The following is a 128,146-nucleotide window of genomic DNA, read 5'->3' as shown; positions in this document are numbered from 1 at the left end:
AGGTGGTCTCCGTTGCATTTATAGCTTCTTCCTCCACTTCTCATCGTGATGGCCCTGCTTTTTCATCATCCACTTCTAAAACAGTTGATGTCCGCTTCCAAGATTTCTTCTTGTGATGGGGGCGACTGATAACTGGCATGGGTTGATTCCCTGATTCAGCTGCAGTGCCTGTCGTGGGGGTCTGAGTAGCCACAGTGCTTGTCCTGGGGTTTTGAGTGGCCGCAGTGCCTGTCACTTTGTCTTTTGATCCAGAGACCTTCTCTTCCCCTTAGGAGCACTGAATACTTTTGAACAGGGCTCAGTACACATGGGCCAGGCCCCAGCACATTGCAGTGATCTGTGTCTCTCTGGAGTTCCCAGCGTAACAGCATACTTTCTCCAAATATTCTACCAGTTTTTCAGGATTCTGCACCTGATCAGGGATAAAGCTCCAACACACTGGGGTTGCCCACTGCCCTAGCTATTTGCCCATACTATCCCACATCCCCTGCCACTCATAACTATCAAGCCTTGGGGCAGATCTCTGGGCGATATTCTTAAGTTGCTTTCCCACCTTAGTCAAAACCAAAACAACATGCCCAAAAAACTAACAACAAGTACATCTTAACTACATAAGTATGTTCCAGATACAAAAAGGTTGTTGTAATAAAGGTGGAGACAGCATAGAAGGAAGTAGCAAAGATACCATTCTGTGTTTCCTCCATATAAAATCTCCATAGGACTCCATACAGCAGCCTTCCATCCCCGATGCTTTCCCACAAGGCAACAAGACCCATTAGTTAACAGGGCATACTGCTTCTCATTTTCTGGCAGTTTGTTATACAGTGGGTTTCTTCAGCACGTGTCATCTCCTCCTCTGGTCATAATCCAAAGTCTTTGCCTTCTGGCCAGTCCATAATCATTTCCAAGATTCCTGGGCGACTGGGGTTTCCTACGTGAGCCCGCTGGGTGATCAGTGCAACCCATTTATTCCACATAGCATCAGTCGCATGGTGTGTAGAGGGGACGTTCCCTTTGAACATCCAGCCCAGCACCGGCAGTTGGGGTGCCAGGAGCAACTGTGCCTCAGTACCAACCACTTCTGTAGCAGCTCAAACCCCTTCATATGCTGCCAATATCTCTTTTTCAGTTGGAGTATAGCAGGCTTCGGACCTTCTGTATCCCTGACTCCAAAACCCTAGGGGTCGACCTCGGGTCTCCCCTAGTGCTTTCTGCCAGAGGCTCCAGGTAGGGCCATTCACCCCAGCTGTGGTGTAGAGCACATTCTTTACATCTTGTCCTACCCGGACTGGCCCAAGGCCTACTGCATGAACTATCTCCTGTTTAATTTGCTTAAAGGCTTGTCGTTGCTCACGGCCCCATTTGAAATCATTCTTTTTCCGGGTCACTTGATAGAGAGGGCTTACAACCAGACTGTAATCTGGGATACGCATTCTCCAAAAACCCACAACACCCAAAAAAGCTTGTGTTTCCTTTTTGCTAGTTGGTGGAGACACAGCTGCTATTTCGTTGATCACATCCATTGGGATCTGACGATGTCCACCTTGCCATTTGATTCCTAAGAACTGGATCTCTTGTGCGGGTCCCTTCACCTTACTTTGTTTTATGGCAAAACCAGCTTTCAGAAGGATCTGGACTATTTCCTTCCCTTTCTCAAAAACTTCTTCTGCTGTGTTGCCCCACACGATGATGTCATCAATGTATTGAAGGTGTTCTGGAGCTTCTCCCTGTTCCAGCACAGTCTGAATCAGTCCGTGGCAAATGGTAGGACTGTGTTTCCACCCCTGGGGCAGTCGATTCCAGGTGTACTGGACGCCCCTCCAGGTGAAAGCAAACTGTGGCCTGCACTCTGCTGCCAGAGGGATGGAGAAGAATGCATTAGCGATATCAATTGTGGCATACCACTTGGCTGCCTTTGACTCCGGTTTGGATTGAAGTTCTAGCATGTCTGGCACAGCAGCACTCAGCGGTGGAGTGACTTCATTCAGGCCTCAATAGTCTACTGTTAGCCTCCACTCTCCATTAGACTCCTACACTGGCCGTTTGGGACTGTTAAAGGGTGAGTGGGTCTTACTGATCACTCCTTGGCTCTCCAGTCGATGAATGAGCTCGTGGATGGGAATCAGGGAGTCTCGGTTGGTGTGATATTGCTGCCAACGCACTGTTGTGGTGACAATCAGCACCTGTTGTTCTTTGACCTTCAGCAACCCTGCAACAGAAGGGTCCTTTGAGAGGCCAGGCAAAGTAGACAGCTGTTTAATTTCCTCCCTATAAAATCTCTCAGAGGAGGAGGCATAACTGCTAATTGCCTCAATAAGGTGGTATCCAAAGTACAGATAGGGTCCCAACACAAACCCAAATACCAGATAAGGCTGAAAACCAGTGTTTACATAACAAATCTCTTAAGCAAAACATCACTAATCACAGCAGAACACAGCAGAATAAACAAACAAACACCAATCTTTAAACACATACTACAAAAACAAGAGCATGGTGCAATGACCAGCAGCTGTTATTATCTCAAACACTCTGAGCCCCACGCTGGGAGCCAAAAGATACTATTGTGGTTTAGCCGGAACTCAGCCTCCACACAGCCACTCGCTCACTCCCCCACTGGTGGGATGGGAGAGAGAATCAAAAGGGTAAAAGTGAGAAAGCTCAAGGGTTGAGATACGAACTGTTTAATAATTAAAATAAAACAACAACAACAACGACGCAATGAAAAGGAAAATAACGAGAGCGAGGCGGAACCCGGGGCGGGTGGGGGCGACGGGGAATGAACAACCCAAACCAACAGCACGTGTCACAGCCGCTCACCGCCCGCCGAACCAACGCCGCCAGTGCCTGACCCGCAACCGCCCCGCCGCGCGCCAACTGCCCCGTTAATGTACTGGCCGTGGCGTCACATGGTATGGGGTGAACATCCCATTGGCCAGTTGGGGTCAGCTGACCTGGCCGTGGCCCCGCCCCTCCCGGCCTCCTGCCCACGTGGCAGAGCGCGGGAAGCTGGAACGGTCCCCGGCTACTACAGGCGCTACTTAGCGACACTGAGCCGCTACTTAACAGCGACCAAAGCATGAAGGTGCCATCGGCACTTTACCAGCTACAGTGAAGAGAATTAACTCTATCCCAGCCAAAATCAGCCCACAACTTCATTAGTATTATTATTGAACACTTTGTAAAGAGAGAAACCAAATTAGATAGCAATACAAGCCTTTGCTGCGAGGGTAATAACAATTGTCCACCACTAACCTGATTCACTGGCTCATTGAAGTTGGTGATAAGTCCAGCACGCAACATAGTTTTCTCGTCTTCAGAAAGAGCACTGTCAGAGTATATTCATTAGAATATTATTTAACTATCAGTAAAAAACAACTATTAATTCATATTCAGAATTATCTCCTCACTCTTACTGGACACAGAGGTTAAATGATCATTTCCATTTGTGCATCCGTGTTTGACTGGGCAAACATTACTTTTATATGCCATTTCCTTGAAACTTTAACAAGTTCCAGTTTGATAAACGAGCAAGAGAACGTCCCTTGGTTTTCCACTATCACTGAGATATTTTAAAAGAGAGAGAACAGAGAAACAGACAAATATTTATGAGGCCTTATGACCTCAGGTTTTGACCTGACCTTTGCAGACACAAACAGCAAAAGAGAAAGTTCAGAGTCAGGGACCCAGATATATTATGAACATAAGGGAAAACTGTACAAACTATAAACTGATGGTTATTAGACAGTTATTACAGGGTTATTACCATGGGCATTCATGACTTGAGCATAACCCGCTGCCTGCCAAGGCTGAGACCATCAGCAATGGTGGTGGCGCCTCTGGGATAACAGATTTAAGCATGAAAAAAAAAAAGTGGCTGGGCACTATCAGCTGGGAGAAAGGAGTGAGAATATGTGACAGAAACAGCCCTACAGACACCCAGGTCAGTGAAGACAGAGGGGGAGGCAGTGCTCCAGGCACCTGAGCAGACATTCCCCTGTGATGGAGACCATGGTGAGGAGGCTGTTCTCCTGCAGCCCATGGGGTCCATGGTGGAGCAGGTGGATGCCTGAAGGAGGCTGTGACCCCGAGGGCGGTCCACGCTGGAGCAGGTTGCTGGCAGGATCTGTGACCCGACACTGGACCCACGCTGGAGAACTCTGTTCTTGAAGGACTGCACCCCATGGAAAGGACCCACGCTGGAGCAGTTTGTGAAGGGCTGTCTCCAGTTGGTAGGACCCCATGTTGGAGCTGTGGATTAGTGTGAGGAGGAAGGAGCGGCAGAGACAACACATGATGAACTGACCACAACCCCTATCCCCATCCCCCTGTGCTGCTCCAGAGGAGGTGGAGAAGCCAGGACTGATAGTGCCCGTCAAGCTGCTCTGTCCCGGTTAATCCAAACATAGACCCACCATCAGTGAAGGAAGAGTTAGTACATGAATTATTACAGGAGCTTGACCCCTACAAATTGATGGGCACTGACGCCATCCACCCGAGCGTGTTGAGAGACCTTGCAGACATCATTGCAAGGCCACTCCCCATAATCTTCGAGAAGTCATGGAGAACGGGGGATGTCCCAGAGGACTGGAGGAAGGCAAATGTTACCCCTATCTACAAGAAAGGCTCGAGGTAGGTTCCGGGTAATTATAGGCCCATCAGCCTTAGTTCAATCCTTGGGAAAGTTATGGAATGAGTCCTCCTGAGGGCCATAACAAGTCAAACGAAGCACGTGATTGCGGAAAGCCAACATGGCTTCACTAAGGGCAGATTGTGCTTGACAAACCTGGTGGCCTTCTGTGACAAAGTTACTTGCCTGGTTGACATGGGGGAGGCAGTGGACTTTGTCTACCTGGACTTCTCCAAGGCCTTTGATACGGTCCCCCACGGCCTCCTCCTGGAGAAATTAATGCGTTATGGCCTAGACAAGTGGTCTGTACAGTGGGTGGGGAACTGGCTGACAGGCCACACCCAAAGGGTAGTGGTAAATAGCTCCTTTTCCAAGTGGCAACCTGTCACAAACGGAGTCCCCCAGGGATCAATATTGGACCCAATGTTATTCAACATCTTCATAAGTGATCTGGATAACAGGATCAAGTGTAGCCTGATGAAGTTTGCTGATGACACCAAATTGAGTGGGGAAGTAGACACTCCAGAAGGGAGAGCTGCTCTGCAGGGAGATCTGGATAGGCTGGAAGAGTGGGCCAACAAGAACCTTATGAAGCTCAACAAGGACAAGTGTAAGGTCTTGCACCTGGGAAAACATAATCCAGGAGTGCAGCACAGACTGGGATGCACCTGGCTGGAGAGCAGCTCTGTCAAAAGGGACCTGGGGGTCCTGGTGGACAGGAAGCTTGACATGAGCGAACAGTGTGCTGCTGCGGCCAAGAAGGCCAAGAGGATGCTGGCCTGCATCGAAAAGGGCATCACCAGCAGAGATAAAGAAGTCATTATCCTGCTCTACTCAGCACTGGTCATGCCACACCTGGAGTACTGTGTACAGTTCTGGTCCCCGCTATACAAAAAGGATGTGGACAGGCTGGAAGGGGTCCAGAGAAGGGCCACAAAGATGATCAAAAGACTGGGAAGCTGCCATATGAGGATAGGCTGGGAGAGCTGGGTTTGTTCAGCCTTGAGAAAAGGAGGCTCAGAGGGGATCTCATCCCCATGTACCAGTACTTAAGGGGCAGCTACAAAGAAGAGGGAGGCTCCCTTTTTACATGGAGTCCCATGGAGAGGACAAGGGGGAATGGACACAAGTTGCTCTTGGGGAGATTCCGATTGGACACAAGAGGGGAATTCTTCACAGTGAGGACAGTCACCACTGGAATAATCTCCCCGGGGAAGTGGTTGACTCGGCCACGTCCAAGATTCGCCTGGACAGGGTGCTGGGCCATCTTGTCTAGGCTGTGCTGTTCCTAGACAGGTTGGACTAGATGGTCCCTGAGGTCCCTTCCAGCCTGGGATTCTGTGAGTATAATTCTGAGCGCAGCGACCGGCTCCGCGCCGCGCCGGACCGTACCGCACCACCTCGGCCGTAGCGGCAGCAGCTCGCAGGCGGGAGCCGAGACCCACCGCTGACGCTCCCGCCTCCCCGCGGCGCGCCGGCGTGACATCATTCCCTGCGACGCCCGGCCGGCTCGCCGCAGCGTAGGGGGCGGGGACTCGGGCGCCGTGGGCGAGGTTCCTGGCGCGGGGCGCTGCTGGCTTCCCCGTGAGGGGCGTTCAGGGCCGCTCGTTCCCCGGTTGCTGCTCCCCGGAAAGCCGGGCGAGGCACCAGCGGCGCGCGGCGGGCGCGCACGGGTCGGGCGGCCGCCGTTCCCAGTTCCGGGGTGGTGGCGCCGCCAGGGCGCTCCCCCGGCGTGCCCGCCTGGCGCCCGGCGCGTGCGTCCCGTCAGCGCCGGGCAGCGGCTCTGCCCTGGCGGGCCGGGGTTCGGGCGGCTGGAAGTGACGGAGGGAGGCGCCGCAGCCCTCTGGCCGCGCTCCCCGCGGCTCGGCCTGTTCCTTCCATCCCGCAGCGCCCGCCCCGGCTGCCGGCGGCGGGGAGCGACTGCGTCCTACGGCTCCGCCTCAGGCAGCGAACGGGCGGAGCGCCCGTGTCCTTCTGCTTCACCAGCCGAGATGGCCGGGAATCACCTTTCCAATAATTTCTTCAACGCTGAAACATCAGGCTTGTAGGAGGTGGCAGGTACTGGAGCAGTGGAGGTTCCTCCAGGACTGGTCAAGGAAGAAGCAGGTCTAGCTGATTATATGCAACGGCGTAACGCTGAATATTCTGACCCAGAGTAAATCCACCATAAAGGAAAAAAAAAAAGTTTATTTCCTCCTTCCCCTGGCGGTCTGTTCTCCCTCGGGTTTCCCCGCCTTCTGCTCCCCCACGGCTGTCTGGAACGGGTGTCTCTCCGGTTAGTTACCTCCCCACGGTATCGCCCTCACCGCGCGGCAGTAAATCCACGCCTGAGCAGCCAAGGCGGCCGACGGCCCGCTCGCCGTTCGTCAGGTACCGTGCATTTAGCCGGCGGGCCCGCCGTCGGTCGCTACGACGTTAGGGACCGCTATATTCCCACGTTTCGGTCTCTCCGCCGTAGCGTCCCTTCCCCGGGCGGCCTGGCGCCACGCGCTGCCCGCGCAGCCGAGCCGGTTTCGCCCGCGCAGGGTGACGCTGCTGCACAGCACGCCTGCCCCTCTGCGGCCGCGCGCTCCGCTCGCGCCCCTCTCCCTTCTCTAAGGAAGGTCGCGTTCTGTCCCGGAAAAACCCGGCAACCCGCGCTGCGGCCCCGGAGCCGGCGCGCAGAGCCCGCCGCCCCGCCAGGGGGCGCTGCCCCGCCCGTGACGCCGTGCGCGCCGGGAGTTGTAGTCCCGGGCAGCACGTGTGCGGGACGTGTGGCCGTGCCGGCCGGAGCGGAGCCGAGCCGCCCGCCGCCGCCGCCGCCATGCCGAAGGTGCGGGCGGGGAAGCGGCCGCGGCAGGAGCGCCGGGAGGGCCGCGCTAGCGGTGAGTGCGGGGCGGGCTGGGCGGCGGCGCCCCGGGGAGGGAGCCCGTGGCCGGGCCCGGGCGATACCCGCCCTCGCTCTGGGCCTCGCTGGCGAAACGGTTCGGCGGTGGAGTGGCCTCGCCGGCGGCGCGGCGGGGAGGGCGGCGCGGTGCGGGAGCGCGGTGCGGGCCGGCGGGAGCGGGGGTGGCCGGGTTGCGGCGGGGTGCGGCTGCAGCCGGCGGTAACGACCCCCTCTGCCCCAGGCATCCTCTTCAACACCGGGGCCGGCCAGCACATCCTGAAGAACCCCCTCGTCGTCAACAGCATCATCGAGAAGGTGGGTGGCTGGGCGCGGGGAAGCCTGTCCCGATGCCCGGCCCTCCCCTGAGCCTGTCCTTGCCGTGGTCGTGGAGGGACCTCCCGTCCGTGCCATGCTTCACCGCTTTGGAAGTGCCTTAGCTTACTTCCACTGCTTTGGAAGTGGCTCTTCGCTTACTTTTCTTTACTTGCCAACGATCTCTCCTGAATGAGCTTAAAGATCCGTCATGTGTTCACTGGTTCCCTCCCATCCCTTTGTAATCGATCTTCACACTCCTCTGCAACCTGATTTCTGCCCTTTACTGAGCTGCGCTTACATCCTGTACCTTTCCTTCTAAAATTAAATGGTTGCTTAAAGTCTGTTCTAAGGAAATAACTGGACTGCCGTTTGTTCTTAGGCTGCCCTACGACGCACAGATGTCATTCTGGAAGTAGGCCCAGGAACCGGCAACCTGACAGTAAAGATGTTAGAGAAAGTAAAAAAAGTAAGCGTGAATTCCCTCTCCACACACACCTTCTCCAGCTCAAACCACGTTGTGACTTAGACTGTGGCAAACAGAAGGATCTTCATCTGCTTGATTCAAATAACTAGAATTACACTAGGGATGTTTTTCCTAACGTTTGCATAATTCCAGTAAGTTTTTAACCATTGATGTAAATCTTGTATGGTTTTATCAAAGTATATTGCTGCTATCCATTTTTGTGGGAAGTTGCTGCATGTTTTTGGGGAGGGAGGAAGGTGCATCACTGAATCGGAAGTTTTCCAGAATTATTTAAACCTGTAGCAATAGATAGTGTTTTTTTTACAATTGAAATCTTAATCCCAAAGGGAGGAGCTACATAAAGTTGCAAATATTTACTTTGTTTTCAGGTTATTGCTTGTGAAATTGACCCTAGGCTTGTTGGTGAACTTCAGAAGAGAGTCCAGGGCACGTAAGTATCAGCTGTGAAAACAGCGAGCACTGGAAGCGGTGGAGCTGATGTGGCACAGACTTTGACAACGTGCTTCTCTGAGGATAAGCCCGGTGTGTTTTCCCCCAGGTGTCTGGCGAACAAACTTGAAATCAAGGTTGGAGATATCTTGAAAACAGACTTACCGTTCTTTGATGCATGTGTGGCTAACTTGCCTTACCAGGTATGGGCTAAACAACATGACAAAACTTTTTTCTTTTTAAACAATAATTACCCAGAAGTTAACTAATGCTATTGCTCTTTTTCTCAGATTTCTTCACCTTTCGTTTTCAAGTTGTTGCTTCATAGACCTTTTTTCAGGTATGTGGAGGAGCAGAGCTCTGTATTACCTGATAGAAAAAAAAGATAATTTTAAAAATAGTTCCTAAGTCAATTTTTTTAGTTCTTAAATATCAATTTGATGGATCAGAGCCGCATGACATTTTTTTCTGTAATATGAAAACTGCCAGTGCCTGGAAATCAGTTTATGTTGGTGTGTTAAGTATGAGGAGAAAATTTAGTCTTGGCATCAATGAGTGTCCAGCTGATGAAAACAGGAGTTGTGCCTCTTCACAGTAGTACTATAACCAGTTGTTATTCCAGGGATAAGTTGGGCATTGCCGCATTTCAGATGCCTTCGTGCCTTGGAAAGGAAGGGTGGAAAGGGTAGAATCGAAGCCAAGATACTTCCTTTGTCTGGTCCAAAACTATAACTGCCCAGGTACTTCGGTTCAATAGGTCAGCAGTTCCTGATTTCTGTCACTGAAGCGGTAATGTTAGTGGCATCACTGGTCAATGTTTGGAGCCATTGAGTTTGGATTTGAAGAACTGATGGCAGAATTACTCAACAGTATTTGTTGCAGTTGGGCACAAATCTCTGGGACTAGCCTCTGTTTCTTTGATCCTGATCCATTTAGCAGTATAAAGAAAGAAATTCTATTGTACCTTTAAGGAGATTTAGATGGTTTCACCAGATTTTGTGGGGTTTTTTTAAACACCCTCTGAGCTAAAAAAGGCAGGATTTGTTTATGACAAACTTGTATTGCTTTTAAGCGCTGAGACAAATACTGTGTTTTCCAAGTCTGTTAGTTGGCTTTTGATATAACAGTTGATTGTGTATAATTTATTTGCTCATTTCTGTTATTCTCAGGTGTGCAATACTTATGTTTCAAAGGGAATTTGCACTTCGTTTGGTTGCAAAACCAGGAACTAAACTATACTGCAGACTCTCCATTAATACACAGTTGTTAGCTCGAGTGGACCATCTGATGAAGGTACATCATTCTGCATTAGCTAACAGTGCTGTCACAGATAGAAGAGTGTTTCTAGGAGTGTGAGGATTTATTGCCTATTCATACAGCTGCCTGACTTCTCCTGACTAACAGGTTGGAAAGAACAACTTCAGGCCTCCTCCCAAAGTTGAATCCAGTGTTGTCAGAATAGAGCCAAAGAACCCACCACCACCTATCAACTTCCAGGTGAACGTTATGTACTCTAATAACAATGTAACATACTAGTGATAATAGTTCATTTCATCTTTCTTTTAACTTATTACTCAGTTCCCTGTGCTGTTTTCGGGACCAAGTACCAGCTCTTCATTTGCATTTACATCATTCCAAAATAGTTACTCCTCTATTGATCAGGCTTGCGTTAGTTGTTACCTGAAGGTGCCACCATCAGTGCCGGTGCAGATTTTTGTTTACGGCACTCCTGACAAGACTGACATGCCGTCTCCATGTTAGTTGGAGAGTTACCGGGGATAATGCCCCTTTCACCATGGTTTGTATCTCCCAGAGGCCCGTCTGGCTGATGACTTTGTTGGTTATGATCGAAGCAGTACCTAGGAGAAGTTTTATCTTCAGACGAGTGTGTATAATCTTAGAAGACAGATCTTACAGCGTAGTATTCTTAGAATGAACTTTTAAAACACTTTGATCTTCAAGAGTGTTTCAGCCTTGCCCAAGGTTAGCCACATTTTCTTCAAGTATCTGCTTTTTCAGTGCTTAAGACCTGGCCAGTAGTGCTTAGGCACGAAAAAGAATGATTCAAAGGTTTTTGTGGGTGAAGTGTTTTCTCCTCCATTTGTCCAAGACAGGACTGGTTTTGTGTTTTTTAGAAAGGTATTTTCCAGAAAGACTTTTGTTTTGTGGTCAGTATTGTTGTGAAATTGTCAGCAGTGCCTGTTCTTGTTTGTAGTTGTTCCTTTCTGTAAATTCTGAAATTTTTTATTTCAGGAGTGGGATGGTCTGGTAAGGATAGCCTTTGTTAGGAAAAACAAGACACTCTCTGCAGCATTTAAGTAAGTAACTTCTATTAACGGAGATCTGGGTTCCAAGGCTGAAAGTCCTTCCAGTTAACCATTTCTTTTCTGCAAATGCATAGCACAGTGTTAGATGCACTCCAGCACAGCTGGGGATGCACCATGATGGAGGGTTTATGCTGAGGCCACAGAGAAATCTTTTAGAAGAAAACTAGGCAGCCTTCTAAAAAGAACAGCTCTTTGTAGTGGTTATGGTTTTTTACAGTAAAGACAAACAACTCATTAAAGCTCAGGTACCATTCTAAACTTGTATTTCTTTCAGGTCAAGTGCTGTAGAGCAGTTGCTGGATCATAATTACCGAATTCATTGTTCCTTACATAATACAGTAAGTTCCTTTTTAATATACTGAATTATATTCCTGTGTACTGTGACCTACACACTGACTTTTATAAGAGTCAAAAAGTAACATGGAAAAGCTTAATACGTTAAAGTTATTCCAAGCGTGTTTGAAGGAGGGCAGAGCTCACCTCTTTTCATAGAGAAAAATCTAAAAGGGTCACTAAATTACAGTGAAAAACCTGAGAGCTATGTATGTTATTAATATATTGGCTGTGCATGTCCCAGGGACTTCTAACAATCCAGTAAGAATCTAATGACAACACTTGCTGTGTCTGCTTAGCAATACTGTTGTGGTTAATCTTTAGTGAATGAGCTGAGGTGTAAAATTCAGATACAAGGATGGAAGAATACAATAATCCATACAAGAAAAAATGCAATTGATTTCTATCACTTGAAACAAGAACTATTCTAAAAGTGGGAAAAGAACAGATTATTTAAATGAACCTTTTTCTGTGCTGTGAATAGCAAATAATTTGTGTCCTGTTTGCCATTGGCAGGAGATACCTGAAAACTTCAAAATTGCAGAGAAAATTCAGTCAGTCCTGAAAAATACGGGTTACTCTGAAAAACGAGCCCGCTCAATGGATATAGATGATTTCATTAGGTATTTTTTCTTATCTTTATACCTTCCTTTTACACTGCTTCAGGTTCTACCTGCACCTGCATACCACAGATTAGTGTTGGGTTACACTGGAATAGGACTAACTCTGTTTTCCTCTCAATGCCAGACACTCCTTGCTTCCAGTCCTGAACATGAACAAACGCCTAGACCCTGTACAGGTGTTAACTCCTGCTTACAGTATTGAGAACCAACTAAAGATCCCTATTTCTGGTGTTTGCATACCAGGCCTTTCTGTGTCTCCTCTAAAAATGGCTTGAATGATGGAGTTGGTGATTATACTTTCCCTGGGGACTTAGACATGCCTTCTCTGTCTGTCTTGAGGATTAGGCCTTAGTGTAGAGCATAATTTGGAAATCTGAGTAGTTAACTGATATATTCTGCTCTTACTTCTGGTCAGTTAATTTAAGTGGCAACATGAGTTATTTCCTCATTTAAGATAAAAATTCCTAGCTGTTTCTTAGTGTGCCAGTTAATACAGCTGCTGCTCCTGCAAGGAACGGAGTAAACCTGGCAGGATGCAGTGTAACTAACAGCACTGCAAATATATTTGTATCTCTAAAATGGCACATTTGTCGAAAAGTTTAAGGGTTGTAACAGTTCTTTATGGCAGTAGAAGAGAGATGGCTGCTCTCGTGCTCCTTTCCCATGTTCTTTGCCAGCCAGCGCGTCTTAGAAATGCCTTAAGCTGAAGTAAAAATTAGTAGAAATTGTAACATCAATATTTCACTCTTTCAGACTGCTGCACGGCTTCAATTCAGAAGGCATCCATTTCTCATAGACTCTGCTGGACGAATGAAAGATGTTCTGTGTTTTGTCACCAAAGTCTTACCCAAGCCAGAGTGACTGCAATGGGACAAGCTCTTCCCACAAAAGCAAGGACCATAATACAGCATATGCACTCTGGTTCTTCTGAAAGCCTTACATGCAAAACACAGACTGTAAGCAAGAAGCTGCTGCTCTGTATTTTAAAAGCAGTCAGTTCTTCCACAACTGAAGTGAGGTGCTGGACCTCCACATGCAAGTGTATTTTTAAATATACCCAATAGCATCGATTAATGTTGCCATAACTGAAATTGGTGTTCTCTGATCATGGACTTCACCTCAGTATATTCTTGAACAATATTCAACAGTACAACCCAGAAGTCTGGTCTGGGCACAAAACAAGAGTTCTAGTCATTCAATTTGTTTGGGATATTCCTTGTTTGTTTCAAGGCATATTTAAACACTCTTGTCTTCCCTTTGTACGCAAGTGATCTGCTTCTTTTGGAGAAATCCCAGTAACTGTTTCTCAGAAACAAAAGTATTTATCTTGTGGGCTTGGTATCATTTACAGTTTACTCTTATGACTGGAGCACTGCAACGGATGGCTCTAAGCTCTTCAGAAGGGAAGGAGAGGCGGTGGGGTGCATCTGTGTGTTAGGGAGTATTTCGATCGTATAGAGTTCAATGACTGTGATGATAAGGTCAAGTGCTTATGGGTAAGGATGAGGGGGAAGGCCAACAAGGCAGACATCCTGCTGGGGGTCTGATACAGACCACCCAACCAGGATGAAGAGGTAGATGTAGCATTCTAAAAGCAACTGACAGAAGTCTCACAATCAATAGCCTTTTTTTTCTTGGGGGACTTCAACTTCCCGGATATCTGCTGGAAATACAACATAGCACAGAGGAAACAGTCTAGGAGGTTCCTGGAATGTGTGGAAGACACAGCTGGTGAGTGAGCCAGCCACGGGAGGTGCCCCGCTTGACCTGCTGTTCACAAACAGAGGACTGGTAGGAGATGTGGTGGTTGGAGGCCGTCTTGGGCATAGCAACTGTGATGTGATTGATTTCTTGATTCTTGGCAAAGTAAGAAGGGGGTCAGCAGAACCACTACCATGGACTTCCGAAGAGCACACTTTGGCCTGTTCATGGCACCGGTTGGGAGAGTCCCTTGGGAGGCAGTCCTGAAGGGCAAAGGGGTCCAGGAATTCTGGGTACCTTTCAAGAAGGAACTCTTGAAGGTGCAGGAGCAGGCTGTCCCCATGTGCCGTAAGACAAACCACCAGGAAGGCGACCGGCCTGGCTGAACAGAGGCTTTTGCTGGGACCAAGGGAAAAAAGGAGAGTTTACCACTTTTGGAAGAAGGGGCAGGCAACTCAAGAAGGGTACAGGGATCTTGTTTGGTCACGCAGAGAAAATTAGAAAGGCAAAAGCCCAGCTAGAACTCACTCTGGGTACTGTTGTGAGGGATAACAAAAAATGTTTTTGCAAATACTTTTAACACAAAAAAGGAAGTCATGGTGAATCTCCATCCTCTTGGATACAGAGGGGAACAACACCACTGAGGATGAGGAAAAGGCTGATGTACTTAATGCCTTCTTTGCCTCAGTCTTTAATAGTCAGACCAGCTGTCCCCAGGGTATTCAGTCCTTGGAGCTGGAAGGCAGGGATGAGGAGCGGAATAAACCCAATAATCCAGGAGGAAGCAGTTTATGACCTGCTGTGGCACCTGGACACTCACAAGTCTGTGGGGCTGGATGGGATCCAGGAATATTGAGGGAGCTGGCGGAGCTGCTCGCCAAGCCACTCAACATTCATCAGCAATCCTGGTTAATGAAAAATGTATAGGCATGGCATTTCAGGACATGGTTGAAGATGCATGGTGGTGCTGGGTTTATGGTTGGACTTGATGATCTTGGATGTGTTTTCCAACCTTAACGAGTCTATAATTCTATGCTACGATTCCATGCAAAAACATTATTAAGATACTGGAAACTATCAGTGTCATGTCCTTTACCTGCTTCTTATTGCCATCAAACCACTGCAGGAACCAGCAGAAAATTACCAAAGGGCCACTGCTTATAGCATAAACAGGAGGGGGTTTTTGTCAAGTGTAACTTCAAGCAGCTGTTTTTATAAGAAAACTACTTTGCCCTTCAATGCAAGGAGGATCTTTATCATAGATCAAAGCTTTCAGTGAGTCTTAGAACAATGCATGCCTGTGACCTGACAAAGACTTACTGACGTGTGTTAACACAGTCTGGATTACGTGTATTTGTTATTATAGGACGAGGCAGAATTTTCCCAAGGAAGTTTACATTAACTGTGCGTAGCAGCTGTGGAAAGAAAAATCCATTTTGGTCTGTCTTGTGATTCAGGACAACAGTAAATAGTAACTGTAGCATCAGGAAGGGGTGAAGGCATGACTCCTACAGCAATTTTTTCATGTATTGTGGACTTCTTTCCACAAGACCACAGTAGGTGAAGAGTCAAATTACCCAAAAGTCCTCTAAGGTCTAACTTAATTTTATTCACAGCTGATGTAATTTTTCAGAAGTCATTGATTCAGAAACATGTACAGAAGTTTGCACTTGAATTTGCAGGCGTTCTGGGAGATTGTCTTGGGAAGCAGAATTGCCTTTATACAGAAGGAACATGCTTGGAGATTGTGTCACGCTTCCTAAATACCTTTATTTTACATGACAGAAATCAAGATAATCTTGTCTGAGTCCTGTTCAAGTACTTCCTGTGCATCACAGCAATGGGCTACAGGAGTTCAAGTGCCATAACCAGCTGAATCAGTTTATCTTCATACTGCTTCAGTATCTGTCTAGAGCTGACCTTCACAGCAGGCTCCATCACAAAGTCCGTCTCTCAACATGTCATTTACAAAGCTTCATAAAAAGGTGCTGCATCCTATCTGCCTCTGTCCTTCCTGTCCTCTTTGGTACCCATTGCAAACCACAGCCTGGCTGCGGCTCTAGGCTCCCATGGAGGTAGAGTACGGAAGTCACTGTTTCTCACGTGGGATGTCTCAATTGTCAGAGGCTTTTTAGAAACTAAGATTTCTCTAGAGCAGCTTTGAAGAAACCCTCCGGTATTATAGGATAACCTGTACTATCACCTGCTTCCAAAAGCTGCTGCCTTCTATTTCACTGCTTTTTCTTTTAACTGTGAAGGACGATGCTCTTAAATGAATGCTCAGAAAGATGGGTGAGGTTTCTTTTAGGACCTGCTGCAAAACTAAAGTCAGGACAGTGCTCTGGGGAACTTCTTCCTAAATGAGGAATTTGTATAGAAGAGACAGCTCCAGAAGTAAATATTCCTTCTGAAATCAGAGGCCTTTTCAAAACGGTAACTCCCATGTGCTTACAGAGTGAAACCCTTCCCAAAGCACAACAGAACTTTCACAGAAGTAAATTCTCATCAGTAATTCATTTAATAGCTTTATTTATTAAACACATTATGTAAAATCTACATTGTTGTTTCAGTTTTCATGTTTACACACAGGATTTTTTTTATTTTTAACCATGATGCGACAAGATCTTCCCGTAGTCTACCTTTCTATGGGAGATACAAACATTAAACACTACAAGAATCCCCAGTTTATTTAACTCTCTTTTCATTGCCTTCCCTTTGTTTCTCTTCAGGCCTGGCACAAACAAACAGGCTTGTATTCCAAAAGTCATTTTTAAACAGTTCCAAGGGAAAGTCTGCTGATGAAAACTCCTGGAAACAGGGAGAACTCCTAGAGAGGTCTACAGTTCTTTCTTTGACAAGAAGTTCTTATATGAAAGGTCAATCTTTTTTGGATACTGACTTGCAAAAATAACTTGAGTGCCACCACCCAAAAAGTGCTGATACACATGGCGCCATTTGTGAGAAGTCAGGTACTTGTGGGATTTCTATTAGCGCTATGTAGAGGTATTGTGCCAAAGCCTGAAACGATGCAATTTCCCCCCACTTTTCAGCTGCTGGCACTGCACAAAGGGAAAAATGGATATTAGCTACTTCTTTTTAAAGCAACAGAGCTACTCAAACTACCTGCAAACTACGGTTAATGGACATGTAAGTTTGTCATGCATCAAAAGGCAAATTTTAACAGTATGTGAAAGGCCAACATGTATGTGTTTAGCTGGATCCCCATATTTTAAACAGCTAACCATACACAGAGGCCAGATAGTACCTTTAATCTGACAGCATTATCACACCATACCACATACTGTATATCTGCATTACGCTAAGATACAACTCTCCTCAGTACTTAAACATTACCCTTTATTATACATCAACTAATTTATATTTTTTCTTTTTTTTTTTTTTTTTTTTTTTTAATTACAGAGGAAATGTTAGAATCATATACCCATTCTTTATGGTATTCAGATAAGTCTAGATTCCAGATTTTTTACAAGGAGGATGGAATGTCCAGCTGTTTGTTCACTCTAACAGCTCTTGCAGTTCCTGCCCAAATGATATGGCACATTCTGTGAAATGAAAGTAGCCACCAAAAAAAAAAAAAAGTCTAGAAACACACTACAAATGTACACACACTAAAAGTAATTTATATTGACAAATAAGGAATGTTGTTTCTTAAGCTGTGCTTCAGAAAGAGGACGTTTAGGGTCAAGTAGCCTTCATCAAGGCACAACGGGAAGAGGTAAGCACAGCTGTCTGTAGAAGAGAAGTTATGTACAACCACTCGTGAGGTGGGCATGCACGCAAACACAATTTAAAACTGCACAGCTGGTCTTTGTAACAAAACTGAACATAGTCAAAAGGAAATACTGCGACTTGTTAATGGCCACAGTTTTACTTCATTATCAAAAACATGGCAAATGTTTCCAAACATGAAATTCACAATTTGAATAAATGAAATATTTTAAACAAAGTGCTTCACAGATCTGAACCCTGCATGGTTGTGCTGTCTGGTCTAGAAGCATTTTGTAGACATCATAGGAGCATTTCACACAAAACTGAAAATGTCATTCAGGTGAATAAGAAACAGGACATTTCCACAGACATTTCTAATGTTTTTACACTTTCAAGTAGTTGAGTTCTTACGGCCACTGGGTTTTGTAACAAGAGTGTGCTACAGCAGTATGGGTTCGTGGATTCCTTTAGCAGCAAAGGCCCGTTTCAAAGGGCGCGGGGTCTTTTCGGGTTGATCTGTTTACTGGCCTGTTCCTCCTCTTGTAGAGCTGCCCGGAAAGATTTCACTTTATCTTTAATGAAAAAGAGAGAGTGAGTACTGATGTGCCTGGGCTCAACGCAGATCCTGAAACTAAGCCCTCAAGCTCCACATCCCAGCCCTAATGCACAGCAGAGAATGTTCCTCCACAAAACCAGCTGATGCTACAAACTACAAGATAAGCTTGAATTGAGATAAGCATAAATTCCATACTCACTATGCAAGCAAGCTGCTTAGCAACTTAGTCCCTTCTTAGATGCTACCCTTGCCTCAAGGCAGGATACATTTGGAATCTGCACAACTGCATTCCTACCACGTAACCTGTTCACACTTAAATTCTGCTTCTAACTTACAGAGCATAGGGAGATACACACCACACACATCCTCTTTATTCCCAGCAGCTTCCAAACCATCCTTAGAGGTGTACAAAAATCATATTTAGTGTCCAGTTAGTCACTTTGGTATGTTCTAAAACCCAGCAGAGTACATTTTACTCCCCCTGTTCTTCTAAGACTGTGAAAAGCATTTGTGATTAATTTTTGGAAGTTATTCACCGTAAACAGATAAAGGCATCATTTATCCAGAGTGACGGGAATAAAAGCTGAAATATTCCATGACCTTCATTTGCCATGGGCAGAACACAGAAGATGCTGGGAGAAAGAATTTTTGGCTTAGCAGTTCTTCCCTCCTGCAAAGCGATATATACACGAACCAGGCTGCCTCTAAACACGCAAGGATCTCTTAGGCAGCCTTTACCTCCAGTACCTTGTTTCAAAAGCAGTATCTAACTAGAAGTTTTCTAAGAACAGGGAGTCACCTAAACAGCGTTTTTTCACTGCTGGTGTCTCCACTTGTCTTCTTCTGAAGAGGAAGCCATCATCCACAAAAAGCAAAGGCATGCACCTCCAATTCTTTGCTAAAGTATACTGGTGCCAACACATGCTTACAAGGCAAGCAGGCCACATCTGATTTGCTTGATGTAGTCTTCTAACTTACTGCAGATACCCAGACTAAGTAAGAAGTATGGTTTTACCTTACAAAGAGTTTTCTAACACAGATCAAACCCCAACCCCTCCCATGAATTTTTACCAGTATAGCACGCCTGCTGTAGTCCAAATAGTTACAGAAACTAAGATGAAAAATTAATCTCTTGTGAGGTACTGAGCTGACAAGCTGATTTTAGAAGACAAGCGGGTGGGCAGTAATGATTATCTGCACTTTGTTTTTCAACAAAGAGAGGCTGACAAAATTCAGACAGAAAGGCTGATGAACAAAAAAGGCAAGCTAACAACCAAGCTACTCAGAGCTTGCTGCCACTCTTAAGCACGGTCTTAAAAATGACAGCAGGCTCTCCGCTACGCTACCGAATGCCACAGAGCAGGAACTGGGAGCTCCTACCAGTTTCTCCTCACTGCATTACCTTCTTTTTTTGTACACTTTGTCTGGATTTTCTTTTTCCTTCCTTTATTACTTCAGAACAAAGGAAAAGAAAAGGAAAGTTGCAGGATCAAGTTTCTACTTCCTGGAAGTAAAGCAGAGGTTTTTCCTTTAAACTAGGATGAACTGAGCACAGATGTGAACTTGTTCTTAGGCAGCAGAACAAACGTTCCTTCCACAGGAGAATGCAGGGCAGCATAAGGGGGAATAAAGATCCTAGAACATAAACAGCACGGGTTTTTTTCTCCTCTTTATTACTGCATGTCTCCATGGCATATAAAAAAAACATGCTAATAACACACACAAAAGTGATTAAAAGCAATCTACCTCTGAGTTCAGTCAGAATATCAATTTTTTGCTCTAGAATTGCTTCCAGTTGGGTAGCGTAAGAATCCACATCGTAGTCTACTTCTTCTGTCATCTCAAGAAGAGCTTTTTCATCTTCCAGCCATCTAATAGATTCCTAGATAAAAGTTAAAAAACCCAAAGTAAATACATTAGCAAAGCTTCAAGACGAAGAGCTGAAGTAGGCCTTTTCTCAAGATCACCACACTTTTATTGTCCAGTTTAGCAAAGTTTCAAGACGAAGAGCTGAAGTAGGCCTTTTCTCAAGATCACCACACTTTTATTGTCCAGTCCCTTCAGTGTAACAGATTTCAATCCTAAAATGAAACCTTATTCCTAATTCAGCAAAATTGTGTTTTCTACATTGTTTCTTTAATTCCAGTCGTTATACCAGCAACAGGTAAACCCCAGCTACCCTGGTTCTCTTCAAATTCAGAACATTAGGTGGTTATAAAGCTAAGAAACTCTTGAGAACAGAACTTTCCATCATGGTTTTGTCACCTTAGGCAGCTATCAAACTTTGAAGACAGACTTGAATTTTAAGTATGGGCTGGTTGCCACTGGCTATAATCATTACTACAGTCAAGGAGCCAAGATAATTCTGTCCATAATCAAAACCAGTTTTGAGAGAAGCTGGATCAAAGAAGAGCTATTTTAAGCTCACTATTGCATGAGCTATCTCTCCAAATAGAGAATAGTACAGTAAAGGCTGAGTAAAGCACCTCTTAGGCATCTTTGCACTCAGAATACTTCTAAAAAAAGAGGAAAAAATGTCTTGCAGCAAAGAAGAATGCAACCAGGAGCTTAAAGCTCACAGAACCATACAAAGCTGTGATCAGGAGAACTGATCCCAGTAGAAATGCTTTGATTTAGAAAAATAAAGCAGCTGACTGTTCTAGGTATGCTGGGCCTGAAGTACTAAAATTAAATCTTTCTCTCTGTGCTCAGTAGCCCAAGTGATACTGCAAGCATAGTCCAAACTCCATATATGTCTTTTTGGCTTTCAGGACAGATGGGGCTCACATAGGCTTCATCTCATCTAATGCAAACTGATACATCAAAGATGCAAAGGAAGACCAGCACCTCTAGAGCATGGTTCATTCCGTTGATCCATTTTAGACATTTTTGTTAGGAAAGGATGTTTTGTATCAGCAGCTTCCAGCAGAAAGCTGACAAAAGGCAACTTCTGCCTAGTACAGCTGGTAGATCTTGTATTGGTGCAACCAGCCTCCACCCATGGCATAAACAAGCCATGCTGCAAAGGGAGGGAGCTGAGGGAGCTTAGGCTCGGACACATTTCCTTCCAGTGTCTGCTGGGAGGAGCAGTAATCCCCAGCAGCAGGCCAGATGGACACACAGAGGCAGACATCTTAAACTAATGCAGCTTGTCTCTCCACAAGTCAGAAGCACTAGGACACAGCTACGGCATATGGCATATGACTTTCACACTTCTGCATGTTTTACTTCAGAGCTCATGTTTCATAATAACTAAATCTCTACATCTGTTGTAAAATGTGTTATTTAGCATCCTACTGTCTTATGAACACACATCAATGTTCCACTAAGTTAGATACCTAAATTGAGATGTGTGTATTCCCTACAGGTTTAATGCTCTGCTGTTCTCTTGCAGCTGCTGGGGCAAATGGACAGCCTGCCTGGAGACTCTAAGGTTATGAACAGAAGCAACTCACATTCTCTTCTGAAAACTAGTAACTTGCACTTATTACTGCAATTCATTTTGTGAATGTGAAAGGCTCTGTGGCGCTGACCAGCATCATGCTGCATGGGCAGTATTACTTCCAAAGACCCTGAATAACAGCAAGTGAAAACCTTTGTGTGTCTGTTAAAAGGAAGCAAACAGGCAGTTAGAAACATATGTGTCTCTTCTGGATCTCAGTATCTCAGCGGCAGATGTCAGAAAAGGATGCTCAGGTGAGCTGCTTGGAGGGAGTACTGCAGTATCTTAGAGAGAGATGACCAAACAGAAATGGTGCTGATAGAGACATGACTATTAATTGCCAGCTCTGACATAGGAATATTGGCATAGATTAGACAGTGAAATTGAAAATTTCGAGACAAGTCTGAATAAGGTCCCTGCAACTACAAAAAACCCACCATCACTAATGATAGAAAAGGACTAAAACAGAAAATATAGTGAATAGTAAAAACAGTAAAAAGTAAACAGCAACTTTTCTTACAATGAACACAGCTTATTTAGGAATGTTTGTTGAGAAGAAAAGGAAAATTTTGCTAAATTTATGGGATGATACAGAAATATGCTTCTCTTTCGTCATGGGGACAAAGGGTAGTGCCTAGGGGATCTGTCCCTATTAATTTGCTACTATGGGCTTAGCATAATAAAACAATTTAGAAATCTCTGAGAGCAGCGGAATGACCAGGTGCTATCCTACATCTTCAAGAGTTTGTACTCTCAATAGGTGTCCTGGTTTTGGCTGAGATAGAATTAATTTTCTTCACAGTACCTTGTATGGTGCTGTTTTGGATTTAGGATGAGAATAATCTTGATAACGCACTGATGTCTTAGTTGTTGGTAAGTAGTGCATATACTAAATCAAAGACGTTTTGGCTCCCCATGCTCTGCCAGGTGCACAAGAAGCTGGGAGGGGACACAGCCAGGACAGCTGACCCAAACTAACCAAAGGGATATCCCACACCATATGGCATCATACTCAGCATATAAAGCTGGGGGAAGAAGAAAGGGGGGATATTCAGAGTGATGGCCTTTGTCTTCCCAACTAACCATTAGGCATGATGGAGCCCTGCCTTCCTGGAGATGGCTGAGCATCTGCCCGCCCGTGGGAAGTAGTGAAAGAATTCCTCCTTTTGCTTTGCTTCTGCATGTGGCTTTTGCCTTACTTATGAAACCGTCTTTCTCCCAGCCCACTAGTTTTCTCACTTCTACCCTTCTGATTCGCTCCACCATCCCACTGGGGATGGGGCGGGGAGTGAGCAAGTGGCTGGGTGGTGCTTAGCTGCCAGCTGGGGTTAAACCATGATATTGGGAAAAACTTAATTCCTGGATTAGGATAAAACAAAGCAGAGCTCCATCTTTTACCTGGAAGACAGCCCTGTGGTCTTCTACTACTTGCTCTTCCATTTCTACCATTTGTGACACAGCTTCATGGAAAGTAAACAACTGCGGAGAAACTTCCTCTTCCTAAAAATAATAGTTAAACTTGTTAGTCTGGAAAGAGCTGTGGCTACAGGAAATATATTGAATGTGATCCTTCTCATCACAGAATATGAAAAGAGATATGCAGAAGGCAGAACCTGTCAAAAATAGAGTTTAATACTTCTAACAAGAAAATCTCCAGAAATGAGTGGAGAAGGCCATAGATTCAAAATGGTCAGAGAGTTAAATTGAATTCATATTCACTAAAAAGCTCCAGCCACTAATCCTAGTATCAGGAAACAACATACTCCACATTAAAAAAACAAGTTAAAATAGTGGGAAGAGGAAGTCACAAGGGAAGAATGATTATTTCTGGTAGGTTTTAATGCCTAGAGAAAACTCTGGTTTTCTGTCAGGGCTTCTTGTTGTGTATATCACAATAGACAGTGATTTTAAAAAACAAACAAAAAAGAGAACAGCAATTACATTCAATACATTTAACAAAATCAAAATTAAATTAATCCTTTGGAAAAAAAGTGGAATAAATGTACAGTGAGAAATCTAAAATGTACATAGTTAGGAATAAATTAGAAGCATAAACAACATGGATTTAGAAACTGGGGCCAACAGGGTTCTTTAGAAATGAAGAGTTAAAAATCAAAGGGGAGAGCGCTAGGTAGGCTTTAATTAATGTTTTAGCAAGACAGTATAGCTCCCTATCTGATGCCTTTGAAATCTTTCTTATAACGTATTGTAAAGCTTAATTTAATTCCACATGAACAATGAAAAAGTATGATATGAAAGGATATCTGGCTGGAAGGACCATCCAGTGGGAAGCTCCAGGAATCACCAGCATGTTCTTATAAAATAGAGCCCTGGAAGAAGAGCCAGTTACTAAAATGAGAAATACAGCAGACACCTTGAAGAGGTGTCTGAGAAGGCAGAGAGTCTTGCAAAAAATGTTAAGATAGTATGGATTTTTCTTTCCAATGTTTCATCAGCATTTTCACAGAGTGTAATCCCTGTTCAAAATTTAAGGAACAGGAATTCCCCTCAGCAATGAGGGGAAAATGCGCTTTAGAAGATGGCTCTCAGCGCCCCACTCCTGCAGCCCTGGGAGACATGCTGGGAACAGGACGCGGCTCTCTCCCATAGAGTGCACTGGGGTTTCACCCCATGAAAATCAGGATGTTGGGAAAAGGAATGATGGGTAGCCAGACTTCTAAACACAGAGAAAGGCAAACTCACTTGAAATGGGTGTGGCATGCAGGGAAAAGAATGCTCAAAACCACCAGAGTGTTAAATAAAACACATGAGTGTCCCAGGATACTTCTAACTGCCTATAAACCCATGAAGCTATACTGGAAAAAATGCACACTAAAGAATGCCAAAGCTAGAGCAGACCCTGCCTAGACATTAAAAGCCCTCATCAGCAAGGAAGGTGAAGCAAAGTAAAACATCCTCCTCTCACTCTTCAAGAAATGTTTTTGGTTTGGGCTCTTTTTTTTGTATGGGAGCAAACATAATACCATAACGTGAAAAGGTGAAAAGGCATGCTGTATTTACTTAATGATCTTGCTAACAGGCTGTAAATACATGTTACTCTGGATTTGTTCTGCCACGGTACTTATCATCATCTCTCTCCATGTAATGCTGTAAACCACTCACGTTTTGTTCACAAAGCAGTTTGAGATCATCTCTCTGAGGAGAGCTCCCCACACCCCACTGTGTCTCCAAGTCATCGATCTGATTGGGAGCATGGTGTATAATGGGACGGATATCTCCTGCGGCACTAGGATCAACTGTCAGCTCCTTCACCCTATGAGCAGAAGATGTTTCATTTTTAAATTAGTAACTTTCTGCACAAAAGTGTCACAACCAAAAATAAAGCTCTATGGGTTTATGTGAAATTAATTCATTTAAGAAGGATGATGATGTCAGCTTCACAAATTTGATGTACTTTCAGTGACAAAAAGATGTCAGTCCAACTCCTACAAAGCACGGACTGTTGAATTTCAACTACTTGCAGGTGGATTACGAGCCATCTTCTAGCAAAAGGCATTTTCTGATCGAAATCACGCTGCTCACTGACAGTTAAGACGGCAAAAATCTCCAAACCCTAATTCCTTACCAATGAACAGTATTTGAAAGAACAGTTCATTCAGCACCCTAAACCTGACCTGACCATCTTTCTTTTTTTCTCTGCACATAATTGTGCTTTAAAGAAGTCAGTCAACCAGTACCCAGATACCTGTTAAAAGCAAATCCACGAAGAAAATAATAATTTGCAACCAAGTATCTCAGAGAATGAATAGATCCCTTAATTAAAATACTCAAAGGTGAAAATATCTTATTAAAATGTTAGGCTCTTGCAGCATGAAAACACTTTAAAAAATTGATAATGATTGTCAAACAAAAGCCCATTTAAAAGCAAGTTTATGAAAGAGGCACATCAAAGTCTGAAAATATAGCATGTTTGAGAACATAAACTTCATTTTTTTTAAAGGGAAAAACATGCTCTTTCAAGTAGCAGTTTTTTACTACAGCGGAAACTGTTTTTCATTCATCTTCAGAGTGATGAAAAGGTTTAAAAATGTATACATATGGAAATTGTTTTCTTTTTTAATTAGAGACATTCCAATTACGCTAAACAGAGACTTGCCAGATTTGTTCCACTAAAAGTACAAAGGTGACATCACCATTTTCTAAAAAACATATGAAGGAAACTACCAAGCCTGGATACAGAGTGTGGATGTTTAAGGAGGGTGAACAAAATACTGGGAAGATGATTGCAGATCATGCAGAACCATCACCTGCCAAACAAAATAAAAACAAAGTATGTGTGACTCAAGGCAAGGGGACTAATGAAAGGTTGGTCTGCAAAATTACATAGCCGAAAAGAAAACTTAAAAATAAAGATTCCATGTATAGAATGAAGTAGACCTGGTGACTGAAGGAGAAAAGTCGTCATACTCATAGGAAGGAGAGAGATCAGAGCGACTGCCACTACCCTGTGAGAAGGGAATGTCCGAAGGACTAATTCCAAATTCCTTTACTCTGCAGCAGCAAAATACAGCAGCAAATTAAAAGAAAATGTTCTCATAAACACAGTTAAAATGACAACTCTTTGCTTAGCATACTTCTTTAACAGTTCAACTATTAAATTATTTTTCTATTAAAACACAAGCGTGTCAACTTATTTAAACCTTTTCCAGAGTTACAGAGCATGAACAAAAGAAGTGCTGCTAATTTGCAGCAGACTATAACAGCAGTGTTTTCAGAAAAGTCATTTCAAATTTCAGTTTGTGCAGTTAATAACATTTACTCTTCGTTCAATATTCTACTAAATGGCTCCTTTCAAGATATCAAACCATTACAGCTACAAAACTTGAAATTCTCTTCTGCCTCCCGTCTTATACTGCACGCATACTGGTGTCCAGCACCTAAAAACTGTTTGTACTATGAACAGGATATATTGCTAGAAAAAACTCAAATACTACACAAGTCACATGAAGCAATTGTACAGTGACAGGCATTTACTCCATAACAACATGCAAACTGAACACCATGGGGAAGAAACCATCCCAGCGCAACTGTTTAGTATACTAGAAATAGGTGTTCAGATTTGCAGTGTCTTTTTCCAGCGTCACTTCAGCAACATGAGTTCTGTAAGGGGTGAAAGATCCAACGAGCCTTGATAAATGTGCAAGGTCCTTCGTCATGTTCCTGTAAGCAGGGGACTAGAAGCCTCCTTCTCAACCGGAAGCAGATCACACAGACTGGTCCAAGGCAGGCAGATATGCTACCAGCTCCCTTGATCCAATCACAGAGACATTCAGATATCAAGGGGAGTGGGAGGTAAGCCTTTCTTCCTTTGTGCCCAGTTAACTACTGGCCAGGGTGCCCAGCCAAGCAGGAGCAGACGTCGTTCTGCTCTTTCACTGGGGCAAGCAGGCCACTAGACAGTAGCCTCTTCTGGCCAAACAAGGGTTTCTGACGGCCCATTTGCCTCCTTTGTTCTTTGCGCAAAGGATGGAGAGGTGTCTCTGGGTCACAGGTCTGACTCCAGGGACATGCAGGACCTGATCACTCCAACTCCACAGATGTTAAATGAAGAACTGCAGCAGGGGAAGGCCCCTTTCATGCTCACTGAAGAAAGATGAACACTTTCAGAGAGCACTACAGGTCTCAGAGGTGCTGCATCAGCCTCTGCAGGTGTTACGTTCTTTACACTGATCATGAAGGCACTGTTGGATTAACTGACTCCTTACTTAGGGGTCTCAGATATTTGCCTGAAGTTGGAAAGTATAAAATCTCATAAAATTGTATGAAAGAGACTGGCAACTGTGTGCAATTCCACCAAGGGGATGAAAAACCCTGCACAATGCAGAAAGGTATTTCAGCTAACACCCTGTGAAATCATTATGAATACCGACTACTCCTAATTCAAGACATGGTGCCTCCAGAGTAGGGGCACAACAATAGGGCACCTCCCACATTTCCTACAATCCACATTATCCACGTCTGGATAATGGATTAAATGAAGTTGCTATTGGTTCTATTGTTACAGTTGTAAACAGTGACAATTTAAATTAAATCTGAACCTGGATCAGTAATTTGGTTTTAATCTTACTAAGAAATGCAAGTATGACACAATTATTCAAGTACCTAAAATACTTCTACATCATGGCACAACAGTATTCCAGACGTCAGTGGTCAACAGCTGGTATAGCTATAAGCAATAAAATTTTCCATACCTATTTGCATATCTCAACGTATTCAGGGTGTTTTCACAGGATGCCATCCCTGGAGAAATTGTAGCGATCTGGAGAAAAGAAGCCATGTGTTAATAATTTGCTTCGTACACATGGAAGTGTAGAGGAATTCAAATTAACCTTTTTTTTTTTAATCTCCAGTTCCATTTGAGGTCTTCTACAAAAACTGTCTGATGTGTACAGCTGTCCTTATACAATGACATTGCAAGGACACAGATGTTAGGTCACAGCTTCTATTTGATTTTTTTTTTAACCATACCTGGAACAATACGAACTCACAGAAATTTAAATCAATTTCCTGCATCTCACTGTCTTGGTAACACAACATGTAAATTCAAAACTCTAACTGAAAAAATAAAGACTCCTCAAAAAGGGAAACACGCAATTCAGTAGAAAGTCCAATGTATCCTGCAAACAATTACTAGATTCCTTTTTTATTTATCTTTGTAGGCTGCTCTCTATTCAAGCAAACTGCGCACCGATTTGAGAGATCTAGTTTGGCCACAGTCCAAAACTGTACTTAATAATATTAAAGATATGCATGTGTTTAACCATTTTAGTAAGTAAAGATTTTTTCTTCTCGGTTAGAAGTTATCTGTAAATAATACTCGATAGCTAACTTATTATCAGACGTATCTGGAATCTATAAGTCTTTCCTTTTCCAGTTAAATCAAATGCCCTGATGATCTCACCTTCTTTTCAGCAGTCAGCAAAAATAATAAATGTGATCAGGCAACAGTAGCATCATTATTTATCCTAGCTTCTCTTAGTAGTTCAATTTGTCCATCTGTTCTCCTTTCAGGAGAGCCATAAAGGCACTACCCAGAACAAACACCAATATGATCCTACACACTAACACCTTTTGTGGTGGCACAACATCAGGAGACTGAAACTGATGAAAATTAGATAATCTTGGTCTTCTCTTTCATCCTGCTGCTGGCATTACTGTACAAAAGCACAAGTAGTCATCCTGAGAGGAACTTCTCCTACCAGGGAGAAAGGAAAAATACATGGTGGGAGGGGGATAGGTAGTCTAAAAAGCCTGCTACCATACAGACTTAAGTTTAAACCTCTAATACTGTCTTGTCATTTAACCCAGCTGGCAGCTAAACACCACACAGCTGCTCACTCACCCCCCACTGCAGGGGGATGAGGGAGACAAGTGGGCGGGCAAAAGTAAGAAAACTCGTGGATTGGGATAAGAATGGTTTTATTATAATAATAAATAATAATAATGTATGAAGACGAGGAAGAGGGAGACGAGGAAGAGGGAGACGAGGAAGAGGGAGACGAGGAAGAGGGAGACGAGGAAGAGGGAGACGAGGAAGAGGGAGACGAGGAAGAGGGAGACGAGGAAGAGGGAGACGAGGAAGAGGGAGACGAGGAAGAGGGAGACGAGGAAGAGGGAGACGAGGAAGAGGGAGACGAGGAAGAGGGAGACGAGGAAGAGGGAGACAAAGGAGAAGAATACACTAGCTAGAGATGCACAATTTAGCTTTCTGATCCTGCATGGGATTCATGAAGTTATACGTCTCAGTGCAAAGAAAACAACCCTGTCATTGCATCACAAAACGGAAGGAGAAAAACAGATTAATACAAACTACTATTTTACCACCATTTTCAGATTAGAACCAGACCTCACAGCTAAGGGGAAGATGAGGCTGTCCTAACACCACAGTTTTCATCTTGTGGTCTGAAGGCTTCTCTAGCCTCTAGACTAATTAATTCCAAGGAGTCTGCCAAAGTAACCAACACAAACAAGCCTAGCAATCGGTGTCCACTGCAGAGAGTTTGTGCTGAGGATGCACAAATAAAACAACTGGACATCAGTGCTTTTATCCCTCCTTTACACCATCTGACAGAAGAGTTCTGTTTCTCAGACTGATGCACATGCACATTTATACAATACACAACTATTCATCCCATCTATCCCAACTACTTCCCCCATCAACAGCCTAGAGCATATTCTGATGCCTTTGATACCAACTTTTAAGTTTGTCTTTGTCATCTAAAGATCGCAACTCACCCCTGTACTTCCCATCTACACCACTTTCTCCAAAATTCTGAGTCAACAAACAATAGTCTCATATAATTAAGACCTTATTAAAACCAAACAAACTTGTCAAACTGGAAATGTTTCTAGCTAGATGCCTAGCTAGAAAACTTGAACAAGCAATAAGAAAGGTCATTAAAAATTGAGAACAGAGGAAGTTATCGGAAATGTCTCTGCTGAAGGTCTCACTCCACCTACAGTGTCAGTTAGCAGATAAACTTAAGTCCAATATATTGCAAGTAGCAAGTGACCAATTTTAAGCATAAAAGCCTAAATTACCAGTGTCTTTTCTCTTTATAATTTTTAGAACAGTTAACTAAACGAACTTACCATACAGGTACGGGAGTTTTCTCCTATGAATGAATCTCGTAGCACCTGAGTAAGTTTACTTGCTCTGAAGGGTGTATGAGGTTTGTTTCGGCCTAAGGCTCTAATGCACTCCTGAAAGAACACATAGGTTTATGTACTTTTCTGGACCATAGGTTGAATAAATATAACATAAACATCAAAATCAGAAAATACATGCCTTAGTTATGTTGCTGTCCCCTAAAATATCATTACAATTTATCATTAAAGATTGAATTCAAGAAGAGTTAGGCTTTTACCTCTCATTAAGTTCAGTAGAGAGGGAGGAACTTAAAAAGGACTCAGGAGCCTAAAAGCTTGCTGAATCTCATCCAAAATGTTTACAACAATTGTATCCAACAACAACAACAACAAAACAAAACAGCAAATCAGTGTTGATGATAAACATCTGGGCTAACAATTATTTCAGCTGCAAAAATCTGAATGATCTACCACTTCTGCCAGCAGAAGCGGCATGGACAAGGACATGTGTTAACTCTTATCAATTAAGAGCAGTACCTTTGATTCTGGCTCTACCACTGACCTTCTTTGCAGCTGAGAAGAAAACAGACTTTCTGAAAGCTTCCACAGAACGCAAACCTAGTAAGCATAGCTCTATATTGATGTACTCAGTATTGGAGGACGCTTGAAAATGTAAGTCATTCCCTGTTTTAAAATATTCTTTGTGTGAAAAAACACGGATAAGGCCTCCTCTTTCACTTACAAGGGTATGGGGCTAAAACAATATTTGCAATTGGTTGGAGAGCTCCAGTGAGAAATACTGCACAGATGTAAATATTACTAAATTACTACAGAAGTTACAGCAGCGACTAAGTACAACAGTGCCAACCGAGATTGAACTAACCTAAACACTTCTGCCCACTCTGAGCTCTAGCATCAGCTAATAAATTAATTCCTAAGCAAAGAAAGTTTAAATTTAAATTTCTGTGGTGGTGGTATTGTCGTCATCGTCATATTTTGATCATTAATTCCAGTTTCTGCCTTTGCCTTAAAACTTTGTGTAGAGGCATCTCTTCAGGTGCATGACTTCCTTGGTACCATTTGAACATACCTACACACAGAATTTCTTCACACAACCCTACTTTAAAAGCTATTCAAATTAGAGCTTTGCTTTTAGCAGCACCAACAGATGGAATAGCTTTTGTGTTACATGAGAGTTCTACAGCAGTTCAGCTAATCCTCCACCTGCAGTCTATCCTTGCAGCCTTTTGGGATTCCCTAGAAACAGCTTCTTCCAAAAGCCAGGCCAGAAACTGTGGGATGATAACCCAAGAAAGGATGGCAACTGTGAAACAGCATAAAACAGAACTAAAAACAGGCTAAGAATAAAGCTACCAAGATACAGAACAGAATAAATACAAGAGCAAGCTGGCTTTGACTAAAGTGATCATTGAAAAACTCACCAGCTGAATTTTACAGAATGGACACAGCTCAGATAAACAGAAAGACTGAAGCTTGTTGAATGTGAATTTCATTTTCATGTAAATGCTAAAAAACACTCAATACTTGTAGGTGAGTAAGGCAGCGCAGCCCTTCAATTTTTTGCATTTGTACATTCATACTACAATTACACAAGGAGAAAAGCAAATGGGACAAGAAGAGGAAAAACAGATTTTCAACAAGTGACATAACAAACTACAAACAGTAACAAATGTCTCCGTTGAATTACTGATATGGCAACCGGTAAGTTCAATTAAGATATTTTAATTTACTATAATGATTTTTAGTTTGCTTACTCCTGAAAAATTAGAATTGGATTATCTCCTTATTAGTAAAAGGATTATAGGAGGACACTGTCAGCTTCTAAGTTAATGCAGTTTTTAACTACTTTTGCTTTTCATCACAGTTCAGAAAACCAGGTAACAAAATGACCACACTACTTCCATGGAGAGACATTACAGAAGTAACTTCCTGCACCAAAAATCAATACAGGTTAAACAGGACTGATATGCAGGTGCAAAGAACAAATCTTGGATTAGCACCAAAGACTACTCCCCAGAACATATTAGTTTGATTCAAACTTGACAATAACTTCAAGGGTCTTGAATGAAAATGGAAAAAACTGCATAATGTTTAGGGAGAGAGATGAAAAATGGAAAACTAACATATCATTGAGAAGCTTATGTCTTCCTGTACCACTGTGTAGACCTCTGCAAGACCTCCATTTATTTTTATTTCCCCTTCCTCATGTAATTTATGTTTGCCACTAGTACAGCAGCAACAGAACCTTTCACCATCATTAAAAACACAAGTTGTATGAAAATGAACAATGAGTGTTGTATGGGTACTGCACTGCAGGCACTTGTCAGTACAAAATCAACAAGTAAACTGAAAAAAACACAACCCAAAACCAAACCAGCTTTATTCAATTACACAATTACATTTGGAAACAAGTGATACCATCAAGACAATGTTGCTTGCATTATTTACATTGATGCTAAATCAAAACAGGCCACACTGTTGGAACTGCTGCTTCTAATTTTTCAACATGCCATACAATTTTGTAATGACATCGCACATTACCATTTTGTAGTGTTTTGTGAGATCTGCTTAGAGTCAGATACAAGTCTTCTCCCTAGTTTATATGGGAATCAAAAAAGTAGGCAGAGTGATTCTGGGGTTGAGATTCTTTATGTAAAGTTGCAGTGCTGGTGCCGAGAGTAGTAAACCTAGGCAAAACTAACCAACAACAGAGCTAAGTTCTGAGACAGTCAAAACTACCGTTTCTGCAGTTGAGACACAAAAATTACTTTCCCTGTTTAGGCTAAACCTCTTTCAAGCATTAGAAAACCAATTAAAAAGGCATATGAATATTTAAATAGCCATATTTAAATCAATATATATCATTATAGATATTATAATATCTATATTATTTATACTGATCAAAAGAAATATTCATACGGATCATACCTATCATCAAATACTACCTCTTTCTAGTACTTCACTATTTCATCACTTGATGTGTCCTGGATTAATGTATGAACATCTGTAAAGTGACTGTATCAGACAATTTGCTATGAAGAACAGTAGTTGATTCCAACTTTCAAGGGTTATTTTAATCTATTTGTTAGTTCTTTCTGGATATGTTGCTGTTGTATTGCTTTAGTTAATTAATTAGCAGCAGTAAATCAATATGTCATAAAGGTAACTTTATTTTTTATTTTTAAAAAATGGAGAAATAAATGCTGAGATCAGTAAGAATATTTCCAGTTAGTATTTCAGACTTTGAGTAACAAAGTCAGTCATCTGTCCTCCCATTTTAGATACATGTCAGAGAAGTCTTCACATTCAACCACTGGGGATTTTTTGTTGAGTTGTTTGGGCTTTTCTAAACCACATGCAAGTTGATAGCACAACCTTTCTACAGTGTTTCTACTTGGCAACTACCACGTATTCCTTCAGGCATTTAAAGGGAAAATCAATACATTATTTTACCTGTTACAATGTAGACAAGCAAAGCCTGCAAAAACATTCCTTTTAATAGTTATTGCTATAATATGTAGAAGGCTTCCCCCTGCTCAAAGGCAATGGAAACACTGTAGTTACCTTGAGTGCTAAAAGGCTCTTGTTAATTTCTGCACCTTCCAGTCGTGTCTGCCTATCTGCACTGGAAGTATCTGCTCCTCTTTCGTTGCCAGCCAAATCAATCAGAGAAAATTTACCATGCAACTTCCCTTTCCTTCTGAGAATAATTTGAAACACTGCATGGCTTCGAGATGAGTGTGCATTTGCAGATGTCTGGCCAGATGTCCTTTAAATAAAAGGAGAGAAAGGAAGGACGTATCAACAGGCGCAGGACCAAACATGATAAACATACTAACCTCAGACCGTTAGTTTTTTCAGGGCAGAGTTCTGTATTTTCTAACATGTGTTGTCAGCATGTCTGAAGTTCTTGTGGACACTAGAGACACGACCCTAATAATTGGATGTACGTAGTACAATTATACCTCTTTTCCCATCTCTTCAAATGGGAATAGAAGATTAGTAACGTTTTACCTCCCGCGTAAAGGCAAGGATAATTAGATCTTCAAAGATTCCGTATTATCACAGAGCTTACATGTAAAATGCTGATGGTGTTTCTTATCTGATCAGGCAGCAGTCTATGCAGAAGGCTAATTTTAAAAACAATTAAACTGGATTCTTAAAAAAAAAAAATTTACACTTAACCTCTGCCACTACAGATCAAGGCCTTTCAGAGGTAAAGAATCTGGCAGTATTCCAGATTATAAATTATGTGAATTTAAGTCAGTAAAATAGCTATATAATGCACACGCTTCACATCCTGTAGAAAAAACAGTTCTTAGTTCTCTCTAGGAGACCGAGAAACTCTAAATATCTGTCTTTAGTCAAAAAGCAGGCAGATTCCTTACTTGCAGTCAACATCATCAAAAAAACCCACTGCATATTATAAAGCCACCACTATGAAAAGACCACCAAAAAATCGTGTTCTGATTCTTTAATGTACAATGAAAAACTGGTGGAAGCTAGGGGAGATACCTGCAGCTGTTGCCTATTTCAATAAGCTTAAGAACATCTTCAACACATTTGACTTCCCGTTCCTGTAATCCCACCACCTGGACTTGCTGTTTACCATCTTCTAACACTCTTAATTTTGTCTTCCTGTTCAACAAGTCAAAAACCTTAGGGAGGGGAGGAAAACAGAACAGTTAAAGAGAAGCTTTTAAAGGCAATTTTGCTTCAAATCCTGTATCAAAATATGCAAAGCATTCCCCAGAAAACATGACTGGAAGGGAATTGAGGAGAATTATTTGAAAGAAAGCTTTCAGTACACAAAGGAAAGAAAAATTTCATGTGACAAGCTCAGAATCTTGTGCGTGAAAGAGAAACTCCTCCTTCCGCCGAGAAAGGTCAGGTACTTACCTTGCCACTGTAGATCTCAAAAAATGTTGCATATACTTGAAGTTCTAACTTCTTATAGTTTGGCTTCTTTAGCATTAAAAAGACATCTCGAGCTGTGAATACATTTCCCGAATAAAAAGAAATCTCATTATATATTTTCATTTAGTGAAGACTCATTAATGTGTAACAGTCTATTTCACAGCACCTCTCATGTTCTGCAAGTATAACATGTAGGGTCAGTCAACCAGATCTAAAACACTGCGGTTTAAACTGCCACATCACATCTGAAGATGCAGAAGACCCCCAAATTATAAACTTAATTAATCGTCCATTATATTTATTACCTTTTTTTTTTTAGGTAATCTATATATACATTTACTTCACCATGTAAAGACTACACAGCTAGGACCTACTTTTGATTTTATCCTAGCTCTACTGTAATGTAAAATACATAGACCCTTATGTTTGTACGACAGGGAGTAGGAAGTTTATTGATCTCAACTCATTTGCAAAAGCAAACAACCAATAAAGTCTCACCTGCAAGTGCATATATTCCTTTCGAACAATCTTGGTTCTTTCCTGAAAAGTCACCCCCCATAGTCTAAATTAAAAAAAAAAAAAAAGACAAAAAGACAAAAGAATATTGAGATCACAGAACTGTAACTTGCAAAGTTGTTACTTATTAGAATTTATCAAGTATATAATACATAAAAAGAAGTGTATTGCTGACATGTAGAAGAACTACTTACATGGGTTTTTCCACTGCCTGTTTGCCCATATGCAAAACAAGTGGCCATTCCCCTTTCAAATATGGTCTCCACTAATGGTCGAGCTGTAAACCTTAAATGCAAAAACCAACACAACTTAAGAAACTTAATTACTTTAAGATGCCACTACCACAAGAATGCTATACATTTTAAGGCCAGAAGTGACAAAGCTGCTCCTGTGCTTTGAGAGGCCAAAGGACATCTCCGTATTAGTTCCCGAACTAAACAGACTACCAGCTGTAAGGCACTATAATATCCCAAACAATCAAATAAAAGCTACAAGGTCTCCCCCATTTATTTTACAACAATATTATACTTCTTTAAACCCTAAGGAAAAAAATTTCCTTGTTTTAATCATGCACTGCAGCACAGCTCACTACATGGAGCTTGAACTCCCTAAAGAGGACACCATTAGAAGACACAGAAATAGTACAGTGGAGCAGATAAAGAGTGAGGTTTTGCCAATACTAAAATTCTGCTAGTTTTGGTTTTGGGTCTTTTCTCCCCAAATCAGCTTCTAAGATTAAATTTAGGAAACATTGCACATCTTAACATTTTGAGAACATACAAACACTGAGAAAAGGTTCAAGGAAGCATATACCCAAGCTCTTCAGAATGGAAAAATCAAGTCATCCCTGAAGTATTATTTGGTGTGTCAACAAATATGACCCACAATGTAATTTTCTGTTTTAGAGAACTGATTTTTACTTGAAAAACTTAAAGGTTATCACTCCTACTTCAGCTGCTTATCACCATTATTTCATGAAAAACTCCAAAAGCAAAGGGTAATCTAATGCAAGGTTACCAATGGAGGTAAGAATCTCACTGCAAAAGTCCCTTTTTCTAAACTTTTGCCAGGTGTTTACATGTAAAGTACCTTTAAGTGACAAGAACAGGGACAACTGTTTACAGAAACACTGAGGTGTTACAGCCTTCTTACATTCTGCTCGGGTACAAAGACAAGATTGCTTACAAAAATACTATGGGTAAGACCAAGCCTCTGATCAACCAAGGGTTACGCAAAAATTAAGTTTAACTGAATCTTGAATTTTCATCAAAAATATAACAGACAATTCCTGATCAGCCTTAATCTTTCTTTTTTGCTTCCTATAAATTTACACTTCTTTTGTCCTGAAGAGGATATTCCCATGTTTTGGTGTTTGTTCTTTTTATACATAGAAGACAAAATTTCATAAAACCTATTCATGTAAGAAGCACACTCCGTTATCTCTGTTTAATTGAGTTTGAAATTATTTTGCTGATTTATAAAAAGGGACTTAATTATTTTAAAGTAAGGCAAAACACAAACATATCTAGACAAGTTTTTCATAAACCATTATACCACTCCAAATGGTACCATGCCAAACAGTCCAACTTCACTTTTACTAGCTTTATTTGCAATCTCGATCTTGATCTTTCAGAAATGTAAACCCTACTTCTCCTTTCAAATTCAAAAGGCACACCCATGCATTCAAACTAGTGCGTGTTTTATAACACGTGTTTTAAAACACACTAGTGCGTTTTAAAATTATTATTTAATAATAATTTTTAAGAGTAGCACTTTTTTCTTTCAAATGAAGAACGTTTTTCAGTATAGAAATATAGTGAGTAATTTTAGCATACTGGAAAAAACTGGAGGAACTTGCCACACTATTTTTTCCCCACTGTGACCCCAAAGTTCTGGTGAGAGCAGATGATGATACCAATCTTGCTCTTATTTCTGTTCTTACAGGGGGCCTAGAGGCAGGTTGCCCATCAAGTAATAATTATCATAGTGCCATATGAGGGAGAAGAAAAAAGCCTGTGCTGCTACACAGACTGGAGATTTCCTGTTTCAGTGTGAATACAACTATCTTTTAATAGCTTCCCTTATCACTACTAATACATTAGATACCTAATAAAAATTGCCCAGAGGAAACTGAATACAAAAATATAACAACATTGTATGCCAAAAACACCCCTCACATTTAGACACTGCTCACAAAGACAAATAAGAGGAAGGAGGGAGATTAAAAGAACTGATTGTTAAGCAGGAGAACTATTGCAAGAGGCATGCATCACCAGCTAGACCGCTCTCCCACAGCTCTTCAGTACTGAGGAAAGAAAGATGCTACCAGTAGACAACCATTAGAGAGAGAAATCTCCAACGGCACAGCTTTGCTCTTTAGAAGCCTTTTTTTAGTATAAATTAAGAGACTATACAGATTTTCCTTTCGCCACCCTTCTCCTCCTAATTATATCAAACATAAGACAAAAGTTTTCATTTTCAAGGCCTCGTAATAATTCTTTTACTACGAATTTTGTCTTATCCACTGACGGGATGTTAGCATCCACCATCAATCAATGCTAACTTTCACTTCCTCGTTGTTGGATTAAAACCGAGAATTAAGATATTTCTCTGTCACTACTCCTTAAGGCTATGGGAAGCACTTTCCAAGGAGAAGGAAAATTCTCGTCATCAAATTCCTTTCTAATATCAATATTCCTTGCAAAAAGCTTCACAGGATTTAGCCTGTGTACCAAGATAATAACTTGTCATGGTGCCTAACCTTCCCCGCTACTCTATCTACTCCACTTCACGACTTGTACAAGGTAAACAGCTACTTCTAAATATGCTTTTAAATGCGCTGTGTGCATTATTCTGTGCCAGCAGGGGAAGTGAAACAGAAAAGGAGAAAATAGAGATCCAAATACCTTGGGGCTGAAAGTGAATGTGTGTCTTTGTTGATGTTGTTCTTTAAATCAGAAAGATTCAGCATTTTGAGCCAGATAACTTAGCTCCACGCAGGTCTGTGTTACATCAGCCAGATTGCTTCCAGAAGCCAAGCCAGCTCAGGTATCTCAGCAATATAGCAATACAACCTCTCTTGCTTTCTTTGGCCTCTTTCCCCACCCTCTCCTGATCTGCTTCCATCTGTTAAATATCTCACGTTCAAACTGCAAGCTCTTTGGGGCTGGGGCTGTCCTTTTCTTCTAAGTTTCTTGAAGACCAAGGACCATATCTCAGGTTCCTCAGGTGCTGCACACACACTAATTAATAAGACAATAACCCTGAGGCAAGTGGAAAGCTCATAAAGTTGTTCAAATATTCACTGGCTGAGCAGGCAAGTGATACATGCCTGTGCCTGGCAACCAGCTGGGCTTGGAGGAGGACCAAGAGCAGGACCGAGGTCAATGGAGGGTATTACAGGTGAAGAACTCAGGATCAAGAGGTAAAAAAAAAGTAAACAGGCAAGAGAATGGACGTAGCAATACACATATCTGGTAACACAGAGAACAGGAGTAAAGTCCACAACCAAGGCAAGCCCATAGTATGGGAGATACATGAGAAAAAAGACTCACCAAAAAGAAGCATATACACATACCTGTAAACCATTTCATTAGGAGCCGTGTCATCAAAGGCATAATCAAAACGAAAAGTTTGGTTTTCTAGGTACCTTGTTAAATCCACCTTTTGTTTTGGCTCATGTACCATCACAACATCTTTACTAGGAATTGTTATTACATCAAGGTCTTTCATTAAAGTTTCTATAAAATAAGTGAAATATATATATATTTAACTAGCAACACATCATTATTTTTTACATTTTTTTCATTGCTTACACTCTCATAACATCTCAGATAACACAGCTCCTCCAAGTAACAAGACTGCAATGGATTTGGGCTTCTCATACCTAGACAGTCATCTGCAAAGGAAGAGATTTCAGTTTGGAAGTCTAGTCATCCCATCCTACCAATTGCTAGAAACTAAGGAGAGGTTCTACAAAGTTGATTAGAATACCTAAGATCATTGATTATAGCACTATCATTGTGGCTTGGCATACATTCTATAATAACACTTCCTGTGGATTTGAGTTCTTTTGCCTCAGGGCTTCTATGCTATTTTATAGATTACTGCCATATCCTTTGGGTTTTTATAAATAGCTTCTCTCCTGGAGAAACTGGACACTGAAGTCCTGTACTGCTTGGACTGTCAAACTTAAAAACACAAAGAAATTAATATCCTTACGATAACCTGCTTAATTTTAAAATTTTGTCTATTTTTCCTCAATCCTAAACGTTATAGTCATGTGCTGACAGCTTTCAAAAATTTTGCTTTCATTCTACACAGACTTTTTCATTTGTGTATCCCTCCTGGAACGTAAAGCATACATCTCTAATACTGAATTTCTCTAAAGGTAAATCCTTTCTAAAAATTACCTTGTAAGCAGAAAAAGCTGAAAATGCTAATGATCCTTCCTATCACTGGGAATGAACAAAAGCCATCTAGATGCGATTTCAATAGTCAGTTCCCAGGTTATAATTACTACACAGCACTACAATTTATTGCTAATTGTTGTATGAAATACAAGTCAGCAAAACAGAGAACCCAGCGATCCATGATATGCACAAAAATAAAGATCCTTTGTGTGCACAGTCAGGATACTAATGTGTCCTACTTGCATGTCTATGTAAAATTCCTTAAGGCGTGCAGTTCAAAAATTTGATGTGGCTTTATACAATCAGATAGAAATCTTTTCATCAGTTAACATACTGATCAAACAGTGCAATGGTTACCGTTGCAAGACACTACACACCAACACAAATATGCTTTCAAGTCACTACATAATCAATTTTTCAGCTGCACTGCAATAAAATAAAATGCAATTACTCTGCAGTGAGCACAGAGAAGAAATAAGGAGCAGTAGTGAAAAGAGTTACAGGAAGGTCAATTCTTTGCAGCACAAGCTTTTTAGGCTAAGCAGTCCAAACTTGGTTTTTCTTAAATGATTGCTTGGCATAAGACATTTACCTGCTCCCAGGTATTTGCTATGATGACCTGTATTCCTTGCTGATGAAAATTTGGAATAGTGTCTCTGACACACATCCTATGTTTACCAATCATAAATTTATGCAACTGAAACAAAATCTTAAAATGTCAGTCTGAACACTTAATTCCTGTAAAGTCAACCCACAGAGTGATTGGTGCTGAGAACACCCAAAGATTTTGGTGATAATTCAGTGTTGTGAGACTGAAAAAACAAACTGGTTTTATTTTTCTCTTCAGGGGGTTACACACTAGTGTCTTTCATTCTTTTATACTCTTCAGTTTTAAAACTTGGCATACAGCAGAAATACCATTTCTTATGACGTGTGTGTTTTCAGAAGGTTGTATCATGTGGGTACTAGATTATCTCTATGGTTCATTAACACCTTTTTACCATAGCTTAGTCTTAAAAATGCAAAATAGCTGTAGTGTCAACCTCATTTTTACTTAGGCACCCTTCTTCCTACAAACACCTCCAAACTGCTTTTTTTAACAGCTCCAAACCACTGATACCTAACATATGCAGCTTTTACAAAATCAAATCCTACTTCTGAGTCCCAACTCATGCTCCAGGACAACTCTCTTTGATTTACTGCAATTTCACTTTGTCCACCTTCAGAGCAGGTAGAAAGTGACACTTCCCCCAAAATGTATCAGATTTTGAAGTCATATTTTATTAAAGTTAACCTCCAGTGCTGAAACAGAAATTCAACTGCTACCAGGCTTGTATGTTGAATGTCCTTATTAAACAGGTTATGCAAAACAGTTTCAATTAACCAACTGCTGACATTATGCATTCCTTTCAGGTCAATAAAAGCAAAAAATAGAGAGCGTAAGAAAACAGTATAAGTAAAAATGAAGTAAAAAATAAAGCAGGGGAAGCAGCAACAATGTGGAGGAGAAAAATAAAACAAAACCTAACTATCTACTGGTATCAACACGTTTTCCCTCTCCCACACAATTCTCCCATTTGGCTCTGGATATGCTCCAGATAATCCTTAATGTGTAGTTCTGACAGTACAAAAATAATAAATGCATCCCATGTCGTCTCAGAGTCAGAGTAATGCTCTGTGAGTCCTTTAGCTAAACAAAATATCATAGAGAGAGGAAGAAACGCCTTTCAAAACTGAAGTCAGCTTAAGTGCCAGATTCAGACAGGCTGCAATCCAGAAGCCCATGCATTCTTAACTTCCCACTGAAAGTAAAGAACTTCATGGGAAGATTGGAATTTAGCTCAAGTTGAAAACCTGAACTTTTTTTTCTGGAATACAGACTCCAGTCTGATAAGTAGGCAGTAAGAAAAAGAGTTGTAACACTAATCATATATAAAAAAAGTCACTAGGGAGTCATTCCAGTACCTAATACGTTTTTTTAGTGGTATTTCCTATGCCCTGGGGTATCTTGGCCAGTCCTGAGCAGCAGCTCCAGGGATACAAGTCTACAGTTTCTCTGTAATCCACTAGCCCTGCGACAATGTCTCCAACACACCTGGTCACCTAACATGTCATGAGATACCAGCATTTAAGCACCTGAATTGTTTCCTCGATGCCTTGATGTCAAGACCCGTTGAAAGTGAAAACTTGTGAAAACACATGTACAAAAAATGTGTAGGAAGGTTTTCACTGGGTAGCTCTCTGCTCAGGAGATCATGTAAAAACAATTTGCAGTCTGCACCTCGGCTCCAATCCATGAAATGGTGACAGTTAAACTACTTTTCTCCTCATCTTTATCCAGGTTATGATGAGTCTATGAATTTTCTGGGTCCATCACACATGTTGTCTAGCATAACAGAGTTTCACCTTTGATCAGTATTTCTAGATCGCTTTAATACAAAAAAATATTACTATCAGAAGCAGCTTTCCAGAGGAAAAAGATCAGCAAAATCTTAAATGGTCATACCTTTTTTATTGAGTGGTCGTTTTCGTACACAAACACATATCCTGTGCTCATCAATCTGCAAAGGAAACAATCTGTCAGTGAACTATAGCCCAACTCCAGTTATATGCTATTTTACTTCATTTTACTTCTTGAAGTAATTAAACAACCATTTAAACAAAGAGAAATTTCCAAGACAGTGAGTCATCTGAACATGCAAAAGCCCCTTGTGCCTGCATAATAGCCAAGAACCCAAGAGGGAGAACTGCACATTATCAAAACTCCCCGCAGATAACGAACTAATCCTGGAGACTACCAGGTACATCTCAGAACGCTGCAAGCAAACCCAGCTCTAACAGGGTAGCTCTGCTATTGACAGAAACTGACACAATCTCTGATTTCCATAGAGATCTGACAAGCTCCATTATTTAAGGATTCTGCTCCTCTGACTTACCTGCAAATCAAAGGCCCTCATCACCGTCAAAGATCAAATATTAATCTTTACACTCAGTAGAGTTTTTCAGAGAAGCTTAATGGTTTTGTGTGCACATCCCCTAGCATCCCAGGAAAATTTACAATACAGAGGCTGAGTGACTACTTAGTATATATTGGCATTATTTTAGAGGCAATAAGTATTTAAGTGATGTAACATAACTAACGATAATAGAATAACCTAGGACTTTGAATAACTACTAATTTCAGTATCACCAAATTACTGAAAAACTGAATCCATCTAATAAGGAATGCTACTAGATATTAAACTACTTATTTTTCATGCTTACAGACAGACATATACATTGAAAAAATTTAAAACACATGGCAAAAATACAGAAGGTTAAAAACTTCCATGTTGCTGGGGTACTTACAGGATCTGCAGTTGTCAGTGGTCTATAATCCAAACTTCCCCTGAAATCTCTTATCATACACATAATTTCATAATTTGGGTTTGTAGCATCAACATCCTAGGGAAGTAAGCAACAGAATTTCTATTATAATTATTTTTCCTGAAACAGACTAACTGCAGTATCTTCTGATTATATTTATTTATATATCTACATTTATTTATAAGAAAAATACACATGAACTGAACTCTTATTTTCTCTCCGGAATGCCAGAAATGTCTCAAAGGCAAGTTTAATGCCTTTTTCCACTCTGATGTAGCCAATTTACTGATCACAAAGCAATGCAATTATATCCCTTCTATTTCATGTTTTTGGTCGGCATGTAATAGAAAATACTTTTTAACTGAGGACTCAGTAAGAGTCTACTCCAGAAAGAGAAATGACCACTGCCTTTGCCAGAATCTTCACACTAAGAAAGACCTCCAAACAGCAGCATACCCTCAGACAGCATATACAGTGAACACTTCTTAATCTGAGATAAGGCAGTCCAACGGACAAATGGATACCCTCCATTACACAGGTACACAACAGAGGACAGTGCGGGCACCCCAGTGGTCTACACACAAGCCTGCTGGATCTGAGTTGGTTAAAGGAAGTTAGTCCTACCACTGGCTGTGAATTAACTCCTACAGTTACTTGGATGCATTGGAAACCCTCCTAACACTCTTAGACCACCCAAAAAAGCAGAAGCAACCCCAAGGATACACAGCAGGCTAAATCCAGGCCATAAACCTGGAGCCATCAGTACCAGAGTGAATGGACACATGAAAAGCCATGAATGGGGCCCCTCCAAGCCTTGTTAAGTCTAAGCCTTTGGTCAGCTGAGCTGGTTCTCTGCTAAACTGCTCAAATGTCCTTCCAATAACTTCTCCCCATGACTGTCGGTTTTTACACCATTTCAGGACATGCTGCTGATGCCATGCATAGCCAGCTCTGGTGCTCAGACCTTATTAAGCTTTACATGGCTCCCCACAAATGATACAAAACTCCTTCTGGATCACAGCTGGTTGTTTAAACAGCATAGGCACTCTTAGAAAGCACTGCATTGGGGTTAACCAGCTGAAATGGAGCCAGCTCATGTCTCTGCAACTGTGACACAGCCAAACCTCACCTCAGATAAAACTGTGCCCTGGTAATCAGAAGCTGACTGGACCTTGATGTTGTTCACCCTGACTACAGTGAACTAAAAACTGCTGAGAGTAAGCCCGTACAAAATGTATTCTTGCTGAGATGTCTCCTTCTAACATTCAGAAAGGGGTATTGTTTATTACAGAAAAAGCGTTTGCCTAAGATTCTTCAAACCCTGTTTAAAGGCCTTGCCCACTAGAAGACAGTGCTCAAGCTAATCGTTGCTGCATTTAACAACAGCAGAATACACAAAGCAACATGAAGCACAGATACATACAAGTCACCCCAACAAACAGAGCTTCCTCATAAGGACGAAAGAAAGAAGACATTTTTTGCAGTGATGACGGTGGTGAAACACTGGCACAGGTTGCCCAGAGAGGTGGTAGATGCCCCATCCCTAGAAACATTTAAGGTCAGCCTGGACGGGGCTCTGAGCAACCTGATCTAGTCAAAGATGTCCCTGCTTATTGCAGGAGGGTTGGACTAGATGATCTTTAAAGGTCCCTTCAAACCCAAACCATTCTATGATTCAGAACTTCAAGACTCAGATGCAAAGGGAGTCTTCAGAAAAGCAGTAAGAAAATTTTAGGTGTAGTACCACATCAAAGAATTTTACTATATAAAGAAAAAAATATTTGACCCTTACACATAAAGACATAGCAATGTTTTACATTTCTGTAAAAGGATGGAAATTAGACAACATGAATTCAGCATAGGTAATTTTAGGTCAACTTAGGAACATCATTAAACCATGAAGTAAATTGCCTGAATTATTTACATGGTGGCAGTACTTCTCATGTCAGTAGCAGATTGGTAGTATCTCTTTAGAGAGACTAATACATATGCACAGGGCTGCCAACAAGATTACGCTACTAGTTTTGCAAAGGCTTTTACACCACTGTGACAGAAAGTCATTTAATATTAAGATATTTTTCTCACAGGATTAGCAACTTCATTTCTTTCACACAAGTCTAACTACTTGCTGCCAAATGGCTTACATGATGCAAAGCTAAGTTATAAATGCATAGACAGGTTTAAAGAAAAAAAAAAGTAAGTCTCCTACAAAGCATCAAAGATCATAAAGAACAATTTGTCATAATATTGTAATATCTCCTGTAGAATAACAGCCCTATCTAAAAGCCAAACATTTGATTATTTTCAACAATCTATTTTCCCCAAGAAATAGCTGTCATCAGTACTTGATGTTTAAAGAACACACAGCAAGATAAGCAATTATTTCTGTAGGAAGAAAAAGAGAGGGAAAACTGTCTTAAGTAATAGTTATGAGAGCAATGCAATCAAGCCAAAAATATTTATCAAACTTGCATACAGGATGAAAAAATTTAATTTGAAGATTATTACAGTTCATAAAAATTATTAAAGATTGAAAAAAGCACAACTTTGCAAACTCCTCTTGCTGACATAAGTTTTCCATCCGAGCTAAAAATACTAACCTGAGCTCTTTTTTCTCTAAGTTCCTGCTGCTGTAACCTTCTTTTTTCACGTTTCTCTTGCAATTTTTCAACCTCTTTTACGCAATTAGATTTTCTACGTGCTTAAAGACAATCAGATAATTTTAAAATATTCACAGTGTGTTTCATGGATTTAGTATTTACACTAACATTTCAATTATATTAATTTATCAATAATTAAAATGCATTTATTTATATCAACTATCATTTCAAGCAAATCAGTACTGGTATGGAAAAATTACAGCAATTTAATTTCTAAAATTTATAAAAATAAATGAATTAGAAGAAAATCATGGGAATGGGACAATAATTACATGACAAAAAAAAATAAGGACAATGACCCTCAAAAAATATTTGGACAGATACATGTGATCTCTTGGTTTGAGTTAAACGAGAGCCCGGGCAAATTAAAAAAAAAAACAAAAACAAACCACCACCACCATGCTTAAAATAAGATAAAGGAGAAACAAATTCCAAATGCTAGCACACCTGTGACAGGAGTGAACATTTGTTTAGCCACAGCTCCCTGAAAAAGCTTCTAGAGGAAGCCTACAGGCAACTGTGCATGTAGACCATTTGTCATTTATGGACAAGAACATAATCCAAGAGAATGTACATGTAACGCCCAGAACGAATGAATCCTTGATACACGGTTTACATACAAGGGGGTCCAAATTCCTTTTTTGCAGCTTGAACTGGAGATATATCTGAAACACTACCATTCTGTTGAGAAGAGGAAGACTGCTCGGGAAGCTGAGTAGGTCGCGCACGGGCAGAACCAACCACTGCAAAGGAAAAGCACAAAGCTCATCTGGACATGGAATAGTAACATTTCTACGCTGTTCTCAAATGCTTCATTATGACAAGATAAAACAAGGTCCCTTTCCAGACACAACAATTTACTGGGGCCAGGGGGAGCCGTACACATAAAAGTCTATTAATAAAGACGTTTGGTATGCAGCCCTTTTCTCCTAGTATTACACAGCAACACAACATAATTGTTAAGTACTGGTGCTGCACAAGCATATTTTTAAATACTCTACTACAGAATTAGTACAACTTATTATGTGCACCGAATTAAGCATGTACTTTGAGATATGCAGTCCTGACGCTTAAAGTGCTAAAATTTTATTAATGTTGTGATTATGCCCAAAAAAAAAGCAAGAAAAGAAGCCCTGATGTTTCATATTCTCTAGATGTTACAAAATGGTCCCACCCCACTGAGCCTGCGATCTCTGGAGGAGCAGAAGGGTACCAGTGGAAGGCAGGAAAGTGCAGCTCAGCCTGTGAGTGGAAGAAACAAACCTTTTTGACACTATACTGAAAGTGATATGGATACAATCAATATGTCTAAAATTTATACATTGATTCTCTATGTGCCAAGGATGCAGCGATGTCTGTTCCCAGCGAATGCAGGAGTGAGCATGCAAGCCTCTTTGGTGGAGCTGAATGTTTTAAATTGTTTTTGAAAGAGTTCCTTCAAGCACCTCTGCTTCAGCTGGCCCATTTCCTGCACACGTTCCTAACAGAGTCTGCCAGAAGATTACAAAAGTCAAAGTATCAGCTTTGATTAGCAGCCTAGAGATGACATGCCAAACGAAGGCCACCTCACTGTGCAACATGAAGACAACTATGGAAAGAGGTATCAAATGGGACAAACAAGACAAATGCCCAGATTATTCTGAATATGATAGATCTATCTTACAGCACGAACTGACTACACTAAACAAGACAGTGTGCTGAGAAAAGCTTAATTACAAGGCCAACAACCTAATACTTAGGCCGACTGTGAATAGCAAGACGCATAGGACATATTAAAATACAAGTTACAGGGTTATTCCATACCGAACAGACCATTTACTACAAACAACATGTATGGAGGTGAAGAGAGCCCATCAATAAGATGTCTCAAATGTAAACCATAGCAGTTTAAAAAAAATTATCCCCATTTCATGAGAGTTCTTATTTGTTTAACACCCCCAGAGGCAAATGGCTGAAGGGAGAAAGTGGTCCCAGTTGTCCACCACAAGAGTCTGAACACTTGCAAAGATATGCAAGCCCACTTGTTTTTCACGTTTAAACAGATGGACCGGAATCCAGCCTGAGTTAATGACACTAGATTAATGTTTGGAAGAAGAATCATCACCATCATCAGTACAAGTTAGTTAAGTTTAATGCAGGAGAGAAATGAAAACAATAAGCAGTAACTATTCTTTCTCATGTTAGAGATGTGTTACATCTATATTCATCTAATACATACTTTTCACCTGTCCTTTTTTGGTATTTCAGCATTTTTGTTGATTTTTTGCTATTAACTGTAGAGTGAGCAATAACCCGTAGGGCTTAATTACTCTTTGAATGACTGTTTATACACAGACCATTACAAAACTAAGCTAAAAAATTGAAAGTGTAAGAATTTTAAGTGCACTAGTTAAAGTATATTGAATTTAATAATAATTGAACTCAATTAAGCTGAAGGAAGTTGAGGATGCTTTAGCTTGGAAAAGTCCACACATGATTTAGTGTAGCATAATTAATTAACTTCAAATTTTTGCACCTTCAGTTCATTCAGCTTAACTTTCCTAATGCCATATTGCTTAAACTTGCATATAAATACTATTTGTACAGTATGAATTCCTAAACATACATAGGAATAATTCCAGGAAAAATGTACCATGTCTTTTACATGTCACATGCACATGTACCAAATTAGAAATGCAGAACTATTAAGGCACGTTAGATGAGCAGGAGGCTAAAATGTTCCCATATTTTTTACTTCCTTGAAATGGAAAGGGATAACACTTACCTCTATTATCTCTGGCAGGGGTGTCATTCTTAACAGCTGCCACAGTTCGTCGACTCTACAAAGAAAGAAATCTCTGTTATTCAACCACCTTATTATAGAAAACGTAAACCGCAGTCCCGCCTCTGCTTCTTTGCAGCAAATGAAAATAACATGACATCAGCAATAGAGCTGATTGCTGCCAAATCCCTCCCTGAAGAGCCTAAAGTGAAGACTGCTTGAACTGTACGTACTATTTCAAAAGAGCCTCCAAAACCTTTTCTGTATTTTCCCTTGAGATACATTCAGTTATATAAGTTTAATCCCCAGCTCCCCCTTTGCCAAACTTGTTCTCAGAAAATTTTTAGAAACCCCAATTCATCATAGCAAAAAGAAAGGAACACAGTTATCAAGTACCTCTACAGACATAAAAGTTTAAGTTAATAATTCAAGCATAACAACATATATAGGAGTTAACATGAACATGTTGCATAGGTATTACCAACCTTCACGATTTTGTTTACTTTGGCTGATGGAGTAGGTGGTGGTGGTGTCTCCGGACTTGGTTCAATATCTTCATCAGGAGCAAGATCTGGATTAAGTGAAAATATGCTCTCCAAGTCAATCTGTGTAAAAGAATATAAAACGCATTTATGAGTCTTAGAACAATATTCACCCTCTCCACTTCTCCTATTATATTTGAGAATGAACAATAAATATATTTAGTGGTTTACCCAACAATTGGTTAACTCCATAACCTGAATTACCTTATTTTATGTTCACTAAAAACAGCATAAGCTTTGGTCTTCGTATTAGTTGAAAACTCATCCTTCAGAAAAGGGAAGAACTAAAAATGACCAATAGATATTCATAATTTTGTGAAGTGATCAAATTAAAACAAAAGTACCCACTATTACTGTGGTAATTTGACAATTACTGGGGAATACGAAAGACATTCTGTAACATAGAGAGATCTCAGTAATTTGAAATTTGCCAGACATTGCAAAAGAAAAAGATGAATTACAGCCGCCCAAAACATAAATGTACAGTTGAAACCATGTTAAATTTATCACGGTATATTTTTCTTGTAAGTGTTCCTCATTCAAAATGCCATAAAATATAAGCTGGGGAGGGGCATGACCCTAAAAATAGCTGGCTTCAGATCTATTGAAACTTGTTTTCCTAAGTCTTAAATAGTTTTGGCATCTATAGACTTCCGTTTCCCCTGGCTGGACCTTTCAAAGACCTCACTACTGTATGGATTCTGTGTGTTCGGAGGGATGAGCTCAGCTGATGAGATCACCAGGACACTCTCACAATTTTTTTTTTCTTTTTCCTGTGTTCTCACAAAACCAGTGAAGTGTAATTATTTCTGACTAACATGATCCAAAATTTAAAGGAAGAAGAGATAGCGAAGCTTTACACAGAAAGACACCATTTCCTAAGGAAAGCAATGTTGGAAAAATATTGCAAAAAATAGATAAATAAGCAATCAAATTAGTAGTTCAACTCCTTAGTAATACAAATACAAAACTATTTGCAATCTAGCTCTCCCACTAGTTTCCTGTCTGAACTGCAAGTCTTTCTCCTTCTCAAAAATGTCATTCTTCTGATTGTAAAAGAAAGATAACAAGGTCAGCCTTAGTAACATGGTTCAAAATCAAGAGATGAAAAGAACTATTTCAAATCTATGACACAGAGCTCAGGAACTCAAATGTAATACAAAAGACACCAGCATTTGCCCCACAGCTCCCACGCAAAGCAGTCTGTAACCAGAGAATCATCAGGTAAATTAAGGTTTATATTTCCTCCTTGTTTCCAGTGCGGGTTCCAAAGTAATATTCATGCAGACGTCACATTTTTAGAAGAAAAAAGTTCTAAAATAATTGAGTTTACCTCTTTGCCTTTAGTATCTCCATTTTCAATCCATTCAACAGTTACGCTTTCATTATCTTCATTTAGGGATGTTACCATAGCTTGGTGAATTCGGCCTAGAAAGCAAACACATATGATCATTTACTAACTGGTGGAAAAATCTTCCAGAAGTTATTTTCATCCCTGCACTGTGACATGCAGTGAGAGGCAGGAAGAAGAGGGTTAAAAAAAACAAGGTGATAAATAGAAGATGATTCCTGACCACATACTGTGAAGTGGCTCAGACCTGATTCATCAGCTGAGGCTCTAATGAGACAGTCAGCTTGCAAGCGAAAAACTTAATGAACAGAAAACTGAGTGGTAAATAAACAAAACACGATGTGAAAACCACACCTCTTAGACTCTCTTTTCTGAGAGAAGAAAACTCCAATAAAACAGAGTCTCTCACAGGTAGTAAAGTCTCCTGAGGTGTGCTCCACAAAGGCTTGTTTGTCCCGCTTCTAGGCTGATACAACATTACATGTTCCAACACAGGAGTGAAGCCCCCTGAAATTGTATTCTGATGTCCATTTCTTATGGGCATCCAATCAGTTGATAATTCAACTAAAATTAAATTGCCTGCAACAATAATACAAATCATCATTTTAAAAACAACTGCTAACACAGACTGCTAAGCTGGAGTTAAGATGCTATTGCTTTGACTTCTCCAGTGAAAAGACCCAAAGCCAGCAGGCCCCCAAAAAGTACAATAAAACCAATAAACTTTCAGTAGGAATAAAGATATTTCTTCTTAAATATGTAGCATACTGCAATTTTTTAATGTCCTATTTTCTACATGTTAGCAAGGAGCAATTGGAAGAACAGAGCCATGCACTGACAAAAAGGGATCAAGACCCAGGTGTCACATTGATTTCACATCTGTGCTTTGCCCTAGGAGTACAAAGAGTTGGGATTTCTAAAGAACATGCGTCCAGTGTGACTACTCTTCTAACACCCCCCCTTTAATGAGCCATAGCACGAACAAGCAAACCCTGAATTCACCCACCCAGAGCTACTCCCCAGGTGACCAAGAGCCATGTACAGCTCCCAAAGTATGAGTGACTGTCCTGGAGCAGTGGGAGCATATGTTGCTGCTGCTGGACACGTGCTCAGGGGCGAAACACAATGCAGTCCTTATATATCTGCTCTGGGTCTCCTCCACCTTCTACCTTGTCTTCTCCTTTCCTAAAGCTCCCAACCCCCAAATCTACTCCAGTTCTCTCCTCTGCTGATTGTTTCAAACTTCTATTTTAGCCATTTCAGTCATAATTTGACCTTTTTCCAAAGTTAATGTTTTTATGCTTCTTAGGGCCTGCTGAGGGACAGAAAGGAAGAAAAACCTTGACTGATATTCTAAATTATCTCACCTAGCAGCGCAAGCAACAAACATATACTGTTAATATTTCTTTTATTGCAAAGGCTGCCTAAACATCCACACCTACTTAAAATTAAGCAAGAAGAGAGGCTATAGGGAAGCATCATGGAAGGTAACAGCAAATCTATGCACTGTAATGTAATGCGCAGAGAAAAAGACTAACTGAAACTCAAGCAAAGCATAGCGCTCAGGGGACCTGCACAGACCTGAGACCCCTGGGCAGCACTGCTTTCACACCTGTGGTGTTCACCTTGCCAGCGACATACATTCACATGCACTTACAAACTCCATGCTTGTGCTTACCCAAAGCATAAAGGAGGTCAAGCAGGCTTTTTATTTGGGGGGGGTGGGGGGTGGGTGGGAAAAGCCTCCCCCTTTGCTTCACTTGGTTCCTTTCCTCTAGCATTCACTAGTTTTTACTTCCCTGGACTGTGTTTTTTCTGAACAAAAACTTCCATTTGTGCTTCCTGAGCACTATTCTCCCAGGCACCCCAGCTGCATGCTCTGCAGGGACAGTCTGGCCTACATCCTCCACTGAGGCACTGCCAGGAGATGTGCGGACAGGGACCACTACCGTGCCCTCCCCTCTGTGCACAGGCACTCCTCCATCTCCCCTCACCCAAAGGACATCCCTGAAGGTATTTAAAAGACATGTAGACTTGGCACGTCAAGGCATGGTTTAGGAGACACGGTATTGTTGGGTTAACGGTTGGACTTGATGATCCTAGAGGTCTTTTCCAACCTTTATGATTCTATGATTCTACGACACTGTGCAGGCATGCATCCAAAGTTCACAGATATTACTGACAGTCCACGAATAAATGAGAGGGAAAAAAACCCAACACATAGACATACCACTGAACTATGTAAAATATTTAGTTTCAAAAACAAACAGCACATTTAATGTCCCTCATACAGCAAACAGGACCCTACCCAAGTTCTGCTGGTGGTTGGGCTGAAGGAGACTCAGCAAGCATGACATTCTAGCACCTTATTTCCTTGGATGAGCATTTTTGTACAAGTGTTTTATATGCAAGGCCCTCAATACACCTCTCCATTAGTTTTTCTGCATTTAATAACCACCAGGGACTTCATTATGTGCAATAACACCCTGTTGCAGAACTGTTTCAATTAGCTATCTGGGCCATCAGCAAAGTAGCAACAGAAGCCACTGTCTTCCTGTAGCAAAGCCACTCAGGCCACTTCTACAACGAGCATGCTGGGATGCAAGGACATAAAAACTGTGGGAACTGGAAGACTCCTCAAGCCTACATTGGTATAATCTTCTGCTACTGTTCTAAGGCTGCCAATCCAGAATCAAGAGAAAAAACGATATATGAAAAATATAAGCTTAGCAAAACATACTCTATACAATATTGTAATAATTTTTAGTATGTTACCAAATTTTACAAATTTTGCAGAAAAGCACTATTCACTGCTGAAACCTGTGACACTGTATTAGTCATATAACCATCGTATGTCCTCTTACCTGCTCCTGTGTTCTATTACTTTTGACAGAGAACGAATAAAAATTAAAAAAAAGATTTGATCTTTGCCTTAACAAGTGAAAGGAGATCAAAGCAGCTTGATGAATGAATAGAAAATACTGAACACTCTCACAAATACAGTAAGCCAGCATACCATACAAAAGAATCACAATAAATCTTCCATCTCTGTGCCAGACTTCAGCCATTCCCTGGCCAAGAAAGTCAGGACTGCATGAAAAAAAACCCACTAGCAGAAGTAAAAGTTATACCCATCTTCCAAATATTCTCAGCTTAAATAGAAAATGCATACTATAAATTGGCAATATACCCATACAATTTGTTCCTAAAAATTCTTTGTGTTACTAAGAGTTTACATGTTATTGAACTGCCAGAAAGCACATTTACATCTTTACAAATGCCTCTTGCTCTCCGCAAACAGTATTCCATTATATTTTTCTAGTACACAGCTGAATACAGCAGCTGTGAAATTCAGGAATGCCAGCAACCAATTAGGCTGGCATAAACCTCGTCTAGCATATAAAGCAAGACCAAGCGCAAATGCTAAAGCATGAGAGCCAAATCAATCTGCAGAGTGGTTGAAGGCAACATCCCAGATTTCTTGTGCATTTTCTAGAGTTGGTATCAAAATCTGAAATGTAAACATGCCCATGTAAACATGAACATGCATTACGACAAACTGAAAAGGGAACAAGTGATTCGAGACCACCTTCATACAGACCCAAAAACTAAAGAGGAAAGCAGAGCCATAATGCTGATATACCAACTCTTCACTCGGCCTTTCTTTAATTTCTAGTGCCTCTCCTCACATGATTGGAATTCACATCACAGGCAAAACTTTTCCTGGGAAGTTGTTCCATTGCTACAGGGCTCAAAACTAATGGAGAAGTTATCTAAAAAGGCTATTATTTGTATAAATATGTTCTGTCATACAGCATGTGGTATCTGGCTTATCTCCTACTTACCAGAGCATGAGGAAACTATTGCTGCAAATGCAGCAGTTAGACAACATGAAAGTATGTCAAGCCAACACTCTACAATTACCTTAAACACACCTTACAATATTCTCACCCTAATCAATACAAGCAAAGAACATCAGCTCTCCATTCCCTCTCTTCCTAGTCATCTGATGAACATTTAACAACAGAAGAAAACAAGCATAAACAGCTGCAGAAATATCAGATAAACCCTCTTTATTGTAAGAGTCCATAGGGCAGCTATTGGTGCAGAAAAATGTTTAGGAAGCAGCAGCAAAAGCAAATAACCAGGGCTAAATCAACCATTTTAACTAACCCTCAATGTAGGTAGCAGCGTCAACTGATTGCCAATACCAGGCTGTACTTAGATCCCTACCTCTAAACAAACTGAACATTTTCTACCTGCACAACTTCTCCAAACCACCACAATTTTGAAGCAGTGATCAATGACAATATTAAAACCATGGCCTTTTCATCTTCCCAATACTTTTCAGAAACATGAGTTATCAGTGTTAAATATGGGTTGGTATTCTCTAAATTACAGTCTGGGCTAAAGCACTGGCTGACATGTGACTCAAACCTCTTCGCACTCTCCAAGTGACTCCAGAAATAAGGCTGGAAAAAGACCAGAGTCTTCACCACCCTTCCACATAACTGAAGTGCACCCACCCCAAAAGACACTGTACTCCCACTTCTCATGCAAATGTTCTGTGAAGTCTTAGAAATATCTGAGCTGTAATCATTAAAAATTTACACACCAGGCTATGGAGAAGAAAGGTTTATCATTTCTACTAGGACACTCTCATTCCTCCCCAAAAAACAGTAGCCTTATCAGCTCAAACCCAGGCAATTATTTTTAGCAGGACCAGGCTACAGCAACGTTAATGGACCTAACATTCAGTAAAGCAAACTCACAGCTTATGTTACATCCTCTGAACTTGTCACTTCTTTAGGAGCACAAATGTGTTACATTGGCTCAGGCAGAGGCCTGTCAGCTGAGCACTTAGCTTTTCTAAGTGCATCAGCAGTAGATGTTTCATAGATGAATGCAAAAATATACTACAACTTAACATCTGCTACAAACCCTTGCTGAGGATGACCACTGCAACAGAAGTTACCCATCCCTTAAAGGATTTTAACAGGCATTTGTGAAATAGCCCTTATTTTCCTAGTCACATTCATCAGGGACTAATCCGAATGTTATCTTAGCTTGAGACACCTGGACACGATCAATCTTCACCCTCTGCCACATCATACTGAATTAAAATTGCAAGAAGTACTCTTTTCATCACTCTCTTTAAAAAATAATACAATCCCCAAGTTAGATATAAAAAAAAAAATCACATTTAGGAGAAACATGTGGCTGCAAATCCAGAAGCAGGATTTACCAGAATTACTGTGGTCCAGAAAATTGTCTCCTTTGCTAAAGGCTCCAGTTCTGGTGGAAGGGCTTTCCTGCTCTCACAGTGCTTAGGAAGGTGAAAAATAATCCTCTACTCATTGAACAATGCCTGTACCAAACTTCAAGTCAAAAATGCCAAGAAAAAGAGAATTCTAGGCTTGGTGTCTCCAGTAATGTCAACTGTGGCAATGTTCCTATTCAGGCGATCAGTGCTTGTCATGGTCCTCCCTGAGCTACACAGACAGTCCTGCTGCTAATCCCCCACAGAAAAAACAGCACTTACTAGCGACAGATGTTTCATTCTCCACAGGACTAAACATGTTTGATTTAATTTTGTTTCAAAGGTTCATTTAGCCACAAACAAGCAGCCTTTTATTTTCTTTATATTTACCACAGTTACGCTTTAGTTTTGTTTTACTTAATCATATAGATTTATTTTGGGTTTGCCAGCCTTCCTTATTGTCTTGTCTGTTACCTTAGTTATAGTGTTATCACACTGTCAAATGGGTCACTAAACCTAAACAGTACCTGCTATATTTCTAACGCATGTTCTTAAATATTAAAAAACCCATATAATTTTAAAGAAAGATATATTTTAATATTCATTTTTGTGAATTATCCCTAGCCAACAATTCATTTTGTTTTATTTTCTAAATTATCACAGCAATACCCAAGTCCTTCAAATGACAAGCATGTTACAACCACTTTTTACGATCTCTGTAAACCTCTACAACCTAACAGACAGGATTTTGTAAATAGAAACTAACATTACCGAAATCAAGTTTCCCATATCTGCAGGTGTATTTCAGCTTTGAATTAAAATCCAACTTAATCTACTCTTGCTCCCGTCTAGAAGGCTACCAAACTTAGAAAAATTCCCATCTAAGATATAGATCTAATTTCTGTGCAAAAACCAATCAAACATAATGCTTTAGAAAAACAAAGTTCACAGATATTACTGACAGTCCACTAATGAGGAGGGGGGAAAAAACCAACAGATAGACATGCTACTGAACTGCGTATAATATTTAGCTTCAAAAACAAACAGCACATTTAATGTCCCTCAAATAGCAAACAGGATATAAATGACTTTTTGGTGGTTCCCCTTGCATTCAACACCAACAAACCCCTCCAGCCCCAACAACTAAATTATAATTTGCAGTGCTCAGTGTAGCTGAACTTGTTAGCTGTCCACACTGATGCATCTTCTCTGAAGCAATCATCTGGAGCTGCATCCCAGCACTGCTGTCACAGTTTCTGCTTCTCTAATAATCGTCAAATCTCCAATCTTTTCACATTGTGATGCATTGGGTTTTTCTGCTGACCTTTCATTTTGCAAGCTGATCTCTAAAATCTCCCTTTACATTCAAAACAAGTTTCCTGTGGTTTCCCCAGTTAGAGGAACACTTTGGTTTTTTACTTCCCTTCAAGGTAGGTACAGTTTCTTTTGGGGGTGGGGAGCTAATACCCTTTTAAAGTGCATTTCAAAGGGTATTATTTCACATTGCGGAGCTCCTCCTAAAACATATTCCCTTTACTTGCTTTCAGATGCTTCAACTGCTAGTGAAATCAATGGCAGTCACCCCACTGGCTTCACAAGAGGTTGTCAACAGTATCTCTCCACTGTAGCGTTCAGAGGCTACAGCTACTTATTCCTCTGTAGGTGTCCGTGTCAGAGCGAGAGAGGAGACTTGCTTCTAAAGCAGCTCAATTCATAAAGAAGTATCACATCACAGTGGCCAACAGATGCACTGATATTTAGATATTTATCAGCAAGATATCTCAGCTGTAGCATGCCAGTTATCCTATCATTTCTAAAAGTGGGTAAGTTCTCCATATAGAGCTTGGCCACAGAAAAAGCTATCTGGAAGGAACCACCTGTCCAATCATATCTAATACATACTACCACAAATTCCCTAGAAACTCTTCAATAAATTGAACAGATTTCACCTTTAGGTTATCAAGTGGTCTGCCTCTGCTCTTCGCCCCAGAAAGCAGCACTTCTACCTCACTGTCAACATATAAAAACTTTTATTACAGATTGCATGTGTTCAGTCATTTAGTACTCTGTGCTTTCTTTTATAGCTTGTACAAAACCACTGTACCCGAACAATGAGCCTACCTCTACCTGTCTCAGTCTTTTAGGAGTATCTCCAATACTGTCAACCAGGATGAGGTGCAGTATTCCACAGGAGCTACAGACTGTTTTCCACAGAAGCACTCACTGCCAAATAACAGTAATTCTGAAATTGCACTCACTTTTCTCTTTGTCACTTCACCCTGGTAGTCCATACTTATTTTGTGATTAACTAGAATATCAAGGTTTTCTCCTGTCATTTACAGTTTATGACCTCCCTATCTGTAGCAAAAGCACATTTACTTTGTGCCACATTTCATCCAAGTTGTTTCATTCCATACTTCCTAATCTTCCTGCATGACATACATCTCCACAGAGATGATACTCCCACTCTAGCATAGTAATGAAGTCTCCCAACAATGTTACTTTCTGTGTTATGACCAGGAATTAATAACTGTAATGGACGGGAAAAAACAGCCAGCCAGCCCCAAAACTGATCGCAGAAGGCACACTATTAGGTAGAAATTATTAGGTACACACGCTATCATCACCTGTCTTAAATACATTACTGTTCTCATATTAAACTTCATCTCAAGCATTTTGCAGACTCTATGAAACATTTTACTGAAATTCAGAGAAACTTACAACTGACCTGCCTAATCGGTCAATACTAGTAATGCTGCACAAAGCCTCTCCCACACTGACACACACGCTCATGTCAGGACACCCCACACTCAGCTCCAGCTTTCAGCACCGTGTTTACTTGCTCTACCTCTAGGACACTAGTTTGGGATACAGAGACTAGAAGATCTTCAGCACCTGTTCTCCACTGTTTGCTACTACTTTTAGTTGAGGCACTGTATGTTCCTAAAATGCTTTGATTAGATTTGTAATTTTTCCCCTTGTCAATGAGCTGTAATCACTTCTGAAATTGATGTTAATGTGATGGCCAATTGCTCTATGACCTAAAATGCTTTCATTCGGTTATGCTGTTTTTGTCACTGGGATACCGCAATGGTCTTTCTTTTTCTGGATGGGGAGGAGAGGCAGCTCCTACAAGGCTCTATCACTTGCTGTCAAGTGCTCTTACTGAAACATGGCATAACGCATGGCCAACCTTTTCGTTTTCAAGCAGCAGGCAACACTAGGTTGTAACAGAAGAACCTCAACTCCTAGAGATCACCTCTGTGCTTTTTTTTTCCAGTCAATGCCATGGACAGGAACCTTAAGACAACTGGTACAGGCTGATTCATGTCCACAACAGCCCTGGAACAGCACCTTTCGTGGCACATTGCTCACAACTGCTGCACGTAGTGCTCAACCCAGGTCCCTCAGCTCTGCCTATGGTAGCAAGTACTGTACTGCGACAGGAGCAGATCTGCAGAGCAAAGCAGGTGTTGCTGGGGATCAGATATTCATACCACATGTTTCAGAGGTGACCGGGGGAGTGTCTGGTGCCGCAGACTGAACACCCGTTGTTGGAGTGCATCATGTAAATATCTGAAGTGTAACCTCCAGCTACATTTCATCCAAAAGGAATTTAATATGCTCCAAGGCCACTTTCACAGTGGACTAAAGCATAGCACAAAGCCATAAAGGATGATCAGAAGATACATGTCCAAAGTCCATTCGTGATCTGAATAGAAATGCTTGTACAGGTCCATCCCTGTGGTCCCAAGTGGCACACCTAGAGCCCTCAGACCTCTTAACTTTTTATGGTTATTCACCTTGACCTACACAGAAATGAGAAAACCGCATCGCAGCCTCCCACTGTGATGCTTTTAGAGCATAACCAGAAGCATGTGCTGCATGCCTAGGGACGTGCATGAGAATATGGAAGCGTGAAGCTTACTAAAACACAGAAGGACTGTGCGAGCAGTGATAGCCAAAATGATGCAGTTCAGGTCTCTTCTTAAGAACCAGTCAAGGAAGTTTAGGTTTTCTGTAGGAGGCAGGTCATCTGGTTCACTCCAGGTGGAAGCCTGGAAGTAAACTAGCACACGCGCAATGAGAATGATCATGGTACCAGGACACTAGACTAAAATGAGGTGAAAGATAAATTCACTATCAGAACAGTCCAAACCATGAAATACTTTAATCCTCTGTACAAGAAGATTACATGCAAGCAAGTGCTAATGAAGGAAGAAACTGGGAAGGTGAAGCACTGTTTTCTTTTATGTTATAAGGCCTTTCCAAATATTAGCTAGAAACTTACACATCATTTTCCAGACTCGTGTTCAGTTACACTCTGAATTACAACAAAATCTGTGGTCCAATCCTTTGGCAAGACAGCTTTTTGGGTAGTTAGATGCCATGACTTCAAAAGGGCCGCTCAAAAATAAGGGAGTACATAAAAAGGTGGCAGATGAACTTCAACATAGACAAAAGAAAGATAATGCACCCAGAGAAAAATAATTTCATTTATGGGTATACAATGCTGAAACTGTAACTGGAAGTTACAACTCAAGTAACAGATCCTTCAGTTAACACAGTTCTCTAAAAACATCAGCTCAACATCCAGCTGCAACAACAACAAAAAAAAAGCCAGTAAAACACTGGCCATCATCAGGAACCCAGAGAATAAATGCAAGTGTCATTTTCAAACTATAAACACAACTTTGGTACACACGCATCTCAAGTACTATGGTAATAGCCTTCACATCTCAAAAAAGATGTAGCAGAATTAGAGGAGGTAAAGAGGAGGACAACTAAGAAAAAAAGAGAATTAAGATATTAAGGTGGATGAGATTGCTCACTTTTGAGGGAAAGACTGCGGGTGGATTTGGTTGTGCTCTACAGCCATAAAGGACAAAATGAGTGGAAACTGTTATTCACCAAATCCTGAGACACTGAAGTTGGGAGCAGACTCTTAAGGCACCTTGGTTTCAGGCATATAGAAGTAGTAATGTACTTTTCTATGCAACAAGCAGGGAACTTCCCAATCTTGCTTCAAGAGGTTGTGGAGGCAGACAGCTCAAGTTGGGTCAGAAAGGTATTCAATAAATTCACAGACAATAGGTCTATAAATTGATATTTAATAGGATTAGGCAGAGTTGTACTTCTAATATCCCAGGTATAATTCTAGATATTGGGGGAAGAGAAAGACTGCAGACAGTGACAAGGCTGACCTGCTTTCCCTACATAGCCTCTCCTACTGCTGTTGGGCTAGATGAACCATCCGTTAGATCCACTGTGGTACTTCTTAACAGTAGCGGTGAACATACTGTAAGGAGACGGAGGAATGTCCAAAAGGGCAGAAACACTTCTTAAGCATTTTTTAAAAATTCACATTCTCCAATTTCATTATATGTCTTATAAAGAGAGAGGGGAAAAAGAAGTTTTCATTCACTTTTCGTAAAGTAATCTTCATTTTGTCATATATTCACACAGCAATCTACTTCCGAAGTACAAAAAAAGCCCAAACCAGAACAGCAATAATTGACCCATTTTCAACATTCCTGCGAGGTTTTCCAGTGCCTGCTGATTCCTTTCATGGCCATATGAACGCCCTCCAGTACTCAGACTTAAGGAAAATTAAGCAATGAGAGCTGCAAACTTCATTCAAACAGGAACAAAACGTTAATGTATGCCATGATAGTATTTTCTGTCCTCTGTCACATTTTTCTTTTGCTGCCACTGCATAAGTGAAGGTTTTCATTCAATTCCTGGTAATGACATTCACATACTTCCTATGAGTTGACAACGTGTAAACAAGTTGCAGGAATAGTTCAATGTCTTCTTAAATATATTTTTTTTAGTTTTGTAAAACTGAACATGACATCTTTTTTCACATTTAGTCAGCAGTTCCTTGGAGTCCTTTAGAACAATCTTGCAGGCAGCTTCTTTACAATCTTTCAGAACTGCTTGTGAAAGTTCCTCTCCAGAATACTTTGCTATATACTTTAACAGATCAAAGTCCAGTGTGTTCAGTATAAATTTCAATATAGTTATGGTATGTATGAGCAAAAGTAGATTCAGTCAAGTATCTCTTTCAAACAACATTGGGGTTTAGTGGTTGTTGAAATTTTTTTTAACAACAGGATTTAAGATTGTGGTGGATTCAAATAGTGTGGTGAATACCCTCTGCAAAAAGATTGAGATGACGCGGCCAGTCTCCTCTCTCCCTTCCCCCTTCTCATTTTGTTTGTTGCTTGAATAAATGGCAGAGACCTCCTTTTCATTATTTTTCTCTACTTTGACTGAAGCTGACAGTAGCTGCCTAGAAACAATAGCCTCTTGATTCACAGAGAAAATTTCTACCAGCACCTCCTATAGATGTTTTCAAATGGTATCATTTGCCTTTCATGACCCACCTCGTCAAATAACAGTTTGTCTTTTTGGTTTTTTTTCTTCCCATTTCCCTTACTTTACAATATTACATTTAGTAAGAATATTTACCATTACTTAATTTATTACAGACCTGTCAACTGTTGCTCCTGGTTAAAAGTCAGAAGCCTTTATTCTCATCCACATTTAAAGCCTGTACTTTTTCCTTAATAAGGTTCTAAAAGTTCAAACCAACAAGATAACTTTAAGTAATATTTTAATTCTTCTTTGTGTTTGAGGAAGGCTTATTGTAACTTAAAAAACATCAGGCTGTGATTTATATTCACCTCATTCATCACCGCCTAAATTCCTATCCTATTAAAATGTCAAAATGAACTGGGAAGTTGAATTAATAAAAGTGTAGAAGAGTATGCAAACATTGCCCAAAACTGAATTAGAAACTTGGAATATTCCAAAATCTAAGTGTGCACGTGCTTTTCAAACTGAATTCATTTCCACTGCCCTCTTCCTAGAGCCAGAGATCCTCATCACCACATCATTATGCATGCCTGCATCTCTAGCCTACACTTTTACAGATCGTTCGGAAATACACCTCAAACTCCATATGTAGCTCAGCCACAAGGGGAAAGTAACACATCTTAGCGATTACAAAATGTGCAGCACTGTGCAACAAAAATTCTAGAGCCAAACTCTGCAAGGGCACAAGTATGCTACGTACATTGCTTCTAAAGAGAAAGATTTAAATAAAGCCCACGCTCCACCTCCCTCCACTCACACATTCAGTGTGTTCATCCTTTGAAGGTAATCCTTAACATACTATTCTGTAAGTAGAGACTGAAAATACTCACACTTCTGATACCTGGGATCACACAGAGCTGCCAGTGCCTGATGGAAACCATGAAAAACTCAAACTTGCACTTGACAAAGCTTCAATAGGATTAATGATAAGTCACTTTTTCACTGTTTGGGATTGGACAATTAGTCTTACAGTGTTGGTGTTGCAGAAGGGGCAAGGAACACAGCAGACTCTTACCTTCACAAGCCTGGGAAACTTAGAAGCAGCTTATGCCTGATGCAACCAGACTCCCAGTAGGTAAAACCAGTAAGCTATATTCAAAGCATATTATTTTAATAAAGCAAAATAAAACCCACTACTACCACATTCAAGCCTTTAAGCAGCAAAATCACTCATTTTTCTTTCTCAAGAGTCAAATATAAGATCAGACTCAGTGTTGCTAAACTAGGCCCCATTCACAAACAAAAAAAAACAACAAAAAAAATTAAAAACCCAAACAAAAACAAACAAACAAACCAACCAAAAAACCAAACTGATCAAGGGGCTTAATTACTAAATCTAACTGATAATTCAAATCCTTTAAAATGTCATGAAAGTTTTGGCTAGACATACGGTTTTAGAGAGTTATCTTTAAGAACCTCTACTTACTCCTTTTAACTAAGCAATTCTAAAATTAACTTGGACTCCTAGCAGTGTAAAACAACTGAATTTAGACTGTAATAGCAAAGTCATCAAAAGTCTTCTAGGCTCTACTACCTGTGGTTTCTCTCTTTCCCAGGAGCAACAACTAGGCATGGAGAAGAGCAGCACAAGAGAAGAGTATCTAGGCCCTGTTCTGCCTCCAACAGTAGCTCCATAGCTCCACATTAGAAAAACATTTAATGTGGCAGGTGTACTTCACCAACTTCTAGCACATCAATGGTTTATGGATATTCTAAGCCACAACTGACCTGTTTAGCATGATACCTTCTGGGGTCATGAACAAAACGCATTTCCAGGGTATCAGACACTGTCAGTACCGTTTCATAGCTAAACACTTCCTACAGAAAACAAAGCGTCCCTTTACAGAGGTCAAAAGTGTAGGAAAATCAGGTCAACCACCTATCTTAGTATTAGGAACACTATAGCACACTATAGGCATCTTACTTCTTCAAGTGAAAATAGAAAACCAGTACTCGAACAACAATATAAAACTGTGAACATTTTAAGGAAAGGAATGAGGACAGAAAAAGAAGAAACAGCATACGTCCCTGTACGTTCATACAATATGAACAGATTTTAAGATACAGGTAACAGCAGTTTAAAACAATCTACATCTGGATTACCACAGTTTTAATTCCCTGCCTTTAGTCCCTCACTTCCCTAAAACACATCTAACTAAAAGCTAATGCTGATGCGGTGGCCAGACAAAAGCATCCCAGAGTTAAACATCTTAGCTGTGGAATCACACCAACGGCCAAAATTAGCTGTAGCTAACTTAATTATGATGATTGTCTAACAGTCTTACATAAGTATAAAAATCTCTACCAAAACCCAGGAAAAATTTATCCAAACAATATAGCTAGGAACATTGGTTTAGTGTCTATGTTCAGTTCAGTATTGGGAACAATTAAAATAAAACCTCAAATACCAAGTCACACTAAAACCCAGAGGTTCGGAATATACAACTGCAAGCAAATTTTAAAAAATTATATTAGTGTGAAATGTGACTTCTTCCTCAAAAAAAAACCCCAACAAACCCCGAACCAAAAAAGACTTCTGAAAATACATAAGTTGTAAAACTGGAAAACACAGATAAGCTTTCAAGCAAGCAAAAAGAACTGCTCATATACCTGAAAGCTTGTTCATGTTTTTGAAACAGATGAACAGATATAACAAAAAATGTATTGTAGTTGTATAAAAAAACCTTTTACCCTACATCTGGAAATACACACTGAAAGAATTTATGCTTCTAAATAATTTTAACTGTGCTACGAAGGCATAATGAGAAATCGACTATTAAAAGCCAATGCCTTCTTAAAAATTCTTCTGTTTTAAATTACAAAACCGTCATGCCTGCCTATATATTTTGTTTACTACAAATTCTCACTGGTGGACAAAGTCAAGACTGCTTGGTAGTCCTTACTGTGGACTTCTGTATCTTATTTTTTGCATCGTATTAGATATTTAACTTAACTCTGAAAAGTTAGCATAAACCTTTAATTTACCAAAAGTAGTCATTGAATTCTTTTCTTCTATGGGCTAAACATGCTGTGAACTATTATAGTGAACACCACATTTCAGTGTTCACCTTGGTCTGACCACACCGTTGTCTTCCTGATCCCAAGCAGTCATACAGTACAGTGAGGAAGACAAGATAACCCAACAAACACTAAGATAGAAAAAAGTCAAGCAATAAATAAATAAATAAATAAATAAAAACATCACACTTTATGATATAAGCAGTAAATGTTTACAAAGGAAGTACTTAAACAAGAACAAAGCAATCAAGCAAATTTATTCCATTGTGTTACTTACTCCTCAGGCACCAAAAATCACAGGCACATTCCACAGGTCAAGCCAACAAATATCCTACAGATTTTGTGCTCCAGGAAAGGAGCTCACCCAGTAAATACTTCATACTCATTTCTCTATGTTGTCCTACGGTAAGTGGATGCATTAAAAGAAGTCAAAAGGCTGATTTATCTTCTAGAGCAAAGAGATACTTTTGCAATGACATTACTCTTCAGTCAGACATGACCTCTTCCCAACGATTTATCGTCTCTTCCCACCTCAACCAAGTGGGAAGCCATGCTTGGTGCTATAGCAACACAGCAAAGTCTTCAGTTCATAAAGCTGTAAGAAGAAAAGACAAGTAAAACTGGGCCCAGGCAACAGGCCATCACAAAGAGTGGGTGGAAAGAGCAATAACTTTACCTACCAAACAGAAACAAAGAATAGATTCCCCCACAACATGATCAGAGGGGAGAAAACATGCAATACAAGCTGTGCAATCCCAGTGGCCACATGCAGCTCTGAAGACATTACTGCCAGTATGTACTGCTGTATGGGACAAAGGTAAGAAGGTAAGAAGATTCTCCCAAGATTAGGACTCAACGCTTGTCATTCAAAAGCTATTTATACAAAATACAGAAGGCTTACACAAACATCTGAGCATCTGCGAGTTACAGTTAGAATCGACTTCCTGCATAACAAAGCTGAACACTTAGTGATTTCAAAAAGCACACAGAAAATTTAACACATCCTCCTGGTCAACACTTGTGATGGAACAAACCCCAGAAACTCTAGATGTCCCAATATGAGAACTTACACCAGATAGGTAAACCTAAATGTTGAACCCATTAGCTCAACCAGCAACGGTAGACTTGAAACCCTGCCGCTATGGAAGGACAAAGACACATCGTGTCTGTATGGCTTACGCAGGGATTAGGTAATTGAGTCAGATGGTAACAAGAAGGTCTTAAACACAGGGAACCAATAGATGTATGTCACCAAAGGAAAGAGTAAAAGCACATTACCATTTAAATCTATCCTCAAGAGCTTGTAAAACAGGGTGACTACCTAAACCTGAACAGGATTTTTACAGCATCTTTATGCCTTCTGCCCTGCTATAAAATCATTATTGCTATTGGGAGTTGTACATAAAGATCAAGATCATCATACAGGATTACACAGAAGACAGAGGATGCTACAGACCTCTCGATTCTGAGAAACATCAATTTCACAGAAGTTGGGTTTTAAAGAAAAAAATTACAGTGCTCATCATTACAAAAATCAGTCTCGATTGTGTTTGAAGGCAAAACAGTGACCATGATGTTTTGGCAAGCCTAAAGAGAGAGGAGCTGCCAGCAGGGTTTTGGACTAGATGGATTATCTTCGACTGTGACCGGTTCCAGCTGCTTCAGAGACAAGTGAAGAAAATTCTTAAGCAGGCAATTACAAAATAACACAGCCACAGGCAAGATTTCTTCCTACCTCTGTCAGTTAGAGGTTATTTAAACTACAGGCTCAGGAAGAACTGAAACTACCTTTTACAGTTGCCAATGTACTTTTCAAATCCTTAGTGTAAAACTGGATATTCCTACCATCCTCCTTAAAATTCTGCTATGCTTCCAGCCTCCACCTCCTCTGGTGATAACTGTACCTAGTCTATTCTTCTTTATCAGTTTTAAGTTTTCTCTTTCAAACACTGTGCCTGTTCTTGTATTGTGGGCACAAACTCATGATCTTTCTTTTTTGCACCATTTGCCAGTTAATCCCTAGAAATTCAGGATTTTTCCTTTCCTGAAAGTTCAGTGAAATTTTCAGTCACTCTTCCAATTACAAGAATGTTCCTTCTCCTCATGCCTGTTACATTATTTCTGACACAGTGAGATCAGAATTTCTTCCACACACACACACCCACACACACACACCCACACACACCCCCAACCCCACTTTCAAAATGAGCAAATAGATAATTAATTTCTCTGTCCTTCTAGGTAGTAGTTCAGATCTGCAAAGACACAAGGAATAGGAACAGCCTGAGGAGGAAATGGACAGAACACAATTGGACTGAAGAAGTGAAAGAAAAACACCAATCAGCCTACTAAGGGGCTGCAGGGCATAAGAGGTTTATCCTATTTCAGCAAAAGACTGAATTTATGGAAGAAAAACTAAAAAGTGATTCTTTCTCCAAGTCATTATACAGGTCTTTGTCATCGTTAATGGGATAATGCACAAAAATCATAGAATCACAGAATCATTAAGATTGGAAAAGACCTCTAACATCACCAAGTCCAACCACCAACCCAACATGCCCCCTAAACCATGCCCCAAGTGCCACATCTACACATTTTTTTAACACCTCCAGAGACGGTGACTCCACCACCTCCCTGGGCAGCCTGTTCCAATGCCTGACCACTCTTTCAGTAAAGAAATTTTTCCTAACATCCAAACTAAACCTCCCCTGGCACAACTTGAGGTAATTTCCTCTTATCCTGTCACTGGTGACTTGGGAGAAGAGACCCAACCCCCACCTCACTACAACCTCCTTTCAGGTAGTTGTAGAGAGCGATAAGGTCTCCCCTCAGCCTCCTCTTTTCCAGACTAAACAACCCCAGTTCCCTCAGATGCTCCTTGTAAGACTTTTCTTCAGACCCTTCATGAGCTTCGTTGCCCTTCTCTGGACACGCGCCAGCACCTCAATGTCTTTCCTGTACTGAAGGGCCCAAAACTGAACACAGTATTCAAGGTGCAGCCTCACCACTGCTGAGAACAGGGGAAGAAGTGGAGAAGATGAAGTGGAGATACAGGTGTAAGTCCACGGACAAAGCATCAGGCTATTATTATCTGAGTAAAGGGAATTCTCAACAAATGCCCATATTTAGACCTCAACAACAAGCATCTTCTGGACAGGAGCAACACAGCAGGTCTTGCGGGCACCTTCTGGACCCACCTCTACTTCCCTAAGCTTCTGTGTGAAAAGGCACACTTTTCACTACTGGAACTGCAGCCCATTCTTAGCAACTTGCAACCTAAAACAAATTCTTTCCTGTTCCCAAGACAGATTACCAAGGCATTATTTCAAGCAACATACATCAATTACACTGAAATAAGTAGAAAATTTCAGTATCAGAAATTATTCTAAAAAGCCAAACTAGCTGATCACTTAATATGCTCTTACACGGCATGAGCATAAGTAGCTATTCCAATTATAACTGGAAATATTATCTGGAACTCTAGACAACATTTATACCAATGTTTACCCACTGAGAAAAAACAGATACACAGCAAGCAGCTCTCCAGCGTCAGTCCTCGAAAATGTTGGGTTTTATCCAAACACTGGTTTTCATGTGTTTTTGGCCATGAGTTCCAACAATGCCTTTACATTTGTACATCATCTATTTTCCATTCAGTCCTATAAGAACTCTCTCCTGAAACACTTAAGGCTAATTAGAACTTGTGAAAATAACAGAATATGCAACTTTCATTTCCAGAATGTTCTAGTCTCATTCTCCCATTTATTGTGTTTTGCCTATCTTTGAAATTGTGTTGTAGTGAACAAGAATTACTTTTAACAGTGATGTTTCACACACACACAAAAAAAAAACTGTTCCATTTTTCTTTTCATTTAAAGAAAAACAGAGTTATCTGGAATTAATAAAGCTCTGTATTCAGAGAAGTGTTTAACATACCTCATGGACAGATGGGAAGAAAACCACATACTTTTTCAAATTACCCCATTAACAAAGTAAGACTTTATTCTTCTCTGGATTCAGCAAATAAACAGGTAAAAAACGAAATTTTAAAGAAAGACTGTACCTACCTCTCAAAATAATATTTAGTTTTAAAAAAGGACTCCCTACAGACAAGACAACATGTGAAAAAGCACCCAGTCCAACACACCACTTTTTCCAGAAGTTTCCTGAATGGTTTGAGTCGTGCTTTCAGCCAAGGGTAGCTGGTATGACACACAGCCCTGATCCTACCTAGGATAAGTTCTGGGCAGAGCAGATCCAGGTAGCTCCCTGTTACTGAACCAGTAGATTATAATGTGAAGACGTCCAGTTTACCCTGGCCATGCATTTCCTACCCACTGATACTGTTGGGGTCACAGATCCCTCTGTAATATACTGGAGCTCACTAATCCTCCAGAAAACTAGCACATCTAGTTTTCTACTGTGTTTAGTGAATCAAACAATCAATTAATGTATTAAATCATCAGGAAAAAGAAATTCATTGGCCACACTGGATGGGAGAGAGAGTCCGTGGGAACAACACATTGGAGAGAGGCACCGGCAGCAAGACCCTCCCCTTGTCAGAAGCAGCTAGATTAATTTTGATTGCCTGCACAACCACAGTTCAGGTTGGAAACCTACCTTCTGAAAGGCAATGCAATCTAGTGCTGGCTGTGTTTCAATATCTTTCTCAAAATGCTCCCTTCCACATAGGTTGGACAGTTTATCCTACAGTTTAATGGGGAGAGAACGACAGAAGGCTGCAGTAGCCTGAGCCAGAACAGGGCATCACCTCCCCCAGTCCCAACGAAAAACAAGCAAACCTCACAATAACAAGGACCCACTAACACTGGTATGACACTGCAGTCTGCTTGTTCACACAAGGACCAAGTTAACACAAATGCTCAATACCCTACAGTTTGAGCAACTAGTACGAAGGCAACTCCCTAGTATGTTACGGATGTGTAATATATTTAATGTGCTGCACTGCATGTGTAAGAGATACAGCAAAATACGTAAATTGTTAACAGTAATGAAAATAAGTATTGTTATGTTCAAGAGTTACTGTCCTCGCTTATGACATTAGAAGTGAGCAGAACCCTGCAGAAGGTGAGATGGGGGGCAGGGGAAGCAGCAAAGCATTCTCATGCCTTATTTTCCAAAGGTGTACAAAGCAAACAGAAACATCTATTAGAAGTTTGCACAGCCCTCGGAAAAAGAGCTTTATGAGTTGCTACGGTGAGGTTTTCTGAAATCCTGGGCAGAGATCTGCAGGAGTTATGCAAATAACTGCCCGACCTATCAGATTCTTCATGTGACACATAAGCCATTAAGCACAAATTGAAGGGTTAGATTTAGTATAGTGTCCAGCCAACACCGACCATTATTTTATTGTAGGGTTAAGCTGCAGTATGGGACACAAGAAAGACAGGCTGCATAAAGCTTGTCAGCTGCATGTTTCCTGCCTCATGACAAAACCACACTAACTTCAGTGCCTTTGACACTCAGATCTTTCTTCCCTTATAAACATCTGTTTATTCTTTACCAAGCTTCTCAATCCTGGAGGAAAAGGAAAAAAAAAAAAAAAAAAAAAAAAAAAGAGACCTTCCAGAAAATCCCAGCAGAACCCCACCCTGGTTTAGTAGGCTTCACAGATCTCACAAAGACTGAGAACAGATGACATATTCCCACTCAAATTAAAATTAAAAAGCTGAAGTCACAAGTGACCTGCCATTGATTCAGTCAGTGAACTTCCCATTTCAATCCTCTCCTACCAGACAAATATGAAGGGTTAGCACCCTAAACCTGTCACACATGCCTCCTTTATTCACGTGTATTTCTAGACGGCACCATACATCCTCCTGCCAGGAAATGCTGCGCAAGCTGAGAAACACTGGATCCACCACAGAGAAAGAACAACTCAGGGGCATAAATAGCAAGCGCTCTTATATTGTAATCATAAAGATCATCTGAAATACTAACATCAAGCTTTTTGGCAAGCGATGGAAGCGTCCGACGGCATTTCTGCCAGGGCATATTTTTGTGCCATTTTTCAGAGCACGGCTGGTACGCCGGAGCGAACAAGAGGCCTCTCCTCCCTCCATCGCCTCATCCCCTCCCCTAAGGCCCTCCCACCTCCCCGCCGAAGACTCCCCGGGGCCCCCCTCCCGCCGAGTCGGCCCGCCGCCCCCACCCGCAGCCCCCTTCACACCGCTCCTTCCCCCCCGCCCCCCCCCGCCCCTCCCCGCCCTGCCGCAGCCTCCCCGTCCCCGGCGGCCGCCGCCGCCGCCGCGCGCGCCCCGCGCAACCGCCCTGCGCCGCCAAGCGCCAGCGCTCCCCTGACAACCGCAGCGCGCGCCAGGCCCGGCCACTCCCAGGCCCCGCGCACACAATGGGCCCCGCGCGGAGCCCTCCCCCCGCCCCCACCCACCCCACCCCGCGCCGAGCCGCGCACCGGCGCGGCGGCACCGGCTGCGGCTGCCGGCGGGGGTCTGCGGCCGCTCCGCCGGGCAGATCACTGCCGCCGCCCCTGCCCCACTGACCATCGCTGCGCTTAATCTCCACGTAGATCCCGATCTGGATCTTGCCGAAGTTGGCCGCCGCCATCGCCTCATGGAGCGGCCGGGCAGATCGGAGGCGCTGCCGGCCGGGCGCACGGGGGCGGGAGGGCGCGCACAGCAGCGGGCGGTGGCGGCGGCACCGACCGCGGCGGCTCTGGGAGGGCGGGAGGGAGGGGAGGGAGGAAGGAGGGAGGGAGGAAGGGAGGGAGGGACGGGCGGAGGGGGAGAGGGAGGCGGAGGAGGGGGAAGAGAGAAAAGGCACCGGCCGGATACAACAGGCGCCGGGTGCTGCTGCGCCTGCGCGCCTCGCCGCGGCGTCACGGTAGGACCGGCTCACGGCGGGGCGGGGGCTGAGGCCTTCGTGAGCCGCCCGCGGTCCCCACCTCGCCCACCTCCTCCACCACCTCTATCCTCACACACACACACACACACACATACACACACACACCCCCCCACACCCGCCTCGACGGAAGGGGGCGTTCGGGCCCCTAGGCCCGCCCCAGGCCCGGGCGGGTCCCCAGCCGCGCCCACTCTCCCGACGGCCCCCGGTGTCCCCCGCCACGGCCTTTGGGAGGCCCACCCTTCGACCTCCCCGTGGCGGCACAGCTGCTCGTTCACGGCTGCCCTTCGCGGCGCTGCGGCCGGGCTGGCACAGGGTGGGCGACCCCGCTGCCCTGGGGCCGGCGCCTCGTGGGAAGGGCCCGCTCTTGGCCGCCCTGCCGCCTCCTCGCTCGCCCGGGAACGGGAGGGGCTCGTCCCAGTTGCTGGCCGCCTGTGCGTCCTGGACCTGTCCCCGGCTTAGAAAGGCACACACGAGCCTGTTTGGCACCAGATGGTGACTGAGCTGCTCTGAAGTTTTAACGTAATAGCTTTATCTACCTCCTGTCTGCTCACACGGCTCCCGTGTGCCAACTAGAGCACCTTGGAAGCATCCGTCGTGCTCCTCAACCTGCCAGCTGCTCTTGGGTCTGAGGGAAGCCACACTCCTGACAGCATCCATCCATCTTTGCCTCATGACTGCCCCGTGCCTTTATTGAGCTTCAATAAATACCAAAATACACTTAATGTTTCTAATTTCCCTATAAAGATTCCTGTACCTCAGGCAAGCCACTTTGTTATTGTCCCTTTGGTTTTTACTCCCAGGGCAGCTCCTGATGTGATGAAGCCAGCACTAGTTTAAAATTCCTTCTGCACAGCTTCCAGGTCACCTTGAGCAGTATCACAACAAAAACCCCTAAACACACAGCCTCTTCTTGCCCAGCAAAGCCAGTCTGTTAAAAATAATCCCCCAATCCCCACATCAACAGGTAATAGGTAATGAGAGCTGACACCACACCACCCCCTGAGAGCTACACCCTCGCACCCAGCCTGTCACCCTCCTTGCCTCGCGTCTTCTCCCTGCCTCCACTGTTGGTTTCACACTGAAATCAGTATGATACCTGGCAAGTCAGAGTCAAGAAATTATGGCTCCCAGTTCCTGCAGTCTTGATATATATATGTGCATATAGAAAGAGGCAGCCCTGTGGAGAAGGACTTGAGGGTAGTGGTGGATGAAAAGCTGGACATGAGCTGTCAATGTGTGCTCCCAGCCCAGAAAGGCAACTTAATCCTGGGCTGCATCAAAAGCAGTGCGGCCAGCCAGTCAAGGGATGTGATTCTGCCCCTTTACTCCACTCTGGTGAGACCCCACCTGCATGGTTGCGTCCAGCTCGGGAGCCCTCAGCACAGAAGGACATGGACCTGTTGGAGCGGGTCCAGAGGAGGGTCACAGAAATGATCCAAGGGCTGGAGCACCTCTCCTATGAGGACAGGCTGAGAGCTGGGGTTGTTCAGCCTTCAGAAGAGAAGGCTCTGGGGAGACCTTATTGTGGCCTTTCAATACTTAAAGGCGGCTTACAAGAAAGATGGGGACAGACTTTTTAGCAGGGCCTGTAGCAATAGGACAAGGGGTAATGGTTTTGAACTGAAAAGGGGTAGGTTTAGATTGGATGTAAGGAAGAAATATTTTGCAATGAGGGTGGTGCAACACTGGAACAGGTTACCCAGAGAAGTCCCATGATGTCCCATCCCTGGAAGCATTCAAGGCCATGTTGGATGGGGCTTTGAGCAACTGGTCTAGTGAACGAAGATCAGGTTGGAACTAGATGATCTTTGAAAGCCCCTTCCAACCCCAGCCATTCTGTGATTCTGTATGCACACACACACAAGATAGCCAGAAAAGGAACTGACAGAAAGTTATAACAAACAGCAACAAGCACCTTGCACAACTTGGTTGCTACTTGTATTGGCTCTAACTGTTATAAACCACCCTTTTGATGGAGTGTTAAGGAAAAAATAAAAGAGTGAAAGTTTAACACTTTTAAAGAACAGGACATGTAAAAATAAAAGCATTCAGATTCTGAGATTAGATGCAGAGTAATTGAAAAGCATCTCATTTGAAATAGTTAAATAAGAAATTATAATTTTCTTTTTTCATACTCTGCTCTGTCTATTCCCTAAAAGTTAAACTGAAAAATTTGAGAGGTACATTATATATAATTTTCTGGAAAATTATTTGAGTCCTGTCTCACTGCAGAGATAGATTGTTACTTTTACACAATAATCATCCCACTGTGGTAAAGACGGTGTATCTTAGAAAAATATACACATTAGTAAGTATTTACAAAATTAGGTGCTACTCTAAAATAAAATAGAACTTAAATACTTACCAGTCTGGAGTTAAACGTGAAATCTTTGAAATACTGTGGCCTTTGTACAGCAACTCATTTAAGAATGTTCTAAACTTTAAACACACATTTGAAGCTGGGTCCTGAAAATAAGACCCAAAATTAGTATGCTCTGTAAGAACTGAAATTTTTGTTATTGTCATAAAGCACACATGGAGGCTTTCACAGAGCAAGTCAGCAATAGCCAGAAAATTGCTTGTGTGTGCCTAGGAAATGAACAGCAGTCATAGTAAATAAATTAAAATATTTTAAAAATATGGCAAGGCATTATAGTAAGTTTTCATGTACAAATAAAGATCTCTAATAGTTGGGGTTTTTTTAAGCAAGTGCTTCCTTTTTTTGAAGAAAAAGCATCCAAAACTGTACCGAGTACCGGGTCTGTCTTACTTGTTACTCTAAATACATGTCTTTTCACAGTTTCGGTTAACAATGCATATTCAGTCCAGCATTAAATAGAACAAAAGCTTTGAGGTCCAAAATTTAGTTATGCATTTTTAATGGAGATACAGGAAAATTTTATTATATAGAATATTCCATTTTATTGGCCCACTGACACAGACTTTCTCTGACCACTTTTTAGAAAGTATATTGGTGGTTTCTAAAATAATGTTTGCAAAATTCACAGAGCAGAATGTGTCTACTTTTTACGTGTCAGTACCTGGTACTCTTGACAATACAGAAAAGAATGCAATTACTGGCATTCAGTTCAAAACTTCAGCTGCTTTTGGATTAATAAGATATCAAAAGTAGTGGAAAATGATCATGCACCAGTTATGTTTCGACTGCTAGCAGGAATTCTTCAGTTTTCAACAAAGGCTAGCATCTGCTTGCATTCCATGCAAACACAATCATATTAATTAAAATTGTTAATTCACAGTATTTTGGTACCAAAACCAACTTATGAATATTGTTCTACCTCCTTGGTAACTTACAGATCATTGATTATTAAATATTTGAACTATTTCACAATACTAGTGAACAGATATGATTAATCACAATAATAGTACACGTGTGTAATCATACTGGTATGAAATGTTTTCTTTTTCAAGCTCAACTAGGAAAATATTTTTCTAGTTGTATGAATGCATTGTAAATGCAGGGCAGTCAACAGTCAGGTTAAAGGAACCTGTGGTTGTTTGTAAGATTAAACACACTTATTATACAGAAACAATTTTAAAAAGGAGCCACCATAATGCTGTAGCTCCTCATGTCATCATGAGAACCTGTTGCATGGTTCTTAAATACAAAAACATTGCAAAATGAATAATAGATTATTTCTTCCACTTAAGAATCACTAAATATGCAAGAGGTGCCTGAAGTAGTTTGAGATCCCAGTTGCCCGCTTAGACTGATAGGCTCTTCTTGTCCTGTTCAGTACCCTTGTGAAAAGAGTAACAGCTGAACAGTCTCACAGATCCATTCCTGCTCTTTTTTCCTTTTAAGCATCTCTTCATCTGTATTGTATCACTGTTTAAAACTACCCCCTGCTGGACACAGCACTTCATGAGTAATAGCACTATACAGTAGTATCATGAAGTGATAAAAATAGGAGAACTGCCTTACTTATAGAGAGAAAATATTTTAATATATTTCCTGCTGCTTTATTAGACATAGAAATCTGATTTTCATGTAACTACCTCTGAATAATAAATTATTGTGATACTCATAACTTTGTGTAGCTGCCTTATCTGATAGTCAAAATGTTTTAAACCAGACACTCAAAGCTTCACAACTCTCCTTCTGTCTTGCACATATGCGTCCTGGATTCCATAGCATTAAATGTCTGCAAATTCTGCTGGTTATCTGCAACAAGTGAACTGATGAGTTATTTGAGGAACAATGCTTTTGGAAATATATTTAACTAATTATTTATTAGAAACAACATAGATGGTTAGGTTTTCTGATTTAAACAAATCTGTCTAAGCATAATAGGTTTCTCTGTATTAGAGAATGCAGGTGCTGGAACTGTTGCTGTAAAACTCAAACACACTTGTCATGTCCACCGTAACAGAGCTGTTAGTGAGCTACCGATATTCATGCCATCATGAGAACTGGAAGTGTTGTATTTCAGTAGTGTTTTGCTAACAAAGCAAATTTAAGCAGAAGTTTACAATTGCTCTGCTGGTTACCAGTGTCACCCCACAGCACTCTGATAACTCCTAACATGGCTTTTCAAGTCACTTGTGTGTATGCTCCCTAAGAAGGTCAGGTTTTCCAAAAGCCTTATATCTGCATGAACAGGGATAAAGAGATCTGTTTGTATGTTTTTGCAATTCTAGCTACTTTTCTTTTATTACTTTATTTCCATGTGGCTTCTCAAGGTAATTCTAATCCTTGTTGTATAAGAACCCTTCTAGCAGCATGCATAGGGCTGGCATAAGGGTGCATGATCAGGCCGAAGACAGTAAGAAAATGTGAGGCTCACTGACCTCTGTGGTTGTGAAGAACGTCACGCCACGTATAGCAGTTTTGGTACACTTCTACTGGTTTGGGTTGTTAGTTAGCCAAAAATGTGGAGAACAGTAATTATTGAGCAAATTTGCCCCTAAAGCAAATGCAAGTATACAAACAAAATTGTTATTTCACTTATTGCTGTATTATTCCAGAATGAGCTGCACTCCTAAAGAACATTTGCATGCAGTGGGGCATTGCCAGATACTAGTTAAACAATCAAAAAGTGAAGAAGAGTGTGAATGTATTCCGATCTCTTCAAAGCAAAAGATGTGAGAGAAACAACGTATGTTAGGAAAAAGCACACCTCCCTCCCTTACCATGCTTTTCACTCCAGCTCTATATTTGTGGCCACATTTGCTCTTCCCTGTATTCATAGTTACCTGTGCACTTTGGCTGGATTATTCATAACATGTAGCTAAGGTTAAAATGACAGTCCAGAAAAACTACACTAGTTCAAAAGTCACAAAATGATAGAAGCCCTGAAGAATAACAAAGCTGGATGTGCTTGTTGCAGTAGCCAGCAGTGTGGTCATTATGGGTCTGGCACATACATTACCAGTTCTCTTATGCATTCCATATGCTGCTGCTGAGTGTCTGGCCCGAGGCAGCTATGTATCTGGGGTCACATTTCATTATGCTTTCCTATTGATTGTATGAAACACAGGCAGAATTCCTGCTAGATGGCAAACTGCTTCAGAAAAAAACATGAGCAAAAGCAGATGAACCTTTTTGCTGTCTACAGGTAAGCCCAGAACAACTGCACTGCAGATATTTATATTTACTCTTCATCTTCCTCTTCCTTCTTTCTTTTCTGCCTTCTGTCTCCTCTCCAGATCGTCAAGGAAATACTCATAGGGTTTGTGCTAAAACAGTGTTCTGTTCAGTGTGGGCTATTCAGCTGAGTGATAAATACATATTTCCTACATCCTTCTGCTATCCAATGTAACTTTTTCTGTCAGAAGGAAATATCCTGTATCATATTACCTGTGAAAATAACTTTGGCATGAATGCATCTGCCTGATAGCTTAATCTAGCAATTACATCCTGTCTGTGCCCCACCAGTAAGGCTTCTGCAGCAAGTCATGTGGACCTAATCTGCCTCATAAAAAATGAATCGTTTCTTTACCTGTTCTTAGAAGTTATCCTGTAGCTTTCTATGTATTTCTGTGTCATTAGCACACAGTAGCAGCTAAGCCAGATCATCATACCTGAGATATTTTTGTCTTAATACACAATGTTTTAGCACACTTTTTTGTTGAAATTTGAATTAATACAGATTGTCAATGTGCTTGTTGATGTTTTTACTCCTTTTTAATGCCCTTTCGTAAATCCAGTGTAACCTCTGTGTAATTAGTTGGAACTACATTGCATAATCCTGTGGCAACACCCAAACAGGCACTGGGCTTGGTGTGCACCCAGAGGACATGGAACTCAGGCTTCAACATAGAACAGAGAGAGGTGAAAAAATACAAAAAGAGCTACTTGCAGTTTCTCAGCCATGAGGCAGTCAGGACCTAAATTCAAGCTACAAGGGTATTCTAAAAGAAGACAGTGGATTTGACTCCACATATCCCGGAAGATAGAAAACATTTGAAATAACTAAGATGATACAGCAGTCCCAAGCTTCCTTCTAAGCACTAGCACAGTAGCCATCCTTCTCTTAGTACCCTGACGGTGCAACTGAAGCATATTTCTAACTATAATGATGCATAGTTTTATGAAGTAAAAATAGCGAGGCAAGACTTTTTTAATCAATGTAATTAAAACTGTACATCCCTACCCTCCTACAAGAGAGGATTTGGTGCAATCAGGTGCATTTTTGTTCCCTGTGTCTTTCCATATAAAAGACTTGCATCAAATCTTCTAAAACAAAAAGAGATGGTAAAAGATGTTTTATAAAAGAAATCACTACTAAATAGAATTATTTTCTTGAAAGGCAATTGTTGTCTAGTAATTTGATTAAAATAAATGTTTACTCTTGTTAACCGGTTCCTTGGAAAAATTAAGAAATTTGCTTGCAAATGGATTAATGCATTATTTTATCTTCATTATTGTCAGAGAATAAAAAAAAGGTGAAAAGATTTATCAGTTTTTATACCCTTGCACATCCAACTGCAATTCCTATCCACTGGAAACTTGGAAACCTTGGAAACTAGACAGAAATTATTTATGCAGACTATTCTGATCAGTTGTGATTTTGACAAATTAAGTTGCTTGCATTTATCATAATAAAGATTTTTAAAAGTATCATAACAAAGACTGTTAATGTTTAGGGAGCTCTTATGAGTTATGAGCACAGCAAACATAATGCTTTGTCCTTAAAGTAAAAAAAAAATCCAATTACTTATTGTAATAACCAGAAAAGCTAAAAGTTATTAATACCCTGTCTTCTGTTGTAAGCCAGTCCATACATTATTTTTCTATATAATAAATAAGGGGGTTTAGTCAAGCTGTGTTCCTTTTTGCTGGATTTCAGAAATGGTGAAGCTTATAAAATGGAATAACCCCACTGTCTTCCAGTCCCTAGGCAAGTGTCTTACCGCTTCTTCTGTTGCCAAAATGCTAAGAAAGAAGTATTATGATTGGAAGAAATTACTGCAGTAACTTCCCCGTTTAAGTGGATGTTAACCTCAATACAGTTACAGCTGGAATGCTCTTCAAGTTTATTTGAAATCAAGGATTCCTTTACATTCGATGAGTAGGAAGGCAACCCACTGAAAGAACGAGGGCTCTTTGTGGCGGGTGACATGGATAAACACTGAAATCCCACCTATTTCTAAGAAATAAGTGGCGTTGGAATGGATTCTGTGGCACAGACATCCGTCAGGGCAAAATACAAATGGGGTGCCATTGCACTTGGTGTGGAAGGACTCTGGCAGGCATCGGTGCCTGGGCAAGCCTTTTTCTGCTCAGAGGAGGCGGCAGGAGCTGTGGGTCTCTCTGAAGCAGGAGGCACAAAAGCTGTCCTATTGAGTTGTGGACAGAAGCACCTTCAAAGAAGACATGGTGCCTGGCTGAAAGGCATGGCATGGCTATGGTCAGAGACAGCTGCTGGTGTCAAGTGAGAGGAATTATTTGGAAATACCAGTATGCCCTGATACGATGTGTGTCTAGTGTACAGTTCTTTCACCAGAATGTTCATAACTGAATTCAAATGTTTCCAAGCTTCCTGGATCAAGTGCGTGAAGGTAGAAATAAGACTAGAATATTTTGGATCCAACTACTGGAATATATTTAAATATATTTAAAATTTTTACACTTGTACTAAGTAGTACACACATAGTGAAAGTACACTGGGGAGAAAACTGCTTTTTATGTTGAGCTCTGAAAGCAGATAGGCAATGCTTTGAGGCTGCAATCTCCTCTCAGTGTAAAGAAATGTTTTTATATTAATTTACGTTTACTAAGCTTCTGGATCTGTACTTACGGAGCACCATAGAGTGTCATCTGAGTCCCAGAGCCTTCCCTAAGGAAGATAATATCTTACTTTACTTATTTCCTCTTGCAAAGGTATAACTAAATTTCTCTGTTTTAGTGCAGCATTAATGAAAATTCAGGCAAATGGTAGTAAGGCTTATGAAGGATAAGAAAGTTTCATTTTATTCCCTTTGGACTTGCTCGTAATAATATTCTGTAGAGTGCCTTGAAGAGCCCATCCACAAGTAATTTTTTTTTCCCAAGTTTTGTTTTAAAAGTTACATTCTTTCTTCCATCTTAACATGTTGTAGGAAAAGAGGGAGCGGTTCAAAGAGACAGAAGTGTGGATAGTATTGTGATTAACTCAAAAATGTAAACTTGAAGAGCAGCTTTGACAAACTTAAGGAACTTACAGGATCTAAATACTTGGATGGTGTCAGCTGGCCTGGCAGGCCAGGTGGTCTGGCATAAGCAGCCTGTTGATACACTGGGCATGTGGAAGTTACAATTCCCCAAAACTAATACATCAACAAGGTTAAATACAATAATGACAATGTTAGACTCACCAATTATAAGTCAGATTTTCAAATGTACTACTCTAGGATGCAATATTAGTGTTTTGAAAATTGCCCTGCTTTATATGTTAACCACGCTGAATACAACCCAACATCATGCTCGTACAGAAGCAGCAGCCGGTGCAGGCTGGATGTGTTCATGAAGAGAACTGTGGGGTACATTATAGGAAAAAAACCTCTCTGTTTAAGCACAGTCTAAGCATAGTTAAGCACTGGATCAGATTATACAAGGTGTTTGTCATAAGCCTCCGGTGAAGGTGATTCAAGAAGAGATTAAGTATCTCTTAGAGAAGGTATATACACTATCTCTGAGCAGGTGGGTGGGCTAGATGACCTCTTTCAGGTCCTCATGGCCTTATATTTCTATTGCATTTATGACAAATCCTTTTCCTCCTGCCTAAACCATCTCCCGCACCTGGATTAACAAATTTTATTTGAACTTCATGGCTGTTCTAATTTTAGTGATGGGTTTAATACTGTGTGTTCAACCACCTCCCATATGATTTACCTGATAAATTGGGCGTGCCTGTACTAAAGCATCTGAAGAAAGAATCCCTGCCTTTCAATATGTTGGCAGAAGATGTGGAGGCTTTTTCTCTTAATAATTACATACAAAGCCACAGAAGTGCCCTTCAGGGGCATTGAAATGAAGTTACTTAGTAATTACTGAGGTTGTTACAGTTACTATCATTTTTCACCTCTAATTCTGAGGTCATAACCTCAACTAAGGAAACGAGGAAACAGGAGACAAAACCAGGCGAACCCAGGCTATTCCAGGATAAGCAGTACATGTACGCCTATCAGAAACTTTCCTGACAAGTTGTTTTCTGTTGCTCACAGGACAACAGCCATCGACACAAAGCAAATAGGGAAACAACAGGACCCAGTTATGACAAGAATAAAATCCATATCCTGTAACTTTCCTCCCTTCATAACTTAAAAATTATTTATATTAACTTCCTTCTAAAAGAGGTTTACCCAAAGTGATAAAGCTTTTTGCAAATTTTTCATCCTCAGAGAAGAAAGAATTAGTGAAGAAACCCAACATACTGAGAAACAATTAAATGGGAGACATATGGGCTTCCACTGTACAGGTTACAACCCACGAAGTTGCCACACATTTTAAAGAATGATGTTTCATTTCCAGGTGTTAGTTTACAGGAACTGTAACTTTTTGTTTTCAGCTTGATTACTTATTTAAAAAATCCTGCATAAAAATTTTTTTGGAAGTATTTAATTCTTATAGGTGTAATGAAGGCAACCGTGGGCACTAAACACTCTGAGAATGACAGGTTGTAGTTAGATATTTAACTTTCTGTGCCCCAGAGTTAAAAAAATCTCATAACTTCATTGTGTTACTATCTTACAGCTTGTCCCATATTTATTAAGCCATCTTTCCACAATGTCCCAGTGTTCAGGAAGCAAGAGGCAAGCAGAATGACTCAGATGATGATGACAGCTAGCAGACCCATGGTCAACAACATACTGCTTTTTTCGATGAAGTTTCTGTGTGTTCACACAAATATATTTTACCTGTAATAATCCTTTAGAATGACCTGTCACTGCAAACACAAGCATAAAACACTGCAAAGAAAACTTGGGTCAATGCAAAGTAGCTGCCACACTGGAGGACTGTGATAACAGTGCAGGACTATGGGAAAAGCTTATTTCAAATAAATGAGAAAATGGCAGCTTGAAGTAACTTGTACCAAGGAGATGGCTCAGCATCACTAGATCCAGGAAGCTGCCTGGTAGATAAGCCTAGTTAAATACTGTTGCTGTGTGGAAAGAGAGTGCTAACTAGGCCTGGATAAAATGCAAAATTAAGACATCATCTACAGTATTTTTTTACTTAGACCAGTGACATTTAGACTAGTGATCCTAACTGGTGTTAGGACATCAGGACTGTGCAGAGATATGTCCTGCAACTACAACATCAGCATTCAGCAAGACCTCCATGGAGCTAGACAACAGAAGATCATTAACGCTAGTGTTGTCTCTACTGTCCTATTTCTGCTAGAAGAAACTTGTCTTTCTAATCTAAACCGGTTTTTGGAAAAATGAAGCTAATTATTTAATCTGTTCCTGTGGTCCAAATTTGTTTCTTGTACCCAGGAAACCTGAGGCATGGGGAGTCCTCCAATCTAAATACACCAAGTAAGAAAAAAATATGAGTACATGCAGAAAGCCAGCATTTCACACGCTCCTTATGCTGCGTGGGTTCGTCCTGGGGTTTGAGTAACCATAAAATTTCATCTATGAGTTGATAAGTCCTTTGCTGTGGAATTGTTGTTACATGTAAATTTGTATGTTAAAGACTCTGGTTGTCCTAGTGACGATATAACCTACTGTTGTTGCACAGTCAGAAATAGTACAGTGCAGTACTGTTTGCTGAGATGAATACTCACATATCGTAGTCTTGTGTTTTACTAAGGAGTCTCACCAGTACCAGTTGATAAATGTAGTAACTGTGTTGGCTCAAGGGTGTGATTTATTACCTGAGAGCTTTTTCACATTTTCTCTCTCTTCCTTATCAAAAGCTGCTACTTCCAAAGCTCAGCAATTTGTACTGAGCATTGTCGTATTATATCATTTGGGTAAGATAGGGTACCTCCTTCTAATTGAAATTCTGTCAACATTTCAAAGATCTCTCTGAAAATTTTATTTCTGTCAGACAACATGCTTTTTCTGACATTCTTTCTTAGCCTCTTTGTGGATATAAACTTTCAGCTTGGTTCTCATTTGAACTTTTCTTTGTGGCTTTCATTTCTCTTACTCCTATTAAAGTGTGTCAGCAAGAATGCATTTCAAATGTTGGCACTTCCCTGTAGAAAATGCAGATTTCAGCTAGATAGAAAAAAATGTGACTCCTCCCTTGAAAGAAGCTCTCTAGTCTTGCTCTGCAAGCCTCTCCTTTACCCCATAGCTCAGTTACCAACACAACAGGAGGCAGGAAGAGGATAGGAACTTACCTGCACAACTGGCTGAGGAACAGATTTGTAAAAATCACTGAGGAAATTGCACAGAAGTACATAACAGTACAGCAGGGAAGATAATAGAAGGAGCTATTGTCATCCAAAGAATAAAGAATCACAAATTTGATTTTTTTTTTCCCCAAGGGAAAAGAAGGCACTTATTAGAATGATATTATCTTTGCCACTACTCCATCTTTATACATAGCTGGTTTACTCTTAAAATGGACTGTATCCTTTCCTAGGAAATGTTTTAAAACAGTCTTTAAGAAAGTCTATCTTCTCACATCTTTCTCCATGTTTTCTGTTGAAGCAGTCTCAAAATAAATTAATTACTTCAGGGCTGTCAATTTTTTTATTTTCTTTTAATTGTGACTGCTATCATATATAGGATTTTCCTTATAAACTCATTTTCTGGACTTATATATTTAAAGGAAAAATAATTTTAAAATAACACATGTTGCTCCCATGCTTTTATATTTGTGCTACTAAGTATTTTTATAGTATCATAAGTATCCAAAGTACAATACAAACAATTATCAACCCTTACAAATCCACTGGTATTGGACAGGAGAAGAAATGATCTATGGAAGACCAGTAATAAAACTGGAAAATATAGAGATTAATTATATGCTCCTAACAGATGAAAGTAAATAATCAGAGATTCAGTATATATGACTTCTTGGCTCTTAGCTCTGCTTCTTTCAGCTTACAAGCCCCTCTTCAGTGTGAAGTGTGGCAGGCTCACCCTTGTCCTGAAGTGTTCTGAAGTGCCATGTCAAGAAGTCATCCCAATCCTTTTCTGTGACACCCACCAGAAGCAACTCTTTGCATATTCATTTTACCTCCTTATAGTCTGTCATTATTTCACATACATTTTGAGCCTTCTACCTCCCTAAAAAAGTGTGACTGAGATCCAGCAACCTGTACTTTCAATAACATACCGTATCACCTTATTACTGTCCTCTCCAGGCAAATTGACATTAATTAAGGACACAGTGATTTGCTAAATCCTCAAACGTGCTTCTTCCAAGAATCCCGCTGGGCTGACTGGTGTGCATACTATGAATACTGGTTGTAGGCCAGTTCAGATGTTTCCACCACAGCAGCTGAGCTCCCCTTTCCAGCACTTATCAGACTGGTGGCTTTGGATCCCCATTTGCTAGACCTGCACACAACAAAGCTTGCTCTGGGGAGGGTGTAGCACCGTCTGTTCCCCTGTCTTCACAGAATCATAGAACCATAGATGGTTTGGGTTGGAATGGACCTTTAAACATCATCTAGTCCAACCCCACTGCTCATTGCAATGAACAGGCACATCTTCAACTAGATCAGGTTGCTCAGAGCCCCGTCCAGCCTGACCGTGGACATTTCCAGGGATGGGGCATCTACTGCCTATCTGGGCAACCTATGCCAATGTCTGACCACCCTCACTGTAAAAAATTTCTTCCTTATATCTCGCCTGAACCTATCCTCTTCCAGTTTAAAACCATTACCCCTTGCCCTATTGCTACAGGCCCTCCTGAAAAGTCTATCACCATCTTCCTTGTAACCCCCTTTTAAGTACTGAAAGTTTGCAATAAGGTCTCCTCACAGCCTTCTCTTCTCTACACTGAACAACCCCAACTCTCTCAGCCTGTCCTCACAGGAGAGGTGTTCCAGCCCTTGGATCATTTTTGTGGCTCCTCTCTAGATGCCCTCCAACAGGTCCATGTCCTTCTGTGCTGAGGGCTCCAGAGCTGGATACAGCACTGCAGGTGGGGTCTTACTGGAGAGGAGTAGAGGGGCAGAATCACCTCCCTCGACCTGCTGGCCACGCTGCTTTTGATGCAGCCCAGGATACTGTTGCCTTTCTGGGCTGGGAGCACACATTGACAGCTCATGTCCAGCTTTTCATCCACCACCCCACCCAAGTCCTTCTCCACAGGGCCGCTCTCAATCCCTTCATAGAATCATAGAATCATAGAATCGTTAAGGTTGGAAAAGACCCTTAAGATCATCAAGTCCAACCGCTAACCTATCGCTGCCCAGTCCACCACTAAACCATATCCTCAAGTGCCACGTCTACGCTTCTTTTAAATACTTCCAGGGATAGAGACTCCCCCACCTCCCTGGGCAACCTGTTCCAATGCCTGACAACCCTTTCCGTGGAGAAGTTTTTCCTAATATCCAGACTAAACTTCCCCTGGTACAGCTTGAGGCCATTTCCTCTCATCCTATCGCTTGTTACTAGGGAGAAGATTCCAACCTCCACCTTGCTACACCCTCCTTTCGGGCACTTTTAGAGAGCAATAAGGTCTCCCCTCAGCCTCCTCTTCTCCAGACTAAACAACCCCAGCTCCCTCAGCTGCTCCTCATAAGACTTGTTCTCCAGACCCTTCACCAACTTTGTTGCCCTTCTCTGGACACGCTCCAGCAACACAACGTCCTTCTTGTAGTGAGGGGCCTGAAACTGAACACAGTACTCGAGGTGCGGCCTCACCAGTGCCGAGTACAGGGGCACTATGACCTCCGTGCTCCTGCTGGCCACACTAGTCCTGACACAAGCCAGGATGCCATTGGCCTTCTTGGCCACCTGAGCACACTGCCGGCTCACGTTCAGCCGGCTGTCAACCAGCCCCCCCAGGTCCTTTTCCTCCAGGCAGCTCTCCAGCCACTCCTCCCCAGGCCTGTAGCGTTGCATGGGGTTGTTGTGACCCAAGTGCAGGACCTGGCACTTAGCCTTGTTGAATTTCAGACCGTTGACTCCGGCCTGTCCAGGTCCCTCTGTAGGGCCTTCCTGCCCTCCAGCAGATCGGCACTTCCACCCAGCTTGGTGTCATCTGCAAACTTACTGAGGGTGCACTCGATCCCCTCATCCAGATCATCAGTGAAGATATTGAACAGGACTGGCTCCCATCCTGTCTTGATACCAGGGGTTGCCTGAGCCCAGGTCCTTCTGGATGGCAGTTTCAGCCATGGCCCAGACAAGTCCCTTTGAAGACCCTGGCAGTAGCACTTGTCAAAATCCATTTTAAATATAATACATACTTTACTAAAACTCCAGTTTTGTAATGTTCTTCAGTACCTTCATTCTTAAAGGCCAGAGCAATTATTTCTATTTCTTGTCTTTTGAGAATTTTCAATGTGAAACCTAACTACTGAAAGTGAAAATATCTTTTTTAGCTTCAGTCTGGCCATCATCAAAATACCTTTTTGGAATGGGAGTTTTCGTGGTTAACTGCTAACCAGGTTACTGACACATGGTGATGACAGTGATATATCAGCCATGTATTACTGTCATCTGAAATTTAAGTCCTTGAAAGGATCACAAACCACATTCAAAATGGAGTTTACAGTCAGACAGAGATGTCCCCAGGATCAATCAGAATTCATAAGCTTTTTAAAGACAGGTTTCCTGTATGATTACAGATTTCTGAAATTCCCTAAATTGGTTCTCATAAGCTGTGTGTGGAGAAGCATGTTTCTAGATTTTCTCATGGATTATATCAAATTAGATCTGAAAATGCTCATAATCATGCATAGAAAGTGATTGCAGCTTTGTGGCCATATGTGGAATTTTACTGATAATATTATGGAAACTGGGTCACTTTTATGACAAGTGCAAAATATTTAAATTCAAAGTTAATCCTTGAAGTGTGCTAATTCTGTCTTTCAAAGAATTTGATAGTACTTGCAAGGCAAAGTCTAAGCACTATTAAAGCAAAAAACTATCTGAATTAAAAACGTAAACGTAACCCTTAATATAAAAGTAACAGGAATTTTGACAAGATGAATAGCATATTTTTATTCCAATACAAACTCAAACCATACTAATAGTTTCATATTTAAAATGAGCAGTGATTTCTATGCATAAAAAGTCATGAAGGATATATTGGTGCGGTTCTCCACACGCCCAATTTAAAACAGTAGCATATTTATAATCGGCATTCCTTAAGCATAATTATTTTTACACTGAAAAAAACTGTTTAGATTTGACTTCTGAATAATATAAAATCTGTAATTACAGTCACTGAAGACAATTTATTTCTGTGTTACATACGAGTTTCTTGTCACTAACAGGCAAGGATCATGAAAGGAAGATGGCAGCGGCTGGAAGAGGAAGAAAAATTGTTCGTAGGAAGTACATCAGAATTAGGGTCCTTTTTATACAATCTATGGCAGATAATTTTGTTTAGTAAAGAGGTAATATAGTGATGGCCTTAGTATAAGAGGCATAAATAGGTGAGAGATATAGAAGAAAAGATTATAGAATGTATTTCTGAGTAGTTTAAGGAAATAAAAATTCAACATCTTCAGAAATCGTCTATTTTTAATATTTTAAAAGTTTAAAATGTTTAAATTGCAATATACTGGCTTGACCAAAGTGATAAAATTTATTGCTGCTATGATAAATTTTGATGAAAAGCCACTAGTGAGTGTGGGTGCCAGTTCCCCTTTCACTTGGTAAATATATTTGAAAGCAGCGTGGTTTAGAAAGACATGGCATCTTGCAAGAGATGATTCAGACAACCTTAAGACAGTCCACTTACTAGTTAATATTTTAGGGAAGGATTTGAGGTTTTATTCTTTTTTGAGAAGAAAAAGCTGTTGAATTTTAAAGCTGAACAGTATGGTATCATCTTAGATACATGAAAAGAAAACATCTTTCACAGATGAAGAAGAAACTGTCATTGCCTCGTAGCTTAAACTTATTCTGAATATTCTTGTGCCCTAGATTTTTCCTCAACACTCAGTACATGTTTTGAGATTAAAGTTGTTCTTTTTGATAATCAGAAATAATGAATGTAACTGCAGTAGCTTCATACAGTATAATTGTACTAGTTTCAGCAGTACTTTGGAATTCCAAACACCAAAAACTATTAAAAAATATAGGAAAAAATACCATGAAGAGTACAGAAGAAGATTCCTTTCTTCCCTTTGTGTTTTGCCTTATTATTTTGCCTGATGATGTGCTGCACAGGCTTTGTTTTCTTTACTTCATTACAAGCATTGTATGTGTATACAAGGCATAATTATTGGTGCCTGGAAATTAGCCTTTGCCATCTCATTCTTTGAGGGACTTGGCCCAATAATGACACCTAGAATCCTGTGCTAGCCACCCATTTTTCCTGCCTACCTCAGAAAGTCACCACAAGGTTTCCAGATCAGGACAACATGCTGAGTAGGGTGCCTCCTGGGCTCGGTGGTTACACCAGCGGTGTTTCTGGCAGGCATGCCGGAGAGCACCCATTTACTCTGGGGTTTAACAGTGAGCCCAGCTCACAGCCATCCTCTCTTGGACAGAGGGACTATGTTTAAACTGCTCCCTCACTGCACTGCAAGACGGATCTTAATGCAAGCTTTTTAATGGGGATGCTTATTCATAAGATCCCTTGGAACATTTATATTTATGGAATATGTGAATCATGTTTTCTAAAGTGAACACTGTACCAAAAAGGTGTATTGACTTTTAATCCACCAAAAGTAGCACTGACTAGTCTGCCCACTTTATGTGTGAATTTCTATTTTAAAGATCTTTACGCTACTAGTACCTAAAAACTGTCATTTATTTATCATCTTAATTTTAAAGTGTTTTATAAGTATATAGATGACCTTGGCAAACTCACTGTGTGTGTAAAATACTCTCATATTTGTATGTCATTGTCACAACTCACCAAATACCAGCCAAGTGCAAGTCACTACTTTTTCAACAAATTAACACAAAAATATATATTTCATTTGTTTAACACAGAATGTCATTCTTTAATCCAAGTGACTATTATATCAAAATAATAAATTGATTACCCATAAGTGCACATTAAAAAAAAAGATAATCCCTTCTTAAATGATTTTTCACTGGCCCCTAACATGTTTGGACCACGTCTTTGGAGTACACATACCATTAATATTTTTAAAAAGCTTTTGATGTTCTGTGGTGCTGACAGCTTTCCTATTACTTTGAGAACAACCTAATAATATCTAGTTATGTATTGTTCTAAACATTCTGCACATAGGTAATGGGCCTTGATGTCTTCAGGGTGCCTGGAGAGCTGGCAAGTGACATCCTAGACAATTGTTTGCAGATAGACCTTTCAACAGAGATACAATTAGCTGTAGCTGAAGTAGGTTTCTAATTGACCTTTCTGAGGGCTGAATTGAATGTTGTCAGTAGAGACTGGGACTATTGCCTAAATCAAGCATAGGAGTAAAATTATTCTTTGCTAAAGAAACACTCAAGGAAACTGTCAGGCTTTCAGAAATTCTAAAAATCATGTTGTGTTCTGGAAAGTACTCTGTTCTTACCAGCACAAATCCTACTCTGTAATGTTGATGGATTAACATTATGAACACTACCAGTGTAACTGAGTACAGAATTTGACACAAAATCCATAGAGCCACTGCATTGTTGGGGTCTGTTGAAGAACAGATTTAATGTATTTAAAAACAAAGGTGAACTGATGCTGACACATCTGATGTTAAACTTTTCAAGTTTGATGCTCAAGCCACTCTACAGATTTTGAGATAAATTTGCCTGTGTAAAAGACTAAATGGTACAACTTTGGTGAGAAGCAGGAGGAGCAAAGAAGAGTTATTGGAACAGGGTGAACAGAAACTGCAGAAACTGTTTGGATCTCTTCTAGCACTTCCGCAGACAGCATTTCTTCAGTTTGTTGTCCCCAGAAGACAACAACCAAAAAGAGCCCATGCTGGAGTCTGACGCTTATTTTTATGGTAAACCACAAAAAGCATCTTTGATGTTTACAGTGGGAGGCAAGATCAGAGTTGATCAGACAGCTGCTGACAAGCTTCCCTGAAAGCACAGCACAATGAGGTTGCTATAGTCAAAAGCCTATTTCTGTTTCTTTTAGAATGAAGCTCATTTGTTTGTACAATACTAGGAGAAAAATCTTCAAAGTGAAGCCTGGAAAGTTCCATTTCCTGCTTTCTGTCCTTGGTTAGCTGTCTCATAATAACTAATAAGACTTGTGGTTAAATAACTAGCTCCTCAATATATCATGAATTTACATTCCAGAAAATATGTTTTGTTTATGTATAACAAAGAATTTTTTTGAGAAGCTTGTTTTTATTACTGTCTTTGCTTAGAGTAAATGAGGAAGAATGAACAAGGAGCTTATAAAACAGAGGAAGAAGAACACTTTGAAAGTTTCCCCATCCCTTCTTTTCTAAAGCTCTGTAGATAACAACTCAGTGGGCACAGCCATTTCATACCAAGTGAAAAAAATACCCAAACCAAATATCAGTCTAATAAAAACATCACTGTGGTTGAGCTGGTTTTCCTATGTTACAACAGGTCTAATTTAGTCAAAACCAATCTTTTTGTAGGATATAAAAAAATTCTGAACAGTTACTCTTGTCAGAGCTAATTAGGAATTACACAATGTCAGTCCAAAGGTTTTGAAGTATCCAGGGATGAGTGGCTGGAGAAAGAGAGACTCTTGTGGATGTACTGCCATTATTCTGGGGCTTTTTAGAGTGAGAGTGTTCTCTTTAGACCATGGCAGGGATTAATGCTGTAAATGGTAGAGGTAGAGGCCAGAGTTATTCCAATGCACTTCAATGCAAGTAGGTGCTTAGTGAAAGGAATTACAGTGACAGATTAGTGTCAATAATGCAGAACTTTTGATAATTAATTCATTTTTTGAAAAATGCTACATCACTTTCAACTTCCAAAATGCTATTTTATTATTTTAAAATATCAAATATAAAACCTTCAAGCCTTATGCACAAAGGAATAGGTCCTTTCTGTAGCTGTGGAAATACTGTTGAGATAAGAAGTACTTGGAATTCCCTTTCATTGTTCTTGATACATGTGATTTCTGAATCACCTGATAGGTAGCAAGAAAAAGAATACTGAAAGAAACCACAGATGTTAGAATTCTACAGAACAAGAGGGCTCTATATTCTACATACAGATTGGCATGCATGCTTTGCTGTTAAGCTCCTGCCTGAAGAGGTGATTTGACCTCTGGGGAGAGGAGAGGGGAGGAGAGGAGAGGAAAGGAGAGGAGGGGAGGGGAGGGGAGAGGAGAGGAGAAGAGAGGAGAAGAGAAGAGAAGAGAAGAGAAGAGAAGAGAAGAGAAGAGAAGAGAAGAGAAGAGAAGAGAAGAGAAGAGAAGAGAAGAGAAGAGAAGAGAAGAGAAGAGAAGAGAAGAGAAGAGAAGAGAAGAGAAGAGAAGAGAAGAGAAGAGAAGAGAAGAGAAGAGAAGAGAAGAGAAGAGAAGAGAAGAGAAGAGAAGAGAAGAGAAGAGAAGAGAAGAGAAGAGAAGAGAAGAGAAGAGAAGAGAAGAGAAGAGAAGAGAAGAGAAAAGGAGAGGAGAGGAGTTGGAAGGAACCTACAATGATCATCTAGTCCAAGTGCCTGACCAATTCAGGGCTGACCAAAAGCTAAAGCATGTTATTAAGTGCATTGTCCAAATGCCTCTTAAGCACTGACAAGCTTGGGCCATCAACCACCTGTCTAGAAATCCTGTTCCAGTGCTTGTAAAGAAATGCTTCCAAATGTCCAGTCTAAACATGCTGTGAAGCAGTTTGAACCATTCCCACACATCCTGTCACTGGATCCCAGGGAGAAGAGCTCAGCACCTCCCTCTCCTCTTCCCCTCCTCAGGAAGCCCTAGAGAGCAATGAGGTCGCCCCTCAGCCTCCTTCTCCCCAAACTAGACAAGCCCGGAGTCCTCAGCTGCTCCTCACAGGACAGGCCTCCAGCCCTTTCACCAGCTTTGTTGCCTCCCCTGGACACATTTGAGTACCTTAACACCCTTCTGAACTTGTGGGGCCCAGAACTGCACTCAGTGCTCAAGGTGAGGCCGCACCAACGCTGAACAGAGCGGGATAATCACCTCTTTTGCCCGCCTGGCTCTGCTGTGTTTGATGCACCCCAGGATGCGGTTTGGCCTCTTGGCTGCCAGGGCACGCTGCTGGCTCCTATTGAGCCTGCTGTCGACCAGCCCCCCCAGCTCCCTTTCTGCAGGGCTGCTCTCCAGCCACTCCTCGCCCAGTTCATACTTGTGCCCGCTGTTACTCCACCCAGAATCTGACATTCTGACTTGTTCAATGTCATCCCATTAATCATAGCCCAGTGTTCCAATCTATCTAGGTCCCTCTGCAAGGCCTCTTGTCCCCTGAGAGAGTTAAACAGCACCTCCCAGTTTGGTATCTTCAGCAAACTTACTAATGGTGCATTGAACTCCTGCATCCAGATCACTGATAAATATATTGAACAGAACTGGCTGTAGAATTGAACCTGAGGAACACTGCTGGTGATCATCTGCCAGTCAGATGTAGGCCCCTTCACTACAGCCCTTTGAGCCATGCCATCCAGCTGGTTCTTCACCCAGTGCACTGTGAACCTGCTCATCCCACAGCTGGAATTGCCCCCAGTTGCCCAGATGGATTTTTGCAATGACCTTTCTGTTTCACATGCATTCAGGTAGAATATTCTATCCTGGTAGATATGCTTTAGGCCAAGAATTAGAAAAATATGGCTATGTGCTTGTATCTCAGTGAGTTTTTGTTGACCAAGTGTCTTTTAGTAAAAAGGTCTCTATTTTCTACCATGATTATGATTTTTATTGTGCATTCCATTTTTTTCACTCAGAAGTCTGTAGTGTTCTTGACTTCCTATAGGAATGAAGCTTAACAAAATCTGTTTAAATATAGCCACATAAACACTGAAGTCAGCCTGTTGAAATGATGCTATTCATTTGAAATACTTGATAAAAATGTCACAGAATAGAGCTATAGAAGGTGTTTAGGCAGCTGCAGCAGTCGTATTCGAAACATCTTTGTAATTAGTGTTATCTAAAGCTTATTTATGATTCAGATTCACTGAGATTTACTGCCAAATTAACAGTTTTTGCTCTCTTAGGACTTTTTAAATAATATGGTCCAGCACAGTTTTATTTTCAGCTTGCCTCAGTTTTTATTTTTTATTTTTAAATGAAGCTGATTATTTGCTTATGTCTTTTATTCTGTTTTTGTATTGTGCTGTCTTTTTTTTTTCTGCCAGAGTTCAAAGTAAAACTTGTACAGATTTGGAATTAGTATGGAGAACTCCACAATCATGAATAAGTGCAAGGGAATGAAGAAGAAATCTATTATGCTTAATCTATACGAGTATTACTGTTTGTTGCTTCTGCACGCCTGAGCTGTTATCTGGTAGTTGAGGCAATCTGTTAGAAGGAGACATTAATGATGCAGAAAGCCCCATTTATTACCACAGACAGAGTCAGAGTCTCTTTTTGCTGTAAATGAAGACTTAATTTCTGAAGAGGGGATAGAGGGTAGCAACCCCTTTTTGGCAAATGCCGAAAAACCAGATGCTGTTTTATTACAAATGTAAAAGGACTCCAAAACTGTGGCTGACAGACTGGTTTTGTGGTAGGGAAAGGATTAAGCTAAGAGTTTACCACTTTGCTTTTTAGTCCTATGTGGATTTAACTCATTCCTTCCCCGTTCTTTGCTGTATTCCCTCTGTTGGCAGTAACTGTGTAAGGCTGTGAGGTCATGCTGTGAGGTCATTCTGTATGTCAGCTGGGAGAGAACCAGTAGTTAAGAACAGCTGAAGTCCAGCTTAGCTTTCCCAGATTCAGGCCTAGACAGAAGGGGTGAAGTCCTAGTGCCTGAACACACCTGCCTGTGATTCAGCACTCACTGTAGTCAGTTGAAGTCTTCTCCCTAACTGACTTGGTCTTTGGGTCAGGAGGCCTGGGGAGGAAAACTCTGCCTTTTGGGTGTCCTCGTTTTGGCTGGGATAATTTTCTTCCTAATAGCTGGTATAGTGCTGTGTTCTGGATTTAGTATGGAATAATGTATGGAAACACACTGATGTTTTAGTAGTTGCTAGCTAATGCTTATACTAAATCAAAGACTTTTCATCTCCCCATGCTCTGCCAGGTGCACAAGAAGCTGGGAGGGGACACAGCCAGGACAGCTGACCCAAATTGGCCAAAGAAACATGTCCATATCCATATGGATATGTTTTGTGCCATATCCACACTATATGATGCCATGCTCAGCATATAAAGCTGAGAGAAAAGGAGGAAATGGGGGATGTTTGGAGTGATGGCATTTGTCTTCCCAAGCAACCATTACATGTGATGGAACCCTGCTTTCCTGGAGATGGCTGATCCTGCAATGGAAAGTAGTGAAGGAATTCCTTTTTTTGCTTTGCTTATGCACGTGGCTTTTGCCTTACTTGTGAAACTTCATTCTCCCAGCCCATGAGTTTTCTCACTTCTACCCTTCCGATTCTCTCCGCCATCCCATTGGGGCCCAGAGGGGAATGAGTGAGTGGCTGTGTGGGGTTCAATTGCTAGCTGGGGTTAAACCATGACATGAGTTATGCCTTCTTGCAAGTGTCCAAACCAGCTACATGAAACAGCAGGACAGCATTGTCTATTAGCAATTATGTTTACTTCCTGATGAAGAAAGATGCAAGAGCAGGGCCATACTTTATCACTTCTGGTCACCACCAGAGTTCAGCACCTGTAAGAGGGATTGCATGTGCTTTCCTTGAACTGGCATCAGTGGCTGAACAAGAAGGCAAGGCTATTCTGCCAGCATCAATCCCCAGTACTGACTCCATGTGAAAAGCCATAATGAGGTCCTCTGTTGTTTTGAGAGTGGTAAATTGTCATACTGTAAGATGTAAGTCTTGAGGAGCCAGCAACTGGAATCACTCTCCTTTTGCTCCTCGGTACTGATATCAGACCCTAGCCTTTTTGGTGTGCTGTGTAACTCTCCTTCAGAGATTGTCCATGCCTTTGAGAAGGGTCTAGTCCCTTGATAGAAACTTAAACAATAGGTATTCTTCAGAAGCATAAAACCAAAATGAGCACTGCAACTCCTGGTAGGTTATCAGTTTTAATGCCCCACATGGAATCTTTTTGAAGTTTCCTGAGATTTTCTCATGAAGGTTTATTTTTGTCTGAGTTTTGAGGACATAGTGCTTGCTTTTTCATTCTTACAGTGATTTGTTAGCAAAGAGAAAGGAATGCTAAATATTTTATTTCCCTGTCTAACAAATTCATATTTTATAGCATTCACAGAAGCTTTGCCAGGGTGCTACTACCATTTGAAACAAGGTTGAAAACCTGTGAAGCTAAATTGGACAATAATGCTTGATAGTCCTACATCCGAGAGATGTGTGGATGTCCTTCTGAATCCTTTGCAAAAGGCTCTGCTCAAGATAAGCGATAATAAAAGACCAAGACTAATTCTTTTCTGTTTGCTCGTTATCTAAGTTATGGAAGGAGAAAGAGAAGAGATGAGTAAGGTAGTTTAATTAACCCGTAATTTTCTTGATTAATCTGTAAATACCACCTGGCTCTAAATAACTCATTGCAGATCATCAGTCATGGCAGTGAAACACTGACATGGTCTCTCTGGGTGCTGTGAAATCTTCTCTGAAAAGTGGCTGAACAAGCACATGTGAAGGACAATGAGACTCCTGTCCAGTTCAGGGCTGGGATCAAAGTGCTTTCCTCCCTTTCTACAGCTCTGTGGCACTTCTCTGGACAGCTCTGTTGATTTGGGAGGGCTGCCCTTAGCCATCCCTCTTTAAGCATGACACTGGCCTGTGGCTAGGATCCTGCTGTTGTCCCTGGGACAGGTAATGAGGTAGGCATGCATGGCTGGGTTTGGACACCACCGATAGAAGAGCATATGCCACCTCCTGCTTCAGATGGGAGGTGCCTCCAACCCTTTTTGCTGTTTACTGAGCAGCATTTTCCTCATGCCTGTTTCCTGCTTTGATCTACTGAGGATATAGTCACCCTTCAGGAATGAGCCACAGTGCTGGGAATGTAATGTTTTGTATAGTACATTGGCCATTCTGGAGTAGTGTGTCCTCCTCTCCTTTCAATGTGCTTTGCTTGGCCTCACTGAGCTTCATGTGGGCCTTGTCATACCTCAGCTGCTAGAAAGCTGGTGTGGAGATGCTGGGCATGGGTCAATGATAGCCAGCTGGTTATCGGGAGGGTTTTTCTTCTTGTGGTGTGCCTGTGGCAGGGCACTGCAGGGTCCAGCAGCTCCCTGTGGGCTGGGGCTTCGGGGACTTCCCAGGGCAGCAGCAGGACCTCACAGCCAGGGCTGTCCCACCCCCCAGCCGAGGAGCTGGGCAGGATGAGTGGGCAGCCAGGCAGCCCCATCCCCAGGCACTGGACATCTCTCTGGGGATGGGCATGGGCCAATATCTGAAGCAGGAAACTAAAACTTTATATATACAAAGCATGTGCTTGATCTGAAAGTCACAAGACTCAGCTTTAATATGGGCATATAATAATTTGTTAGAAAAAGGACCCAAAATTTCCCTTAAGTGCTCTACTTGCCCACTTCTATTGGACAGTAACACTACAGTCACTGCAAAAGAGGGACCCAGAGGCCCTACAACAACTCTTTCTAGCTTTACTGAAAATAAGTGGTGCCTTTTTAAAATATAACTTACTCCAGGGACTGTCTGTGACTCCAGGGGCTCTGTTAAAGGCCACTGGGCAGTGGACAAAACACATTACTGATTAATAAATCAGGTCTGTTCCTGTTTCTTCTGGATGTGTTTCCCCTCCCAAGACCCTCAGGTGCTCTGCTGCTAGTAAAAATCCATTCCTGTTCTCTCAAATGCTCTACATTTTGGTGACCAACCTGCAGGTCTCTGAAATGAGAAATGCTTAAGGTGATAATTACAGTTACACAAATACAAAGACTGATACTTCCAGAAACTGACAGTTGACAAACAGCAACATTTAAAAATGTACTGTTGTCCAATAGGGAACAAGCATCTAGCAGTGCACAAGCACCTGATCCCATTGAAAGTGGTAACAAAACTCCCATTGACTTGTAAGGAACTGGGATTTCAGCACTCATATTTAGCAATTCAGCTGCAGAGTATGTGGCAAAAAGCAAGGTATTTGTATGCAACACTGACCACCCAAGAGATGGGACAACAGCCCTGGCAGTGAGCATAGAACAAAGGAGTGTTGAGCAGGATCCACATGTGCCGCACAATACACTGGCTGCGTTTGCACAATTAGCCCATCATGATGTGAGTCATGGATAATAAAGAACTGTCTGTAATCCCATGTAGCAGCAGCAGCAGGGCATGAAGGGCTGCGGCTGTGGCTCTGCAGGCAGGATTCCTTAAAGAAGCACTGTCAAGTTGCTTGACATATGTTAGGCATCGCATGGCCAAGAAAAAACTCAGCCAAACACCTGGAAACATCATGGGATTGGCAAAAACAGATGTATGACTAAAAGGAAAATCCTGTAAGCTCAGTTTCCTCTTCATTGCTTTTAAAAGTGCCCATCATTTCCCCGTGCATTCACTGGGGCCAATGTAGACCCATAACAATTTTTTTTTTTAATTAAACCGATTTTTTTACATAACTGAAATGCTCTGCTGCTCTTGCTGAGACGAACCCCAGATGTGTGTGAATTAATGAGAGCAAGTTTTTCCGAAAATACTACCTCAGTTTATCGGGACTTCAATCTCAGCCAGCATACATTATCCTCTCATACATCTGTGAGAATTCCTTTTTTTATTTAGCTTCATGCTTTGTTCATTTGTGACCCCTTACAGAGACAGATGTCTTCTTGGCTAGCTTGCCAGAAAACCAATGGTTCTTTCCTCTCTGCCACTTTTATGCGTATATGAAGAGCTCAGAGTGGTAGCTACAGGGTCACAGGGAGAAAGCCACAGAAAATGGTTTACAGCTGAAGTTCTGTTTTCAAGTTTAGCAGACTCCTGTAAGTATCTTGAAGTTCCCTGAGTAATGTTGAGTGTTGGCATTGCTCTGTAGCTTGAGAGAGATTGGAAATTGCTGATCACTGATCTGGAGGACTTAAAACCAGCAAAATCAAGAACCTAAGACTTGCTGCTCTTCTTGGGTCCAGGTATATGTAGCTCAGTTAGTTCAAACTGCTAGTCACTTCTGTAAAATTAGCTTGTGAAGGTGACCACCGCTCCTGCAGCAGTTTCTGTTTTCAGTGATACATTCAAGATAATGGTTTATGGGCGATCCTGCTTCCAAGAAATAACTGACTCTATTACTAGGTTTGTATTCCTTCTCAAAAGGAAACATTCATAATTAGATGGAGCTGTTAATGCATCTATCATCCCTGTTGTTGTGCTCTGTTGCTTTTTAAGGTGTTTTGATGGGACCTGCAGTGGTGTCTGCTGCTGACTAAAAATCCTGGATTAATTTGTCTTTTGATTTAAGAAAATATTTTCAAATAAACAAGGAAAGATCTTTCCAGCAGAAAAACACTGACAGCATATTAATTCAAAAGAGCTGGTGATTACAACAAAATTCTTTTATTTGAGTGTCACAATGTTAGACTTATCACTCTGCACTTGTCAAATGAAATGGTTTAATAGGAAATTGCTTAAATAAAGTACATAAGGGCAGGCTCATTCCTAGGGCATGTTCTTTGCTCAGCATGAAGAAGAAGTCTGTAAGTCTGGATAGGCTGAGCTAGAATTTTTATTGCTCATATTAATCACAGAGAGATTAGAAAGGGATTTAGAAAGAGTGTTGTTTGCATTTAAGCATTCAGTACATAAGCCTCCCAGGCTGATGCTGTGTCAAGGACTCTCTACTCCCATCTCATGGTGAGCAGAGACCACAGCAGCTCTGGGATGTCTGTATTTTGTGGGAACTGAAGACATTTCCAAAATATATTTATTTCTGTATGGGACAAGAAGTCAGATAAAATCACCTACTAGAATTAGATTTCTCCAAGTCATACACTTTAGAACAAAATTTATTGTTTTGATTTAAACTTTTTAATAACATATATCACATCTGAATGTATTCCTTTGCTTTGAAGAGAGGCCCTAGTGCTTTAAATCCACTCTCTAAAAATATAATCTGGAAATTATAGTGAATAGTACAATTGAGTGAGAAAGAAGGTAGATCACTGACGAATACTTAAAAGCTACGCCACTGTTTTTTAATTACTCCCTCTTGGAGAACCCATCCTTCCTACAGTGACATATCTCTTCTGAGAATGACCAAGAAGGTCACTCCTTGGTGAGACAACTGACGCCCTCAGTGAGGACACCTGGGTCTACCAGGGGGTTGGCTTTCTAACCTCCTCCTGCCCTCCCATATACCCCTGTACTGACCACCCTTCAGGGCTCAAAACCTTACTGTTGTGCAGAACAAACTTCTCATAAGAGGGAAACTCTGTGTCCCTGCCTGGTGTATGGAGAGCTCCATCAGTTATCGGAGACTGGCATGTCTGTTTGCCTCTTCAGGGGTTTTGTCCAGAAGCACGCTTTGGGGTTAGCTGCTTGATCAGGTGCCGTGGTATAGAAACATAGGGGTTGTGGCTAGCAGCAATGGCTGACCAGGGCAAGAAGACACTAAAAAAACATGAGGATATTCACTTTAAGATGAGGAACTGAATCCACCATCCCTGCCCACAGGCCTTTTTCTGGTGGGGTGTGGGCATCTCTGACATCCAGGGCAGAGGGAACTGGCTGACAACACACCACCAAGGAAGACGAACCCTGCCCAACACCACGTCAGCCCACTAAGCCTTGCGCGAGCCCTGCCTAGGACCCTGGAAAGGTAAATTTTGTGCCAGCTACATCTGTTAGAAAAAACTGGAGGAGAATCCAGGTCTAGCGACTCCTCTGTTTGATTTCTCTGGACTTGAACAGGGGTAAGACCTGTCAATGATGAGGGTCTACGGTCCCTGGGTAACTTCTGTTTGTCTTAAATAGGTGACTAAGAGAAGTAGTGCTATTGCCAGGCATCTTTCATTGGTATACAGAACCTTGGGAAACTTGTAGAGGGATCTGCAAGTTGAAAAAGGCTAGAAACCTGTTCTGTTTGTTTTCTTTGGATTAAAACTAGGGCTAAGAGCCCTCTATTTGATTTGTTTGGTAAAGGTGAGGATCCTCTGTTTGTTTTTATCTGTCCTATTAAAGGCAAATTGATACTACTCATGTAAGTTCATCTTATTGACTTGTTCTGCTGTAGTAGACAATATGCAGCCTCTCCTAGCCCTGAAAACATTTTTTTTCATAGCTTTGACTCCTCAGGGAAAGGTGGTGGGGTTTCTTGACCTAGAAAATATTTATTTCCTAGATTTCTAAGGCGATGACGTTGGCTGCTTCTGGCCTTATCTTGTTGATGTTACTTTGCAATGATGGTTTGTAAAGTGTATGTTGCCTTAAGGTTGCTTTATTGCTTGTCTCTTGGAATAGGCCAAAAATGGACAGTTTTGTAATGTTCCTGAAGGAATTAATAAATTTGTCCTGTCAGAATTGTCTGTGACCTCTTGCACTCTAGACCTTACTGGCGCCTTAGCATTACTGTTTCCCTCACCATCAGTCTTGCCATCCTACAGAAGAAGGACTCCAGAGGCAGGCCATACAGTAGGAAAGCACATAAGTGGCATGAGGTATGGGGAAGCAGAGAAACTGCCTGTGGATTTGTGAGATTGCACTTTTGAAGGTAGTCTAGGGAAAAGGATGGGCTGTGGGAGAGGGAATCATGTGGGAGCTTGAGAAACCCATCCAGAGGAATGATGCTTGTGCCATATAGGTTCAGAAATCGTGCACTTTGCCACTGGGCAGTGGAATTACAGCTAGTCCCAAGCATGTTCTTCCCTCACAGAAGCCCTGACATCTGTAGTGATGGTTTCAAGATGGATTCATCATGTCCTGAGAGTTCTGTCCTGGTGACAGGATTTCTCACCAGCATCAGTGTGGTGGGTACAGTGCTGGGGATGCTGGCAGGCAGGCAGGGTCTAGCTCTGTGTATGTGTGTGAATGCCTGGAGGCACACTCTACATCCACCCTGCAGGTGGGTACCAGAAGAGGCGAACAGGAGCATGGGACCAAACTGGTACTAGGTTTGTAGTATTACCCACTGTGTAGGCTCCTCTTCATGAGAAGGAAGGTGGCATTATCTGATCCAGGCTAACAATAGTCTGTGTGCCAGAATTCACCTGTATGTCTTGTTTTCAACTCTATTAATAATATTTTCTTCCGAAAATTACTAATCTTCATTAGTGTAACCACTATTTATGGTTGAAAAGACAAAATACCAAGGTAAACATTTTTGATTTCTGTAATCCTGTGTAACTTTCTGATTCAAACCAATCCTGCAAGTCCAATCTTGGTAAGTTAAGCAATTTTTCTCTTGTGTTTCTTTAATTAAGTTTTCCAGGAACTACTTGTATAAGTCATTTTGGTAATTTTTTTCCCCCAGTTAATATATTCTAAGCCAATATGTTATAGGGGCATAGAGAGATTGAATGATACCAATTAAACTCAATATCTGACAATCTTTTTAGAAGTAGAGAAAAAGATTTGGTTCAAAAGGCACTTCAAGTTGTTTCCTCTTAAAGGATGGTGCTTGCAATCAAAGTAGACTTTAGGGAGCTAAGGTCTATTTTTGGTTATGCCAGTGCACAACCATGGTGAACCAGTAAAAACTCCCATGAGTGGAAACAGGTGTATTTCAGACCCATTTCAGTCACCTTGTACAGACCCTGTGTCAAAGCATGTGTCAGACCTGTCTTGCTCTGGCTTTATATTTGAAACAAGATGGCTGTCATTTAGCACTCCAGCAAACATACTTGGAGCTGAGAGAGGTATTCCCTTCAACTTTCAGAAACTCTTCTATATTCCTTTTAGGAAAAGCTGTTTTCCACAGCTAAATTCAACATTTGAAAGGCTAGATTTAAAGACAGTTGAAAGCATTTCTTTAGCTGTATCCCATAAAAGCAACTCAGTAGGAACGTAATTATTTCAGGATCATACTTACAATTTTTTGAGTTTTAGAGGCCAATTAAGTAATTCAGCTTTCTTTTCCCAATATATGACCTAATTGTACATATCCTTATTAAACTAATTTTGTTAAAGCCAAAGATATTTTTTACGTGAGCATTCATGCAAAATTAATTTCATTTTCAGAGGTTCATTTCTCAAATTCAGAATTGTTTTTCCTGAGATAAATTTAAAAATATTTTAAAACGTCAATATCTAAACACTCATGAGGAGTGCTGTAATAAACCAGCAATTTTACATGCTGTAGATGTTTACTTTAGAGAAGGGATTGATTTAAGCTTTGGGTCTCCAACAGGTCATATTTAAAAAATAATGGGTCAAATTCAATGCTAATTTGGAGATTTTTTCATGGCATTAGTCCACGCAGTATCTAAGCACTGATTATACCATCTGGGACTTCACAAGAAAAATTTTTGTGGGACAAACCAAAGCCGTACCACCAGCAGAACCTAATACCACAGGACAACTGAAGCTTCCCTGGGGAGGGCAAGGCAGTCCAGGAAGAGTGTTGCATGCATGTAAAGCCAAATGGTGACTTAAACAGAGGCAGGCAAGCAGCCCTGCCTGCACCTGGTCAGGACCCTGTCTGCCTGGCATTGGCTGTGCCCAGGTAAATCTGTGCCTGGCAGTGCAAAGGGCAGTCAGTTCAAATTAAGCAATGATTAAGCACAGGTGAAAGTCTAATTGCATGGGTGGCTCAGAGTGAGTAAGAGCAGACAAGGGCAGGGAGGAGAGTGTGAGGAGGTCCAGGCAGACTGAGCAACATGTGGGTGCCATCATGGGGAGAGGGATTTGACCAGTCCAACTTGGCATACTTGGGTTGGGGGATACTGAATGTTTCATCCACGTGCTGAGCTCTAAGCCAAGGGGGATGTTTTGGGGCGGAGGAAACAACATGGCAGACGTTGCTGTGTTATGAAAGGAAATATCTTTTCAAAGCAGTCAGGGTAGAAAACGGGGGAAAAATGCTGCAAAGTTACAATGCCATTTTAAATTATATTTCATATATATACTCTTTGAGGTAAAAGTCTCTGCTTCCCTCTATCCAGCTTAAAAGTCCCTAGTTTAACACAGACATCCACTGCAGCAAAGACAGTAATATGATAGTTAAGAAGTATTCAGTATTTTCTTAGATGGGAGCATCTATTGCTGCATTAGAGGGGTTTCAAAATTGGATGAGATATAAATACTTCTTCTCCAAACCATATGTCAGCTGCTGAGTGCCAAAGTGTGAAGAAAGGTCTATAAAAAGTGACTCCCTAACCAGCCAGTGCAGATTTTGTGATAGTCTAGCTGCCTGGTCTGGCCATGGGTGGGGTTATGTCTGTCATGTTGCTCCTCTTTCTCAGTTGCAAGAGTGCTGCCATCAATGCTGCTGCTCCGTGGCATGGCTCATTCCACCAGTCTGTGCAAATTGGCCATTAATTAGATTCAGGAGATTAAAAGCTTAAAAATGAATAATACCAGTTACAAAGAAAACCCACTGAACACCAGGTGAAATATAAGCATAATTTTAACTGTGAAGAATTAATTTTGCATAATACTTAATAGCATCCACTTGATTCCGAAGAAATATATTTCACTGCTCCTAATAAAAATATTCATAATTCTTTTCTTCTTTCCCTCAAAGTGAAAAGGCCAAGACTAGCTCTTCCTCTGTGTCCTTTCTGAGGAGCATTATCATATCATACTTGTTGATTACAACACAAAAACTAAAGGTATATTGGCCACAGCACCTGCAACAATAATTTTTGCCTTGAACACTTTTATGTTATAACTCCTTCTATTGCTTTTTTTATTCCTCATTCTATATTGTAACTTTAGTAATTATAAATATGTATTAGCAATAGCCCTAAGAGCATCCAAGAATACTTTATATACTGCCCATTTATTAAATTAATTATGAATAGTTTATTTTGGTATATCTTTCCTCTGTCTAGCTCTGTTGGTATTATATTTCTGCAATTTGAACAATTGTTTTCACAAACACTGTGAGCTTGTACATGTGACCTAGTGAGAAGTCTATTAGCTTGCATACAGCCCTGTAGAAAAATAGGCAGGATTGGCTGTTACAAACTCCACCACAGACCCAAGAATGAGATTCATTCACATTAGTATGGTAGACATATCCTAAACAAGCAGGTTTCTTCTGCTGAGAAAGCAGTGTAACCCTTACTGGTGATTTTCATTCCTACCCTCTGCAAACGGCTATTTTCCATCACAGTTAAATCGCGACATTCAGTGACATCCTTAGGAATTTGGAGTGACAGTGACATCATTAGACCTATTATATACATGTATAATACATACATAATACGTACATATTATATATTAAAGGCGAACAGGAGATTTTGAACCTTCCTGCTACAGATTAGTATTCCCGGCAACTATTGCCGAACTGCTGAAAGACAAAAAGAGGAAAATGTTCCACTTAATAACTAGTTCCCTACCCCAGAATTCAGATTCATCATTTTCATACCATAACTTTACAAATGTCCACTATTTAATCATCTTGGCTCTCCACACAAACTAGGTAAGTATGAGATGCTGTAATCCTCGTTTAACAGCTAAAGAAAATGCTATCAAATTATTTAATTACTCATCTGATGAAGTTGGGTAATGAAAAGAATCGCTGTTAAGAACCTCTCATTCTGCACTGTCTGTTTTGCAGTGGACTACCCCATTTTGGCTGTTGTCTTGTAACCTGCCTACGGTGGCAGGTTGGCTTGGCTGGTCCTGAGGGGTGCAAAGAGGTGTGGAGCAGCAATGCCCCAAGCCAGGGCTGGCTCCCTGGGTTCACTCAGGTGCAGGTGGGCAGGAGCCATCAAGGGGCTTAATGGAGCGGCTGCAGGGACTCCCAAACCTGCCCAGGAGCCCTTTAGGAGGGTGCTGGCTGGTCTAGGTCAGAAGCACACCAGGAGTTCTTGTAACAGTTCATCACTGCAGATGACCATGTTCCACTTTTGGGGGGTGTTTTGTGGTACTTCTGAATTCAGATGTAACCATGTAACTCACCTCTCAAAACCATCTCTTGGACATGATAATGGCTTACAATATGGTGACTGATAACATCAAGATTATCTAAACAATTAAAAACATAGAAAATTATTTTCTAGCTAGAGAAAGGCTAAAAAAGCCCCGGCAAACTGACCCTTGACAATTTTGGCTTTTGGAAGACAGAAAGCTCATGCGTATTTGTGGCACAGTCTCCCAAAGGCAGACTTGGGATGCTGCATTGGTAGCTGCATTGCTGTCTGTCTCCCTGTGCATATGCAACTGCTGAATGCTGTGACTTTTAGTTGTAATAGATAAGAGCACAAACTAAGAACATTTAGGGTTTAAGGAGACTCAGCTTAAAATTTTCTTAACAGATTGAAGACTTGGTATAATTATCCAATAAATGAAAGAAAGTTTATAGTGGTCTTCTATCATATACAAAAGCAGTAGGTTTCCATCAGTGGATTTGTAAGAGCAATTAACCTTGTATGGCATTGATGTGCTAGGACTGAAATGTTTGTAAACTAGGAAACGGTACAGTTTAAATGTCAAGTGTCCTTACAAGACACTAATGAAGTTAAGTTATGCTTTAAGCTAATCAGTGCTGTCAGATATTCATTCCCCCAGTATCTGGTAATCTGGTGATAAACAGGAGGATTAGCTGTAGGAAGTGCAGAGTCGTAGTGACTAATACATATGTATGTAAATACCACTGCTGGGTATAAAGGCAACATGTTTACAGGTTTGGTTGGAGAACTGTTTTCCTCCAAAGATAAATCTGATAGCTCTCATTCTTTTAATTTCTGTTAAACAACATAAAAGCCAGACATTGATTCCACTAGGCTTTTTTGAGTCCTTTTATGATGTTAGAATCAGGGTGAGGTAAAACTCCCAGGCATTTGGCCACCTACAAGTTGAGGTGTCTGCTGTGAGCTGGACATCCAGGCAGAATCTAGGGTTGGTGGGGACAGATGGCTTTTCCAGAAGGTAGTTTATTGCATCGGGTTTAGGAAAGTGTTGCAGGAGGAAGGAACTCAGCAATATCTCTCTGCCCACAGCAATCGTGGAAGGGTCTTACCTGACTAGCTTAGACTAAATCCCTCCCTTCCAGATGGACTAAGTTAGATAGGAGAATATTAAACTTTGATCTTGCTGTGCTTATTGCACAAGGAAACACTGTTTCCTGGAATAACTTCAATGACTTATGTATGACAGTTTAGGAGGAGGAAGCTAATTAAGAGATATTTAACTGTCCTATCTTTATCTCTAGCTAACAGTGTACTGTACTTTATATTCAACTTTAATAAGAACAGCAATTATAAATAATAATAAAATGCTGGAGAGAAGCCAATCCTACATGTACAATGTGGTTCTAGCTGGCATTTATTTAGCCTCCGAAACACATACAGTAACTTCTAGCTGGGTTTTCCTTTAGATTAAGAAAAACAAATAAAAAACACAAATAATCTCAAATAGGTTCTGTAAAATCTGGCAGAATGTGTGAAAGAATGTGGTTGAGAACTTAGGTTGTATTGAGTACTTTCTCATTTCAGTACAGGTTATCACTGCCATGTGTCTCAGAGTGTGGATTGCAGCAACAGGCCGGTGCTCATTTTAAGGTCATCTCAGTGATGTGAGAGAGGAGAGCAAGCAAATACATTTACCTGCTATGCATAAAGCTACTAGAGAGTGTCCAGAGGAGGGCCACGAAGTTGGTGAAGGGTTTAGAAGAGAAACTATATGAGGAGCAGCTAAAGTCTCTTGGTTTGTTCAGCCCGGAGAAGAGGAAGCTGAGGGGAGACCTCATTGCGGTCTACAGCTTCCTCACAAGGGGAGGAGGAGGGGCACGTGCTGATCTCTTCTCTGGTGACCGATGACAGGACCCAAGGGAATGGCAGGAAAATGTGCCAGGGGAGGTTTAGGTTGAATATTAGGCAAGGGTTCTTCACCCAGAGGGTGGTGGAGCACTGGAACAGGCTCCCCAGGGAGGCAGTCATGGGACCAAGCCTGGCAATATTCAAGAAACTCTTGGACAGTGCCCTCAGAGACATGGTGTGAATTTGGGGTTGTCCTGTGCAGGGACAGGAGTTGGATGTGATGATCCCTTTGGGTCCCTTCCAGCTCAGGACAGTCTATGATGCACATAGTCAGGAGTTTTGGGGGTGAATGAAACAATACAAGTGATCCATTTTCAAAATGTGTCTTCCTACCTGTGGAGTTTCTCAAACATAATATGAATTGATTTTCCACCCTTTTAACTGGAGTTTTGCCCAAGACTCAGCTGTAAATCTGTGGTGTCTCAGCAACTCTCAGAAACTTGAAATCTGTGAAAAATTTTGCTGCAGCTCTCCAGGTGGTGGCACCCCAGACCTGTTTTTCTCTAAGGCAAAAAAAGTTCCCTGAGAAGTCTAGGGGAAGCAAATATTTTGTTTCATATAATTTGTTCCATTTGTAAATAAGTGTTTAAACTTCATTTTAAGAGTCACAGTTGAAAGGAATCATTAGTAAAACAAAACAAGGACTTCTTACTATCGTTACCTATGATACCTCATTTCTTTTCTTCAAGCTTTTTCAAATACTCTATCGTTCTATGCATATAGACTGTTTATTATTTCATGCACTATTTACTCATGTTAAAAAATGAACTGACAAAAAATAGAGGCAAAGGTCTTCTGCTTGCAAGGAACAGCGGATAAATATATTCGTTTGTACTACGGGATTGCAGTTCCACTAAAAGGAACACTTGACATTTTGATGAATGTCTCCAGGGAAAAAAGGTACTAACTTCAGAACTTAGTTTTAATTATACTAAGGAGATGACATTATTCAAAAGCATCCTACTGGTAAGGTGTAGCGTTTCCTGAAACAGTTAGTGGAAAATGCCACATTAATCAGTTCAATATTTCACACAAATGGCTTAATGATGGGAATAAGTTGAAAGCACTGTAGTATAACAAAAAAAAAAAAAAAAAGAGACAGATTGTTTATTTAAGGGAGTAAGATCACATTTAAATGACCTCTTTCAAGACTAAGTTTTAAAGAGCAGAATGACAGTGGGGAGGAGGCAATGCTGTTTTATCCTTGTTGGTGTGCTCTGGTGCTGTGCTCAGTTGAAAAAAGACACAAGGCATGCCTGAGAAGCTCACAACCCTGCAAGTTATGCCCATGGCCTTTCACTGACTAGCTGCAGTGTAAATATAATCTGCCATTGACATTTATGCTGTTGGAATCAGAACTCTATTCAGTAAAGAAGGCAGATCAAGCACCTCCAGACCCACTTTGGTTTGTCTGCTCTTACAGTTAAAACACAAGACCACAAGGGTTCAGATGGAGTTGTTTCTCTTCCCTTCAGAAAGATAAAAGCCAGACATTTGGGTGCAAGTCTTTTTGAATAGGCAAAGAAATTAACATGAGGTATATGAGTGTGAGTTATGGCTGTGTGCTGTCACTGTGTTTTTACATTTCACATACAGATCTGGCCATTTTTGTCTTCTCACATGCCCTCCATAGCCATTTGTGATATCTCTTGTTAATGATGCACATTACCCATATGTTTTGCTGTCACATTCATGTGCCTAAACATTTTATTATCCTGTCCTTTCTCCTCATGTTCCCTCATTCTGTACCACCAGACCATCAGAAAAAAGTTTACACAGCTGGTTGAATCCCAACCTACACAAAGTCACATAAAGTTGTCAGTCAAACTATTAATGTTGTAAAGGATCAGAGTGTGGGCTGCAATTTTTCTGAAGCAGTGACACACAGAGGTCTTTCCTCATAGAATAGCAATGCCCTTAGTGGTACAAGGGCCCCTTGCACGGGTGAGCACTTTCAGCTAAAAGAAGCAAAGGGTCACACTACAATTTTCAGCAACACCACTTTTTCTGGTCCTCTTCAGAGAAGAGGGATGCAGTAAAGGGCCGTTCTGAGTGATGATATTGATAGAGAAGATAAATGCAGGAAAACAGAAGGATGCTGGAAATCCTCCCTTGACTCACTACCACTGAGATACAGCCAAATTGCACTATGTGCTTTTTGCTAATGTACACACTCTAGGAAAGCACCTGGAAGTTCACAAAGTGGTAAGTAACTGCCAATGTGGATTTGTCAAGAACAGATCATGTCAAAGCAGTCTAATTTCCTTCAATAAAAGTATAAGTGGCTTTGTGGTAAAGAAAGAAACTGGAGATATCTCTTAACTTTAGTGTGTCTTTTTGCAGTCTCCCACGGCTTGCTCATAGGCAGACTGGTGCAACATTGTCCAGGGGAAACCGCTGAAAGCCAGGACACAGGTCTTGAGAAAGCCATCCTTAGGCAACAGTGATCATCAGCTCACCGCCAGCTTGGCCACACATATCAAATGGGGTTGTATGCACGTCAGTCATGTGTTGGCTACTATTAAATAAAGACTTGGTTGGCAAATAAGAGAGGATGCCTGCTGTATTTTCATGTAAGTCTAAGCTGGGAAGGACTGCAAATATTTTAGATAGCAGGGCTCAAAAAGATCTCAGTGAATAGAGATAAATTGACTGAAATAAATAGGCTGCTATTCAATGAGGATAAATGGAAGTCTCTACCCCTTGACTGAAAAAATGAACTGCAGTGCTATAGGGGGGAGGGGGGGAGACAATGAGATAGGCAGCAGTAATACAGATTTGTGCAGCTTTTAGCAGGTCACAAACCAAACATAAATTAACATCATCACGATGCTGTAAAAATGCAAACCTCATGGGGGCCTCCCTTCTTGCAAGGCCTCAGCTGGTCTATAGGCTCCACTTTTGCATGGCACACATAAAGAAATATATTGAAAGAAATATCCCTTAGTTTGCCGAAACGAATGTAAAAGCAGGCCAGTAGAGAAATTTTATATTACTACAACTCCCACAGTCAGAAATGTGTTGAAGAATATTATTGTATGCTTTCAAATAGTTGAAATCATTAGGGCTAACCTGAGAAGCAAAGAAATTAAAACAAAGATGGTGGAGATTCTCAGACAAGATTAGTAGAGCTAAACATGTATGGTTTGCTTAGGCAATCATTACAAACAAAAACGTGTGAATAGTGAGAATGGTGAGAATAATTTGGCATGTTACACACATGTAAATAGGGAGTGATGGTGGCAATCAGAACTAGAAGTTGGGCTAATATTAGAAAGACCCCTGCCCTTGTGAACATGCAGTATTATTAAGTAGTCTCCATCAGGATGTACTGGAAGTCCAGCATAAACCAGTCTGTGACTGTTATCCTTCAGTGCCTCAGTAAGGAACAATACCATCTCCACTGTTAGTGAGAAAGACTACTGCACACAAGTATTACCTTTATTTAAATTTTAAGATTCTATGAAAAAAACCTCCAAACCTGTTTGTTTCTTTTGCTGTCATGTTATTTAGAAATTCTGTAATTCCCAGTAGGTTTTTTACTCATTAGTCCACATTAATATACATATCCTTAAATAGGACAGCTTAAAACCAAGATCGTCATGTTTGATGTTCATTAAGCACACAAGAGAAAAAATGCTACATTGAGAGATTCAAAAAAGACTCCTATTTGCTTTGTCTTACCACTTGGGTGACTACCTGAATTCCTCCAGTTTGGTCCCTCCTGGTCCCCCCTCCTTTCTCATAATTTCTGGGATTTCTAGTTCATCGGTGCCGAATAAGAGTCCAGGGGTCCTTTTTGAAGGGAGGAGAACTGCAGCTGACTGTCAAGCCAGGCACACAAACATCATCAGTCAGAAGTTGAATTGTGTCTATAGGGTGTATAAGCTGATGGAACATGTTATTGTTATAGTTATTGGTGTTAGACAATTCCTCTTGTACACCAGAGTTAGTGCATGCTCGATGACTTGTCAGTATGTCATCCTGAACATCATACCAGCCATGTCTTTGGAGGTGAAGAGACTATCACCTATATCAAAACCAGCATAGTCTCTTGGTGTCTCTGGACACTAGTAAATATTGAGTCAAATAACTAAGATGGGCCAGCAGGGTCTTGCAGTGCATGCTCAGAGGTACACGGCAGCTGGTGCCTTTCTCCTCTTCCTAATTTTGCTCTTGAGTTCTGCAACTGTGAGGGTTGGGAATCCTTCCTTCCCTTGCCACGTGCTAATCCCATATGCACACAGCATGTTTGGTAGTGACTTGCTGTGGAGCTTTAGACATTTTCTACCTGCAGGATGTCTGATTTTCTAGGGTTTAACACTTTTGGGATAATACATAATTTGGTCGGATTTGTGCTCTTCTTACCACTCCCATTACCTTTTGTATTAGTGCTGTAGCTACTTCTCCATTGGTAGAGAAATTTAAGAAAGATGCCATGAAAGGGCATTCCAGAATGGGAGAAGCCAACATTTTGCTTTCTGCTTTCTCCTTTCCTTTTTTAACACCGCTCTGCAAAACCTTTTGGTCAAACATCCTCCTGGTGGCTAGAAGATAATATAAAGATATAAAAAGTATAAAAGATCACTTTCCCACCAGCCATGAGCTGTCGCGGGTGCCTCTGGTGCAGAGCGTTGCATGGTGTGAGCCGTGCTGCCTGGTGCTCGCTGTTCCCAGGACAGCTCTTTTGTGGGGCCACAACTCCAACCCCAAGCAGTGTTGCTACTTCTTAATGCAGCTTTTCAGCCTGGAGACTCAGTGCATCTCAGGGATTATATATCTTATCCTTCACGTTATTTTCTATGCTTTAAAGCATAAGCTTTTATTTCTTTTGTATTTCAACCACTTCAAATGGGCATTGTGGTTACGAAGCCTTTAGGGCATTAAAAATCTATTTCATGGTAACAAGCAATTTTTATTTTTCTTAGGATTTCCAACTGAAATTCTGTACATCTCTCCCCACTCTTGTTGTTTACCATTCCAGCTTATTCTAGTTATTCCTGTGGGTACAAATAGGCAGGTACATAGTTGCCACCAATGGATGCTTGGCTGTCACTGCTTTTCCTTGATTATAAAATTGAAAAACTCACATGGGAAAAAGTAGTCATACTTTCTTTACAAACTATAGACAGTGTGAGGTTTAGCCACTACAGCTACTTCGTAATATCTAAGTCTACCTTCTGTTATTTCAAATAATGGTCAAAACTCTGCTGTTGGTTATCTTTGGAAAACTCCCCAGATTTTACCAGGCTTACATCGCTTTAGGAGTGAGCAGGCTTTCCCTCATGTTCTCTTGCATGACTCCCAGCTGGATAAAATCTGTAAAGGTACCAAAAACAGAATATAGATGGAACTGATGGGAAATGGAAGCAGGGTAAAATCCAACAGAGGATGCTTGACACAGATCAGTCTCTCACTTTACTACCATTTTATAACACAACACCATAAATTCACTGGTGTTGATTGAGCTACTCCAGGGTCACACCATGAAACCTGGGCATATCATCTGGGCTCTCAAGAAGAGGTCACCAGAACAGGAGAGAAATAGGAAGATAGTTTTTTTTTGTGCTGGATCTGAGTTAGTGTTACAGCTTTTCTTGATTTAGCTGCCTTTAAGGACTGCAGGAAAGACAACAGATAAGAGATAGAAAGAAGGAGAGGAAACCTAATTTAGAACCAAAGGAGTCACAAGAAGATTTAGCTGAGCAATGCCTGGTGTTTTCACTGTGATGATTCAGAGGGCAGGACCTCCAGGAGTGATTACAGGTAATGATTTTATATAGAAGTGGAGAAAATGTCCTTATCAATATGTGGGAGAAGCAAGACTGCTTGAAATGAAAAGATTTTATTTGTGGAAGCCATGCAAGCAAGTAGAAAATATAAAGTGAGGAAAAATGAGAAATCAGAGAAGTAGTTCATCTGAAAAGAAATCCCTGGGGTTACACAAGGAGACAAATGCTCTGGATATCTGAGGACCCTCCTAGAATTTCTGAAGCCAGGTGAGCTGTACATCAGGTCACTTTGGCCATGGGACATCAAGTCTCACAGGCCCCTTAGCCTGAGTTCACCAGTGAACTGGGTAAAATACAAAACCACACAAACGCCTGTGAAAAAATCATCCCAGCACCCTCCCCTGCCAATAATGTGTGTCTTCTGTATTGCTACAGGATAGACTCTATGGTCTTCAGGGCAGAAACTTCCCTGTGGTTTGTTCATTGTGCAGTTACTGAGAGCTGGAGGTGATATTGCAAGGTAAGTAGTAATAAAAACCTCCCTCATATCAAAGAGAAAACCTTCAAGGGCAAGGGCGTCTGGAAGGAAGTGCCACTGAAGAGAATATCAAGCTTCATAAGCAGCTACTGCAGATGAACTTTTAATTAAAAAAAAAACAACAAAAACAGCAGAAGAAAGCTAATCAAATTATAAAGGAAAAGCAGAGAGGCCTGCTTGATATTTCTTTCTTTCTTTTTTTTTTTTTTAATGCTGCTTTTTATTGTTTATGAAACAAATGCTTAAACAAGCACTACTGGTGTTGTCAGTAATACTGTAACATTTGCCTTCAGTCCCTTTGTTGCTCAGGGAACATGTCAGATTTTCAGCACATTTAGCCTTGCTATTTACTTCACAAATCACAGCTGTACAGCCAAGCCAATTTTTCTAGAAATGAAATGCTGAGGAAATTAAATTTCTCTAGTGTTGTTTCCAGGTATTCTGAATTTGGCATAATCTTTTCATTAATTTGGTTTGGGAAAGAGATAAGCTGTAAAAACATGGTATTCCTGTAGGATTAAATAATAAAGATCACTGGTGACAGTTAAAGAATACAACATTTGTACCTTTGTGGGTCCTAGAACAAGTTTGTATCAACAGAATCTTTTTCAGAATATAAGCACCCAATATTAAAAAGGTAGAAAACAGGAGAAGGATGTAAAAGACAAAAAAAGATCTGAAGCCCTCAATGTAAATTCACAGGCTGGTGATTGAACTAAAATTAAATGCTCTGTTGTAAATGAAATGCCTTTAGTCAAGGTATTTCTTGGTATAAATATTTTACCTTGGATAGCAACGTCAAGCTTTATTTTTAAGGCATTTGCAGTGACCTTCAGGGCAGACAGTGGAAAGAAGCTGATGGCACTGAATGAAATTTTGTTGCTGACTTCCAGATGCAGGACACAGGCAGGTCATGTAGCTGTCTTTGGCTAATCCAGCACCTAGAAAACAATGCTATGGGAATGCCCAATTTTTACTGAATAAGAATCTAATTCCATATGTTTCCTTTGCACAGGTTAAAGAGCTCAAGGAATAAGAAAATGAGAAAGGAAGCTTATATGCTTCTTCATGTGTGAGAACTGCAAGTAAGACTAATCAACTTAGCAGGGTCAAGTACGCACTGTCTCACAACAGAGTAACAGCCATGGACAAAAATATTCCTAAACCACAGTGGTACTGTAGTAAGATTGAGATATTCAGAAACAGACACTTGACTTAACTCTTGTTTTACTGAAGCCAAGGTTTCCAAAGTCCCCTTTAGGAATTCCACTGTTGTTTAAAATTTGGTTTGGAAAACACTGGGAGACAAAGGTTGTGGGTGACAATGTAAAGCCTCCAGGCAGCTGTGATTACATGCACACCAAGGAAAAGAGTGGAGTGAAGGACCAGTGCTTTTGCAAATCCACTTGGATACTTCCAGTGCCTTCTACAGAATAAGAATATTTCCCTCCCTCACAGTATGACGTAATAACTTGGTAGCAGAAAAATCAATGTTTGTTTGCAAGCATAGTGTGATTTTGATGTTGCATGAAAGCTTGCACAATGTTAGGCACTTCCTTTATTTTAAAATACTCATGTTTTGAAACTAGGTCAGTTTCCTATGTAAAAGAATCACAGTAATAACTTGTCATAGTCTTCTAGTCTGTAAAAAACAAAGCTTGAGTTCAGATAAATATTCACAATGAAAGTTTGGTCAAACATAAATGCAACTAATTAAGCCAGTTAGAGATTTTCTCACTGATCACTATTCTAATAACTGGCATATAGTAATGGCTTTAATGTAATAGAGGAGGTAATTTTGCAATTTGTTTTGCAGTAGAAAATCTGCCGTAAGTCATCTGAATACTCGGGTGTAGGCTCAATCCACATCTCATATATTCTTTCTTATTGTGGATCCTGTGTTTCCACAGAAGCATTATAAATATTAAAAAATAAATTTTGAAACAATGTATTAGTAAATGACTTTATTTCTTACAAATTATTTATGTGATAATATTTCTTATTATAGAGAACAATAATATCTCTTGGCAAAATTCACGTTTCAGAATACTTGGTTTTTCTGACTTTTTCCCTGTTTCTCCAATCTTATTCCACTGTGAGGCACATTTGCATTGATACTATCCCATAATTCCTTCTTCAGCATAATTTTTAGCTGAAATACACTACTATTGTTTTGCACCTTATTTGTTGAGTGAACAGAAGGAGAAATTGCAGGAAGGAAGCGATGAAGAGTAAAGAAAACTCTGCTATTTCCTACTTTTTCCTGCTAATTACTGTCTAGGTCTTTTCATATAAAGATACACAAGTGCTCCCACCCACAGGATAGCAAATTAGTGGAAAGCAGTTTCCGAGAGATATTAATTTTCTCCCTTATGCCACCGCTGACATCAGCAATAATTTTGTCTGGAAATGCCGCTTCTCTTCTCTGTAATTGAACAGGCATTTTGCTACCAATTTCAACAAGATCCATTGTTTAGCTTTGCATTTTTTGTGTCTTGTATTCCAAATTATTCCTCTGAACAGAGGACTACTCAGAAAGCAGAGCCATGTCTACATAACTGAGGAATCTTCCATTTCAATAAAGTATTTTCTGGAGTGTTGAAATTTAAGCCTCACAGTTTCAGGAGTTTCTGAGCATTTCAGAAGCCCTTCTTGGTGTGTTTAGTCTTTGTCCCTTTCGTGGCATGGCTGGATCTCTTCAGCACCAGCGTTAGCTGTTCACTCACTGATTCTGTAGCCACGGACAAATGTGTCATCTTGCGTGTTTGATGTCCTGTGCTTCGCATCAGTAATCTGTTCACAGAGTTCTTCAATGTGGAGGTGACACTTCTGACTTGCTTGCCATTCCCTTTTGCAGCAGGGGAAAACTGGGGGAACGTGAGGCAGAGTACTAGCCGATGACAGAGGCAGTAAGGAAAAGAAGGGTACTGTTAGACAACACAGAGAGTTTAAAAAAAATTAACCCTGTTTGCAATTAACAGATCATGAGAAAACCTGTGGAGCAAAGCCTTCCAAATGGACAATGTGGTGACACCTTCATAGGCTGAATATCTTCTGTAGAAACACCCCTTAGTATATAAATGTAATACCCAAAATTATTTCATACCATTGAAAACATACTACAGAAGTGAAAAGAATAAGGACACTTCCCACCAAACAGTAAATTCAAATTATATAGGCTACTATATTATTCAAGTTGTCAGATTGTATACAGTTAATTAAATGATCTGACTGAGTGAGTGTCCCAGCGTGTTTCAAAATATGATCAAGAAGCCAGCAAAACACAACATTGGTCTTCGAGTGACTTTTCAGGTAAATCAGTGGCAAAAATGGTAGACACTGCTACACGACTGTGTTGAGCAATAGAGGACTGGCCTAAGGTCTCTGGACCAGGTGGGTCCAGTCCACAGTTCTGCCAGCAGGAACAAGAATGTGGAGAGTACAGGTAGCAGATACATCTGGAAGTATGTTTGAAATTATGAGTATGGCACCTGTGTGCAGTACTTTGTGGTTAAAAATGGGGAAGCATAAAGCGCAGCACGTCAGCAGAGGACTAACTGTAGAAACTGCTCATTTAGTGCTTTGCAGTCTTCCTGCCACTGGCTGCCACCTTGCTGAATAAGTTCGCCCTGCCTAGGTTTGTGGAATGTTCTCTTCCATATGCCCTAGATTCAACTTGAGCCCTCATTCTGCCCTTTCAGCCTCTGGTGAAGGTCTGTAACAACCGCCGCGCAGAGATAAACACTTTGTCCCCTACTTGTCTCTCTGTTCCCTCTGACGTTGCTGAACATGCTCCACATCTGAAGCTCTTGCTGACCCTCATTTCTGTGGTGCTGTCTTATCTTGTGTCCATTACTCCTCCCTAGCACCACTTTAAGATTTCTTTTAGGTATCCCCCTTTTTCCCCTCTGGGGAATGGTCCTTGACCTCTGACTACTCTCACTCTATGACCTTTCTTTGGATGATATCATCTGCCTAATATGCTTCAAGTACTGTATTTAACTTTAAACAAACCCACAATTCTTTTAAACTATTCTGTTACCCATGAGTAGTCTCCTTTGATTAAATACAGTATTTCTTTCTTCTTTACTTTGGATATCTGATCACCAGCTTAAAATTTACTTGGCAAAACCTGAGGTTCTTTCAATCCCCCACTAACTCCCTTGCTTTTCTCAATCACTGATCACAGCAGCCCTTTATTTTCTGTCACTTGTTTGCAGTCTGACTGAAAGTTTTAACACTTCTTTCTCCCTTGCTCTGTATATCTACCTTTTGCCATGTTTATCTTCCCAGTACTTTCTAGACTGTAGTCCTTCCTGCATGCTCTTCTTATTTAACAATTCCAGCCAGATCATTACCTGCATGCATCTTGGATACATTACCCTTCTCCTGGCCTTTCCCAAACTTATGGCATCTTTCAGCATTCAGAGAAGAGATGAACTAATTTTCCTCACCTGTCATGTATCTTTTCCTTACCCTACTATTCACCATCACATGAAAGTTCAAGTTTTGCATGTCCCTTATATTTGTTGTGTCACTGATGTTTGCTTTGAAAGTCCAATTTCCCACTAATTCACAAGCACCTTTACTTTCTTCCTCCTACTGCTTCTTGCACTCAAACTGCTGCCTTAGATTCAAGTAGAAAGCCTAGCAGATATATAGATCAAGATATAGTTCAGTCACATAAAACAACAAAAACCCCAACAAAACAACAAAGCCACCTCCAATGGCTGTGTAGGAAGAATTGGGAGTGGGACATAAGGTTTATTTGCTTTAGAGTTTTCAAATTATTCAGAATGATGATGTTGCAGCCCAGGTTTTGTTACTGTCCTTTTAACTGCTGTGCCTTCTCCCAGTGTCTGATGTGCTGTGACTCGTCTAACTTCCAAACATTCTGCAACACCCAGCTGTGTGACCATCTATTGATGAAGTTAATATTCTTGAAAGTTAAGGGGTTTTAAGTTAAAATTAAACAGGGTGGCACTATTTGTGGCTAACTTTTGAAACTGTGAAAATAATCAAGTGGTGAGGGCTGACAATAAAGTGTTACTGCTTTAGTTAACTTTTATTTTGTATCCCTCCTGTCCATGTACAGTTGAAAGTATGTCAAGGACATTACAGCTCAATGATGAGTATTTTCTGAATAAATGTGTTCAAATAAATAAGCATTCTCATTTGCATTAACACAGTCTGTTCAAATTTCTAGTAGACTGAGGCAACATGCAGACACAAAAGGAAAGATAACCCCTTCTCCAAAGGGTTTATAACATTAACATAAGGCAAGATGCGTAGTTGAAACAAACAAAAGGAGGCTTGGGAGGTAATGGGTATCCAGAGGTCTCCATTAGTCACACAGCCAGTTTTTGGGAAGGTAGGTGATGTACACCAGATAAAGGGCTTCTATGATGTTGTTGGCAGAGACAAAGGAACATGTTAAACACAGGTATTTTAGTTTGTCATTGCTCAACTCAGAATAAGCAAGCAGTGTTTAAAGGTCATCATGCTATATGAATCATAGAGAAATATTTGAAGGAAGAACACCATGGATTCGGGTAAAACACTGCACTTTTTACTGTTACTTCAGTCCCTTTCTCCTCTCTTGCTTTTTATCACCCTCACTTACATATCCTCCTTCCTCTGAAATTGTCATATTTAACAGTTCCTCATAAACAGAGGCTGTATCCATCTTTGTGGCTGTACAGTCCTTAATACAAGGGAGCCCTAAGCAAGGTACAGCCTGTGGTTACTAGGAAAACTATCATCACAGTTATTCTGCACTTCTATGCCCTTTGCTTTGCTTGCAAAGTTAAATGAGAAATAGAAACATCAACATTCAGAGCAGCAGATCTTTAAACCCCTGCCTGTATACTCCTCCTGTACACTGAATGGGGCATAAACTGACAGAAAGGTTATATCTGGGAGTAAAATTTAAATTGATGATGAAAATGGTCAACAGGACCTAGGTTCTTAAATTGCTTCATAGATTTAACACCCAAATCTTAATTCTACAGGTCATGCATCAAAATCTTCATATGGAACCATTGTAACTGTAACAGAGCCCCCAAGGGAGGGGGACAAATTCTCCTACCCCACACTGCAGGGCAGGAGAGAGTAAAGACAGATGAAGAGTGCCCCACGAGCCCCATCTGCACCCTGAGACTTACCTCCGCAGCCAGGAATGCACACTGCGTACAGCACGCCACACGCCATGCACCATGCACCACACACCAGGCACTGCGCACTGCACATCATGTGCCTCATGCTGCTTACGGTACACCAGCACTGCACACACCACCTGCTCTGGAGTCATGCACTGACCATCTCCCCTCTCCATAAGACATATCTCAAAAGATACAACTGCATGACTACCTTAAGTCAGACGTTTCACAACATTCAACCACTTGACTTCACAAACCTAAAACATATTCACTTCGTTTGTAATTTTGTTTTTATTTTAAAAGGCTGAAAACAAATTCTGTGAGGTACACCAGGACCACTGCCACTTTTCCTCAGCGTCGCTTGAGCCACAGGCTTTCAGCAAAGAGCTCCTGGCACACTATAAAAATGAAAAAGCTTTTAATGAGCTCTTGAACTCTATAAAAACAACCAGATTTGCTGTTCCCAGATGTCAGCTGTTACCTTGACGGGGTGGCCAGCTGCTGGGAACATGTGCTTTGACCAAGAGGTGGTCATGGTAGCATGGTCTCATTTCCCTCTGTTATGCCTTTTTACTGTGTTTCTATTTCATATCATCTCAGCAGGCTGTAAAAATTTTCCTGAACCAAATGAGCTAGAAAAGGGACATAGCAACTTCTGGCAGTGTGTATTTTAGCAAAATCTAAACAGATTTCCTGAGGTGAAGTAGGTAGTCTTTGTAACCTGAGAGCTTTCTCCCCACTCAATGATGCAATGCCTACAATGATGTTAGTGGGTCAGAATGAATGAATGAATAGATTATAGGCAGGGAGCCTGGGCATAGGAGTTAACATACACAATCACAATAATATATCAAACAAGTAATGGTTTGGCTAACTAATAAGTTCCCAGTAAAGAATGGAAAAAGGACCCTCAGGCTGGATGGTTGCATCCAGAGGGTAGTGGTCAACGGCTCAATGTCAAGATGGAAATAAGTGATGAGTGATGTCCCTCAGGGCTGGTACTGTTGACTATCTTCATCAATGGCATAGACAGTGAGATCGAGTGCACCCTTAGCAAGTTTTCAGACAACACCAAGCAGAATGGTGTGGTTGACATGCCTGGGGGACAGGATGCCAACCAGAGGGACCTGAATAAGCTCAAGAAGTGGGCCCATGTGATCCTCAGGAGGTTCAACCAGGACAAGTGCAAGGTCCTGCACCTGGGTCCAGGCAACCCCCAGTATCAATACAGGCTGGGGGATGAAGGGATTGAGAGCGGCCCTGTGGAGAAGGAAGTGGGGGTACCGGTAGATGAAAAGCTGGACATGAGTCACCAACGTGCACTCCCAGCCCAGAAGTCCAACTGTATCCTAGACTGCATCAAAAGCAGCGTGGCCAGCAGGTCGAGGGAGGTGATTCTGCCCCTCTGCTGCACTCTGGTGAGATCCCACCTGCAGTGCTGTGTCCAGCTCTGGAGTCACAGTATAGGAATGACATGGACCTGTGGAGGGGGTCCAGAGGAGGGTGACAAAAATGATCCGAGGGCTGGAGCACCTCTCCTATGAGGACAGTCTGAGAGAGCTGGGGTTGTTCAGCCTGGAGAAGAGAAGGGCTGTGAGGAGACCTTATTGCAGCCTTTCAGTACTTAAAAAGGGGTTACAGGAAAGGTGGGGACAGACTTTTTAGTAGGGTCTGTAGTGATACAAGGGGTAATGGTTTTAAACTAAAGGAGGATAGATTCAGGCGAGATTTAAGGAAGAAATTTTTTACAGTGAGGGTGGTCAGACACTGGCATAGGTTGTCCAGATAGGCAGTAGATGTCCCATCCCTGGAAGTGTTCAAGGTCAGGTTGGATGGGGCTCTGAGCAACCTGACCCTGTTGAAGGTGTCTCTGCTCATTGCAGGGGGGGTTGGACTAGTTGACATTTAAAGGTCTCGTCCAACCCAATCTATTCTATGATTCTGTGATTCTACATTGACCAGTTAGTTCCATTCCTTTATCAGTTCCTAGATGGTCTGTTGGCACTGTATTGAGGATGAAAATCTGAACAGAGCAGAATCCTTCACTAGCTATTTGCAAGTTGTTTAAAGGGAAGCAACGGATATATCTTTCCCAATACTTAACATATAGTACTTCACCAAGTCAATATATTGCAGGGGAATACAGCTACATACCTCAGTAAATGTTTTTTTTAAGACAGAAAATGTAATAGCATTTTAAATAATAAGAAAATAATATTGTGGCTGGAAGTTACTATTAAACAACTATTACATCAGTACGAGTTTGTAGTTTTCATTTTATATTAGTAATCTGGAGGAAAGAACATATAGTCTGCAGAGAGGGAGCAGAGAGTCTGTATTTCAGAGGATAATTTATTCTGAGTGATTCGGAGGGAACAATCCAAATACAGACCCGCATTCTGTAAATTAGTGCTGTCATTCAGTAAAGGGGAAAACTTACAGGTAACTATACTCACAGTGAAAGCATGCAACAAACACTGGGATGTAGATAACTGTCTAGCACTTACCAGACAAACTGAGTTGCTAACTGAAAGGGTTCTTTCTTTTCTCTTTCAACTGCCCGACTGTTTTCTGAAATTTCTTTTATGTATTGTGCTGCTTTTGTGTTTATAGAAATGTATACTTCCTTATAGCTTGCCCTTATCTAACCAGCTTTTTTACAGAAGTCTGTTTAATGGCAGGCAGACATAATTTCAATTCTTTAAGGTCATGCTGCTCTCGTCAAGGTTTAGGACACATGCTAGAGTTAGGCTGGCTTTTTGAGGTAGCTACATCATGGCTTTAAAGAAAGACTTGTAATGGGCAACACGTTCCTATGGAAATTCCATATATTATTTAAAAATTATAGTCCTCAAGGAATATACTCCCATAGATATTTAATGAAGCATAATCTATTCCTATTTCAGATAGTGTAGAAAAGAGGTGTTCTTTCTCACATTTATAACAGCTGGAACATAGTAAACTATGTTAATACTAACCAGCCAGCAATTAACAGATTCACAGAATAAACCTGGCTTTCCTGAAAGCTGCAAAAATATAAACTAGTGGGCAACCTGAGAGTAAAGCCCTCAGCAAGAATAAAAACAAGCCCAGTGATCTCTGAAGCAAAAATTTAAGTGACTGGAGACAGCTGCCCCAGAGCAAGAAGCACTGGCACTTATCCTTAGGGAAGTGGCTTCCTGAGTCATGGTCTTTGCCAAGAATAGGAAGTCTTAACAGCATTTCCTACATCATCGTTGTTGCTGTTGTTTTGAATTATAACTCCTTCCCATTCTGGCTTATTCCTCTCCATATAATTTCTCACACCTGGACCCAGGGCCCAAGCAGGGAATAGAAATTCCAGGTCAAATATTAAGGGATTTAAGTAATTTATAGTATTTCATAATGACTTATGAAGCCGTCTATATCCCACATTTGAGAAGGACCTAATGCAATAATTTCTAGAGTCTTTTGTAAGGTATAACAATCTGCTGTGCTAAGTTGTGGTTAGAAAAGTGATCTTCCAGGATTTCAAATTTTAATTGGTCTGGAAGACTTGATGTAATCCCTATTAGCAGAATTACATGTTTGAAGCCATATTCTGATGCATTGTTGTGCACTGGGAGGTCTTTACTCTCAGAGAGTAAATACACAGTTCCAGTAAACGAATAAGCTAAAATGTATTGATAGAGAAGGAAAGTTATTTATTTGGATTTAAACTCCAGATCAGGCCAAAGGGGATTTCTCCATTTTTTCTTAGTTTATACTTCTAAGCAATGGTCCCTTGAAGACGAAAGATGAGTACGTTACATTCAACCAGACTGGAGGTCTCAAATTTATGAATCTTTTCTGAGATCTTTATCAGAAAAAAAATCTATTAGTTTAAGACCAGCTTTGAAAAACAGCATTTCTTCTCTTAAGGACATGTCTATTGCAGAAGGAAGATCTCTACAAGTTTCTGGATCTTCTCTTCACGGAAGTTTCTAGGGTAATTGTGCAGGAATCAGGATTATACCTGAGGTACTGAATGTTTTCCTCAGTGAACTGAAGATAAGTATAGCATTACAATGATCTAAAAATTGTGGAAGGCAAAATAATTAGAGCGCTAAACAAAACTGTGGCCAGAGTCACAGAGAGAGCTCTCCTACCCTGTAATATTCCTAATATACAAGTGTAGGAATATGTGATAGGAGCAAAAGGGAGCAAAACCTAACTGGGAGAGTGGCATTGCTGGGGCTGCGCGTAGGTCTGGTTGCATCCATCTGAGAAAAGCATTGGCAAACGGGATACAGATATGGGTCTGGAAAATGCTTAGAGAAAGTGTCATATAGCAAGAAACATCAAGAGCTTAAGCTATTTATCTTACCATAATCAACAGTGAAAATTACTTGTTTTTAATGTATAGATGCCTACAGGGGAGAAAATCTAGAATATTATAGATCCCTTACGTTTCCCAGAGAAAGACCTAATAAAAAGATATGGTAATGCTGAAACCAGTCGAATTCAGATTACTCTCTGGTTTTAATAGTGAGGATGGTTAACAACAGGGGTGGATGGCTCCAAATTCTTGATTCTTAATTTTTTAGAGGAGGGATTTGACCCAGGGCTGTCCACATGCCTCTGGAGTTTGGGCAAAGCTGATTCAGAGCCCCAGGAGTGGGTGAATGGACCAGGTTTAGGTGCTGAGGTGCTGTGCATCTGGTGAATCTGAGCTGACTCCCTCTAGCTCTGAAAAAAAGCCATTTTTATCTATGAATTACAACTTGAGAGCTGCATGAAGGATAAAAATGTTTCTTATTAAAACAATTTTGTGCAAAATTATTTCATAATTGGCAAAATAATTCAATATTCCAGGAAGAATTTTCTCAAACTCAGCTCAACTTGCTGCATCATAGTTCACGAATCTTAGTTTAGTCCAATCCAAGCTCGTGGGTTTTTTTTCTTGAAGAAAATTGAGACTGGATGCTGTAGACAGCATTATAATCTATTCTTTTTTCATCATCATTATTATGGCAGTTATTATTATTATTATGATGATATCAGATTTCTTTTATTATCCTTTGTTAAATGCTCACAATCTGCTTGCTATTGTAGAAAATGCAGTAGGCAACACCTGCCCCCAAGTGCATATAATTTCAGCTGCTGATCTGGCAATTTAAAATGCATGGCTGGAATCCACATTAAAGTTAATGGTGCTCTGCTTGGGCACAGCAGTCTGCCTGAGCATTATGAATTGCAGGATCGGGGCCATAAGTATTTGCATGTGGATCTAAGATTCCCCTTAGCCTCTTAAAGTCAAAGCTTAAGGCTAGAGCAGAGAGTGTGATTTCTGTACCTTGGAAGGATACAAGAACTGCTCTGAAACCAGGTACACAGCTTTACGGATTTGTGGTTCTTTTCCTTACTTTGGGTGGAACCCTTTCTCTGACCCAAATTTCACAGGAATCAGAGGCTTCTTCAACCCAGAAGCCTGCCAATGAAATGACTATTGGTGTTGTCTTTGCTATGGGCTCTGTAAATCACCCATAGCTCTGGGGAGGAGCCGGGAGGTGCTGCTGAGAGGAAGCTGGCACCTCTGGCATGCCAGCAGCACTGGACCAGCCAGCAGCACTTGCTGCAGGGCTGGGAACTTGGCTCCTGGACCAGACTTGCACCTCATGGGGACACCTGCACTGCTCCAGGTCTCCTGACAGGAGCTGCTAGGAACACCGAATCCAGATCTGGGATCACCAAAAGGGCTAACTCAAGACATTTGGAGGAAAGCTATTTAGGTTCATCTAGCTGGTGTTTCTGGAGGAAATTTTGTTCATCAGAAAAAAATTCTCCTTGGATCTTCAGTCACTTTAATTACTCAAGTCTGTCTGAGTCCTATTTACTTGTGTGCTTAAAATTGAAGAATGCATGAATAAAAAAGAAGAACATAGACAGTGGAAAGTAATTCCCTGTTGCACTTTTGTTTCACTAATTAAATAAGAAGAAACTGATGCAGCTGGGGATGAGGAAGGCTGTGAAAATTATTTGTACGCCAGGTGTTTGAGAAGGGCACCGTTCCTGCGCAGTACTCTGAATCTCAACCGAGTGCGCAGCAACCACCACCAAGCACATGTTTCTATATTTAGAGGATCCTAGCAAAACCTACTGAGTATAGGATGTTGAACAGAAACAGCAGTTTTCGTCAGTGTATTATCTTCCCCCTCTTTACACTGATTTTTCAGGAGAAAACAGCCAGCTAAACTCTAGCTGCTATTAGCAAAAATAGCAGCAACTCAACTGGAACTAATTTCACTGTTGACTGCATTGCAGTGTATACAACTGATTTCATTCCAGATTCAGAGATAAGCAAAAGTGTCTTGGCTGTGTTGTCCTTGACCTCTGCCAGGTACAGCTAGTCTCCTGGCCCAGTCAGTGTGATGCAGGAATAATATTTCTCCCTCTGAAATGGCAAGTGTTGGTTTCTTTTTTTTTTTTTTTTTTTTCCCTTTTCTCCTTTCAGGTTACCTGTGAATTTTCAAGCCAGCTCCAGAAGCTTAGTGGAACTGAGCTGCCTCTCATTAACTGGGGTGCCAATGGCCCTGTCTCCTCTTATCTCCAACATGAGCCTTCCTCCCTCCTCTATGTCCCCTAACTGGATTTCAATTTCCAGTTTGCTTTTCTTGCATGCTGCCCTCTTGGACTGGGAAATATCCTCCAAAGTCATTGGGCCACTTCTGTTAGAATATAAGATCACAAAAGTTACAGCTTCAGAAGAACATGCTGCCCTCTTAAATTTAAGAAGGTGAGTATAGCACAGGGTCAGGTGCTGCCCTCAATTATACCAGTACAGATCTGGAGGAATTTTGTTTTCTTCAATGACATTAATCCTGTTAACTGAAAGTCAAGACCATGCATTTCCCTTTATACCCCTTCTCCTTCTCCAGTTTATAAATTATTCCTATCGTGAAGGATTTAGGGATATTCTGTACAGCAGAAGGTTTATAAATATTAATGGTATCATACCTTGCATGTGAGCCACAGGACAGGTAGTCTGTTTAGAAAGAGCTCATTTATCCTCTGTGGGCACTGCAAGCATGGCCAGTCCAAGACAACTTGAATTTATGAGGTGCAGAGATTTCAGGGGAAGGGAACACCAGGTATTCACTTCCTCCTGCAAATCTAAGACTCTCCTGCTGCAACACAGGGTTTGATCTCCTAGGTTAAGCTCACACTCTCTTCATGGATATATCTTCTCCAGAATTTTTAAAGATGGAGGAAGACATGCCTTACCTCTCACTTCTCCTCCTCACAGTCGCTCTTTGGGTCCTTCTTGCTCTTCTGCATTTTGCCTTTCTGATCTCTGTTTCTCCTCCCTCTATCACTCATCTCCCTGTTCTCCTAATTTATCCAGCAGCTTTCTTCACTTCACCCTCTTTCATTTCTCTGCACACTGGAGAAGGACCATATCCTGTAGGTTGTGAAGAGGAGAAATTTAGCTTAGATGCTTGTATAATTACTTCACCTTTTTAGGAAGCACAGCTTGGAAAATAATTTGTGTAATTTTACTGGAATCATGCTAGCCAAAATTTAAGCAATTGGAATATGCATTTAAACTAAAAAGCTACCACACTGGATGCTTCTTTAAGAATTTCTGTTTGTAGTTGAATAATTACCATTATCATTATACTCTCCTCAATTCTGCCATAGAGCATTTTTTGAGTAAAATTTCTGTGAAAACTTTCAATGTCAAAGTAACTGAAGAGCTCTGTCTGGATGCTCTATGCCTGCACGGGACCACCAGCAGGATTCTCATAAGGCAAATTGCTTCCCTATGAGAGCTGCCTCCAGTGCAGTCACGACCTGCGACAAAAACTCAGCTCCGTGTCACTGCCATAAAGAACACTGAATGTGTACCTATAATTAATGCCTGTACTCTTCAGCAGAGCTGGTCCTGAGTGGTAAGAGTGGGAAGTTATCACCTCAAACACAATGATGCTGGAACTTCATCCCATGGCTTCGCCAATGGTCTGTGCGTTTGTGCCTCATGAATGCACAACAATAAAGATAATTTTTTATAAGACTTTGGGTTTTCTTTTCCTCAAAAGGAAAGCTCTGCCCTTAATCTATACTTAATATTTTTCATATTTTGTCTTTTCC

The 128,146-nt window shown here is 41.1% G+C and overlaps 2 protein-coding genes across 5 annotated transcripts; one reads left to right on the top strand and one right to left on the bottom strand.

Moving 5' to 3' along the window:
• The first annotated feature begins 7,326 nt into the window (after window positions 1–7,326).
• DIMT1 (DIM1 rRNA methyltransferase and ribosome maturation factor) lies at window positions 7,327–16,261 on the top strand. Its single transcript, XM_064438935.1, has 12 exons — window positions 7,327–7,491; window positions 7,735–7,808; window positions 8,188–8,274; window positions 8,661–8,722; window positions 8,831–8,924; window positions 9,012–9,061; window positions 9,891–10,014; window positions 10,126–10,218; window positions 10,975–11,039; window positions 11,323–11,386; window positions 11,898–12,004; window positions 12,758–16,261. The coding sequence occupies exons 1-12, from the start codon at window positions 7,431–7,433 to the stop codon at window positions 12,798–12,800; spliced, it is 924 nt and encodes a 307-aa protein (XP_064295005.1). The 5' UTR covers window positions 7,327–7,430; the 3' UTR covers window positions 12,801–16,261.
• KIF2A (kinesin family member 2A) lies at window positions 16,218–72,203 on the bottom strand. Of its 4 annotated transcripts, none has more exons than XM_064438930.1 (21): window positions 71,769–72,203; window positions 50,571–50,665; window positions 49,181–49,300; window positions 48,699–48,753; window positions 46,555–46,677; window positions 45,875–45,975; window positions 43,257–43,352; window positions 42,415–42,469; window positions 39,074–39,236; window positions 35,691–35,781; window positions 35,479–35,542; window positions 34,963–35,054; window positions 34,579–34,721; window positions 33,628–33,832; window positions 30,046–30,156; window positions 27,645–27,712; window positions 25,831–25,944; window positions 24,556–24,706; window positions 22,831–22,932; window positions 19,737–19,872; window positions 16,218–18,006 (listed from the first exon to the last, which is right to left on the bottom strand). In XM_064438930.1, exons 1-21 carry the CDS (start codon window positions 71,830–71,832, stop codon window positions 17,921–17,923), a joined length of 2,235 nt encoding a protein of 744 aa, XP_064295000.1. In that variant the 5' UTR covers window positions 71,833–72,203; the 3' UTR covers window positions 16,218–17,920. The 4 variants fall into 4 exon arrangements, with proteins under 4 accessions (XP_064295000.1, XP_064295001.1, XP_064295003.1 ...); XM_064438931.1 differs by having other exon boundaries at window positions 46,612–46,677; XM_064438933.1 differs by lacking the exon at window positions 25,831–25,944 and having other exon boundaries at window positions 71,769–72,201.
• Window positions 72,204–128,146: the final 55,943 nt, after the last annotated feature.

The sequence above is a fragment of the Phalacrocorax carbo genome, chromosome Z (genome assembly GCF_963921805.1).
Source record: "Phalacrocorax carbo chromosome Z, bPhaCar2.1, whole genome shotgun sequence".
Classification (NCBI taxonomy): domain Eukaryota; kingdom Metazoa; phylum Chordata; class Aves; order Suliformes; family Phalacrocoracidae; genus Phalacrocorax; species Phalacrocorax carbo.
Note: the sequence above shows the minus strand (reverse complement) of the source record. Positions and strands in the feature narration are given on the sequence as shown.

Coding starts and splice junctions, on each gene's coding strand:
- DIMT1 (XM_064438935.1), top strand. CDS start 7,431: ATGCCGAAGGTGCGGGCGGGGAAGCGGCCGCGGCAGGAGCGCCGGGAG. Junction 7,492..7,734: donor CCGGGAGGGCCGCGCTAGCG/GTGAGTGCGGGG, acceptor CCTCTGCCCCAG/GCATCCTCTTCAACACCGGG. Junction 7,809..8,187: donor TCAACAGCATCATCGAGAAG/GTGGGTGGCTGG, acceptor GTTTGTTCTTAG/GCTGCCCTACGACGCACAGA.
- KIF2A (XM_064438930.1), bottom strand. CDS start 71,832: ATGGCGGCGGCCAACTTCGGCAAGATCCAGATCGGGATCTACGTGGAG. Junction 46,678..48,698: donor CCCTGCCAGAGATAATAGAG/GTAAGTGTTATC, acceptor TTTCCTTTGCAG/TGGTTGGTTCTGCCCGTGCG. Junction 45,976..46,554: donor AAAGGAATTTGGACCCCCTT/GTATGTAAACCG, acceptor ATTGTCTTTAAG/CACGTAGAAAATCTAATTGC.